Source organism: Argopecten irradians, chromosome 10 (assembly GCF_041381155.1).
Source record: "Argopecten irradians isolate NY chromosome 10, Ai_NY, whole genome shotgun sequence".
Classification (NCBI taxonomy): domain Eukaryota; kingdom Metazoa; phylum Mollusca; class Bivalvia; order Pectinida; family Pectinidae; genus Argopecten; species Argopecten irradians.
In genome coordinates, this window is record NC_091143.1 from 10947383 (window position 1) to 11091561 (window position 144179).

The window sequence follows — 144179 nt, forward strand, 5'->3', positions numbered from 1 at the left end:
GCATTATGGGTAACTAGTGATCACGTGATTGTGTGTTTACTTCCAAATATGGTGATAGTTTGCTTGCCATTTCTTCGGAGAAATTGATTTATTTGAAAATATTTAGACTCCAAACTGTTATTAATATTGCATGCATATCATTTTGACTTGCACATATGTAATATTTTACTATAAATAATGAACTGAACTGAGTTGTAAAACTGTCATTTCCACGTTTTGTAAATAAATGATATAATACGAATTGACCATTTCAATAGGTCTAACCGTCTAATCTAAGATCAGCGAAGATCGGCTACTCCCGGCTAAATCCGAGAATTCGAAATTTATATTTATATATATCATTACCTGCTTTAGGGTTCAGAACATATACATATAACACAGAGAAAGTAAGATCTTCTTCAAAAGGCCTAATTTTGTATAAATACCAGGTCAGAGAAATCACTCTATTTGGAAGTAAACACACACTCATGTGATCACTAGTTACCCATAATACAATTCCATATTTATTTCGGCCAATGGCATGAATGAGGTAAAATCACGTGACTTGTTTTACTACGTTTGACTACATAGAACGCGTGTTTTGTACCATTATTGGGAAAATCCCCCACGGATCGTGATTTCATTTCCACCATTTGAAACAGAAGGCTTAGAGTAGACGTTGATTGTGAAACATTGATAAATTGAAGATTACATGTTGTGCCATGGCAGATGTCAAAGTTCATGTATACATACTCGACAATTACTTGAAACATCATCTAATTAATTTGTGTTGAAATTATAATTGATGTTGACCAGGAAATGCACCAGGCTAAATTTGGTTGAATAATGCATGGGAGGTGAATTAATCTTAACTTTTCCACTTTGTGGAAAATCCTTCAAAACGGATTTATCTCCCTTGATTAAAATGACAACCCATGTACCTTTGCTATGATATAAAAAAAATCCTTTTTAAATATTAATCAAATATGTGTATTAATTTAATTTGAAACATGTTTGTTTTGCTGGAAATTTGCAAAAAAATAATATCAATACAAAATATTCATGATCGTTATTTGATTGTTGTTGTTTTTGTACTTGCTGTAAAATGAGAAAAACCGTGTTGTGGAGAAGAAGTTTGTTAAAATTTGAATTGTTTACAAATGGATGAGATTTGAGAATGAGCAGAAGGCAATAAGGATATATACATTTATGTCTAACAGTCACCTGAATTCCGATATGCACAGTTATAAATAATGTTTTGCTTTTAAACAAACAAATAAATATGTCTCAGCCCTGTGACTTGGCACATAGGTCAAGATCATTGATTTGAACAAACTCTGTATCCCTTCATCCCAGCATGCTATGGCCAAATAACATGTCCATGTATGAGGTTCTTGGTTATTAAGAAGATTGTAAATTGTTTACAACAGACACTGGATGATGCCAGCCAAAAGACAATTGCAATAGGTCACACAGGAGGAGATTAATTCAACACACAATCATATATACTTTATATACTTTTTCTCATAAATCATTACATATAATCCTTGTACACATCCACATCAATGGCGACGCTAACAGGAAATTAATGAATATGCAAAATGGCGTGCGAGCGTTGAAGGGTCGAGATTTTGGTGTTTTGGGGGTCCGGGGATCTCCCCCGGAAAAAAATATGATTTTGATGATGTTGCGAGCGCCGAATGCGCGAGACTTTGGTGTTCTGGGGGTCCGGGGGTCTCCCCCGCGAAAAATATTACGATTTGGAATGGCCAAGATGAGTTTTACGGTGTATTTTGAGGATTTTAATGCGTTCTTAACGTGGTAATTTTTCGAATTACATTTACCTGCATTTAGAAATTATAATTGTGAATGTCGTCATACCATTATGCAACCCTGCTCGATCTGAACATACGTCTTCACACCATCAGCACATTGTTGTTTAACTAAAAAAATAATGAATTGATTTAATTGTGTTGCTTAGACATATAAACAATTTAATATTTTAAGAAGCATTTTGAAATAGTAGAATCCCTTGATGGACATTTTTAGTTTAGTTCATGTGTATTGAATTTTTATTATTAAAGGTTTTGACATTACGTGCTTGAACTTTTAGGAAATGCGCCGCAAAGCGGCAAAATTTTCTAAAATGAAGTACGAAAAATGTGCAGGAGGACCCTTTTCTTCCTACGCCCCTGCAGTTGCACATTTAAAAAGTTTGATGAACTTGGTACCCACTACTGACTGATGTAAATCATGCCAATAAAAGATGGATCTTTTCTCTATTTCTGTATTTTTGTTTACCTTTTTCTTTCCTCTTGGAAATGTTTTATAACATGGGAAAACTAAAAATGAAGTCTATATAGCAGGAATTACAAAACACATAGCCACCTGTCAGCCATGCATGTTTTTTTTTCTGATTGGTCACCCGAGTTCGGATACAGAATGAAACAAATACATACACTGTATATAAGCACCATATATTGGCCTATCAGGCCCATGAAATCAGCCAGTGACGATATCCATTTAACCTTTTAATATATGAAGAGTATTTGATTCCATTACATATGTTTCCTTTGAAAATTGAGCAAATAATGCTCATAAATGTGTTTCCCTATTTAAACTATGATAAAGACCCTATCTCCTGGGGAAAATTCCCGAGACCCCAGGGCCATGAAATTCACAATATTGGTAGAGGGCCTTGAGACCTTTCAATCTATGGAGAAACAAAATGATACATTTTCGTACGGAACCTACCGAAGCATAATGAGTTAGGTCCTAGGTCCCAATTTACCAGGCGGGAAGCAGCCATGTAAGCACATAAGCCCGTGTTTCTTAGTATATGTGTACATACATGTACATGTATGTATTGGAAATAATATGGAAAATAAACTACATGTAAGTGGGCTATGCGGAAACTTATAACTATTTGTTTGGAAATAATATGGAAAATAAACTATGATATGATAGTATTGCTAACAATTTCAAATGGTGGAAATGAAACCACGATCCGCGGAGGATTTCCCCTATAATGGTACAAAGCACGCGTTCTTTGTAGTAAAACGTAGTAAAACAAGTCACGTGATTATACCTCATTCATGCCATTGGCCGAAATAAATATGGAATTGTATTAGTGGGTAACTAGTGATCACATGAGTGTGTGTTTACTTCCAAATAGAGTGATTTCTCTGACCTGGTATTTACACATAATTTGGCCTTATTTTCTCTGTGATATATATGTATATGTTCTGAACCCTAAAGCAGGTAATAATATATATAAATATAAATTTAGAATTCTACGAATTTAGCCGGGAGTAGCCGATCTTCGCTGATTTTAGATTAGACGGTTAGACCTATTGAATTGGTCAATTCGTATTATATCATTTATTTACAAAACGTGAAAATGGCAGTTTTACAACTCATTCAGTTCATTATTTATAGTAAAACAGTGCATATGTGCAAGTCAAAATGATATGCATGCAATATTAATAACATTTTGGAGTCTAAATATTTTCAAATAAATCAATTTCTCCGAAGAAATGGCAAGCAAACTATCACCATATTCGGAAGTAAACACAAAATCACGTGATCACTAGTTACCCATAACACAATTGTATATTCCGGCCAATGGCATGAATGAGGTATAAGCACGTGACTTTTTTTTTTACTACGTTTGACTACAAAGAACGCATGTTTTTACTACGAAAAATAGATGCAGATGTATCGCGAGTTGGGAGTTTAAAACCGCCTTCCTGGAGGATTTTTAGCCCAAAGGTTGAATCTGACCATTAAGACCGTAACAAAAATTCCTTTATATAAGTGTATCGAGGGATGTAAATATTTATGTATATATATATGGACAGGCCAAGCTAACAAGTAAAGCTGGTTTCCCAATGTGTATTGTGTACCTATACTGTGACCTTTATGGCTTTTAAATTAGGTAACTGGTATTTTTCGGGATTCACAAGAAAATACAACATAAAAAAAATCTTTTTATTTTTTATTTTTTTTTCATTCATTCTTTTAATATAGTATAGTACGGTATGTACTACATGGACTTGGTACGAATTCCAATCAACAAAACACACACACAGCTTTGAAACGAATTTTCAACCCAAGGTTATATATATTAATAATTCGTTGTACACTTCCTTAGCTCGGGCTAACAGCTACGTACACGCAGGCTACAGTTTCATGGCCGGGATGTGCAGGATCACAATTTTTTTTTATTTTGAAATCAAATAAATAAAAACTTTAATTAACAAAATCAACGTCGATCTCTGTTGTATGGCTTTTGCTGCATATACACAGTGCTCTATGAAAGAGTGGCCTTTGATTTCCACTTTCAAGACCAGATGTCGACATCTTTTAGTTTAGATGTCGACATCAATAACTGACAAGTCGGTGTCACACCCGAGCATAAACACATAAATCGCCGAGTTACCGACTGTCTACATAAATATCTTGGAATCATTATGTGGGCATGTACATGTGGTAAGTCGACATATTCTTCTGTTTATGTCGACATCTTCCGATATGATGTCGACTTAATGCCTTAACGATGTCGACATTATTAAGTCGTAAGTCGGCAAATCGATGGCAGACATATGCCACCATACACAAGCATTGACTTCAGTTTTCTATATTCAAAGATAGTGGCTATTTCATATGATTTGCGCATGTGTAACAGGAAGGCGACAAGTCGACAACTCGACAACACGACAAGTCGACAACACGACAAGGCGACAACACGACAAGTCGACAACTCGACAACACGACAAGTCGACATTTTACCGCGACAACACGAGATTCTGTACGCGCTAATTAGCGTGTTTGAAATGTCGACTTGTCGTGTTGTCGACTTGTCGTGTTGTCGTGTTGTCGACTTGTCGCGGTTCAAAAACGCGACAAGTCGACATTTTAACTGTTAAATCTCGGGTTGTCGCAGTTTGAGACCGCGACAACTCGACAAGGCGACAACACGACAAGGCGACAACACAACAACACGAGATGGCCGTAATCAGCCACCATAATAAAGCAAACAAAATTACAGCACGCTTCTTATTTTTAAAGCTTTGCGATAGATGCTCATGCAATATATACCTGTTATTCCAAACTAAAGAGCATGAGTATCGATTTTGGTGTCATTATTTTGAGAGAAGTTCAAGTTGTTTGCTCTGATGAATGGCGTTACGCTCGCAAACACTTGACGTCAGAATCAATAATCTCTACTATATCGCAAGGACATGCTAGCAAGTTTTCTGCTATTTAAAATATTCACTAATTCATCGACATTATTGTGTCGTAGTAGAGAGGAAATTGGCACGGTGTACATAAAAATTCTGTCGTTTAAATACAGACAGTAAGGATGAAGATCCACAGCCCACTATTGAGAATGTCTTGTCCCATCCAGACTACAACGGGAACTCCCAGCAAAAAGCCATCGACAGGAATAGGGTACGTAGGCTCATAGGGGGCATCTCGGGAAACATTTTTTTTAATAAATAGTCATTTAGTGGGACATCTTAGTTGACATTTATGATATATATAGGATCTTACATGAGTGTTCATTTCATATGAGATTTTATGAAACGGGTCCACGAAGTTTTATTTTTGCGAGCCTTGGCGAGCAAAAATTAAAACTTCTAGACGTCATATCATTTTTTCTGACATCACTGTTTTGTTTCTGTCTGACGTCACGATGAATTTCCAGCCAATGAAAATCGCTCCAGGTCATATTACACTAGTAACGTACGCAAAAAAAAAAAAAAAAAAAAAAAAAAATACCACACGGACGAAATTACTAGATATCTGGCGGATAATGTGATAAATAGTCATATTAAGGATAAATAATCATATAGGGGGACATACATGTATCAGGAAACATTTATTATGAACAGTCATATAGGGGGACATCTCGGGAAATGTATATTATGAATAGTCATATAGGGGAACATCTCGGGAAATGTATATTATAAATAATCATATAGGGGAACATCTTAGGACACATTTATTATAGATAGTCATATAGGAGAACATCTCGGAAAATGTTTATTATGAATAGCCATATAGGAGAACATCTCGGGAAATGTTTGTTATAAATATTCAAATAGGGGAACATCTCGGGAAATGTTTATTATAAATAGTCATATAGGAGACATCTCGGGAAATATTTATTATAAATAATCATATAGGGGAACATCTTAGGACACATTTATTATAGATAGTCATATAGGAGAACATCTCGGAAACTGTTTATTATGAATAGCCATATAGGAGAACATCTCGGGAAATGTTTGTTATAAATATTCATATAGGGGAACATCTCGGGAAATGTTTATTATAAATAGTCATATAGGGGACATCTCGGGAAATGTTTATTATAAATAATCATATAGGGGAACATCTTAGGACACATTTATTATAGATAGTCATATAGGAGAACATCTCGGAAAATGTTTATTATGAATAGCCATATAGGAGAACATCTCGGGAAATGTTTGTTATAAATATTCATATAGGGGAACATCTCGGGAAATGTTTATTATAAATAGTCATATAGGAGAACATCTCGGGAAATGTTTATTATAAATAGCCATATAGGAGAACATCTCGGGAAATGTTTGTTATAAATAGTCATATAGGGGAACATCTCGGGAAATGTTTATTATAAATAGTCATATGGGGGAACATCTCCGGAAATGTTTATTATAAATAGTCATATAGCGGGACATCTCGGGAAACATTTATTATAAATAGTCATATAAGGGAGCATCTAGGGAAATATTTATTATAAATATTCATTTTAGTTACACTGATTTCCCTCTCAAGGAGAACCAATATTCCTTCTTGAGAAGGACAACATCCGTTAAAACTGCTGACTTCTTAACCAGGCTCGGCCTTAGTGATTTTTTTAAAAATACAAAATCCCCCATAGCAAAGCACATGGAAAGTTTAGGAAAACAACTTCATATTTTTCCTTCCCTTTCGTAATGCTCATATGGAGATTTTTTGTGTTAGGCGTAAGGAATAACTTAAAGTTACGAAATACCCCAAAGTTAAAAAAATGTTCGTTACATCGGGACCAATTTATTCAATCAATTGATCTAACGATGATTCCAGCTTCCATTGGTATATTGTACCTTTCAAACGACAACAAAATCAATCTTATAAGGTCACGCGAATATTCACTTAAAATAAATTATAAACTTAGAACTATCATCCTTCATGAACGGTCATAACAATATTCCTTCTCTACATTATAATTATTCAACTAAAGCAAGTCAATCTGGCACACATTCAAGCTTGTTGTCATGATAGTAACCTCTAACCCTTGGTCTTCTTAACATTAAAAGGAATTATGACCTTGGTCTACATTCACCTGACAGTGATCGAATCCTGACCTTATATCACATTTAAATGTATGCAACGCTATCCTTGGTTATATTCCAATAAAAACAACATTTTCTATTTGTATTAAAATGAGAACAACTCGTAGCCTTGGTATTCATTGAAATGCATATGGGTCTCAGTCTTAGAAGGAGAGCAACCCCAACTGTAACCTTGGGTATCAAAATCTGAAGAATTTTTCATCATTTACATTACAGCAGTTTGCTGTTATGTATATTCGCTAGACATCTGATAAAAAGATGGAAAGAAGTATGTAAGCCTACTTATTATTAGTACAGTATATACAGTACTCATTTCTCTTAGATCACACCATAGGTTTTCTTCTAGTCTTTGTCAGACAAGATATTTTACCATTTCGTATATAAATTTGTAGTTGTAATCACAGGTTTACGACGCGCGCGCAAAAAAAAAAAAATAAAAATGTTTGTAAATTGTGCTGGAGAGGGCTCCATGTAATATTCAATGGGGTTTTCTTAATCGTCAATGATGAAATGTTGCTTTTTTTAATGTAACTTGCATTTTATTGATTTTCACCATGAAGTCAACAGTGCATGTAATACACATTTGTTTAAGAATACAGTGTATTGGTACAAACTCTCAAAGTGTAAATTTGTAAGTAAAATATTCTTAGAAGATTTAGGTTGTATTGTACATGTATGTAAAGCACAATCGTCATTCCAACAGAGTTCATTATAGTATTTTTCACTACGTTTCCTAAATAACTGGAAGAAATTTCTTTTGTACAAAAAGGAAATGTACTATTTTTCCTGTCTACATATTAATTTTGTGTTGATTCCTATCTTGATAACCAGCTAGAGTTCTCTCATTGAATGACCTATACTAGTTAAAAGGCCCATTACCTTTCCGAAAAAAAAGTAGTTTCTTAAAAACAATAATAGCATAAGCAAAGTTCATATCGATGGCCTTAGAGAAGGTTACATACCCAATTCCTGGAGATGTTAATAGTGGAGATTCCTTTCGCTATTTTGCAACGATATTCAACTAACGGGTGATAATTAGAATGACAACGGGAAATATAAGACGACCCGCGTTATAAAAATAACATTTCATTTATGTTAATTAAATTGTTCATAAGAATATGATAAGTTTAGTTTTAACGGTAAGCTAATAAATTTCGCAACTGGACAACATTTATTAACAATCTCGTTTTATATTCCCATTATAAAAACTAAAAGCCGTTTCGGAAAAGTTATGGGCCTTTAAAAAAGAAAGGAGATTTTCTACCATTTTTATTTCCATTGCTAATGTCTAAAGTCAATGTACTAGAACATATTATGCCCATGTTCCGTCCATCATTTGTCTTATGCCTAATATTCTAAACATTTCAACTGTGATATATTTTTGGTATATCTGAAATTATGCTGTAGTCTTTAATATAACTGTGCGTTATCTGTAATTTATATATGGTTTGTAGCAATATGTGCTGATTTTCAAAAAGTCATCATAAAACTGTTATCATGTGACGTTAACGTTGAGCTTTATATAATGTTAATATTTATGCTTGTGTACTTTTATACAGAATTTTTTCCATTTCGTCATGTTAATGTTTTACATGTACACTCCAAACTGTATTATACACTTGTTTAGTAAACATATTTGAACGTTTGATTGCTTCACTTATATATCTTACAACAATTAATCAAAGAAATAACATTTTGGAATTTCATGTTCGTCTTGGACATGAAGCAATCTTTACGGTACAGGCGCGTAGCGCTACCAAAGACCCCCGCACTCCCGTGCATCCACACCATTCCCCTGTTTATTCTGGTTCCATTAACTTTTTTCCACACAATGTTTGTATAAGAACTAATCTATTTACCTGTATCAAAATCGTACTATTAAGAAATCGTAGATAGTTGTACGGCGATCGCCATGGAGATTTCCGTACTGCTTGACTTCATTAATTACATTAGTTAAACATATTTTATTGCATTAATTAACAAACGGATTGGGCACAACTTATTACAACTTATATACACACCCTTTCCACAATATGGTACAAAATATATTAATATACCTCTACTTTATTTACACTATATAAAAGATACTTTGTTAAATTTACTAGCTCCCTGCTTTTTCCCAAAAACCTCTCTCAGCTGTGTGTTAGTCATCGAACTAGCACACCCCTGGAAGCTAGCACACCCTTGCACTCGGGTATTTCCGTTTAACCAATCAGATTTGAGGTGGGCGGGACTTGTTTCCGATCACGCCATCAGTTGCTAGGTGACGTAACAATTGGACGGAGCTAGTTTCGGATCACGCCATCTCCGTTGACGTACTCAGACGACGTTAGTATCGATCGGAAACTGTTACCGAACACGTCGTCATATTTATCTTGTGAGAGGCGTATGGAAAAATGTAATGGGGTCAGAGGACAATGCCTTTTACATGTACCAAGTACAGTTGTTATGTATATATTTAGGCTACCTGTAAGTGGTTAACGTCTCGGAATTTCAACAATATTTATATACAAATTTAGTATTATGCCTAGTGGTATAAATGTTGAAATATCGAGAAATCATAGCGGAATCAAATTTTAACCTGCGGTTTGAATAGAAGCAAAACAAAACGGACATAGAATCACAGTTATCATCTCAGAATAATTTGTATGTTTGAAGATAAGATTACGTAGATCGATTACAATGTAAAATTATCTCAATCTCCAATGAATAGAGAACGTTAGCGTATGAAAGAAATATATTTTTAGTCTTATAGCTTTTGTATGTATCGGTAAATTAAAACAGTTAAAGTATGGGATTGAGTGATATATCAAGTTTCCGATTTCCCTCGAACCTGCCTATTTCCCGAGGCGGATAGAAAAGTCTCGGGAAACCAGAAACTTGCTATTTTGTAGGTGTTGTAGCACTTTCGGTTCCCCCTTTTTAGTTTCGTTTTTTTACAACGTGTTTTCGTTTTTATATTCATTCCGTAATATTAACCATCTCTTAGATAGTCACCAAACGAACACTTGTACATCATGTACATGGGTTAGGCCTAGTACACGTAAGTCTTGTTTATAATATACGTATGATTAATTGCATTCTTCGTTTTTATTTTGTTTTGCTTGTGGTACAATGATTATAAAGTTTACGGAACGGAGACGACATGTACACAACTACCACAGTTGGTCATGGTGAAAAAAAAAACATCGGTCTCATTTCAACCACGAATAATTCGAAGTCTCGATGTATCGAAGTTTTTCTGACGGTCCCTTGAACTTCGATACATCGAGGTTTGACTGTATATCCTTCAACCCCATGCTTTAACTGTATACAAGTATACGCAATTTGTCCAGGGAGAGAGAAAGAGAGAGAAAGAGAGGGGAGAGGGAGGGGAGAGAGAGGGGAGAGGGAGGGGAGAGAGAGGTGGGGAGGGGGAGAGGGTTGTAACTTATGCTATTAATACTAGTATATAAGTATTACACAATTAAGTAAATTAACAATACATGACTGAGAATGAAGCTATAAAATATAAAATATAAAAGTGGCCACAAATTGGACTGTAGTCTCATTCGTGTCTCACAATATAAAATGTTCGCCTCATTCCTGATTATCCTTCTGTCTTTGTCACACCGGTCCTTCCACGTTTCCATAAACATTCCTCTTAGTACCAACCGGGCCACCTCTATATCAAAACTTAAATAACATTAACATTGGTACAGAATTACAATAATACTAGCATAAATCATTTTTATGTGATATCGAACAAAATGAAATTTAAAATGAAATTAAAGTTACGTATATTTTGCAGTAGACTTGGTTTCAAATCTATGACTGGCTTTAATGAAACTTTGCACATGTAGAAATATTTCAGAGTTTGAGTCGCTAGATAAATTTTCATTTCCAAATAAAAGCAGATCTAAGTCGCAAGCTACATCTAAATTCATGTCATTTAGGCGTTCCAAAAGTATATTTCTCATTAATTACATGCCAGTATACATCGTATACATGTACAATTCATTTCATTATATCGCGTTTCTATGACATTTTTTGTTGTCGACTTCCAACTGTATTGAAATTGTTTTTAACTTATACACATGGTCCTGTGAATGTCATCCTCGATACTGTAGGGGTCCCGATCACTTACGATCTCTACACCCCTGGACTATCTCATTGTAGAATCGGAGGCAGCTCAGCGGAAAACAGCTGAACCAGTCACAGGCCTGCAAACATTTCCTTTGAAGACTAAAGAGAGTGACGCCCAGTACAAAAGCCAACCACGGTGTATCGTAATAAAACGGCTCTTTTTATGTACACAAACGGCTTAATTACCTGTTCTGTTTTGTTTCCTCAAATTTTTACTTTGAGATAGTCCAAGGGTGCAAGATCGTAAGTGATCGGAACCCCTGGAGCGTCGAGGATGCTTGAAGGTAGATATAACAGAGACATGCTTTTCCTATTTTTAGAAACATCAAGTTAATATTACGCATCAAAATGTACTATTATGTCATAATTGCGTTGGGCTAATCAGGGTAGTGTCCTATGGCCATTGTTTTTCTTGTAAGTTACAATTGCATCCACTTTTTTCAAAAAAATTCCTAATTAAAATTTACAGACGGTTTATTCTTTGATTTAGTGTTCATTATTGGAAAATTAAATTCTACACGAATTATTGCCTTCTGAAAAGTCAAATTAAGAGAAATTAAATGTAAATTTGATGATGCGGGTCGAGTTATTTTCCCTGTCTAATCTTGAATGTTAGGTGTTGTATGTAACTTCATATTAGGCGAACAACATAATATGTTCTTATTATAAGAATAGAGTAAATAAACAATCAAGACAATGCATTATGATTTTGATAAATTTTAATTATGATATTTCCCTAGTAAATAAACAATCAAGACAATGCATTATGATTTTGATACATTTTAATTAAGATATTTCCCTTGTAAATAAACAATCAAGACAATGCATTATGATTTTGATACATTTTAATAAAGATATTTCCCTAGTAAATAAACAATCAAGACAATGTATTATGATTTTGATACATTTTAATAAAGATATTTATATTTCCTCCTGTGTTGTGCGTATTAGCTTCACACAAAAGTTAAATCACTGTATTCTCAAAGTGTTATTTTTCACAAATGCTGTGAATAAATTTACAAACATGTATTCAATATCACCCAATAACACATTTCTTTGTTGATCACAGCAATAAATGCTGATAGATTATATTTGCCCCAGAAAACTATGAAAACATTGTATAGCTAAATGCTTTTGTATCACTATTTTTGGCTACAACTTAACGAATAAATTAAAGAGATTGATTAAGCCTTTGGAAATTTGATAGTACTTCAATGCTAATCTTTCCATTTTATGTTTCAATAAGCAAGCAGGGAATGAGTAGAACAATAAAATAATCATTCAAATTATGACATGCACCTACTTAGGAGTATCTGTACTCAACAAAGAACTCCATAGTAACACCTCATCCATGGTGCAATTTCTTTCCTATTTCATCTTTGTAGTTATCATATAAATACATTCTTTGCCTGGTAAACAAGCTTAGTCATTTTGCACTAAAACACGATTCCGCTAAATTGTAATTCCTGTACTATTTCAGTATAGCAATTTGTACTAATGCTGAAATTACCACTTGTAAAATTGACTTGATATATGGCATGGATTTGGGCTGGGGAAAATTCAGAACTGTTTAGGAACAAAGGAATACTCATCAAAGCAAACGTTAGATGGCTATCACTAAATCATGGAACAAACTAAAGCATGATGATGACGCTTTTTCATATTCATTGAAGTATCACTCCCTTAAAAACATCTCCTTCACCAACTTATTCATGTACATAATAAAACAATTATCACTCTTACAAACTTTGTTCATGCACAGAATCAAGCCAAAATACAATTCTACCATTTGTTGAATATGTTATTGCAGTGTTTTCCTAAATAAACGTACAGTCAAACCTGTCTATAGAGATCACCTAATTGATTCAGAACAAATGGTCTTTAAATACAAAGCAACTTGTTTGGAAATTGAACATTTCTGGGACTCTAAGAAAGTGGCTTTAATAAGCAGGTGGGCTTCATACAGATGTGTTTGCTTATTCAGGTTTGACTGTATTTATTTTAGCAAAAGTTCTTCAACAGAGCTGCAAAACTTTACCAGAACAACCATTCATATGTTGCAAAGTGGTTATCACACACTTATAAATAAACCAGCACTTTTGAATATTTCTCCCTATACCCCCCCCTCCCCCTCCCAAAAAAATTCAATAAAAATGACAATGTAAGTTAGATACATCCTCTGTATATTCTTGTTTAAAATTTCTTGTGGACCTAGATTTCCTCAATCCTTCTATTTCTAAAAGACTATATCCATTGCCAGAGATTGCCTTTCAATGAAATGTCGTGTATGCTTGGGCCATGATACTGTAATTGGCCATTAGGTGAACTACGAATTAAACTCATTTCTGTCATAACTTATGTTAACAATCTCTGATACAAAATCAAATGCTGGTGATTTTTTTTCTCTGATCTCATTTGTGATACATCACAATTGGAGATTTTCAAAATTCCACAAAAAAAAGATTGATATCTACACATTTTGTTATTTCCAGAAAGAGTACACGGCTTACTGTTTCTTATGAAGAAATTCCATCCTTGAAACTTCTACAATCTTCTTAGAACTCTTCATATGAAGTATATTGGGTTCATGTTTTAGAAAGTGTCAGTGAATTGCAGAGCGGATTTGACATCATCCTTCAAGTCATTTGGAAAACTGCTTCTCGATGCCATTCTACATCACTGCTCCTTACTGGCAAAAAGGACCAATGAGTTTATAAAAATAAGGCTTCTTAAACTGGTTGCCAAGCAAGAAATATGAGCACATTATGGATAAGTTTATGGTGTTATATAAAGTCTTCATCATAGAGGTCGTCGTAATGTCCCGACGAGGCAGCAGCTAGATCTCCGAAATCTCCATCTCTTTCAGACTTTATCGTTACTTTGATTTTCTTCTTTTCTTTCTTTTTTAATTCCTAAATAAAAAAGAAACAGTAATCGTAAATGTCTGTGATGAAAATTATCTTATTCAACCAAATAAGTGCTCCCGTCTTGATAAAAGCCCTCCCCATTTTTGAGGCCATATTTTCACTTTCCTTGAATTAAATACAGACTGAAACTGTGAAAACTGTAGGTTTCTTTATTTGATGGCTTTTGCAAATTGACTCATAGTAATAGATAACAAACAAATAAGATCATATGTAAAATAAGGGAGGGATGCTGGATGCTTAACAGGACAAAACAGGATGGACAAAATGCAGACCTCCTGATATCTCATCTTTTCACATTACAAAGGTATCTCCCTTGAAGGAAATTATCAATATTTTGACATCGTTATCTTATGAGTGAAACCTATCTCTTAATTTTTTTTTGTCTTTTCTTTTCTATAAAACATGATGTTCTGCTTGCAAACGCACGGCGTCACAATAAATTCCTACCTGCAAAGGCAGATAACTCTTTAGTATGCAAAGACTGAATAGTCCCATTCAGCAATACTTACTCTTTGTTGCTTCTGTTTTTCTTGATAAATAGTCGTTATACAGGTCCCCACCTTCCGTACATCTTCTGTTTCAACTGGAAAAACAAAGATGCTACATCATCAATCTATTATACATTGATCACGATCACATAGATCTTTTAGGAAAAAGATAATGTGTCATTTAAGTTCAAAATATGCATTTGTTACATTATCACTAGTTTTTGGGATAACCGACATAAAAGTAAAATCTAACCCAAATATTAAATTAGTGTTATGAGAAATGTCAAATTTTTACCTATACCAGAAAAAGACAAAAAAGAAAGAAAAAAAAAACAAAAAAAATGGCCAGAAATTTGGACCAGCAAGGACTGAGAGTAAGCCAGACCGAACAAGATTTTGACAGACTTGCCCACCAGTGTATATTTTGCGCATCAATTTTTTTTGGGAAAAACGATGTCCAGGGAGCCACAAAATCGATGTATAAAAGTGGCAATTTTAATGCAAAACATTCCCATCAAATGCTTGACAACTTGCACAATCAAAAGTTGTATTAAGAAGAAATAATATACTAAAATTGCCTTGTGTTTGTTTTCTTTTATTGGCCATCTAACCTGAAACTGTCTGTGAAATGTCTTGTAGATGCCCAAAAAATCAGCGGTGCGCCGTACTCCGTGAACATGTCAGTATTTTTGGTATGCTTAAAAAATGCTTTTGGGGTTAGATATATCATTTACAGGTAATGTGATTTGATTGTCTGTAATAAAAAAAATACTTACGAGTGAGAACTATATCTGTAAATAACTTTTCTATAAAGGAAACATAATGTTTGGATTTCTGAAAAAAGAAAAAAAAAGATAGAGAATATATTATATATGTTGCAAATATGAGACTAAAAAAATTGTTGATAAAGGAAGCTAATTTTACAAATTGAAGTCTCCCACTATATGTACCAAACGCTTGTGCTTCTCTCTGCTTGTATACTATACCTCAGGTTATAAACAGAGAGCCTTGCCTTACAAGATCTTTTTTTTTTTTAAACTGAGGTCAAAGTCAAAATATAGGACACAGTGACCTGATTTTGATACAAGTCAGCAGTCTCAGCTAGATGGACCAACATACCAAAGCTCCAATGCCTTATAGTATTGGAGATAGTGTTGACAAGACTCAACAGCCAAACACCAGAAATATAATTACTAACCTGCTTTTAGTAACAATTAAATATCAGACAGTTTAATACTCACATCAAAGTATGTAATTTTATTTTTCAATGCCTCTTCAAATTCTTTGTATTCTTCTTCTGTTTCTGGGAACATGGCATCTATCCCCGTCATATCACTTGTACCTTTAAAAGGAAATTTATAGATCAGTTTTAACAAATAAAAGTGAAATTGTTTTCAGTGAAAAGTTTATATTTATTGATTAGTAAAATCTTTATTAATTACAAGTACATGAAAAGAGTAAAGTTTAACAAATGTTTTCTGTCCAAATCAATTAAATGTATCTCACCAAAACGCAAGGTGTGGTATAACCATTAAAATTAACTGAATCCGGACTTGTTCTGAATGTTCTCTCTTATTTCCAAAGAGGCTTTTTTCCACTTTATTTTTCAAAGAATTTGGTAACCAGAATAAAGGCCCTGTTAATTTTGATCAATAATTTAAAAACCTATATTTCTGTTTCTTAGATGCATACCAAATGCCTCTTTTGCCAATTTGAGGTCAGACTCTTCTTGGAGTTTTCTCTGTCGAAGCTTTTCTGATAGCTGTTCTTCTGGTGTGAGAACTCTTTTTTCTTCTTCCTGTTTGTTCAATATTACCAAATCAGTAATGTTCATTAATTCATTACATTTAGTATATATTTTAATAGGACAGACGAGTCTGACTAGATATATGGATATCAATCAAATAAATGTGAAGGACACATAAAATATTTTAATCATGATCCATAGTTATCCCCCTTAATAAATTATGATGTCATAAATCATCCTGTCAGCCATGCTACAACAAAACAATTTGAACATCAGTCATTTATTTCAATGTTCATAACAGCTTAATGCATAATGCTAGACTCTATTTAGTATGTAAGCACTAAGCAATGCCGATTTACATAATCAATTATATTTTTCAGGACTGTGTTCGACTAATATATATGAAATTTCATTATAAAATTATGATTAATTAATAGAGATTTAAATTTGTAAATGAAACCTTAAACCAGCTTATTTTCAAGATCAAAAGACTTATTCAAAACGATTTAATTTCATGATCATGAAAATAAATAACAGGCAAAACTAAGTTGATCTGCAGTATATTGCACATCCGATTCAGCTGATACAATTATAGTGCATGGTTAGTCTGGAAAAAATACATAATTAATTTTGCTTTCATTGCATGCGCTATCAGTACCAAATTCCATATATGACATAGCGCCATGGAGTTTTTTCGGAATGCAATTAATAATTTTCAATATCTTTCTTATATTTATCTTGAAGTAAAATAAGAATTCAAACTTTTCAATAAAATTTTTGTAAATGCAGAAAAATATTTATCTGTCTGCTCATGTTTTTGCTAAAGAAAAAAAAATAATACCATGGCCATTTGTCAGTGGTGTAGTATCTTTAAAATGTATGACACAAAATTTATGATAAGGTACACAAGAACTGGTCTCATTTTATTTGGAAAAGCATTATATTTACTCAGATTTACATCATGTTTACTCAGATTTACATAATCAAGTAACACTGTACAAATACTTATTAGAATATTTAGGAGATCCAGTAGACCCCTCAGAGGATGTTTTTGACTCCCCAAAAATCAGAATTGGCTCATTGGGATTGAAGCAAATGCATATATATGTCTATTTGTCTTATATTCTGACTCTTCTTATTTCGGATAAATAGTGATTTGGCTCCTGAATCTGCGTTAAGTCAAAGGTCAACTGGATGCCCTGACATTGTTTTTTTTTTTTTACCTGTGCTTTTAACTTTGCAGCTTGTTTTTCTGCAATTCTATCAGCTAGCTTCTTTTTCTTTCGTTGATAAGCTTTCTGTTCAGAGGGTTGCGTTAATGCAGATGCTGTGGAAAAGGAAATACATGTACATATTGCAATAAATTGATATCAAAATCAATGTTCCATCGATTATGTAACTTTAATTCAGTTATTTTTGGTTTGATTTTTCCAATCATACAAGAAGATACAAACTAGTGTTATATTTCATAAACATCAGTGAGTGATGACCTAAAACCATGATATTGTCACTCTCTCTATCATTGTTAACTCGACAAATTATCAAGGACGGTAGCAGAAGCTATGATAATGGTAAAAATGCTTGATATTATTGAATTTAATTACAAATTTACATGACACACGTGAAATGTAACATTTTCACTGCTGGATGTTTCGCAACACTAGCAGTGTTCCCGGTCAATTTTTTAACTTTTTGTACCCCCATAGCTTGCAAAATGGGGGTACAGTGCCATATTTAAGGGTTTAACGAATATATGTAACCGGCCTACTATAACTTTTGGCCGGGTACGAAATGGTCCCTATATGTCGTAGTGGAGCACTGCCTCTGAAAATCACTCGGGCACAGTAGTCTATACGTTTTTGTAGGTTTCCAATTATTTTAGGCACACACATGCATTTATATATATTATTTTTGTCCAAAAGAAACATAAAGACCATTCTTAATATCTACTTTACCACTCATAAGACGTCAAATTCATAATTTGTAGACTTGCCGTATAGTTTTCCTTCGAAAAGACCATCATACACACAGGGACCTGGCATGAAAATTTTTAACCAACAGTATACATATATATATTATATAGGGAGAAAAACGGACCTATTTTTAAAAAAACGTGATTATTCAAATAAATGGGCTATATACATCATTGACACATATCTTATCTTAAAGAGAAATAATTGATCTTTCCAGTGAGTGCTTGATGAAAAATATGCTAGGTAGACCTGTCTGGTCGAAATGTCGTCTCGCCTCTAATGGGTACCTCAAAAACCAAACCAAAATCACAAAATCTACCCTTGTGGCATAAACAGTATCCATAACTGTGTTCATCCATAATCTCCTTTGGAGGTGTCATGACCCGTACTTTGTAGAAACTCCATTTAAACATCGTGTGGTTCACCTACTTTAACCATCACCGCCATGTTCATTTGTTTTTCGGAACGCTTCTCGATTTTACAGACAAGTACAACACTACATAATTTGCATAATGCAGTCACGATATGTAAAATCGAGAAGCATTCCGAGAAAAAAATACTTGGCCAATTTTGTTCACCAAGCACTCACTGGAAAGATAAATTATTTCTCTTTAAGGTAAGATATGTGTCAATGATGTTTATAGCCCATTTATTAAAATAATCACGGTTTTTAAAAAATAAGTCCGTTTTTCTCGACCACCGAGTTCATACCCTTGATACTATAATATATATATGTATACTGTTGGTTAAAAATTTTCGTGCCAGGTCCCTGTGATCATACACTGTATTTATATGTGAAAAAAACATAATGTCTCGCTGTGAATTTGATATTTCATACGGTTGAGTTTTATTGCCTAGTGGGTAAGTGATATTAAACAAGTAAGATCAAATGCATACAGACGTTTTAATCATGGTTTGCATAAGCATTTCTTTGCTCCATTAGCAGTAATAGGCACCAATTGTAGCTCTAAAGACGACACCATTATCGGTCTAAAAGTCTTTTGAGCTACAATATTGCAGCTAATTTAAGGGGTACACTATATTTGCATATTTTTCCATATGTGTATTCTTTGATAGAAAATAAAGACAAAGTAACGTAGATTTCGCCAAAGAAAAAAAAAATTAAAAACAGCGTTAGATATATATCTCTTCGTTTGATTTATTTTTAACAATATTGCTGCTTCTAAAATTTGTCTGAAAGTTATGCAATCAGATAAAATATGAACAGACGACGTATGGTACATGTCTGCCGTGTTGTGTCAATTTTTTTTCATTTAAAAATCATGTTCTCAATATGCATAAAGTCCATCTTACATTGCAATTAATTCATAAATTCATTTTGAAAAGCAATTTTCAAAATATTTGTATAGATCTACAGATTTGTCTCCCTACCAGTCCGTGAATGTGCCGATCCTAAAAGGCATGACTTAGATAAAACATGTCGCTGGTTAAATGTATCGCTGTCTTATAGCCAATTTCTGTCACAAACAATTTTCTTGTTCAAAGGTCCATGTGGATTTGAAGTTCGTTTTCATACTCTATGATAATGCTGGACATACACAACTCTAGTTGTTATCGTGCTATTAAAATTTGTATCGTGAATTGGTTCCCGTAACACATGTTCTTTGAGCGATGTAACGATCAGTCCCGAGACTACCGATGGTCATGGGTATGGTCTCAGATTTTATAATAGGACAACACAGATAAGTGGTTAACACATCTGCCGCTTGGTGCGCTGCACTTAATGTTTACCGAAAGGATTACTTCCGGTATCGTAAAACACGTTTTGACACACTTACGATTTTTTCAATCAAAATCAGAGACAATAGAAACAATTATCACCAAATAATGGAAAATGTTTAAGCGTGCATGCACGTACAGGTTGTCAAATTTTCGAGTGCAATAAAACAGATTGTACATGATTCACGCGCGTTTCTGCGTGATCGGGAACACTGACTAATGACTAGACGGCAACCATCTGTCAGAAAATCTTGATTCCGTTGTTCAGAGCTACGTCATTGCCACTAACTTAACGCTGATAAAGATTCTTGAATCTTTCAAAGTATATTCATAAGACCATTCGTATATAGTAATAAGTTATGTCACAATGGCCATCTAAGCTCCAGCCACTGGTGGTCTAACTTTGGTGGTTATGTTACAGTGCAATTTTTTAATTAATGATTCCTTCCTTATTTTACCGACCGATCATTATATGTCATGTCTTCCAATTTTCGCTGAAATTTCTGTGTCGATATATAGTTATCAACTAGGCCTAACCTTTATTTTTCTCACTATATGTCTCTACTAAACCCAAGCCGATTTAGACCACCAGTGGGTGTGGCCTAATCTATTGTTCTGACCAGTGTGACATCAGCCTGAACGGCCCTATTAAATTGGTTAATGTGTGTCACTTTCATTCGCTCATGTTGTTTTTATTTTATCCAATAACCTAGATTGTAATTTTAAAACAATAAGTTTACCATCTCCATCTTTCTTTTCCTCATCCTCATCCTCCCAGCTATCCTACAAAAACAGATTACACGTTAGCTGACTTACTATATAATGTATAAAAACATATATACCTATCATATAGTTCGCTAGTCTACACAAGATGTACACATCCAGTCTTTCAATCTAGTTTGGAGGAATAAAGGTACAACACACAAAGTACGAATCGCCAACTATCGAATCTGGGTTTACGATACATATCCGATAAAGTAAAGAGCTGAAACGTACTAGTACCACAGTATTAGATCTAGTAGCAACTAAATTTGAATTCGATCCAGTTTTGAATTGGAATTAAGCGAAATGGTGAAGGGAAAATCAATCTTCTTCGACTAAAAACCAAATCTTCGTCAATGGGACAAATCTTTGAAATCAATATCGTACAAATTTGAGTTAAAAAGAGTGCCCTGGTCAGATTAAGACCATATAAAATGTATACAGTCACTAGGCCAAATTTCTGGATTACACGTCATTTTCCCGCGAGTGGCCGTCTGTCACACATACCTTCACTTCCTCTTCGTCCTCTCCTGCCCAGGCATCGCTATTTCCTGCCGTAAATCCAGCATTTACGTCAAAATCGTCTGCATCTGAAATAGAAAACAGTTCAATATTATCAAGAACACGTAAAAGTAACGATAACTGAGAAAATATGTGAATACACATGTGATTACCCCATGCGTCCGACATCTTGGTTTTGCGATGTTCACCGAAATATCGACAGGCCGAGACTCTAAGATTTTTTTCAATTACGTATCAAATATTCTTATTATGCATTTTACAGTTGCTATATTTTGATTTTACAATACTTTATTGTAAATAAATATAAAATTTCCATAGGAAAATTAAATATAAAAGAAATGGAAAAGGGAGTGCGTGATAGTTTGATAATTTAAACCGGAACCATACATTTGTATCTGTTTGTATAAGCCCCGTTAACGTTAGGCTCCAATATGCATCATCAATACATATCCATTGCTTAAGTGAAAACGAACAAAAGATTCAACATAGAGCTCTTCATGAAAAATCAGTAACCATTCAATCATGCTTTCATCAGATTTCAAAGCAGAAAGGTAATAAAATATCCGGTTTTTAGTATGCTCCTAATATGAAAATTGTAGGAGTTATTCCCCCTACATCTTTTGACCAATTTTCGTTACACTAATTATAAATCTTTTAAACGAAATTAAGGATAGAAACCTGGATATGTATCATGTTGGGATGAGGTGCTACCAAGTTTCGGTTACTAAAATGAATAACCCTGACTCTTATTCAAGGTCATAGGAGTCAAATAGGCCATGACTTCTAGGTCTAGAAACCTGATATTTGGCATGTACAGCGTGCTGGGATAAAACAATATGCTTCATTCAAAGTCAAAGGGATCTTAAAAAATATCAGAAACTAACAACTTCTTGAAAACGCGTTACGGTCTCCTTATCCAATCAATGTCTCAAGTATTAGCTGAAGAAAAGATGAGCATTTTTAGAACATTTGTTACTTCCCGTTTGTTTTCAATTTAAAGATTTTTCCATTTCTACCTAAGATTTTTCCATTCTATATTTAATTCGGTTACTGGGAAAATGACATCCTCGATACTCCAGGGGTTCGATCATCTTACGATCTCGATCTACACCCCTGGGACTATCTCATAGTAAAACTGGAGGCAACTTAGAGAACAAATCTGAATCAATCAAAGGACTGCAAGATTTTCGTTGAAGACTACAGAGAGAGTGACGCCCTACTTAAAAGTCAGCCACATTCGACCACAGTGTGCCGTTGTATGGCTCTTCTGATGTAGAACATCAAATGAACAAATCACCGTCTGGTTTAGTTCTGTTGCCTCCAGTTTTACTGAGATAGTCCATGGGTGTAGAGATCGTATGTGATCGGAACCCATGGAGTATCGAGGATGGGAAATTACATGAAAAAATGAAAAAGTTTTGTGTGCCAACGCAAAACTACTGCGTGTGAACGCTAGATTTTGCGTTCGAACGCAATATTATATCCTTAAGTAATAGACAATTTAATTGTCAATTTAGTAAACTTTCGATAATTTTATTTTTTTTCAATTACGCAATGATATATTTTTGCTTTGACGCGTTAATGATGTATTTCTAGTACAGAATAACACATTCTCTACTCTTTATCATAGTTTTTGCATGCGTTCACACGCAATACTACTGCATTCGCACACACTTAAAATTAAAAATTCATGTCCTTTCCCAGCCACTGTACTTCACACATCAACTAGCATTGGAATTATAAGTAAAACATATAAAACAGTAAGTATTTACAAAAAATGTAGTTAATTTTTGAAAGAATCAAGCTTTAAGCACAAACCACGCTTCATGTATCTGGTAAGGAATTTGGCTTTTTAAGCTGAAATAGTCTGTTGTTGTATTCTAAAATTCAGCAGGCATGTACTATAGCTCATCACAATCAGCGTGCCCCTCATCATTATGATGTGACAGATTGAATTGGACAGGCTTCAATTTTTCCTTGTATGCTTCAGTGATCACCAGAGCAAGCAATATTCCAGCCATTTAAACGAGCTAGCTACCACACGTAGACACAACATGACAATGTAAATCAGTCTCTCGTCAAGGCACGTTCGCTTTCATCACAAGAAGACATATATATCGAGCTCAGGGAAAGCTGGCTGCTATTAATATTGACATGGCTTTTAACAAAGAAAGCCAAGTCGAGATATCAGTTTTGTCTAACGAAGACACTTTTTTTTTATTTCGTGAATACTTCTAACGAAAATCTTAAATCTCTGAGCTCTGTAGAATATCAGTCTTTAGGAGTGTTTATAGCCATATATTTACATATGCCTCTATATAGCCAACGGGAGGGGAGTTGCGTTCAAATTAGCGTAAACGCAACGACGTATGAATACAAACCCAAAGTAGGATCGGACTATTTCTAGTTCACGCTTCGGTAAGATTTTGCGTCATATGATAATCTAAATAAACTATAATTACTTAATTTACATTTTACCTTTTCACAGATGACAGATTTGCTTTGAATTAATAATAAACTAAAAACGATTTCGGTCTTCTATTTGTCTCAAGACTGATCCTTAGGCGGCACAGACAATAACATGCTCGTCATTAGCCTACTCGGTTGGCCTACTGTATGAAATGTAAACAAAGTTTCATCGTTATCGGATTCAAAATAATATTAAATAGTTGTTATTAGATCCAATTAAAATGTATTTGACATCAAAACAGAATATGTGTTCAAGCATTGTAACGGTAATAAACAACAAAAAGAATCGCTGGTCGGGTCTACAACCGGGGGCTTTCCTCAGGAATGTTCAAGGAATTCCATAGTTAAGTCAGTCACACACCATGCAAACACTTGTCTATCATCCGTACAATAAAATAAAAGTCGTGACTATGAAGAATTTAGTCTATATCGCGTACGTAGACCGATACATACATTAGAAACATTCAGCAGCTCAACAGTCATACCATTTGATCAACAGACTATTTCACAGTTACTTTCCTCGGATGAAAATCAAATATGGCGGCTCGCTCCACTTCGGACCGCATCACTACCATGACAACGATACCGGTAGTCGCTCCGCCTCAGTTATCTCAATTTTGATTCAATATGGACATTATTGATACATTATCAAATTGGGAAAAAAATATACCAGGTAATTTAAAAATAATTAAAGGTGTCATTGTTATATTTCAAATCAAACTGCAGATATAACATTCAACAATCGGAACTATATCTTCGGTCATCCTGACTACCGTAGTTACCCAACTTAGCAACCATCACCGTTTTAAATTTGACGTAAAAGTAGACTTATTTATGTAAATATAAAGATTGAACAGTGTTTTGATTGCGTTAAAGGTGGTATGAACGCAATGGGATACAGACATATTCTACATGTAGCGCTAACGCGCTACATTGAATATGTCTGTATCCCATTGCGTTCATACCACCTTTAACGCAATCAAAACACTGTTCAATCTCTATATGTCTAGGATGTTGCTGCTAATAGCACAGGGACATGGCACAGATTTCTAACAAACAGTATTTATGTATTTTAGTATCATATACATAAATACCGTTGGTTAGAAATTCGTGCGAGGTCCCTGTGCCTAACAGACGATTTATATGTTTTAAACTTATCAATACCTGTTCTGTAAGAAAAAATGAACCCATAAACTAGGGTACTGTCATAAAGAGATTTGAGATGTTTTTTGTTCATATTTTCAAAGTTTCTAGGAATGCTTTTACCTAAGGCAATATATAGTTTATGAATTTACACTAGTATACACACAAACACGTTCGTATTACAGTTATTGAAACTTTCCAAAATTGAAATAAAACAAGTTTGAATTTAAAACTATTTGGACAAATGAAATAAATCACAGTTTAAAATAAAACAAAATAAAACTCTCTTTTTCACCTTTGTGACATTATACAGAACATCAAATTAACGCAACCATTTTAACGCAGCATTTTCCTCGCGAAACGCAAAGAAATAGATTAAATAAAATGTGTACATTTTCAACTTATTGCCCATTTTTTCTCAATACAACTATTACTGCGATTAACAGATGAATCGTATGTCAAATTCAAGCCTATGAAGCAGACGATATGTACATGTAAAGTCACACCTGCGACCTGACATCCTCAAACACATGCACTATATTTCTTGTAAAATTCCTACGCTTCCCCCTTTGATACGGCACATTTATGATAGGAAATTATTGAAGCAAAATGACCCGTGTCTCTATAATATTCAAAATAATAAGATAAAAAGGTGCCAGAATTCAGTTGAGCAAATGAATGGTGACCTGTCAATTATAAAATGCACGGTTAACAACGTTTCTGTGACCTTGGTAGGGCGTGCCGCTTACATCAAACATAACAATGCGTTATTTAATGGTAATGAATTCGACAGCAACAACATATGTTAATGTGTGTCCTTATAAAAAGTAAATAAATGAATATTTTACCTATCATTATCACGAAGAGAACACAATAGATGTAAACGATTTACAAATTTAGGTTCACTTTATACTTATCGTATATTTTTACTTATCATTTATATTCAAATTATTGCGTCGCTAATGAAGGCATCATTATTAAGAATATCGCAGTGACCGAGTGGTTAAGATGTCCCTACATATTATCACAAGACATATTACCACAAGCCTGGATCGTAAAGCCATGTTTTGGTCGGTGATTTTTCTCCAGGTAATCTGCTTTTCCTCCACCTTCAAACCTGACACGTCTTTATACATTATATTGGTTGTTAATATGATTAAAAACTAAACAAACAAACAAACACATATAGAATGCACAGCTAAATGTTGCGTTTTCTTGAAAACACCTTTTCAGCAATGTACAACGATGTAAAGTATATTTATCCTCGCATGCGCGCACAACATTTTAACACCAACAACGGGTTATGCAAATGTTACTTTTACACATAAAGAAAACGAGAAAGACAGTGAGAAATATATTTTTCGTGATAATTAACTTGATGCTGCAATATGTAAATGTACACGTTCAGGTCTAATTACAGATCATTTAATGTAATTTCAAATTTTTATAAATACATCAAAAGGATCGGATAAATATACAGCTACCATCAAATTTTGTCCATTAAAAAAAAGAAATATCTTTAAGCCACACATATTCAGTAAAAAATTGCATAAATACATATATATATATATACTTTTGAGAATATGATAATGTTTTACGAAATTGAACATCAATTTGATATAGTTTTGGACCCAAAAAAGGAACCATGTTGTACATCTCAGGAGAGCAGCATTAAATCATCCCTAGTAGAGGCACCTGGGCGTTTTGCATTTTTTAAAAGATATCTTCTCTGTCATAGTATTACAAAATTCACCAGGACTTTGTTAAATTCGTGGGCTAAATTCAATGGTAGCTCTAACAGATCCTTTGCAAATAATCTTTAATGTAGAACTGTACCTAAAAAGAAATCGAAAACAAGCGTTAGACCGGTAATAAACTAGTTTTTTATTTAAGTTGAGTTTGCATCACTGTGTCCAGTTCGCAAATGACTAAGTAGTGCATGCCCATTGTCATCTTTGTAATGTAGAGCTCGCTCGCCGCCATTACAAGTTGGTTATAATTATTTCTGTTTGCCGAACAGACGAAGTCGGAACACTCTTTATTGACGAACATATCTTCAAAGGATTGTGAGCCGCAAAATAACCAATATTCTGGCGGTCTGGCGGACGCTTTCATTTTAAAAAGCTATAAATATTACCTTAAAGGGACAATTCGGAAACAAACCAGTTCTAATGGAAATTAGATTAGTTGGTTTAACTGTGATATGCCAGAAAAGCCCACTGCAGTCAATTGTATGGCGAATGTTCAATCGCCATTACACATAGCCTTGTATGCCGAACCCTGACCCTTGCCTGTGTAATAAAGATTTTCTTGTCTAGAACTACTCATATCGCTCTTACAGTTGTGTTAACATTATAAGATGCATGCTCTTGTCTAAAAATAATTTCATCAACTCCTCAGTGTTTATGTATTACTTTTGTTAAACGTGCGTGACTTTGACGCGGGTAAGGGTACAGCGTACATGTTGTATCTGCTTAATCGTATTGATCAACGATTTGGAATTTCAATGATATTAATCAAAATACCTAAATATGTTGTGGAATTTATCACTATTTCTTTTCATATGTTTCATAAGGAATGTAGAACAATATATTTATGTCATATTTTGCTTCGTGGTTATGTAACGAATTAGCCTCACTGAATGTCCCTTTAACCTTTTTTAATAACCATGCAGGATCTGCGCATGCCTTGCACTTGGAAGAATGCAGACAGATAACAAAGGGTAAAAAAACACGTTTAAAGTAATTCCATTTGTAACAGAAGCAGCCTCGTAATTTTAAATAAAGTGATGCCTACTGTGTCCACTGTTGATGATAAAACATTAATGCCGCTAGGTGTCGCGCTGATGCAGCTATCACAGATAACAATTCATTTCGATATCTGTCACGTGTTTTCGGATCCAAACCTTCGATAAATATCTCCTATCTGCCACCGACCGAGACTTTAGATTTATCACAACTTAAAATGTGTATCAGTTTCTCTTTTTAAATAAGAAATAAAAAAATTCAGTTGATATTTTGCATCTGCATTGTAAAAACAGCAGGAATTTGCATGATAGGCTTTATGTAACAACGATTAAAACGATCTCAAATACTATAGTGGGTCCAATAGGTGTAATATGTAACTAATTCTCATATCTCCACTGTAAACAACGTCTTGTCGAAAAATATCTTTAAATAAATTATGTTTTTTGGGTTTTTTGCGGATAAACAAAACAAACAAGACACTATCAAGGTAGTTCTATACTTCAGGAATTCAAAACAATCTATGCAGCTTCCAGCACGCATTGCCATGCAAATTGTTCAAAGCGATCCCGAAGGAAGTGAAATAGTTTCTTGCAAGTCTGAAAGGCTTTGAAGAAGAACTTTTTCGCCACGTAGAGCACATATGATCAGAGTAGCCATTTAGGTACATGTATGGTATATTGTGCAATCAAAATGTCTTAGTTTATTATCCCATGCTTAATTACTAAACGATGTACATTTAGCTTTCAATAGACCACGTGGTAGAAAATAGCTTAAGGTCTAGACACATTTTCTTATCAAATAAATGGACATAACATCTTCGTAAGTTACTCTTATAGCATCCTTGATACTCCAGGGGTTACTTTCGCTGACGTTATATCCACCCCTTGCCTTGACTATCTTATAATAAATCTGGGATGCAGTTCAGGAGAAAATACTGACCAATCACAGATAGGCCTGCAAAGACTTCCTCATCCTCGATACTCCAGGGCTTCCGATCACTTATGATCTCTACACCCCTGGACTATCTCATAGTGAAATTGAAGGCAGCTCAGCGGAAAACATTTGACCAATCACAGGCTAGCAAAGATTTCCTTTGAAGACTACAGAGAGAGCGACGCCTAACATCTAAGCCACACAGTCAACCACAGTGTACCGTTTTACGGCTCTTTTGATGTACATCAAATGACTAAATTACCTGTTCTATTCTGTTGCCTCCAGTTTTACTATGAGATAGTCCAGGGGTGTAGAGATCGAAAGTGATCGGAACCCCTGGAGTATCGAGGATGAGACTTCCTGTGACGATTACAGATAAAAATGAGTAGAATGACTAAAGATAATGACATCGATCACTTTCATCGAGACCAACTTTACAGGAAGTCTGTAGACGTTATTAAAGGTATCTATCTATATGTTATTTTGACACAGCAAATGTGATTGTCTATAAGCACTTTTCCTCCTTAACACGACATTCGAGTCTGCCTCACATGTGTTATAGTACAGTGCGTTGGATCAGGTGGTCTTTAATAGAACCAGACGTCGGGACAGGATGAGAATCAATTAATTCTTTCTTTTGGCTAATTTGATTACGGTAATTCACTGATTCGGACTTTAGCACGTGTTACAAATTGTATTGTCACATACAACGTCCTGTTACACGCGAATCTCGCCTAACTATCGTATTATATTCTGGTGTCTGTGTGGCATTTTCTTTTGTGACCGTTTTCAAGTGTGACCTATGGCACATTGCGCGTGCGCGAGGCAAAAATAATGGCATATTTAATACATGGACTGATAATGGGAAAGCTCTATCAAACGAAACAGTTTTATATTACTACAACGTGAACATCGGAAATGTGGATATTTTAGCTAGTATTCGTAACAATACGTGGTATTTTCATAACGCAAAAACTGACTGTAGGCTACATTATAATGAGCTATAGTTATGAAGTTAGAATACATCAATTATAAATTATGTACAATTCATGTTTCAAACAACCATATAAGCATCTATACGATCCAACCTTTTATCATTATTTCGACCCGCGAAATCTTGAAAGTATCGTCCACGAGAAGTTATAAATGGGACTAATGATGACGTTTGGGCGGTGCTATTGCTTATATAGTGGTGACCGAATGACGCTGAAAGATGACATCCTTTGGGCTTTTTCAACTTATGGCAGAAAACTCTTCAAGACGATATACCCCTCGTGTTGAAGGAATTTTTTTATAAGTTATTTATTTATTATGAAATATGACTTATTTATCCCCGCACCCGCATGACACGCATTACCAACAAATATTTACATTGTCACTGTAATCCAACTAATCACGTGTTCATTATGGATTCAAAATCTGTCGAGATTTTATTATAAAGTTGTTCCTACATTTAAAAATAAGCATTGGACAACAGTTGGCAATTATGGAAAGATGAATGCCAACTATACAACAGCGAATTCAACAAGTTAGAAAATTGGCGTTGTCCAGTTTAATGCTTAGGTAAGGAAACCGTAAATGCAATTATCGGCTATTATCATTATGAGAGTGTACCAAAAACAGAACCACAAAATAAAACGTTTGTGACAAGATTCTATGCTAGAAAACAATTAATAACTACTAACTTTGAAACTAAATTAAAATGACAAACTTAAAAAAAACTTAATTAAAACGACAGATACCGGAATGTGGAAGGAAGTATTCTTTAAAAGCAATATCCGTACTTGTCATGAGCTAAATTGGAAATTGAGCACACCCAAGGTCAGATCCGTAATCAATTTTATCTTAATAGCTTTTGATTGCTACTGAAATGTCTTGATTTTCAAAACGGTAGTTGAAGGTTATGCCCATCCTGTCACTTTGATATGCCAATCCTTCAATCAGAATAGGACACTAGTGCATCAAGTTTAACGTGTCTGTTTTGTATTTTGAGCAGTTATGATCTTCAAGTGTATTGCAAATCGAGGGTTGGGTTCGGTTTTGGAGCAGTGGATGAGATAAGCAGTGAAAACGAAATGCCAAGGTCACAATGTCCCCAAAATTGTTATTTTCACACGATAAAGGCGTCACTTTTATTTCAGAATATTTCATTGTCTGATGTAGGCCATGGGCTAGGAGGGTCCCACATGCACCCCCCCCCAAACCTCCGAACCAATATTTTTCTTAACCCTTATGACCCACTGATCACAAATCAAAATGTTAACATTGCATAAGTTGGGATGAACTTCCGGTTATGACGTCATCAAGATGGCCGCCATCTCAAATTTCACTAAAAATGAAAAATAGTCATAACATTGACATTTTTCAACCGAAGTAGTCAAATGAGGTATCAAAATGACCATAATAGAACACTAAAAACATATCAGGACCAAATAACCAAATATATGTAATGATTTATACGCAGGAAGTGAAAAAATAGGATTTTAAGCTCAAAAATGGTAATTTTTTAGAAAAATTTTCATATTTTGCTTGACGCAGCAAAAACGTTTTCCAACCGCAAACTATTATTTCTAATTAGTTTTTTGTCCACTTATAAATCAGTTTAAACAAAAACAAGAAAAAAACAATGTTAACATTGAATAAGTTCCGGTTATGACGTCATCAAGATGGCCGCCATCACGAATTTCACTAAAAATGAAAAATATTCATAACATTGACATTTTTCAACTTAAATAGACAAATGAGGTATCAAAATGACCACAATAGAACAACAAGTACATATCAGGACCAAAACATCCAATATATGTAGCAATTTGTACGTAGGAAATGAAAAAATAAGATTTTAAACTCAAAAATGGTAATTTTTCAGCAAATTTTTCATATTTGTCTTCATGCAGCAAAAATGTTTCCCAACAACAAATCATTATTCGTAATCAGTTATTTGATCTCTTATAAATCAATAAATCAATGAAAACACCAACAAAAATTAAAATATATAGAAATGCAAAAGATAATTATTGTTATACCCTCATTAGGTTTACAAAACATCGCCAGGTGCGTATAATGGGCATATGCTATTTTTCGAACTCGAAACCGCTGACGCTGACCAGCGTCTCAGAAATAATTATTACAGCACAACACCTACTGATAGAGTAACAAATGTAACCTAAGCCTGTGTTTCTCTTTATATCATTTTTCAGAACGTTTGTGTCTTTGAAAATGAGAACATTCATTGTTTATTTCCTATGCATAGCATAGGAAAAATGTTAGATGGTTACTACAGTGTCACATATTTCTTTCATTGGTTCTTTATGATAACCATTATCATTGTACGTGCTTTCTCGACTCACTGCTCCATCCACTGAAGAGACTCCGCATGTCTGGTAGCTGGTAGTCCAAATTATCAGAATAATCGAGATATCAGTATCAAATTCGTCGAAAGCCATAGCGCTGTCTTCAATGTCGATGAGCTGATGTGACAGTACATTACCAGTGTTGTTCTAGCCTGTCATCTTTCATAACCCATCCTTGGCCAGAGTTCATATCAGGAACAATAGGTTCAGAGATGTGGGATCTCCCTCAGATTCTAACATATCGTATATACTGTTCCAGACTTCTTCGGCATAATGGAAACTACACCAGATCCACATTATTCGAATGGTGGAATTGGTTCTCCTTAGCACATAGCTCCATAATTTGAAGTACCATTCATTAATCTAGTGGACCCTCGTGCGCCCATAAATGGCACAGGTGATATCATCGAGGTCATTAATGAGGCCATTAATGTTAAATGTTTTTCATTGGTCTGACTTTTCCCACTCCCTTGAAGGTGCTGGTTGTGTCACATCTGGTGTATGCGTAAAGAGACCATTGAAGACTCTCCAGAAATAAAATTTTCTACAGTGCTTTTCAGACTTGGCAAATAGTGGAACTTCACTGCAGACCTCATTTATGACCTCAAAGAATCCACCTGTGCCATTTATGGTCACTGAAGGTTCACAAGAATGAGGAATTGTGCTTCATACGAAATAAGGAGAACCAGCTCAAACCTTCGCAGAATGGGGATCTGATAGTCTGGAACATCATATACGATATTTGAATCACTAGGTTGGAAACAGGAAGAGCTCCTACATCCCTGACACTGATGTTTCTTATGTTAACTCTGGCCATGGACGGTTGACAAGCTACAACCACGATGGCAACCCGGTAATGTAATGTCACATCAGCTCATCAGCTCATCGCTATCGAAGACAAAGAACTAGTGAAAAAAAATATGTGACACTGTTAAGTAACCATCTGACATTTCCTGACGTTATACACAAGAAATAATACTGGATGTGCTCATTCTAAAAGGCACAAAACGTTTCGGAAAGTGTCATGGTATTTACGGTATGACAGAATTACCTCAGTTTTAATTTGATACCATATAGCTATTAGTTGGCATTTTGCAGTTATAATTCAGTTTGAGACGCTACTAGTGTACAACATTTCGAACATGAAAGTGAATTATTTTGAAGTCCCACTTAGATATTCAGCCAACCTAAAATTCTTTGTTAAGATTTAAATTTTCAATAGCCACTATTATATTCAGGAAATTCTAAGACACCAGGAAACTGTAGTCTCGGCGGTTTGGGAAAAATACACTATCATATGACCTGTATACGCAAACGGTGATGCTTTGTAAACCAAATGATGGTATAACAATAATTCTCTTTTGCATTTCTATATATTTTGTTGTTGTTTTTACTGATTGACAAGAGATTAGATAACTGATTACGATCAATAATAATTGTTGGGAAACATTTTTGCTGCATGAAGACAAATATGAAAAATTTGCTGAAAAATTACCATTTTTGAGCTTAAAATCTTATTGTTTCATTTCCTACGTACAAATTGCGACATATATTGGATGTTTTGGTCCTGATATGTACTTTTTGTTCTATTGTGGTCATTTTGATACCTCATTTGTCTACTTCAGTTGAAAAATGTCAATGTTATGAATATTTTTCATTTTTTTTTAGTGAAATTCGTGATGGCGGCCATCTTGATGACGTCATAACCGGAACTTATATAATGTTAACATTGGTTTTTTTCTTGTTTTTGTTTAAACTGATTTATAAGTGGACAAAAATCTAATTAGAAATAATAGTTTGCGGTTGGAAAACGTTTTTGTTGCGTCAATCAAAATATGAAAAATTTACTAAAACATTACCATTTTTGAGCTTAAAATCCTATTTTTTCACTTCCTGCGTAAAAATCACTACATATATTTGGTTATTTGGTCCTGATATGTTTTAAGTGTTCTATTTTGGTCATTTTGATGCCTCATTTGTCTACTTCGGTTGAGAAATGTCAATGTTATGACTATTTTTTATTTTGTAGTGAAATTTGAGATGGCGGCCATCTTGATGACGTCATAACCGGAAGTTCATCCCAACTTATGCAATGTTAACATTTTGATTTGTGATCAGTGGGTCATAAGGGTTAAGAAAAATATTGGTTCGGAGGTTTGGGGGGGGGGTGCATGTGGGACCCTCCTAGCCCATGGCCTAATGTACTGACACACATCAAGCCTATAACAGCCATCTCTTTAAAAAACATAAATTGTACATTAGATTAGTGATTTAAAATTCGTCTCAAAAAGCGAACATCCTGATACACTGTCTGTTATTCAGGTTAAACAATTTATTAAAATAATGTCGAAAATATGTATTGAAGATACTCTACCGCTGACGAATGGTATTTTTCTTATCTTTTAAAAATAGTAGCAGATGGATTGTATTTTTCTTCAGTAACAAAAGTTACTTACTTTACACTATTACCATCATTGAAAAGTTTTAGTTTCTTATTTTATATCAATATAAGATTGTTTAAAATAATTAATTGCATTCCGAAAAAAATCCCTGACACTATGACTTATATGGAATGAGGTACTGATTGCGCAGACAACAAAAGCAAAACAGGTTGTTATATAATATTAAACATATATATTTTTGTGATTCATATACACAATTTAGCATTAATCATTGTCCAATTGATAAATATGTATTATCTATGCTATGTCGGCGGTGGAGCTTCTCTCCGTGAATATGCTATTTATGTCACGACAAAGGTGTTGCTTTTTCAAGGCAAAATTGGTATTTATTCCAAGAGAAAAATGCTTTTTATTTCAAGATCAGGGACCTTTAAGCATTTGAAACATGTCAGGCTTTGCATTGGTTGAATTGTGAAATCGCATTTGAAACTCTATTACTGCTGAAACATGTGACAATAGAAAAGTAAAAACATTTGGATAACCTTTTTTAGAATACAGGTAACCTTCACATAATATGTATAGAACAGCAAAGTCGTAATGGACGCACGCTGCAACATTTATTTAAATTGTTGCATTTACATTATTTTTCAACACCGCCAATCTCTCTTCCAACCGCGACATGAATACACTCAGAGTGCTTAAAGGAGTTAAACACGACGTCAGCGCATGCGTGTTTAGCCTAGTAATGCTTTATTCGAAAATCAGATGGATAGCCTTGTAATGTAAAACTGTCTGTCTGATTAAATCTTCTCTTGATAAAGAACATCCTATCCGTCAACTTAATTTAAGGTTTCTTTCATCAAAAACAGTTGTATGCTGGGTAGATCAGTCAATGTTCTCTCTATATCGCATGAGATCTATATTGACGGCGGAAGAAAATGTCAGTCTGTTGGAATGCACTTGCGGATTTCAGTTGACCTATGTGAGCCGTCAGCGTAGTAAAACATTTATTGTAATCGACCTCAGTATTAAATGATAAATTATAGAATATACTCAGATTTGGATATCGCCGAAAATCGAGTAAGAGGTCATTGACATTCACGCAAGTTAATTAAAAAAAACAACACCGAAATGCTATAAAAATATGATAAATGTACGTGAAATAGTATAATAGTATGTCCTCGTGGCTGGAATCTTACCTTCAACATTTTATTTTGTAAATTCATGGTATACGATGGTGACATCTTTGGTTAAATCTTAAGTGGCTGTGTGCTATCAAATACATGGCTGCACATCATTTGCGGGTTACCTTATATTATTAGATTAACCAAGTATCACTCGGTAAAGATAATCGTTTTCTGAGAGAAAGAGAAAAGCGCGTCTCCATTTATTACACTGAAAATATATTTTAATCTATCTGACATTGCACGAAAATGAAATTCATTATATGTTTTTCTGTATCAATGAAGAAAAAAACAACATGACAGCTGAAATACATGGTATTGCCTAAACTCAGCAAGCGTTGTATGTGCATGTATAGCATGGCTCCATTTACTTCAGAATTAAAGTTTATAGTACAGTGTTTAGTACATATTTAGTGATCAGCTCAGTATTTATTGCTTGTCATTAGGATATATTTCTAATTGTAATACGTTCTTAATCGTGTTCCATATATATATCACAATTAATTTACCAATTGAATCGACATCAAATATTATGAATTATCTATAGATACACGTATTTTTTTTTTTTGTATTTCATAGAAAACACAATCAAATACTGCCAACACGGATATATCCGCGACGGTTTATTTTCACGATTTTCTTATGTCAATATGTGTGTTGTTATTTTCGGGAAACGTTTTCACCATAACATACTTTCATACCGTATAACTGGTATAGTAGGGATAATATTTTTTACGATTTTGTGGGTCATTGTTATGATTCCGAAAATGTGATCCCCGAAGTATTTAGAAATGACCTAGATTGTCAGATCGCAAAAAATCAAAACCACTAAAATTCAATTTTCTAATTTTTAGTTAAAATCGCGAAAAAAATTGCAGAAATAACCGTCTGTGCGATATAGTGCATGCTGGACATTCGCGTAACTAGTGCTAACTTTCCCCTCGTGTACAATTCTGCGTTACAGTATATCGAAATTGATTCTATCGTGCGACATATCGTCATAAAGTGTAACAAGACATTTACACGAGGCGGAATTTACGCTTATTGCGCATAGGTCGCTTGATCACGAAAATGCTCCCGAGCGTAATATTTGTTTATATCTATTAACTTCGTTGTTAAAAGTCTGAAAGTGTATCTATCGCGATAATAATAACAATAAAAAAACATCCCAAAAGTTTTATACATACAAGTCGTGAAAAGAAGCACTCGCGAAAATATATAAGTTTACAATATTACGCGAAGGAGGTATTCGCGAAAAATGACACCGCGCGTGATTTTTACACATGTAAATCGCAAAACTAAACACTCACGAATACATTTACGGTTACAGCACGTATAACCATTTGTGGTTAGGGTGATTGACAGAAGTATAGACATGGCGACAATTACGTACGTATCGCACCATTACAACCCACCACTACACTTACTGGAGGAGTGGCGTCTGGTATGAACACGATTTATTTTGTCCTCAGAATGTACATAAGGTCAATTTTCTCTCATGTCTACCTGACCTTTATCCACTAATGTCCTGCCTCACCTTCCCTACAGTGTAACCTCGATGTTAATATTTCAATGTAAGTAATTAAGGTATTGATATGTTAATTAATTACTTGTCTTCTTTGTCTGGTATTTAGATAATGTGTTTAGAAAATTTGTTTACTTGAAATGTCGCTAGATATTATCTGGATACTAGATTCATAATCCAGTAGTCAGATTCAAAGAGGCTCATTTATGGTAGATTTAGAGGTGTTTTATGGACATTATGTTTGAATATGATTTTTTTCAAACTCTTATAAAACTGTTATCTAAATTCATACCAATTGAATATTAACAGAGACTCCTACATGTAGGAGAAATAAGAAAACATAATTATCAATTCTGGAGGAGCTATACCCAAGTTATGTTAAATTGTACGTTCTATGGTGGCATATTCCTGCCACCACTTATTATTTAGCGAGATACCAAAGTTCCATAAAGAACTTTACATATTTTAGTGTATTTCTGCAGTTTCTACAATGCCACACAGCAGTTTTAGACTATGAGAACGCGATAACATCTTAGACGCAATACTCTTAAATGCAAACGTTGTTATGCAAAGCTGTAAAAATACCTACTGACAGGGCTATGGATAAAGATATTTGATATCTAATGACAGCATAAGCGCAACAAACACGACTACTTATTTGGTTTTATTAGTTGAATGTCCTAACAACATTTAAGAACGTTCTAGGTTAAGATAATCGAGGAAACCCGGAGCATCCAAAGAAAAAACACCGATCCAATGGTCAGTACCTGACAACTGCCCTACTTAGGATTCGAACTCGCGAACCAGATGTGAAGAACATATGTGATATGCCGGGACATTTTTTTTCAAATAAAATATTTTAATCAATAAAAGTATGTAAATAACAATATAATTATTTTCCTTTTGCAAAACATTGGAAGAAAAATCACACGATCATTCCATGTAATACAGTAATTATACCTAATTATGACAAAATAGGTCACTCGTTCACATCATTTTGTCAGTGTTTATATTTGGACGGAGAAGAAACCACACGTAAATATGTCAGTCAGTGCGCATCTGTAAATTCAACTTTTCATTCATTGTGTATTTGAGAATAATAATTTGCATAATGAAGGAGTGCTGATTGACAGTTTAATGCTCAGGTCTTTTAAGTGAATTATATACTTGACACGTTGTAAAATAATAAGTGTCAGACAAGCGGACATCCATAGTATCCCTGTTTGGTCTCTCAGATAGGAATGCCCGCCATTTGTCAGTCGGCTTTGATATTACGCTTGATTCTGCAGCCTACAAAAGCGATCGTTCACCCAGCTATTGGGGAAGCCCGAACATAGCAAATCGACAATGGAAAGCAGAACAAAAGGTATGTTGTTATTTTAGAGGTAAGTATGCTTTACGCTTTTTGCGGTACACGTTTTACACTAAAATATGTCTTCGTTGTATTTTTGCTGTATGTCGTTACAGCAATTGCATTACAAAATGCGCGAATGTTTTCCTTCGCTAACATGTTCAAAATATGTTTTGCACTAAAATATTGGTGTACCAAAATAAGAACGTTTACAGAATATATGATTATAAGAGTGGAAAGCTAAGAATTGGTGAAAATATCAAAATAATGTTTATATCAAAAATAGAAGGGACCACTACCTTTCCGAAACGGCTTTTAATCTTTAAAATTGGAATGTAAATTAAACGAGATTGATAATTTTGTAGAGTCACAAAAGTTATTAGCTTACCGTTAATACTGTCATCACCTTCTGAATAATGAAATTTAATTAAGGAATTATTTTTATTATTTGTTGTTTATGGTGTGTAAACTGCATTTTTTTTTGTACAGATATTCTAAATGACGTGCGTTAGTGTTAAAATAAAATAAAACTCTGATATTTCAATGTGATACGATTGTTGGAACAGCTGGTCAATTGATGGAATCCCGGAACAGCTGGCTTAAATTTGGCGGGAAATGTTGTAAAATTAAGAAAGAACACAAAATATGGTTCCACGTTAACTTTGTATTTTTTCATCCCATTTATACAATATTTGTTAGATATTTTATTTGCTGGTATATTATTAAAGATTTACAAATACATTCATACAAGCAGTATATTGAAGATTTGTCAAACAGATACAATAGGCCTAATCGGATGCGGATTCACAATACTTGCGGAAGTCAGTGTTCCGGTGTTTGAAGTTTTGCGCGTCAACCACTGCGTTTACGCAAGTGTAAACGATTTCGGAGTTGGTAAGGTTATATAGCAAAGAGAAAGCGGAAATGAAAATACATGAAAATAATGCAAAAATTCATAACGCGGGTCGCATTATGCTTCCCGTCGTCGTCCTAATTACCGAGCGTTAGTTGACTATCACTGCGCCAGACGACAAAACAGCGAAATGAATATTCAGTGTTAATATAGTTTACGCAGGAAATCCTGCATTTGTTTGGTATTGTAACCTGATCTTTGGCCATCGATATATATTTCCTTATGTTATCAATGTTTTTCAGTTCTTTTTTTATGTTAACACTTGATATAGAATAAAAGCAAATGGAATATATAATATCTCAGATTTTGAAAAAAAAAACATTTGGAACACATAGATAGCTTAGATTGCTCTGTGATTTGATGGGAAAATACCAAATGTGGATGTTTTTACGACTGTCCGGCCTTAGGTAAAATAAAAAGATGAACAAAACAAATATAAACGAAATATCTTATTTGTACCGAAATTGACGAAAGCACAACACCAAACTACGTACATATGTAGAAGATATAAATCCCATTACCCCTTATCTTATAAAATGGAAAACGGAAACAGCTGAACAATTAAGACCTTGTCGAGACAGATGTATGCGGTCACTAATGTATCTGCATTGTCTAGATTCAATCAGATTGCTCAGTTAATGGTCATTATATTGTCCACTATAGGAAAATTATGGCGTCCTATGTAAATCCATGTAAGAACATTTTCTACGTCAGCCAATTATGGCGAGTAAGTAAATTCGATTTATGGTAAGACGACGGTTTTTTCACGTCAGGACATAAGTCAACGGTACATGCACAGCGCGTGTCACAATAAGCATTATAAATGGTTATTTTTGAAAATGAGAAAAAAAACCCGTGTAAATAAGGACTGACAGTTTAACACTTACATTAACTTTTATATATATATATATATAAAACAAAACAAAAAAACCCCACTTAGGTTGGTAGATTTCAAGGATGGAACTTAGTTGTCATCTGGAAAAGAACAATTACAGAGGTTGGAAATGTGATACACCATCCTGTATTTTCAGACTCTCCGCTATACAGACGGATGTTAACATAATTTAATACCAGTTTAACCTCTTATTGTTTACTTGTAAAAGCTTCATCGGAAACTGTTGTTTAGTTGCGCTAGGAGACTATTTTATGATTGTCTCCCTTTGATAATTATTTTGATAATTAATTGTTCGGGCTTTGTGCGAATTCGGAAATTCCATGAACGCGATTATTTCCAAATTTAAACATATGTTTTAAAAAGGGATTAATTTCATATGAGATTTTATGAAAAATGTCTTAGGATGCTTGTTTTTTGGGAGCCTAGACGCACGTTATAACTTTGAATCGAATTTAAAAAACATTCCGATGAATTTTAACGTCTAAATGTGTTGCTTAAATCCAGCGGAGGCCACCATTTCGGCACGAAGTCTTTAGATCATGACGTCCTGTCATTACTTACTGACGTCAAATCATGCTATTACATTTACAATGATTTTTTAGTCAATCTAACGCCCCGGGTAATGTTACACTAGTTACAGGCTGATTTTGTGATAAAACACAACGTAAACGCTAAGGTGCAACAACATTGAAATTCTTCGAAATGTGTTTGAATTTTCTTTAAACTTCTTAGACTCTTCTTCATGAAAAAATCATGAAATGAAGACTAATTTATGATTCTACATATGTATAAAGTGATACTCATTTGCCCACAGACATTTCATGTTCATTATCAATATTATAGTTACCAGTAATTACTGTACGAATCATGCTCAATGAGCATGATTCGATGCGACATGACAACCGGATATGTGAAGACGTAGTATGTCTAAATGAAGCACAAGTTATACCCTGTTAAAACGGACCAATATTCTGTTCCAACCATTCTTCATAAAACCCTTACTGACAAATACCTGTCGATAGGAAGAATTGTGTGAGAAGCACCACACGTGTTTGAGGAAATGCATCAAACGAAATGCTATATTTGTGACAACTTTCGTGTGTTTTTTTATGTGTTGATTTCCTGTTTTCGCATGTGATTCAGAACATTGACATTCTTCACTGACGTCATACAAAATATAGTAAACAGCCGTTATTCAGGCCCCTCGACGTTTCGGATATAAACTGTTAACGAATTCCCGAACACCGAATTTTGAGATACATGTATTTCATCAAGCAAATTTGCGGATAGTTTTTATTTCTTCCCAGGCACATGCTTATCGGTGCTGTGTGCGGCTATTGGCTTTTGAAATATTCAATTATACTACGTTTGGGATTCAGGCTTTTGTGAAAAAGAAATACGCGAGAATGCATGTACCAACGTGTCATATATGATGTTATGTGTTTGGTTTACATTTTCTGTTTTAATCACCATATTGTTGATATATATTTCAGCGATTTTTGGCGACCTAACTATGCGCTATAATTGAGCTAATTGTTATTTCTGTATATATCTTTTATCAGGTAGGATGCAAATTCACAATTGGTGCCAAACTTTTTTGCGTGGAAATTTCATTGCGAGGAAATAAGATAGTTCACAAGTAATGAACAAATGAAAAATAAATATCTAAGGTCATAGTGCAGTGAATGAGTTCCCGATGGTTTTATTGAGAGGGAAAAATACTATTTGGAAGTTGAACTTTTAACCCAATGATTAAAAGTGCCTACTGTGTACAAGAAAAGAGTACTGTTTCACAAGGTAATATCACTGTAAAATTATAAAGGAACATCCCGGAAAAAAAATCCACATTCATTGCTTGTGTCTTATGTTCCCGTTTTTATAATTTTTGTTTTGTTTATTTTCCAAACAATGTTTTAAGAAAGACTACATTTACCACATATACATGCACATTACTCCAATTTCCTTTCATTCTGGCATTTTCTTCTCATACACTAGAATTTACATTTTCTTTTATTATTATTTATGAAAAGGGGGTAGGGGATAAGAAAAAAAGACAGATGGGAAGAGGGGAAGGAGGTAAAGAGGGATAGAGTATGAAGAGGGATGGCGTATAAACTAATAAATAAAGAATTAACATAAGGGGAAAGAGAGAAAAAGAAAGAAAAAAAGACAAAATGGATATCAGTTCACAGATCTATACAAATGTATACATAGTGCATGAAAAAACCCCATGTATAATTAGCTATTTCATTTCAATTTTAAATGTGGACAAACTGTCAGGGGTTTGCAAGTTCAACTAGTTCTAACCATAATTTAATTTGTTTCACTCTTTTTCACGTCTATGAAGAATGTCTTTCTGATTTTTATCTATGACTTCATAAACCCGAAAGAAATTACGAATAATGCTCAATTAAAAAAAATATCATCCTGGCTGTACATGTATATATATGAAAGGAAGTCGGTTATCAACGTATGCATAAAATCGATCAGTACGCATTCATATAGCATACAAGTCATATACTTTTGTACTTTAAGCTCCGCTGAAAATAAAAATAAAAACAACCTCACAATTTGTTTGTTGCATCACAAAGCTTTTGATACGTTCAGGACAAAGATTGACATGCAATATCGGTAAGCACGATATCCTGTATTTTAAGGATATATTCATAGGGAAGAGGCAACATTTCTACATAGTATTTACATTACTGACTTGTCATTATCATGTTGTCAATGTCTACGGCTGCCGTCTGTGGCCACGCCTACCTTTCATGTCTGATGCTGTTAGAGTTTTGATTGACTGATGTGTAATCTGGAATGATATAATACACTTAGCCAAACTCTTACCTCGAATTATAACCGTCTATTTACGAGAAACCTTTAGGAAAGGCTTTGTCAATCTTCATTCAGATGTATTGTCCTTAAATGACCGGCTGGCTGCTAATAGGATGTCATTCTGATGTGCAATCCTTAAATGACCCACTGGTCGCTAATAGGACTTAATTCTGATGTATTGTCCTTAAATGACCCACTGAATGTTAATATAACGTCATTCCGATGTGCCATCCTTAAATGACCCACTAGCCGCTAATAGGACGACATTTTGGTGTATTATTCTTAAATCACTTGTAGATTTTTTCAGGTCAATTTCAGGTGAAATTGACAACAATATCAGGGAATTTCATGTGAATTTAAGGTCAATTCCAGGTCAAAATCTTATTTTCATGTAAAATTGACCTGAAAACATATTGCCTGTGAACAGATAATGTTTCTTGCATCTATTTTAGAAAGCTTTGAATAATTCTCTTTAACGAAGACTCAATGAAGTGTGACTGATAATAACGAACCAATTTTATTTTGGTTAAAGTTAAGTGAATATTTATAGTTTTGTACTTTTATTTCATTAACTCCATTTTACCATAAATGCAATGGAAAACTGAGCAACGAGTAAAATTATCTGTAATTAAATAACTTCACATTTACTTTTAATTTATTGTCAAAACCGGTCTTTGTCCGATCAACGGAGTTGAATGACATTTGTATTCGTAATATATAGTAATTAATAAATATATACGTATATGTTCATACTAAATCTGTCTTTCTGATTGGCCAATACGTTTTGCATTGTATACCACTATGGAAAAAAGCAAGAATGGCACGAAACCCCGTCGTTATCGAGATATCCCAATAGACACATTGACAATGCGTATTGATTCGAAAAAGAATCCATTGAAAAAATTACCAGAATGGTACCTTTGAACATATTTTTTGTTTTGTGAAATAGATTATAGAATTAATTATGAGCAACGACGTCACTATTTTTTCCAAATTCATCGGGTTATGAAAAAATATTGTTAACAAACCTGATTCACACAGTTTGCAAATAATGACAATGCCGACCAAACATGCTAGTCCATGTGCTATCCGGTTAAGACTGGTACACTGTACTTTTAAAGTGATGAAATATTGAATTACCAAACTAGATTAGCAATTATCAGTTACAACCTCATGTCAGATTTACAAGATTTGTTTTAGTTAAAAAATACAATGACGGCCCGAATACAAATTAAAATGGCACAGTAGGTGTTTTTTCCCTAATGGTTCGTTATTTCATTAATTATCAGATTATCAATACCAATATCTCAAGACTCTGCATTCATAGACACAACAGATAGTGTGCATATTATGATTGATATTTATTTCACGTGTTGGACATGACAAACCAATTACAGCAAATCTGGACAATAATTAAAATGAATTGCCTGAAACAGGGGGTCGTTCAAAAGCAATAGTAAATTGAATATTTGTTCTAAATCGTGTTTTTTTGTCGTCTCGGTTGGTCTTAATATGCAACCAAATATGATGTTCTCTTTTGTTTTTCTATTTGGTTTCCTTGAACTTTTCCTTTGAATTGATTGCAAGATTAGCTGATGATACTGACAGCACAGTAGTCAATATCATAAAACTTATGTCTACAGTACAAAATGAGCCCACAAAGGTCAGACCAAAAGCAAATTGTGATGTTTCATGTCATTTAACATATTAGGCCCAAAACAATGCCTGTTTAGGGTTATATTGGCTATAAAAATAGGGTCGGTAGGTCAGGAGGATTTTTTAAAGTGTCTTTAACTCTAAAATAATGGCCGGAACCGGAGTCTGGGATCCAAATCCCGACTTTTATTTTTTTTCGTAGAAAAGTGGGAAAAAATTGGGTCGAGGGTAAAAAATTAAGGTCGAGCGGGTAACCCTAAACAGACGACATAATTTTTTTTTGCCTTAGAAATTATGAAGTGGCTTCTTAGTGGTTTTCCTCTTAACATACCCATAAAGCATTGCAAAACAAGAAGTAATAAAGTATTAAACAATGCATGTTGTTTCAAGTGATTTAAAAGCATTATACATGTTTGTCCGTGCCTTAAAATGGCTTTCAAAGCTTCATTCTTCAAAACTTTTCATTTCCTATGTAACTGAAAACAATTTAACATGTGAATGTTTTCGTCCAGTTATGGCACACATAACTTAAATTGAATTGGAAAAAGGTAGGTTTCGCCAAACCAAATGAATATTTATTTTGTAAAATCCGATAAACGGAAGAAAAAGGTGAAAAAATATATTAAAATTACTTCAATTTAATTTCTTTATACGTATGAGATTTAACAAATGTGTCTTGAATACAAAATTGAAGGAAATCCTTGATTTATTACGATCGTCAGGATGACAGGATTGTATGCAATTGAAGCTGCGATGGATTGTGTTGTCGAAGTTTCGCGCATGCGCATTGTTACGCACAAAAAGTTAAAAAAAATGGCTGAACGAAAGCGTGTGAGAAAAAAACATGTATCAGAATCAGCATCAAAGAGTAGGAAATTAGAATGGAATCGGTAGCATCCTAGGATATCTCTAGGGAATGAAACTCAGAGATGGCATGCAGCAATAGAAGAAACAGAAGCCACATCTTAAGCGGAACTCGCCCGGATTATGTTGGGTCGTGTTGCACGTAGTGAGTTAAATTTCAACACATATGCCAGCGCACATACTACGGCAGACTAACTACATATATGTTTGGTATAAACAATCCATCGTACTTCGATTTGTTGTTTTTGTTTTTCAACTAAACATGCCGTGGCAAGACTGTCACTTCTATCTGACATTTTGTTGCATGCTTCCGTTTGTCGATGCGGCCTCGTTTTGGGAAAAAATACGTCATGTTCTATGTAAAGCTTGACTTAGCTCTATTTTTACAGGAGTATTTTCCTGGTCACGCTAGGCAACTGACCACCCAAATTGTTCGCTGTATGCATCGAAAATGATCTGAAGATTATATCTATGAACAGGATAAATTTCAATGTCGTAAACTTTATATTTCATTGTGCGAAACCTACCTTTAAAGCATTTATACTACAGACATCACTTCCTTGTTGCTAAAATCTTTTCCTATAATCAACTTCGTATGGCTTATCAAATCAATGGAATAAGTAACATATGTTCTTATTATGATTCATATTGTATAGTTCATGATAACAGCATACAGCTGCGTGTTTACCATATATATCCTAGTCGATGAATGAGGAAGCTGTGTATTCGATAAGGCCAGTTGAGTATTTTGGTAAATATTACATGGCGTTATCTTGACAATGCACGACATTTTGTCTCTTCCTGCTACTCGTACATAATAACAATTTTGAGAGATTCCACAATCTTGACTGAGATAAATCTAATTTGCCCTCTGGTGATTTAGTCTTGAACCCAACCCTTAAACGAATGCCATGACCGCCCTGACAAATCATTCCGCACATCTCAAAACATATATTAAATTCAATGATGTTTTCTGTTTCCGTATATGTCACATAATGTTTTTGATAAAGTTGTGATTTTACGAACCTGTACCGACTACAATGCCTAACACAATGGAAAAACTAAAACAGAACGAGTTCCTATATTCTTTATCTTATATTCTCCATAATAATAAACGTATACTGTGCCAACAAAGTTCAGTTGTCCTAGCGTTAACGGTTCTTTATTATTATTATAGAAAATGCGTCTTCATTTTTGCGTATCTATATGAATGCTAGTCCAGAATGCAATCTATCGACATGTATGCGACGCTTTGCCTAAATATATCTACAGTACGATACTTCTAGAGGACTACCTGTTGTCGAACAAAAAAGCTACCCTAAGCCTGTTTGTATCAATTTCAAAGTAGTTCAAATCCTGCGAACTGGATATCAAATTTCATAAAGGTCGTGATTTAGTGATGATGTTCAATTCTATTGTTGCATCGCTTAATATATTAGAAGGAAAATGAATCTGCGTTATTCATAATAACTGAATTCATATTTATTTAGACCTAAAGCGATAAAATGCCAAACTGTTTTCAACACATAGAAAAATGCGCTCAATTCAATTGACGCTTTTCTTATTTTTTATATACTTGATAAGCGTTTTTCTTTTAAATTTACACACAGTCATTTTCAATATTCATTACACGTACCTTCTCAAAGCTACAGTTAAAATGATTTTCAAGACAGTCATGTATTCAGCAAAAATGCCTTGGTACTTTTTTCTAAATTTAAAGGTATGATCTAAGTAATATACCTTGCAACTGCAATGTAATATTTCACGTTAAACATTTATTTCCCTTTGAAAGTGTTTCTATAGCCTCGAATACCTTTATAACTGTGTCATGAAAACATCAGGCCAGTCAGATATAAAAGAAAGTTTATTATATGCACCAAGAAATCTGTTTTGACAGATGGTTCACATATGAATAAAATCCATACGTACGCGATATAAAGTGTAATTATCTGCTAATTGACTCGTGTGGTACATCTCCCATCGCTGTATCAGATTTCATTGTTCATTGCAGGGCAGTATAATCGTACACGAACCATTCAACTGTCAATTTTAACATCAATATGATATCAATGGTAGAGGGCAGCTGCTGGTTATGTTTACATTATATGTAAAGTATACCTCCGTCAATATCAAATAGAATAGACGGTATTTATACATATCACATATCTCCATTAAAGCTATCCTAAACATTATTTTGATATTCGCAGATATCGCTTCGTCAGGATATAAAATAAGAAATGAAAAAATGATATAAAATAAAAACGCCTTTGCAATTCGAGGTGAAGTTTCAGGAAACAAATTAAACATATTAAATGAAAACTAACTTATTTTCTCAACTACTTAATTTCGCGTTTTCATACCAAACACATTGTTTATGGCGATTTCATTGCGCGGTCAATATTTCTTTACTTCTACTTTATTTGTCAACATAATATCATTGATTTCGATTGCAATATATTGTCTTATAGCTATTGATAGGACATTGCACACAGCCAAATAATAAAAAAGGAGGAAAGAAGTATAGCTTGATAATTTATGGAGGTTATTTTTCCATAACCGTCTTTAACAAAATGTCATTTTGCACATTTGTGTAGTATGAAAATCGACAAAAATGACATGGCACTTTGAAGGAAAGCTATACAGGTTTTACTTTTAAAACATAATACGCTAACACTAACATAAATATAGTTTAAATGACACAAGCTTATATTGGGATTCCTTGTCTGAATTAATCGTATACAGCATTTCTAAACACCTGACTCCCTGGTCATAGCTATAATTTGTTTACCTTTGTTAATTACAAATGTGCTACAATTGACAAGTACAATGCAGATCAACCATATGGAAGGAGCCAAAAGTTAAATGTACGAATATAAACGGATCTAAAATGTTAACGTCTTTACTAAACTTTTTTATAAAAACTTTCCTTCTGTTCATGTAATTGATTTTTTTTGTATGCCGATTCCTTCTGATAATTTAACACATACGGCGGTTTCGAGTTTAAACCGCATCGACGTTGGTAAAATACAATGTACCATCGGTAAGTCCCACCTTCGGTAATTGTGATATTATCTGACGTGATTTTGATGACGCCATAATATCAGGATAGTGCTGCTAATCGAAAGTAAATTGTAACCCACATCGCCTTGGTAGTATTTGGAATTCAATGTTACATTTTCTCCATATCCGATCTTTACATAATAAGAAAAGAGCGATGTTGTTGCCGAATTTACTTCAGTATTGGGTAATGGTAAAATAATACTTAATTTGGATTTACATTTTTAATATTCATTGACAAAACCAATAAGTAGCAATGATAGACAAATTTTGAAAATATATAGACATAATAGAAGTAGGTTATTCATTTGATATCAAATTATATTGATGCATCTTATAGCCATCCCTTCCTCCCCTTTGCAAAATGACTTCTTCTATCCCCCTCTATGAGTTTGATGATTGTTTTTGCGTAAACATATAAACATATAAACTGATGTAATTTGCTTTTGTAAATTTTCATTTCCACAAATACTGTTAACTTTTTTTTATTTCTGTCATATATCTTATTTGAATTATGACTGAGCTAAGAAAATCATGTACTTAATATCATACTTTTAGATCTTCATGTGGAATCTAAAGATAGGCGCCCACGAATATTCAAGCCATTTAAAATAATTTTACAATAATGTTTACTTATATTCAAAATAACGTTCCAGCTAGCTTGGACACAGCGGTAAAGATTTAAGAAAATCTGGAGGATTAGAGAAATGTTCATGATACAAATATAGGTTTTTCCTTAATGCAACATTATTGTAGGGGAATTTAGGGCAACGACCAATGATTGTTTTTTTATTTAAAACGAAAAAAAACCTCCTCAGACTACACAGTATGGCTTATATTAGTGTTCTTTAAGGATTTATATAACTAAATATTGCGGATTGAATATCACTACCGCGTGAATTCCGCCTACTCTACTATAATAAAACATGATATTGTCATACAGCAGCGTGATCGAAAGAGACACTGTTGGTAATTGATTGAAGTAATTCCTTACATGAGTGAAGTAATATTTTTAGGTTCACATATGTAGTATTGTGCTTGAGTGAAGTAACACGGGAAGTACCCGTATGTAAAATATGTGCTGAATAAATCTGACAGTGTTCGACGACCGTCTGCGGGTCCATAATGACAAAACCTGTAACGAACACTAGTCTGCAATTTCAGTTAGCTCCTCACACGCTTGCACAATTGTGTGTGTAAGTTACTAAGACCAATAAGACCAACATCGCTAGGTGGGTCCCATTTTGTCAAACAAACCGAAGTTAACCGACATTGTAACGTCGTTGCCGAGAACGTCATGTGACTACCGTAACTACGTAACGTCTGTCCGAACTCTTCCGAGCACGGGTCATGAACTTTCCGACTTCCATTCGGCAATAATCGTAACTTCTATGGCGACCAGTTTTAAATGAATTCATGTTTAAAAGTATCGACTTTCAACAACTGCTATACCAAAGTTATTAAGTAATCATTATAAATAGTCTTTGATATAACTTTATTTCAACTGTTGCCGAGAACGTCATGTGAGTACCGTAACTACGTAACGTCTGTCCGAACTCTTCCGAGCACGGGTCATGAACTTTCCGACTTCCATTCGGCAATAATCGTAACTTCTATGGCGACCAGTTTTAAATGAATTCATGTTTAAAAGTATCGACTTTCAACAACTGCTATACCAAAGTTATTAAGTAGTCATTATAAATAGTCTTTGATATAACTTTATTTCATCTACATCTACAAATACATGCTAACAATATCGGGGTCGAATCTAACTTGATTTTTTTTTGTTTATAGTTACGAAAGTTACGAAAGAATTGCTAAAGTTTGATATGCACTATATTGAGAAATGCTTTTAATCAATAAGTACATAATATATAAATACTACCTGCATTAGAGGGTGACAGTGCCTAGTGTCACCCTGAGGATATCACTGTCACCCGACGCGGAGCCGAAGGTGACAGTGATATTCCTCGGGGTGACACTAGTCACTGTCACCCTCTAATGCAGGTAGTATTTATTTTATTATACCAAAAGTCTAGAAACGAAACTAGTTTTCAAGTATTTGCAATCTATTGAAACATTTTAACTGATTTTAACAAAAGTCGAACAGTCACCGTCGGCAGTAGAATATCATATCAATTTCTACTCAGTAGCGCTAACTATTGCATTATTAAAAAAATACTCACAATAAGCATTTAGTGAAAATTCTTGTTGTCTTGTCTCCTGCGTCTGTTAAAATCATAATGTTTTTGTAAATCTCAATGAATTTTGGTTTCGTCCCATCGTATGTTTGGTTTCGTCCCAACATATGGCGCTTGGAAGGTAAGCGAAAAGGCGTAAACGGAAACCTCCGTCCTTTATTTGGAAAAATATATTGATAAACAAACTAATTTGGCAAAACTATTACTAAATAGCTCCAGATTAATTTTGAAGCGTAGCTTCAAAAAACAAAGATGGCGTCGAAAAAAAGAACGAGTGCGCATCATTTTGGGATATTAATATTTTGCACAGTCAAAAATACACTATCACCCGTTGCTAGGGAGTTTGCTACGAACGTGTCTATTGTTTCTTATTGTTCTAATGTTACCTGCCGTGTGATAGTGTAAAATACCAAATATCTCTCGACCAATCAGAACGCAGGATAATGTATATACCCTGAAAGCCAAATCGAAAAAAATATATAAAACAACTAAAACTTAAATTTTGAAATTCCTCATTTGTACGTTTTTGACCCGTGTGGAAAATTGGCTACATGGTAACATTAATCTTTATGTACATGTATTTAAAAGAGCGCTGAAATTATATAATTTACTTCATTAATTTAATATATAATTTGTGTTGAAACGCTTATCACCCGTAGATTAGCTGCCTTCACATATTACCATGCACCCTTTGAACACAATAACGTCTTTTTCTAATTTAGATTACGATGGAGCTTCCGCCATCAATTTTATGTAAATGTCTCCTTGACATTTGCGTGACTTGTCTTTCCGGAACACCGACTGCTTTTCGAGAGAACATTTGTCTCCTGACCCTGCTAAAGTTCCTTATATTAATGTCTATTCTCGTATATATACAATCAGGCAACACAGAAAATTCACCAACATATGGGTCACCCTTGTGTTACTAAACACCTGCTAACAGATGAAGAATGAGAAACACCAAATAGGTCCATCTCTTTCGGTATAGTTCATTACTGCAACGTTTAACGTTCCAGAATTTTACAGTCAATTATCAAATGTCAGGGACCTGGATAGCATGTCGTTAAGTTCCCGGTCTGTGCAATCAATTCACTTAAACACAACACGAACAGGAGAACCAATTTCGTTTTCCAAAATATATGGCAGTGGTTAAAATGAAAATTTATGAATATTTTTACTGTGCTTAATTATATAGTTGCACAATAATTGTTGGCTCTTTTGAAATAGCGATTTTTATGTGTACAGGGTAATCGCTATGTTATGACTTTATGCCTATATTTCAGTTCCTAATACCAGAAACCCCATGTCTAAAAATTATTGTTGTTATGTTAAACAATCATAATCTATCATCATGTTTGATTGCAATATATTTTGGGTCAAAATTTTCGCAATTTTATCTTAAAACGAGAAAATTTAATTTAAACGGTTCTATATTGAATCCATGATTTAACCATTTTTTCGCTGATTGAATGTGAGCCACCAAAGCAATGTCCAGCAGCGAAATCGCGAAAATATCATCCCCGTAAAAATAACTGGTTATACGGTATCTACAGAAATAACATTTATCGATTAGGATGATTATCAATTGTTGTATTCACCTTTAAACCCAATAGAGATATTCAAGGGGTATGTGTAAGAACTTTCTGTGTTAACACAACAAATAATGTTGCGAGAAATGGCGATCATTTCAATTCTATTTGCGGTTACATCGCAATGCAAAATAGTAACCTGAACGTTGTAGTACGACACTTAATGGTGATATCGGTTTTGAATCTTGAACTAGAGATCAATGGTTGACAGGTCTTTTCGGTCTAGGAGAGGGTGTCAGAACTTCAGCACTCGCGTAACGGTGAGTGGACGATCAAAACAGATACGAGACACAGATGTTCCATCAAAGAAATCAGCATTTGAATTGACGTCGTCATGTCTAATGAAATAATAGTTGTAGCAATTCTATTTTGGTTGTAATCATTTTCTACGATCTGAATGGTATCGCGCACATTTGTCCGACCGGTAAATAGAGATATTGTCAGCAATATAAAAATTGTTATTTTGTTGGTTATTTGATTAAGATGCAATGCATCTACAAACTACAAGACTACAAACAATGCATTGTGGTTATATCTCCAGTCTAGAACAAAACTAAAAATCGGATTTGCAATAACGAAACACATCCCAATAGAAACAAATAACAACTTCCATGGCACTTTTATGGTACAAAGCATAATACAACAACGTACTCTTTTCTTTAAAAGGAAACCTTTGATTCGACACCAAATGCGAACTTAACTAATAGCATTTGATATATCATATTCATATTCAAATTCCACGTGAGACAGCTGTCAGGAACTGACCGCTGGTCGGTGGGTTTCGTCCGGGTACTGCGGCTTTCCGCCACCAACAAAAATAGCACGTCCTTACATGCCCTGGACGTTAAAAAGAAGTTAAACTAATAAAACCCCAAAAACTGATTCTTATATGAAAGAAAAGAGATTGTCATGATGAACATGAATACGTCGATTTCGAGATAAGAAAACGACGTTAGCGTGGTTCTATTTACCGTTGATTAGTTCCATCTTCCATTAGATGTCACGTCATAATTTAACGTCATTTTTGTGACTTCAGAACCAGCGGAAGTTGAGATTGATTCAATGTTAAAAACGTACTCCGTCTACGGTTGTTTTATGTCGGGTAGGGTTTACCAATTTCTCGTGAGTTTTTGGTATTTACTTCGTACATTTATTAGTACTGGTTTTTTATTGTCACGGATTAAGAAAGGCCTTGTTCGTTTAAAATGCTTCAAAAGACATGCTTTATACATATATCGCAGCTATATCTTCCAGAATTCCGATCACCATATGCTGAAAAAAAGCGAACCTTGCATCAAATAAAGAAAAAAACTAATAAATGATTCTTTACAGAAAAAAGTCACAAATATATATCCTCACTGGGATAGAGTTAATCTGAAATCACAGGGAAGATATTCTGGAGCTTTCTGTGCTTCAACTGTATTATCACCTACCATACGTACGACAATCGACTTAAATTCTGAAGTCGTGCTATTAATGTTTCGAATTATTACCCATAAAGGAATTGCATAGAGATAAAAAGCGGTGGTATTTCGCGAAGGAACGATTGATAGACCTCGACTGTGATCTGAATTGTCGTCTGTCAGTGAATATAATGATTTAAACGTTGACATTCCCATATATTTCATCTCTTGCTCTTATCACCCCTCCTGCCACTCCCTCAAAAAAAGAAAGAGAGTGAAATACAAAAATAAATAAATAAGAAAACACTAAAGAAACTATATAACTTTATTATATTACATACCTGGAGGCTTGAATATAATTTTAATACAACTACAGTTATCAAGTTAGTGGTATATTATTTTCTGTTTGAGCATTACAAAAATCACATAGTCATTGTTAACATTTTCAGAGTTTATAATATATATAATAACAAGAATACATATTTAGTTAACCTAGTCAGATGCAGAACATCAGACAGATTATCAAAGGATGACAAAACATCGCAGTTATGGTTAAAAATGATGCAAAAGTACTTGTATGAAAGAAAATCACTGTGAATCTATTTGAACGAAATCTCATAACGATAGATAAGATGAACTTGGTCAATCGAGCTCAGCTTCAGTGTTGGTCGTATTAACTCACAATTATTGACTAAACGTCGTTGTGACTTGTACTGACATGATGCCCATCCCATATATAATGTCTACATAAGGTATATAAAGAATGTACTATTCAGTTTGACATGTCAAGGGTTTGAACTAGAATTATATAAAATGTATATGTTTTGCTAAACCAGATAATTGGAGATAGACACCGGCATTCAACAACACTATTGACAATAGCGCATTAAAAATCAATAAATGAACAACTAACTTCGTACATTTTAAAACATAATACATACATTTGTATGCTTTAATAATTATAAGTTCTCCGTAATCATACTACATCTGGCTGTCTGATTGCCCGATAAAGATATTGACGTCGGGTATTGATTTGAAAAAAAAATCTTTTAACGTATTACAAATATATTTATATATATAAATACTTAAATAAAACAGTTAGTGAGTGTGTTTAACATATTCTAGATAGCCACAGACATGCATAAACACATCCAATGACAAAGTTCTTCTAGGGAAGATTGAATCGGTCAGTCTTTTCATAAAAGCACACATATCGTTTCGTATTTATCAGCAACAATTTATTTAGACTCAATTATGTCTCGACCGGAAGAAAGAACTAATGCAATTCTCATAGGAGTCATTGCACAACCGAACGCGATGTAGGGTAGACCAGAATAGATGATAACTGTTGACACCGAACAGAGATCACAATAAAACCTGGGTTTCAGATATGCGTTTTGTTACCGTTGTAGTCCGTCTCTTTTATTGCTTTTATTTGACCTATATTTGTACGGCAGTTGTGATTGAATGACATTTGTCTTACATATATACGGTGGCAGGGAGCGGACATGATATAAATGAAACTATTGCTTGTGAACGAAATATTATTCCATTTGAACGAAATATTTTTGCATGGAAACGAAATATTATTGGGTGTGAACAAAATATTGATAATTGATCTGGACAAACGAATATTAATTAGACAAACTTAAGAAAACCTCAGTTATTTGCATCCTACTTTCTCTTTCGAGCTGTGAACTATAATCATTAATATAGAATTATCTTATTTTTTCATCTATCATTTTCCTCCGAGGTTAATTATCCTGACAAAGTGAAATTGGTCCCATTATTGCTGCAAAGTTTGCTGAATATCTTTTCATTACATGTAGACAGACTATGTAGTAAAATTTACACGAAGAAACGATCAAAATACGACTCGCAAATTCATTCAGTAATTTTACTTTGACAGGATAATTCAATTTGAAAAATAATAATGTGTTTATAGTAGAAGAAACTAAAACTACTACTTCATGCGATAGTCAGCTTTTACGGTCATGGTGAAGCATAGGGATGGTCTTTCAAACTGTAAGAATATGCCTTATCTATTGCTGCAGGCCATTCAGCAACTAAGATTCCTTCAAACAATAATTATAGGACAATGACCAGTCCACCAAGCTGGCCGGACGACGATGTGTGAAAGAATTCAGCATTCACTCCAATACACCTACAAAAGATACTGACGTGGCGTCTTCAATAACATCTTACAGATCTATCAAAATATTTGTTTATTGAATACTAGGAAAAGATAACAGATCACCAGACAAACAATGCATTGTCAGGACGAATGTGACGGTGGAAAAGTGAAAAGAAAATAAGTATTGTCTCCTCGAACTGTATTGATTAATCGTCAAAGCCATCGCGTTGGGTTCTATCTCATTAACTATCTGTGTTCTTTGTTTATTTTTGTACAAAGGATTGTTTCATTTTGATGCGGAAATACAAGGTCGAACACATTCGTTGTATACCTCGCATTGTACGACAGTCGAGTGATGCTAGAAGCTGGAATACTAAGCGCATGCCGGTCTTGTCTTGTTTATCTTAATTGTATTGCAATATTTTATTCACTTCGGTAATTAATGTCTGCATGGATAGGCGGTCGATTAAATCAATAAATACCTTCATAGTATACAATGGTCTACTGAAGCTAAGTCTAATAATCTAACTTGAATAAACATGTATATTTATTCGCCATAGTTTCATCTAAAGTAAAAGACGATGTTTGACAATAAACATATGTTATACAATATAATAATAAAAATGATTAAGTTTCATTGTTCGTAAACGACTTTTTTCAACCATGGTATGATCGTTTTATTTGCCGAGGCAGTACATCTTAACACATCCTGTTTATCTAAAACTTTAGATGAAATGTGAACAAGGGAAATAGATATATTGTCATTGCTACTTCCTTAACAACTTTATATTCACTTTGCTGAAATATGCAGGTATTTTCTCAATAATTCAGTCTTGCTTGTAACAACAATTTCTATGATTTAAACAGTTACGTCAGTTCATAAATGAAAAACTAATGTTGCCGTTTGTAACGTTGTTTCTAATAAAAAACCGACTTCCTTGTATTTTTTGAAATTTGAATATATGTAGCAGATTGAATTATAAGGATTAACGTGAATAAATTCTTCTATTAAGGAGATATAAGTGTAAAAATATGAATGTACATAGCTCTGTAACATGAAAAGACAGGATTGAAGTTAATCCTTAAGAACAAATACATATCCAAATAAAGATAGGTCAGGTGTAAAGTCGGTGTATGTGGTCTTATTTTTGACAGTTCAAAGTATCGTTCATAAGCATAATTACAAATATAATAAAATATTGAATTCAGCAAAATGAGGTTGCATGGGCAATACATTAAATATGGACTTTGAGAAAAAGTGATTTTATTTCGAAAGTTTGAGTAGTTTTTGAAGCAGTTGGTGAGGTTTTAAAATACTTTTTCTTGGTCACGTCAAAGGTGAAGTTATGACTGATAACTACTATATCACGTCGAATGCTGATATGATGTGGAAATGTATCCGAGAGAAAAAGAGAAAAAATACTATCGCACTGATTCTTTCTGCTTCCCGTTGAGACTTGCTCGTATAGTAACTAGACAATACATGCGTTTTTATGGACAGTCTTCAGCTTAAGTACCTTATTGGAATTTTATTCGAACACATCAAAAAGAAGCAAACTTATTGCGATGCCCCAATAAAAATGAAATGACCACTATACTGAGCCTCTTCACAGTGCTTGACATTCAGATCGTTTAGAGACCTTTACATGTGTATAGAGGATTAAGTGGATGAATTATCCACAAGAACACCCTCTCCTGACCGTGGAGTTCCGAAGGAGCTCTTCTAGGCGTTCTTCCACCTCTTCAACTTGACACGACCATACTTGACCAATGTTGTCAATAGGATGTACAATGTAAACAATTAAAACCAACAAACAATTCATATGTGTAAGACTGAATATGTCATTTTCTGAAAGTGTTCTTGCAAGCTTGGTTCCGTCTTTGCATATAATAGAGTTATCTGCCCTTGCAAGCAGATATTGGGAACGACGTAATGTGTTTGCGATAGTAACATCACAATAGTTTTCAAATTTCGCTTATAAAAAATGACGTCACAATCAATCATCTTCACGCAATGGAGAGAACTCGGTAATATGCAAAGGCATATGGTGTGTCACAAATGTATGTTTCTCGCAATAGTTATCTGTTGGCATATCAGTAAAAAATGAGGTATGGCAGTTTACCAGAAAGTCAATCCTCCTCCCATTGTTTTTCCTCTTGGGCCCAACACGTAACGGAATATATAGCTACACAGTCCATGAATAAGTGCCCATGACCTCATTACTTTTTGTAAAACACACTCGTTTACAAAGGCGATATCATAACATTGGAATTAGGTATGTCGGCTGGACTGAATCGTATCTGCGTCATTATCGCATTCATGCTTCAAACGATTTCGTTTAACTGGGTCTGAAAAAGTAAGGAGACATTTGCTAGATTTCACGTGGATAGATTTCGTTAGATGTCGCTTGTTCACGCTTTTTGACCTACATTTATATTCGATAGAAGTAATAAATATCTTTTTATCTAGATTATTCAACAATTATATGTTCAGTTGAATTTTCTTCACCATGGACGTCAAAGGCTGGTCCTCATATGACTTTTGACCCTATGGTCACGTTATGTTTGTGTGTTCAGAAATATACACGAATTTCAAAATGCTATTCTGATTTGGCTTTCGGACTTTCACAGTATGAATAGCGACGAAAAAGTGTTCCGTCTGTATTTGTTTTATCCTTGAGGCTAGGTATCCATTGTGACGTCATTATTTTGCGAGTGTTGTTTTCTCTGAAACGTTTGCTCTCAAATACATGACGTCAGAATCAATATCTATGATACAACACATTATGGGAAAGTAGTATTATGAACGTCAGGAATACATGAAATATAACAAAAACATATTCATTTTACAAAGTGGATACTGCCCTTTAGTTTGTAAACAAAATTTCTTTAATACTCAAATGAAAATAAAAAATAGTGACATCGATGCTTAATCAAAAATATCTGGGTATAAGAAACTCACAGAATCATGTGGCGTTTTTAATATACGTTTGACGTTTTGTTTATACTTTTATTTAACATAATATACGAAGTATACAGTCGAGAGTGCCTTCAGTGAATTGACTACTGAACTCTTATTTATATTCATTGTTAAGGTATAAAAAACTAAGTGTTAATGTAACGTGTGTTTGAACGCCAAACCAAAACACATAAAAAATAAAACAAAGATTTAGAAGAAACGTTTTTTAAATCACGGTGAGACGTGTATTATTAGTAATAGTTATCTTAAGAGTGATATTTATGTATAAATGTGGTCCAACATTTGCGTTTATGTCCTTGTTAAGAAGCACTTGAAACCACATGCTTCATATGTACATACTATGTACCGTCAATATTTCACAAGAGTAACCTGACACCATAACGTGAAGACATCGGCTACACTATTGACAATCCTTATCTGCATAAGTTGACGACTCGCTGATCAAACAAAACTTCACCGATCATTTGCCTAATAAAGACGAATCTTTCTAGGGCTAGACCATGATGTCTTCTAATTATCTTCTGAACAGAACTTGTAAGACGTATGAGTAACTATACATTCCAGACATTATGATTGAGTATACGCTGCGTTTTTCGCGAAAAATCGATATATGTCAATGAACAACGTGCTATCATAATGTCAAGTATATATTATGTTTTTCTTAACAAGTTTTAACAGCTTTCTCATTGCATTGAGCAGCAGTATCGCAACGTCTATTACTAAAACATGTTTGATCCTTTATTTGCATTGTATGGACTTTTGTTAAACGTTATATACCAATTGTCGGCTTTTCATTGGCTCTTTTTGTTACGTATTAGTTATGCCAATTGCAATGTGTAATTGCGAATGTATTGATTGATTGGGCGATTTGCACGTGGCGTTTTACTTCTAGACGTCATTGTTCACGTACAAACCGCGCGCTACCATGTTCGCTCAGTATCAGTACCAAAGAGCGAGGCATTCAGCAGCAGTACCAGCTGTTGTGGCGGGATTGTTACTGCTGGTATTCTCTCACATAGGATTCACGGTCTTACACTGGACATTACACACACCCGGTATGCTGTAGGTAAGATAGTTATTTACACTTTATTGATATACAGCTCAATATGAAGTAAGCTATCTTATAAAAGCATTTAAGTTTAATATATTTTTACATTAGTTTGAATACTTTATTTGCAAATTTAATATAGTTGTAAAATGATTATTCTTTATAAAAACAATTAAGATAAATGTACGAATGAAAGTTTCTAAAGTTTACACAAAGGTGTTTTATTAGGTCTTGATGAATTTCGAAATGGATAAGTCTACTTATGAATAATATGTATTCTCTAAAAAAAGAAAAACGAAAAGGATTGTTATTTTCAGGATAGATGAGACTCATTTGACAGGTATAATGTTTTAACACGCCAGATTATGTGTGGCGTATCATAATTATTGTTTCCATTTCAAGATTAAACAATAACCGGGCGAATAAAAGTCATTAATTGATTGATAATCAAATGGGACTACATTTTAACAAAACGCGTATTTTATTTTAAAGAATGCTTAGTTCTGATTTGCTCAACTCCATAGTCAGATTGAATCGAATCATTACGTACGAATGAAACCCATAATGTTTTTAATAATTAAATGTATTTAATGATTTAATGGTTATAACAAGTTAATGGTTTTAATGATGTTAAATAATTGTTAAAACAGTTTTGATAATTGTAGACAAAATTTATTTCTGTGATTTTACTTGGGTATATTTGTGTATCATTGACTTCGTACATACCGACAAAAGTCTGAATTTGAAAATCTGGGGAAAACTGCATTGCTGTATAAAAAAGCATTTATACATACAGTATATTGTACATTCCGAGCATCGAATAGAAACCCCAAAAATAAATCTGGGATTCCAAAAACGAAAATAATTTACAGGTTGCATAGTGAAGGTAATCCACATAACGAACAGATTTCGATTTTCGATTGTCTAGTGGTGTGGTCTACTTATCATTTACCTTTAGGTACATAATCTTGCTGAAACAGTTTGAATGTTCAAAATATAACAGTAAAACTAGATTTTGTATAGTTCTTAAAGTTATTAGCATACTGATAATACTACGCTGATCTTAACTACATGAACAATATCAAAAATATCAATTAAATGTTAATTTTCTTAACGTGGGGTGTTTTAGATTTCACGGCGTCATCTTAATTACTACGCTTGTACTTGAGTATTACTACCCCAAGTGGTTAGATATAATCGAAATATATCTTCGATGTTAAGACAGATTTACAAAGAAAATCCTGTTCTTGATGTTGTTACTAACTTCATGCATGGTGAATAGAGATACTCTGGTGTTATAATGGCTATTGGTAAACTTTTTTGTGTTGGTTGCGATGGCCTTGTAAGCTTTGTGGAATGTCTTAAATGAAGTCAGTGGGTAGTCATTGAATGTTTGAGCTTGATTATTTGATGAATTTGAAGTCAGATAGGTACGCAGAATATTGGATATAAAATAAAATATTTGATCTTGGCTTTGTATTTACAGAGAATGTGCCATTTGTCAATCGTCATCCTTGTGCATGTGTGACTCTGGAAGTATTTTTCGGTGGGCTAACACTATAAATTAGGTCTTTGGTATAGACGCATAGATAACATAAAGACCACACAATAAAGAAATAATTACCTGTCCTAAAAATACAAAATATTTGTTTAAAGCCAGGAAATCCATCACGTACCAACCCAACACAGAAAAACACATCTGCTCATTATCTTGACATTACATATAATTGGATACAATGTTGGTACCGTTAGAATATCAGAAAGAAATCAAGTGAGCTATTTTTTTTTATCAAAATTCGTGTTTTACATGTACGGCAAATTGATGAAAATTGTCTTTAATCTTGCTAGCACCGATTTTGTTTTTGTATTTACACGCCTGTGTATGTACTGTGGAAATAGACAACATGCTTTAAAACCTGTTGGACGTTTTAACCGCCATCACAGAATGACCTCTCCGAACTGAGGAGCAATAATTCCGAGACAGCTGCACTAACAAACTCAGACAGTTATCGAAGAGAAGCATTTAAAACAATCGACAATGTCAAGCTTATCTCGTTATCAGAATGCACCGCAGCTCAGTTTGATCTAGGTCCTACTGTAATACTGTGAATATGGTATGTATGTATGCATTCCCTATTCTCCTTGTTATGCTCTAGGAATATTCACATTACACCATTGAAAATTGTGTGGCTCACATGTAGATTTATCATGTGATAAAATCTTACACCCATGACTGTGTGATTTAAAATTTATCAAACTCGTTGAACAATTTGATATGCCACATGCCTAAAAGCTCGTGACATATCAAATTATTGAACTATTTTAATAAATTTCATATCACATAGCCACGTAGGTAAGATCCTTTCTATCTTCTTGGTAGAACAAGTAAAATGAATATAAAACTACGGGCAAATTTTGGTGTCTGTCCTTAATTTTTATGTTCTGTCTTTTGGAAATGTTTAATAACCAATGAGGTAGCACATAACAATGCTAGTTAACCTAGGGTAAAAACTAGGAATAGGCAGGATTGATAGATACATTAAGTAATATAGTATTTGATTGATTGATGCATTGAACGTCCTATTAACAGTGAGGGGCCAGTATTACCGTAATTAGTAAATTTAGATAATGAAGAAAAGCCTGATGACCCGGAGAAACACTAACGCCCAGCTCTCAATATCTGGCAACTGCCCCATATGTACCAGAGGGCAATGCGGTAGATTAGCTGTTGGCTGAGCATGCTCATCCTCTGTAAATAAAGTTTATTATATGAGATTCGGCAATAATCATGTGACAAGTTCTGGTTATACTGAATGTTCGAGCAAATAACAGAAATCTCGTAAATACACATTATATATACAACAATTAAATAATAATATATTTGATTTAAACAGGATGGCATTACAAGAAGATGAATTGCAATTGGGCACTAGGTTTACAACTAACATAAAACCAATGGTGAAGAAAATATTCCTTAGAATCTCAGTTTAGATGACAAAAAAATAAAATACGTATAAAATACAATAGTATTTTAGAGCAGGCGGGAAAGGGAAATTGAGAAATGACACTGTTTGATAAATGTTATAGGAGTTCAACGTTACATTTTGCTCAACTGTTGAATGCTTTTTGTAATCAAGCCCTCCAGAAAAGATGGAGTTAAAGTATCGTATTGTCTTTTGGATAGCACATATACATCTTGTAACGACAGTGTACAGTACATCTCTGGTATAACATTCATTAAGCTACGTCTTTGTTTATAACTAACCGATATAATTTTTGTCGGAACTATTAATTCTAGAAACACTAATACAAATGTAAATTGATATTTTAGTGACTTCTTAATTTCGCGATTTGAAAGCATAAACTTTCGCGGTAATGTTTTTGGGCGATAAACATACCTTCTGACAATTATATACACAATTATTACATTCACAAAATAATGTACTTGATAGCATGCGACCATCGCGTAATTTGTGGAGATTCTCCTCTCAAAAAGCAAGCTTCTGGTTGTCGAACGATTTTCATCACAACTGCATCGAGAAAATCGTGCGAAAAGTATAGCAAGAGAGATATATAATGCCATCTCTATTTGAAACGACGATTTGAAACTTTACTGACATCAAAAGACTTATATTTTATAAGATGACGTATAAGTTATAACTCTTTTTTACGCCCCTACGCTCCACTCAAACAGCGTCGACGGCCAGGGATACGCCAGAAAAGAAATCTTGTTATTCTAGAATATTTCTATCGTACACTTTAGTTGTATATATACATTACCAGTAGGATTGTGCTCACGTAATGCTTCTTTTAATGTTCAAAGTGTTTCCTAACAATTATAGTTATGCAATACACTTTGTGATATATCTGCTTTAAACAAATATTCTCTACCGTTCACTTATGAATCATTTCTTATTACAAGCACGAACCACTGCCAAACCCTCAATAAAGTGCATTTCTGATACTAGAGCAGTTGTTCCCAGAATATTGCAATAAACAAACTCATACGGATACAGAATTGTACGTATTAATGAATATCTATATATAGCTTCACATATCGAATAAACTTCAAGGATATTGTGTTTTATTCTAGGTATCACGATTTCTGGTAATAAACCAAAGACAGTTTATTTCTGTGGTAGAGTTGGTAATGTATACAGGATTGTAGAATATCATTCCTTTTTTCATTCATCCATTTTAGAAATATTTTTGTTTGAACATTGATGCAGAACACATTAAGGTATTATTTACAAAAACGCGATCGAACAATCTTTAACACATAAAAAAATGGAAAATACCGTGTTGAAAAATTGCCAATATAAATATTTTCATTTACATATTTTTGTATAATCACTTGTACCTACTTGAACAAACGGATAATATGTCTAATCTGGTTAATCTTATACGCGCCTTTTCTATTTTTACGAAAACATTTTCGCAGTATGGGATTACTGACTTCTTGCTAAAGAATACGACATTTTTTTAACTTTGATTATCATTTTTTGTTTTTGTGACTATTCTAAAATAACATGACGTGAAGGATTGATGTTGATCTTAAACGGCAGTTGTTTTGGAAAACATCAATCAACTAAAGAGATCAAAATTACACTGAGAATTATAAAAAAAATAACAGCAGCATGCAATTAATTTTTAACTCTCTCGTGGTGACGATTTGGTGTTGTATAAAACAGAAAATATAATCAGTTTCTAAATATGCTGCGAGGAGTTCTGAGATATTTAGATGAAGAAAAACATTCTTTTGTGAATTTAGAGCCAATAATTAGCATTGGAATTCTAGTTAAACGCTGGTGATAAATTTAAACCTATCCCCAACGGATATTATACAGCGTAATGGGATCAAACCATTTGAAATAGCTTGATTAGGAATTTCGTATTTTCAAAGTTTTTAGCCAATAAGAAGAAATTAAACTTGAAGTTGAATTGCCATACAATTCGTGTAACTATACACACTATACATTGAAGATATTTGAAATTTGCATCGTACTATGAAACTAACGTTTAGGTTTCAGAGGTTTCTCCTTGAAAAAGCTGGTAAAAATTTAACACAGTGTTATGAAGTTGCTTAAAGTAGAAGAAATAATATAATCATGTTACGGTAAAATGACCCTTATTTTTTTTATCTATATACATTTTGTATACGACAGCTGTTTTCAGGAATGGGAAACATCGCTTAATAAATAAAGTTATTTTTGAAAAAAAACCCATATTTTAGCACTTGGTAGGTTTTTTATAGGCACAGTGCAAGTAAGGTTTTCTTTAATGTAAATTTCAAATTATTTATGTAGTTAATGCACTGTAAAGTATAACTGATGGAAGGTGACAATCTACATATCGTACTAGTCGTCGAAACGCCACACATACAATCTTTACTATCGCATTCAGTAAGCGAGCCAATGCTACACTGTGAGGAGCAATACTATTGGTATCGCTCCTTGCACTGTCACTCGTTGCAGACTTTTCTAAATTTTGATATAGCAATACTATTGGTATCGGTCCTTGCACTGTCACTCGTTGCAGACTTTTCTAAATTTAGGGTAATATATATGATCCCTCATAGCTTATAATATTGTTTTTGAATTCTTACTTTATTGTATGCTATATCTACCTTCATTTCATATTGTGCTCCGACATAAAACTGCTATCGTTTCAAACTACATATAGTAATAGTCATTAACAATATATTCTAAAGGCTGAACAAAAAAAAGACTACTTAAAGCAAACTGAAAAAACTTAAAATAGATAAATGAATATATCACTCGAAATCCGACAATTTAAGTAATATCAGCTCTATTCAAAACAAACTTGTACCTACTTATACGTTGATTTCGGGATACCAAAACGACACGGGTAAAGTTTTCTTTATAATCAAATACAATGTTCTTCTGAATTACTGTGGTTATAACTTCATATTTTGGGTCAAATTTTGTGACGTCATAATTACTAGACGGTGGTGTTAATCGACTGTGAATCGCACTTTACACAGACACTTTACACACAACGTAACCCCGTATTGTGAAGTTACTTACTTCAGATCAAATAAACAGACATGTACTAATGCTAAAGCGCGTCGTTACCAGGAGCCAAATATGAAGAATCGCATGAAAATATGAAGAATTCACTGCTTTTAAGTACATTTGTCTAAAAAAGAATATTATCTCTAACCAGATATGTCGTTGATTGGCAGAGGACGTCATTGGAGTTGACGTCTTATTAAGATATTCTAATATAATACAGACAAAGCCTAATGTCATGGAAACCATTAGAATGGTTACAGTTGGTGGAAATGTTTGAAACAAAACGACAGAAAATCAAATCAGGAGACACTCTAGATCTCCTATCCGTGAGTTCATTTTGGTCCCTTCATTTAGAGAATGCAAGAACGATAACTCTTGTTGAAATTGTAATTTAAAGCTATTCGTTTCAAAGGCGTATTACTATTAATGAATATATATTGTCAAAAAAATCATGGGTGAAATTATTGTTATACTAAGTGGTATAAAGACGTGTTTTTTTTTTTATAAAAAAGACATCAACAACAATTAGTATTCAACACTTTACTAAAAGCAAGTAAACCTCGTTAATACCCGTTTTGACAAAAAAACTTGATATCAATTCTGGTATCTCTCACACTATGAAGTTCATGTGAGGGATCATTAATCCTAATTTCTTCAAATCGTAGCCATTTGTCTCTCAAAATTTTACGAAAAAGGATCGGTCTACCGAGAGCACAATTTGCAGATGCCTATAGGTACTACACACATCTGTTTATTTACTTTAAGACCAGTGTTATTTGTGTTCAAAACAATATTTATGTGTCTCGTTTTAGCAAGTGCAAGCCAGGTCGATATCAATGTGTTGTCTCAGATAAAACGATTCTGTCACTTCCAACCGATCCGTTTGACGTATGTCACTGTGTATGGTAAACAAACCACGCGCAATATATTTTTAACTTTCCGAAGCCTGAAATCGATGTCGACTTTCTTTATCTATCGACTATGCCTTATGGACATTATGAAGAAAACGGTCGATCGTATCTTGGGCAAATATGAATATATAACCACATGTCGACTTTGAACACTTCAATGACATCATGACAGCGAACTAACTGTTTAAATACAATTGATCAATTTTATGGCTTCGTTTCAATGGGTGGGCGAAACGTACACTGTAGTCTACAGAACATTCTGATCTATCAGTGTTACTTCCTTTAACTTTAACATATCAGAATGTCTGTACATACTCTAAACACGGAAATTTACGCGAGAGGGACATTTATGCTAATTACGCGAAGGCCGCTTGATCGCGAAAATTTCACCCACGCGTAATATTTTGTACAAGCATTATTTGTTGTTAAAAATATGGCAGTGTATCTCTCGCCAAAATAACAACACCGTGAAAGTTTTATGTATGTAAATCGTGAATTTAAGCAAAAATATCCTCATTTACTTTCTAACTTTATAATTCTGTACAAAAACAATCAGAAGAGTCCAATAACCAGTGCATTTCCAAGCCCTCAAAATGTCTATCCAAGGTTTAATATATCTTTGTGATAGCGTTATTTCAGCTTTATTTTTTTCATATATATTTTTCATATATTCATAGACCATGAAACTTTTTAACAATGCTTTAAAATTAATTTGACCAGCATTGGTATTTTATTCTGTAAATACAAACTTATTTTTCTGAGACTTAAACTGGCGCGTTCGTGCCTATTCGTGGTTTACACTCAATATCCTATATTTTACTTGTAACTGTCATTGCTTCGCGGCGAAATATTTTCGTGAATTCCGACCGACCGCCCGCGAAATAAACCCACGCTAAAATATGTTTGGTTTTAGTGACCTTATATGAAGGATATAATACTTAAAATAAAATCATGAAGCGTTTCTTCTGCTTGACTACCTTTATCATGAAAATAATATTAAAGAATATTTTGCATGTGCAAGGTGTCTGCATTCGATGATTTCTATCTTCTGATGCAATTTGCATGTACATGACATTGGATATCATTCACTAGAACTATGAGATATAAGCGTTCAATCTTGACCTTCAATGACCTTTTTTGGCGTAACAGATCATGCAGGTGTTTATTTATGAATGCATTATGCACATTAATAATAATTTATCTATTCTTTACCATTAATTATTCACTGGGCGTGTACCTTAAAGTTATTTCCTACGCCGGACACGTAAAATCCGAAAATGCATATGGAAACGTTTGTTAGGCTCATGCCTGGAATTGTGCAGCTAGTGTGAAATATCCTTTTAGTAAAATGAAATGTGTGGCATTGACGTTTCCGTGCTCTGCTAATGGTCTTCAATCAATCATTCAAATAGCAAGTTATATCAGAATAGTAACTATCAATAACGTCTACTAAACGTCACGCTACGCAATGAAAGACCAGTTTGTCAATCCACACATCCGTATTCTAATGTATTATCTTAATACAGAGGGAGAAACGAGATATTTTTATTCACATTTACTGTTAAACCTGCCTTAGTGACCATCTCTGCATAGAAATCACCTGCATCGTAATTTCGGAATCATAAGTGAAAATAATGAACAATTCCAACACCATTCAACATGTGTATAAAGGCCATCTGGCTATAAAGACAATTTTCCGCTGTGCCTTGGTGGTCTTTATAGACAGCCTGGACTGTATTTAATAGATGAAGGATAAGTCTGATTGTTGACGTCATTCAAACTGTTAGAAAAGGACAAGAGAGGACAAGACGAAGTGACGGCATTCATCATTATTTTCGAAAGCAAAAATAAATAGTGTAAATTATCTTTCTTTCGCATGCGATTCATTTTCGCGAATTTCGCGATCAAGGAATATTCGCGAAAGTGTATTTCCGCGAAATAATATCTTAGACCGTTCTTGCACAATTACATTTAAAGAAATCTGATTTCAATTTTAAATCTGCGAAACTGAAACTTCGCGAAAATGTTTAGAACCGGAAATCGCGAAATTTAGTAGCCGCGAAAGAAGGTGGTTCACAGTAAATAGACATATAGTAAATGAATGGAAAAAAAAACATATGAAATTAAAGTAACATGAATGAATAAAGAAAGAAAGAAAGACAATCTTGACAGAATCTATATGAATGATGTAACCTCTGATTTAGTCTTTCAAGCTGTGCTACCTTTCAACAATCTCTGTTGCTGATACTTGGGTGGGTATCTGCGTTCGTTATACAGCAGATTACGATGTTCATCACTTTATAACCGTTCACATAGCTTGCCATATAGTTCAGAGATATACACAAACACACTTGTATATTTATGTTTGGTCAGTTCGTGTACAGTTTAGAACAAACATACACACCTGTACGTAAATACGTAAAATTTGGCCGTGGTGCTTTGTTTATGTTCAGACCAGATACGATCTTTGGTCATTTATGTATACATTCATCGAATCAAAGATATCTAGATATTTTCCGTGTAGTGCAAGCTATGCAGCGTACGATAGCTTTTCTGAGGCGTTAAAGTACAACAACCGCACAACGGGATGCTACTCACAGAGGCGCCTCCCTATTTTGGAGCCACTCTGCTGTGAAATTGATTATGACTGATGTTTTGCACACGTTGTCCCAGCGTATATCTGAACTGTGCTACATTAATCGTATATGCAGACTTATCGGAGAAATGAATAGAAAATTGACTTGGGTATTATTGTTCACATTTTGGAGCATTTTACAAATTTGCTATATGTTTTACTCTGTATCTTTGATTTATTAATAACGACGGTTTAAATTGTACAACATCAAGCTAGTGCGAGGAATTCTCGTTGGTCTTCAGCGAAAAGTACACTACTTTTAGAAAAGCACGACCCCAAGAATTGTTTAAACAAGTTAACTTTACGATCCTTATTATATTTTAAGGTTAATATTACGGGCTTTATTGAAACGACTTTGCAATTCATGTTTTCTTTTGTGGGTACAATCAATGTCTTGTAAGTCACACAAAGGATAAAATACGTTTGATTCGCGTGTGTGGTTTTATTTAAGCACGTTAAATATATATATTATGCATCACAAGCAACTTTTGTTTCGAAAACAGATTGGAACGATTTGTAATCTATGTTCTATTGCAAAAACATTGTGTGTGGGAAAGTAACTTCATTTCATGAATCGAGTTTCATATTCCCTAAGGCTCAAATGTAGCAGTTGCTACACACAAAAGTATGTGAACTTGTACTTTAAAGAGTTAATTTAACACAAAACCTTATCACACTATTCTGGTCATCATCAATATTTCTGACATCAGATTCAATCCGAGAATGTACTTTTGAACAATCTGATATAAACTTGAAAGAAAATAATAAAAACCTCTAAATATATAATGTTTCAAGTGACTTTTTTCAAGTTCTTACCATTGTCCTTTCTTGGAAATATCAATTCAGTTTTCGTACATTGGTATTTTTTAATCCAAAGTACGATGACCGATAGCAGACTAGCTGTCAGAAAACAGACTCACTTATAACGTCTTGTATTTAACTGTATCATATTTGGGTAGAACATTATTCGAGTGATATTTTTTTCTTTTACAAAACGCTTCGAGTAATAGCATTTTATGTGCATTATACATACACAATAATTTGGTACAAAACTCTTTGAGTGATAGCATTTTATGTACATAATACAAACACTTATAATTTGGTACAAAACCCATCGAGTAATAGCATTTTATGTACATAATACATACACATATAATTTAGTACAAAACCCTACGAGTAATAACATTTCGTAACATAAACAGTGTGTGGTATTACCTACAGAAAATGCTATCCTATCACTCCGGCGTTTTGTACCTGATATATTATATAATATGAGTATACAAAAGCCGGAGGTGAAGCCATTTATGACAGTTCATTGTCCGTCTTCCAACCATGCTGTATCATCTGCTAAGCATGTTTCATGATCAGGCTCGAAAATCATGAAGATATCTTAGACTTAAATTTAGACTTAGCCAATAAGAAATTACGTTACTTTTATAACGTCATCTTTCATTGGATAAATCTAAGCTGAAAATTATTTTCTCTTTTTTGTTTGCTCTTTATTATAGACAATAAATAGTTGAGATTTCCTTTTAGGTAATAAAATGATAACACACAATAACGTCACGAAGAGTCTTTATTGCGTCATAAATATTCTTTATCAAAGATGCTCCACCGCCGACAGAGCATAAATGATATTCATTATTTGAACAATAATCGGTGTTTAATTGTGTATTTATATGTCTAATTAACAAAAAAATTTATATGAAATCATTCGTTTTGCCTTTGGTGCATGCGCAATCAGTATTTCATTCCATATATGATATAGTGCCACGGAATTTTTTCGGGATGCAATTAATTATTTTTCATATTTTTAACTTGAAGTAAAATTGAAAGCTCAAACTTTCCAATATTGGTAAAAGTGTAAAATAAGTAACTTTTGTGACTGAAGAAAAATACTAAATCGTCTTCTCCTGTTTTTGATAGTGAAACAATACCATTTGTCGGCGGTGGAGCATCTTTAAGCTGGAATGTTTGATGATTTGGACGCATGATCTCTATCAAAGACAACAAATAGTTTATAGTTATTCCTAGGTTATAAAATAATATCAAACAATGACGTTATAAATGATCTTTATTACAATGACGTCAGCAATATTCTTTATTTAGCTAGAATTTCTCAAATGTAATATTGATAAAACGTTGGTGTCTAGAGCAATTGTTACCTTTTCGAATGATATGATATCTCTTTTTAGTTAGATCGTATATGTAGTGTATGGGAAAGATGTTCCTCTACATAATACAGTTTTTATTCAAGAAGCTTGATGACGTAGTATGGCCAAAGGCTTGGTCAAGAAAATAACTATTTATCTTAAGTTACATGGGCAGGGATGGATTTGTCCATCTGTAGACGGCGTATGTCTACTCTGCTGAATCACGTGACCAGTCTTTGGTCATTTCTTTGGTGTACTGGCATTGTGCAGCAAAGACTTTTGCGCTACACTGGAGCCAAATAAATGAATGTCTGGGAAAGACTTCCGGCGAATGAACAACCTCATAATGTAAAACAACCAAGTCCCTAATCATCGCTAATTGCTAGCCATTTCAAATAAGTCGACACTTCCGATAAGTGTGATAATATTTAGCCTGTACCGGAAACTAATTAATACCGACATACAGCATGTCGAATCAATTATTGAATAATAACAACTCATACACAAAAAAATGTTATTACGAAACGGAAATTAGTATAATTTTGTGAAAATTTAAAATTGTGTAGTCTATTACTTGCTCTGTTTTGTCATAGAACAGGCATATTAAGTGTTTAACATTAAGTTTTAAACCTTCCATATTTTCCGATCTTTACGTTTATCGCCGATGCCGGTTTTGTGTTGCAATTCGGCTTTCCGGTATTAACTGAAAGTTTTCAACATTCCGTTGATCTCGTATAATATCATCCCACTGTCTGAATTGTATGATGGTGCTTTTGCATCCATATTCCCACATTATATGTTTCACGACAGTAAAAAATACATGAAATATATTTAAAAACAGTAATGGTGTTTATTTTCAGTTCGGAGTTGAAATAAGGGGAACAGTTTAATTGATAACATTTTGTCAAAGAAATGAAAAAAAAACAAAATAATGAAATAAAAATGTTCAGTTGGGATTTATCAGTATACGAGAAAATTGGGTTCAAAATAGAAAACAAACTTTCTAAAGTTTATATAGGAAAGACGTGTGGTAAGCTTACTCGGGTCATTGAATGAAAAGACACAGGCGCTTGCACCAAACTGTCTGTTTATTGAAAAGATTGGCAAAGGATTTCCGTAAAAAAAATTTGAAACACAATTCTATAAAGTATAAAATATTTTATCCCAAGTACGAATCTCATTATACACGTGCGTGTATTAACGTAATCACCTTCAGAAACTTTGATAATGATCGTTTTTATACGATATCGATTAATCCTTCCGATGTAAGATGACAAGATGACATTAGCATAATGTGTTGATCACGCACGCAATAGCAAAGTTTAATTATACTGTATGTTTGTATTTTAAATTTCATTCTAATTTCCGCATTTAGTTCATCCTTAAAGCGTAAATCCATTCCAAAGCTGTAATCAATAGAAGATGAAAGACTGACGAATCTTACAACTTTAGAAGTTTCTGCAATAACCACGAACCTTTAATTACCTGAGGTATTACAGAAGGGATAGTCAAAGTAATCCCCATATTAATCCATAATATCGAACAAAAATGCCAAGATCAATAGGCTTCATTTTTATCGAAGTATTAAGTCGCAATTGAAAAACTGCATTGTTACATTAACAGTTTAATAAGCCTCTGTCTATGAAGAAAAATAAAGAGTATACAAAAAACGTATTCATTGCATCACCTAATACTTTCATTACGAGTTAGATAAATATATTTTATTGAAAGAACAGTGCCCGGTTTTTCAAAGCATGGTTAGCTTAATCACATGATTAGTGAAATTATCATTCCTCATTTACTGCAAAATTTGTAATCATATCTTCACTACACTTGCCAAGTAACTAAAGAATATAAATTTCAAAAAAAAAAAGTTCCTAAGATTCTTGTAAAATTATTTTGTAACATTTGTATAACTAGAAATCATTTTATCTTGATTTGGAAATTGTCGTTCAACTGTGATTAGCCTAAATTTAATCACATATTCAATTTTAATGTGTACACATCTTTTGTTAAAAATACAGGAATACATGCTCTCAGTTAAACTCGAAGGTCATGCAGTGGATTTTAAGGGTTTTCATGATTTTGTATATTATGAGGTAATATTACATTTTCATCATAACTATTTAGAGCTAGTGTTGGAGAACTGGTTTTCCAGTTGTCATTAAAATGTGGGCTAGTGTGGTTGTGCTTGTTCTGTATCTGTAGCAGTATGGTTCAGGGAGATAACACTATACAACAGCAGGAGGTCTACTCCAGTCTTATGAAACGCACGTACCGAACACCGCATACACATGATGCCGTCCTAAAAAAACATTAGGTAGCTGTTAATAGGACGTTACTGGAACCGACTTACTAACCAAGAGTCCACAATTTCCTAGTACACCGTCTCAGAGCTACATGCTTATCCTTAATATCATGAAAGCAGGCGATCAGATAGACTTGGAGCGAAGATCAAATCAGACCCCAAATACTCGATCGGGCCAGTGCCCTAAATAGCTTGGTTGGGGTCCTGAGCTATGTTTTTGTATAGCTGCTGAGAATAGTATTAATTAGCTTTCAATTTCGGTGCGCGTGTCTACATGAAATGAACATATTCACGTACGTACTTGCTAGATAAACTTACTTCCGCGTGTAATACGTTTGTATTATTCTCATGTCATGTTATGGACCATCATTGTGATTTACGTTTAGAGTAGACTTACTGGTTTTGTACGCTTGGGTCATAGAATGTATTTTGTCATTCTTTTCAAGACAATGTATTACTTTACATATAGTCGGATTGTTCAGACGCGCCGACGACTTCAGCGTCTTGTCTATAATGAGGCATTCGGGTTAAAATTGTTATGCAAGCAGTTTGTATGGAATTCATATAAATAAGAGATTACCTGAAAGGGGAGTGATATAGCTATATGTTATAAAGGCCATTGCTTCGCGTGGACATCCCGGTGGTTAAAATGTCTAGATATATACATATGTATGAATTGACAATTGAATTGCTGAAAAAAATATTTTTGGAAAGTTTGATTTCATTTAGAGACGCATTTTGATTCGTCAATATTTTATAATAAGATTCTCAGAAATGTGCGAAGTTGAAATCGATTCTAAAACACACAACAATTTATACTTCCATCCATACTCGATATTCAAGGAGTTACTCTCACTGCTATCATATCCACTCCTGGTCTGCGTTATAGCCAAACTGAAGGCTTTGTGTGCTACAACAGATTCGACAGATAGCTCAGTCCTTTGATATCCATCCAAAGAATCGAATAACAATTCACTCCGGTTGACTTTATTTCTGTGAAGTAGGGCGTCGCCATACAGCATACTCTATTCTTAGAGTTCGCGTTAGTTTGAATCCAGATTTATAATAACACCAGGTAGTAATATAGAAATAAAACAATTGTAAATATACAATAAGTTTAATGAATTGTTAAATATTACACCTTTAAAAAACTTGTTAGTTAGCTTAACAACATATTGGATTTTATTGTAAAGATATAGTGTCTGTTCGATTGCAGATTAGCTTACCACAGAATGTCCGTAAATCCCCCCTGGCATGATATATACTACGAGCGGAATTTCGCGGTAATTTACTCTGTAAATCAAACAAGTCTTCATGTTTATATGTCAAGGTATGTAGGTCTGACGTCAGGCAGCTTATTTGAAAGAAAATCAGTTTCTTGAAAAAATAATTAATGATGGTTTAAGTTTGTTGAACTGTTTTCAACCCGAACTGAAGATCGCGCCTGATGACTGTGAATTGAATCTATCAAGATTTAATGTTTTCATAGAATCTCTGTACGTGGATAACGCTGGCAGCGTAAATACACCTTTCACTGTGATGAGTTCTGAATATCTCGGCGATTTACGAGGAACCGATTAATGGACATATCCCTAAACAGTTTATCTTTACGTATAAATGAGTTTATATTTGACGTCAGTCTATTTACTTGTTCACATGGCACTGTGTAAATTACGCCTGGTCCAGGAGTGTAATTGAAATGTTTTATAGTTTGTATTATAGCACGAGAACTTACATACAGAACGCCTATAAACAAATAGCCCATTTTATATATATATGTATATTTATTTGTCTTACATTTCAGATGGACCAAGCTTTCCAGTATGGATACCGCAACAGCTCCAAGTTCTACCGATGGAAAATTTAATTGCTCTTTTGATATGGTGAACGGTGAAATACTTTCAAGTTTTAACTCTACATTGGACGGTTACGGTGTGGACTGTAACATTACCATGGAAACCGACTCGAATATTTCTGTTGCTGGAATGCCGCCACCTAATCATGTTCATGCGACGTCACTGGAGGCTGTGGTTGGACTCTCACTACTATTTTTCATCATAGAAACGTTCGGCATTGTTGGGAATAGCCTTGTTGTCATCGTTGTGCTTTTAGACCGGAAGATGCGACATTCTGTGACAAATATATTTATAATGAATTTGGCAGTTTCTGATTGGATGATATTGGTGTTCGGGATACCGGAAATCGTTCAAGTGATGCTAAACCGCGGCTGGGTACTGGGTCCCGTCCTTTGCAAGTTTAATCGTTTTATTCTAGTAGTTTCACTGTACGCCTCAATCCTGTCTTTGGTGTCAGTCTGCATAGAAAGGTGAGTTGGACCAAGTTCTATTGTTCTTATCTATCATAAAGAAATCCTCCTTAACTAATGGAGGGATTTCAATGAAACCTGGTAGCAATATCCCTTACACAGTATAGATGTATAGTAATCGATATCTGAAAATATACCTCCACCACCTGTTTCATGCCTCGTTATCGCAAAGGGGGTGGATAATTGTGGAGTATATATTGGCTTCATGCACGACAGCTCTACTTTTCTTTACAACTAGTTGTGATTTTTTTTCTGTTATGTTAAATGGTTACGTTATTTCCAAATCCCTTACTACGCTATCCTCATCCTCAATACTCAATGAGTTAAAGACCTGAAGGCTCTGTGTGAAATAATGGATAAGCAGTAAGTGAGGTCATTTGAAATTCAACAAAAATATTGAATAACGGCACAGTCTATTACTTTGAAGTTGGGTATCGCTCTATGTAACTTACACATGTAAGTCTCTGAAGATGGTCTGTGGTTGGTTAGTTTTTTCACTTAAACTGCATTCAATCTCGCTATTTCGCGACGTTAACATGACGACGGTGATAGTAACCCCTAGAGTATAACCCCTAGAGTATCGAGGATATATTAAAGGGGCGGTCAAGAATGGCATTTCATTGTTATTATTTGTGTATGATTTTCGTGAACCTCGTTCATTATTACCTCTGTATTACCTCAGAATGAAATAATGTTACATTGTTAGCCTCTAGATAACGTAGCAAATGAGACTATTTTCAGACTCGACATTTGATGGACAAAAACTGCCCGGGGTGGCATAAGAGTGGAAATAGTGAGCTTATTCAATCTGATAGCCATGACAATAACCTCTCAGTCAAAGTTTGGAAATAATGAGTCTTAAAACCCGGAAGTGTTTCCGGCTATAACAATAGTTCCATTCAGCATTGAACATTGTGCTGGTATTTGTGAACATAGACAGCGATGTATTTCCGCAGCCAAAACCAATACAAAAGTGATTATAGAAAAAATAAAAAAAATCTATATTAGGGATAAGTTAGTACATGTATGTTAAATGACAGAAGTTCGAAATGGCGATACCATTGCCAATGTAGAAAGGATACAATAGTGATATTTAGAATGTAATTACAAAAAAGGGAATTAATGCTAACAGCTATAATTAGAGATCAGCAAAAAATATAAATAACAACAACATACAACAACACGTGCAAAACCAAACAAAAAAGAGATAAAAAACACAAAAAATAATAATTCCCCCTCCCTTGAAAAAAAAATTAAATAAGATACAACCTCACATTTAAAAACATACAAAAATATTTCACTGTGTACACAAAAACAAAATTGTCGTTGCAAGGTCGCAATCATTTACAATATCCCCTGAGCCCGACTGTGTCTCTAATGGCCACGGCCGTATCTAGGCAGACAAATTGGTGTTTAGTTCGCTCACATGATACAGTTTTATATAGTAACAGAATAACAAGATCACCCTCCACCAACAACTTGGTGATTTACCAACCTTAGATAAAGTGAGGTCACTACGTGGAAATCGCACAGAAATGACGCACTAATAACATTGAATGACGTCTGTCATTGGGAGGAGCAATCAACATTGTCTGTATCAATTTTGGCGAAGGTCAGCTTAATTATAGGTGACATGTTTTAAAAACAATAATCTGAAATATATTTCAATGCTAGCAATATGTTAACAATGACATATGTATTGGCATTATCAGAAATGAAAAAAAAAAAAAAAAAACCGAAATGGCTTGACGACACATAATCCGCCTGATATCAAGTGATTTCGCCCGTGTAATGTTTTTCATAGGCCACTATAGTTACGTGACCTGGAGTGATTTTCATAGGATGAAAATTCATTGTGACGGTATGACAGAAACAATTAAATGACGTCAGGATAAATGACTTGACGTCAGGATTCTGAGGAGGGCGGAACAAAATGTCTGCCTTCGCTGGATTTTCGTAATACAAAGAGAGATACATTTTCGCAATAAAAAGTATCTTAAACTTGTGTTCATTTCATATGAGATTTTATGAAAATCGTCTCGAAATTTAAATTTTTGCTTGACAAGACTCACGAAAATAAAATCTTATGAAAAAAACCACTCATTCAGATCCTATATATATTTTAATTGAATGCGCAAAGTCAATTATACTTAAATCATGCGACCCTATATATTTTTTTCATTGATTAACAAGTAACATGCTTCTTCAATTGGTGTCTCATGTGACATGTAGTATGTTTAATACACTCGAATACACAACGGCAATGAAACTGAGTATACAGTGAGTACCTTTTTGGTAACATTGGTAAAAATGACGGCGATATTACTAAAACGCATAGTAATTAATTGAACCAATCGTCTGTTTGATGTCTCGTTGTGGCAATATCCTCACTCTTTTGTCGACTCTAGCTATAAATATGTAACAAGTATCACTCACTTCTATTTACCTATTAATTTTTTTTCCAAATATTCCATATGACCAATGTTACCGCCGTGATGACTACTACTATTGTTTTAAATCATGTCACCAATCGTGGGCGGAGTTTATTGATAAATGAACGTTGCCTTCAAAAACAAATTTGATGAGTGCCTAGAAATTTAAGGAGCCGTCGGGGAGTAATTTAGCGTTGATTCACACTGGATCGTATTATTGCGGATGCAGAGCGTTTTCCAATCGCCTTTCCTAATCGTCGACCAACATTCTTATTGGTGAATTTTCACACCAGTAGCTTCATATCATTGTCTCGTGCTAATGATACGCCAAATTATCGAAGTCTCTCATTACCAAACGAAACTCACCTACCGGTGGACACTTCCGCTGGCTGGTCACATCTCGCCTCTTTTTATTGCAATTGTCGTGAAATGTGGATACTCGATTCATTTACTCCGATGTCAAGCGACGCACCCTAAATCACAGTTTGTATAAACTTCCAGCTGTGATCGAACGTCTTCTCTTTCATTAAGAGCAAGATAGCCCAACCTTCAAGGCCTTACTCTTATATTTGTTTGTATAAAGTTTAACAAGGTAGTTGAAAATCTTCTGCCGAATTCTCAAGCGAATTCAACAACATATAAAGAGTTTATGTGATATGTGAAGAGTGTAACGTACTGTATTGGAAAGATCGTCGGCGACCAGGTTGCTCAATTTGTAGAATACCAAGTTAATCTTCGAAAGCTTCGAACTCTGGTCTAGCCGTGAATTTTCTAATCTGCCTTTTAAATATCCAACTTCAGTTCTAATTAACCTTTAAAGTACAAAGTTAATTAATAATATAATATATTTTATTTTAAATAATTCTATCTAATTTTCACTTTGTCGTTATATTAACTCAACCTACTTTACTCGCAGACACGAAATTATTTTTAATAAAAATATAATAATAATTCCCGGCGACCTCACCATAAACACACAAGATAAATCTAGTCAGCGTCTTATAGCAGGTCTGGTGTTGACAGTGAAATCATTATTGAACATCATACGTATGATGTCAAATCACATGATCTAGTGATCCGATCATGGAAGTTCCGTTATCATAATAGTTCTTTTGTGTTTGGATCCACATGGTGGAAGAAATTCGAAAGAGAAGCATCGGCTTCTGACGCTGGGAAAAGTTCACATGTCGAGGTCAAGCGGAATTGATGCAGCTGTGATGTGATTTATCATTTTTTTTAGTTCAAATGCTATAAGGTTTATTTATTTCTAAAGTGACAATTCAAAATCGTTTATACTAAAATGTACATATAGACGAGATTTCTAGGGATAATTGGAAAAGACAGATAAGATATAAAAAATGTTTTTTTCCAATTATACCAGTACGAGACAGAATGAAGCCTGAGTGGTGAACAATATCTAAAACATAAAACATTAGTTTGTACCGTATGGTTATAGAGTATTGATGCTCAAAAAACATAAAGAATGACTGCCATAATTACCGTTGTGACATCATCAATGTACCACAATGCGAATAAAATCAAAATAAGATCATAATTCATTAATTTGGATAAATGTACATTTCATTTATATATAGTGATTTTAATTTCATATTTGATACTGAATACGAACAGGTGCGTTAAGAACAGTAAGTTGTCTTAGTAAGGTTATTGTTTGGTACTTTTAGTCAAGTGGGGTAATTTCAGTGACGGACGGCCGTATCCGGTACCAGTAAGTTAAGGTTGATAAACGCCCCGAAAGATATTTAATATAATGGGCTTTAACACTTTTCTTAAATTACTTATAGAAATCACCTATGCAATAACAGCACAGACTGAGGCATTCGCTTCACCATGTCTGTGGCTTCTATTAAGAAATCATGTCACACCTACGAATCGATTTGTACGCAGGTACCTCAGGCGCTCCGTCATAACGCGATTTGTCTCAAGTAGAAATTAAAAATAAATTCGGTTAAACTCATCTTTATTTGTCGTCGGGATTTCCAATAGAAGTAAAATAATGTATAATGCAATTGTCTGACGTACAAATTACGCCCTGGATCACCGGATAATAATGACCCCGGAACTAGGTACCCCCTGAAGCGAGAGTGAGAAAATCAGGATTTGAATAGAGCTAAGATCGTCGCTATTATCTGCATTTTGAAATGTTTTTGGATAATGTCATTTGGTACACGCGATACCGAATATATCAGCCAAACAATGATATAGAAATGGTTTTCAAGACATGTCGCAAAATAACTTGCCAGATGTAAACGTGCCATCACACCAAGGGAGGTACCGATATAAATCGCCTGTCGTTAGAACAGATGCCGGAAAAGAACTTTCCATGGCTCATACATACATATTTTAATACAACATTACTCTATTATAATATATAAGGGTAGATTAACAAGAAAAATGCTTCTTAGCCCCATTTATATATGTTATGGGAGCAATGCAAAATCACGGTGGTGTACGGCTCAAAGCTGATATCAACCGAGATGTACGGTTTATAGTGACCTCAATATCGGTAATTATTATAAAGATAATAAATGAGATGTAAAATTGTATTAATAATGTTTGTCTGATAAATATACATATTTTTTCAGTTCGATGACATATAACGTCAAAATATAACGTAAAACTCGCAAAATCCAATGTTTCTATCAAAATCGTACTTTATTTATTCAATTAAAAAATCATTAGCATATATTTGTCCCGAATTTATGTATCAAAATAATCTAATTTTTAAATTAAAACCTCCAAGACGAATGTCGACATTGACACTGATACCGCTATGTATTTGCGTTATCGTCATATTTACAATTATTGGCGAAACATTTGAATTTGCGTTGTCGGTTTCTCGCGAAATTGAGTGCTAATTTCTATCTTGCGAAATTGAGTGGTTTAAAGTATAGTTATTGGATGGCAAATCTGTGTGATTAATGTAGTCATTTCTACGTAAATTAACCCGCAAAATGGAGGAAAAAATAGTCCATTAAATTAAAGAGGTGAAAAAACTGAGACTTTTCCTTCCTAATTGCGTGCAACAATTAACAGGTCTTTGAACATATAGCACAGTCTTGGCACCGATTTGTTCGCAAAGGTATAAAAAATCAACACATACAGTGTTAATGTTGTCGTTTTCTTGCATGTCGCTTACAAAGGTGATATATATCGGTAATAACTTAACACTTGTGTCAACACGATTCAGTTTCGCGATATTTCACACCTACCAGTAGCCTCATCATTACTTCATTACACCTACCGCCAAAGGAGCATCTTGTTTTGGATGTTTGAAGGTGAAAATCCTCGCGAAATGGAATTCAGGTCACGTTTTATGTGACAATGATAGATTTTTAAATTACCTTTGACGAATGAAACATATGTAATTGAAATAGTTTTACCACATATTGGATTCACGGCAAGTATTATGTTTGGGGGAAAATAATGTCTAGTTGAAAAGTAAAACTAAATTTTGGAGAAGGGTATGTAAAATGATGCATTGTATGTGATATGTTACATAGACTTTATAAAATATACGATCTTAAATGTCTGAGAATATTCAAACAAATAACACGGCGATGGAGTATATTGTTCCGATATTGGTTAATTCTAAATATTTAAGCTATGATATCTATAAACCTAATATTTCAACAATGTCATTTTGTTTTGCTATAGAACAGATGACATACTGAACTTAGTTTCATAGAAAATATGTAAGTAGACCTTTAAGCTAATATATACAGTAAAGGAACATACGTAATCTTCACTCTTTTCATTATAAAGTTCATTTACTTATAAACGATTAGTAGGTCTAATTATTATTAGAATTAATTTCATGCAACATTCAATAAAATGTAAAACACAATTTTCTAATAAAAGCCTTTTTCAACATCCATTTCTTTTAGTTAAATTAGATCTTATGCTTGCATGTGTATTATAAATACATGTGTTACAATATACCATCTTCCTCAGGTTAACACAAATGATTTGTTATCTAAATAGGCAATAATTTTTCACATGATATTCAAAATCACAGGAAATTCACATGGTAAAAAAATCACAGGAAATTAACGCCAATTTCATGTGAAATTCACTCTTTTTTTGGTCCTAGTTCACTTGAAATTCACGTTAATTTTTTATGTGAAAGTTATGCAATTACTTCGAAAAAATAAAGCCATATCGACTAAATGATAAAAGGAATGTGGGCAATACATGAGAGAGAAATCAACATAAAAAAATACAATAAAGATAGTGACTTTTCCTCCTTTGCTGTACTTTTTTACTCGATTATTTTGATTTATTGCCTTGAAAGTGTATACTTACGAGTCTGTCCAATTAACCGTCCTAGCATATTATGATCATCTGAGATTAACCCCGATGAAAAAATAAACAGAGTGAAAATCCTCGCCATAGCAAGCTCTACAGCCCTTCGCCTAAGTTAATCCATGATTTATGACCATACAATAATATGATAATTACAAAATGTATATCTATTATATACTTTATCTGTGATCTTGAGGGAAAAATTTGTGATGTTCGATAACTGAAAGGTTTAACCTGTAATCTGGTATGACTACCAGGAGCCTCGATGTCATGTGCTGTAAATTACCGTAAATATGACATTAATGTCATCAAGCCATATCCTAATGATAAAGGTTGTGATTTATTGGTATCCAGTGTAACGTCGTATTCACTGCTTTAACGCATCATAACAAGTCTTACCAGTGCTAAGAGATATACCCAACAATAAAGACCAGTGATATAGATTCAGAAGTGCATGAGTACCTATAGTTTATGGTTAACAATGAGTAAAGCGTTGTCTAGCACATCTTTAAAAACCCCAACAAATTTGTGCCGTAGATCGAAATTTCACTCGTAAAGTGGGTATCTCCACAACATCCATTAATTATATATTAATATGTATAACAGGTCGTCTGTCAAATTGCTTCTTTTGTTTACATTATACAGTAAACCAGCGATTTTTTTGCGGTGGCTTAATGTCGCTTTTTGTTCCTAACGATTTCTAAATGATGACGTAATTTCGCGTTTTTGTACCTAACGACTTTTAACTGTGACGTAATTTCGCATTTAGTGAACCTTACGACTTTTTCACGGTTACTTAATTTCGCGTTTTTTGTACCTAACGACTATTTTGCTATGGCGTAATTTCGAGTAATTGTGCTTTTTGCGATTTTCGCGGTTACCTAAAGTTGCGTTTTTTCACTACTAATTAATGTTCCGATTTAAACTTATTTGGTTCCATTGTGTGTATGTCTGAAACATTTTTAGGCCGGTCGATTTTCCCGATCCCTAATCACCTGTAAAACGCATGCATTTACAGCAGTATCTTATCATGTAAATTTGAATAATATTCTAAAGCACACAGATGTTTGTTATAACTAATGTACTCAAACGTACCTGTACTAACAGACCCTCATTCAACTGGTTCTAAACAACATGTACATTGAATTCACCAAAACCTCGTTTTCTTATGCATAGCCTGACATAATTAATTAATCCAGACATAACTTTATACTTTATAATCTTATAAGCAATTCAAAGCTTTGCTCTCTATAGACTAGTGCTTGATATAAAATTACTCAAATGCTCGTATGATGCATATAGAAATTACTCGAGAAAATCGCTTTCAATTATAACAAACACATGCACGATTTGCTCTCTAAAATAGCATTTTGTATTTTGGAGTATTTTTGGAGTGTTGTGCAATCAAATCCATCCGGACGCCTAATTCCCTTGAATATACATATAAAAAATACTATGCTCTCTGAAAAAGTGCGATTAACCTGTTCCATAATCAAGTTTTTTTTAAGCGTTTTGCTCTCTAAAATAGCCGTACGACTTTCGAAAGGGCACATTGATTTGTTGATGTTTTTGAATAATTGATCACAGTCATTGACACGTTTAGAATGCACGCCGTATTTGCCAACCAGATAATATCAGTCAGTCGGTATCAGTCTATCTGTATCAGACAGGTGTTTGATTAATTAGCCATACAGATAAGTGGGGTCTTTCAAGTGGTCAATTAGACTTCCGTAAACAGGGACATCAAAGTATACAAACAACCTTTCACAGATTCTGACGGGTATTTAAGGGCAAGGTGTGAAAGGAAAAAAACCAGTGCTGATGCATAATTTATAAAATTATCGCAAAACACAATTAAAATGTTTCTTATATTCTCAATTCCTGTAAACAGTTGATAAAGTAGTTCAGGATGTTTAAAAGATGTTTTTCACTTGCATGTATTTATTCCACTTTTATTGCCATTAGAACTTGGTTGAAAACTTTAATGCATGTACTACAGTACAGCTAACACGTATAAATAAAGAATGATACTCCCTGAGTCTAGCTGTCGGAATAGTACATGTATAAAGCATTATTCTGTAGGTAATACACATATAAAAATACATCAACCCGTCCTCCGCCTTGGTTGGTTAATTATACTAACATCCTATCAACAGTCAGACTTATTTAATTAATGAGTGTCTCCTGTGTAGGCAAAGGGCTGCACGCATGTACTAAGACGTTGTTTCTAAAGCTAGACGGCACACCCAATGCTTACATATTATATTCTCAATGTAATCATTTTTTCCTGCCTTCTCTAAGCGGTTCGTCATCAACGATATTCCAAGAAATCAAACCCTCTTAGGCCACAATACAGCTAAAAAGTAAACATATTAAAACTCGATGCAAATCTAAGATAGTTAAAGAAAGCATACTAAAAGTTAAGGAATTGTATTTTTGTTTATGATTGCTCGAGATCATTATGCTATATGAACTACGATTAAGATGAATTACGTTACTTTCTGAAGTTTTGAATCAAAGGACCTGCATCGCTCATTTAAAAAAAGCACGGGTTTGACGTTTTGGATTGCAATACACATTGGATAAACATCTCGATTTGCATGGAAACGATACCTGGCTATAGTATTGTATAAGGAACAACCTAAATAATTTTACACAGACCACAGTGTTAAAGTTTGTCAAACTTTGTAATGTATAATTAAAACAAAGGAATATTAGTTAGCTATTGTGTTATATAATAAAAGTATAGGTTCTCATATAACACTAGATGGGAAAAAAAGGCTGGGTCCTTCAGCTCAAACTCCAACCAGGGTAGCACATTTTGCACTTAAAATCCTAAAATTATAATGTTTTCATCTATTCATTCTCAAAATTGATATTTTAAACCTAAATCTCAATCTGAATTTCCAAATTCATATCGTGGTTATCTAGGAATAATTACCAGTTAGAAAATAATTTTATTTTGAATATCATTATTAGCCAGCAAATCAGCGGTCGAGTTAAAATTTTATTCTGGAATCAATCTTGTATGCACAGAGGCCATTTCGAAGGCCTTTTTTAATTTCGTTGGTTGTTCCCTAAAATTTCCTTAGTTTCGCGTATACAATAATTCGCGTTTTCTTTATTTTCGCAACTACATGCTCTCTTGAGAAACTCGCGAAATATCGCGAAAACGACATTGTTTACAGTATATATCTATTGCGGACATGCCCACAATAAAGACCATACTCACAGCTTATAGGGTGTCTGTATAGACAAATTAGACATATACATGTATGAACATCACCAGTCTGCCGCTGCTGTAGGTAAAGATCTAGAATTACACATTAAAACGTATTGATTATTGCCATTGACAGTCTATCAAATGTCAGGATAATTAAAGAGGGCACTGAAAAATGAATTTCCAATGAACATACCCATATCTCAATGCACGGAATAGATTAGTCCTCCGTCCGGATAACTCAATGTTCACAATGATATCGCGCCTCACGCTATTGAGCTCTTATTGGATTATCTGCGGAACATGGGTTGAGTGTAACTGATTTCAAACGTCTTCGATTTATTTCCATCATGTAATCAATTTTCTATTCATCCAACCGACCTTTACTCTATTTTACAAACACGATAGCCTATAATGTGGAATATTAAGGAATATTCCATGCTATGCTTCTCGGTAGCCACCATCGAAAAGGGATTCTAGGAGAAGAGATTATACTGTTTATGTTTCATTCGGTTGAAGAAACCGGACGAGCAAGAGAAACTGACAGATTTTTCATACATAGAATATATTTCGCGGATCTTCAGTGTATCAAACACCCAAAACGATAGAAACAGGATTATAACTAACTACGACGTACTTGTTGTTTGTCGCAGTTCGGGATGGAATTTTCAGTATTTGTCTCCCTGTTTTCTGTTATTGGCAAGCGTTCCGTGTCCTTGAATCAGAAAACTGTCTTATTTGAATTTTTAGACATGATATCTCAACAAAAATGAAGAGTTAATGGATTAAGGCGATTTCTAAACTCGTGGTTTGAAACGATAAGAATGAATTAGACTCATATCTAGACAGATTATGTTCGATTGAGTTACAACATAATCAAAGCGTTGCTGTCAACATGAACAATCGAAGATTTTCTTTCAAAAGGGAACATGGAATATTTGTCTTTTCTCTCTCTCATGATATGTATTAGTCTATATTTGGTTTAATACCGCATGTAACGAACAATTCGACAATAAATGAAGATGTTAATTAATTGCTCGGCTGTATGTTTTATATTAATCATCATTAAATTAAAAAAAATGACACCAAGTGTAGCATACTATGATTTGAACGTATGATATATAATAATGTACAAAAATGTATATTGTACCACCAAAATATATAGATATGCTATCTCCTGACTTACTGCTAAACTAAGCACACATATCAATTTGATATCAAAATAAAATGTGCCCTTTAATGCGTTTTGTGGTGCAGAATAGCAATCAGATAATCAGGAACACGGCGAACTTTCTGTACCGGTGTTGTCGGTATGGCATCAATAGACTAATTTAAATTGGTAACCCTCTTGTTTCTCTGTCGGATCGCGTTAATAAGACCTTAATAAGAGGTTTATCTTTCTTAGGGGTCGTCGCCGTCATTATAGATTTCACGTTCATGCGACACCAGCCTGATCTCCACAACAAGTACAGTGATCAGTGATATAGTAACAGTTTAGACCTTAGGGTGACACAGTTTCACCACATCTCGGGCAATTATTTTCAGACTTATAAATAAAGATAATGCACCTTTAATGAGGCTTGATACATGATGTAAAACATTTGCGAGGGACATTTGTACTCCAACATAAACTCTATGAGAACTGAAAGCTATTTCTTTGTTCATAAACTAGTCTTTTTCTGGCTTCAATGCTTATACCATTTACACGTTTCCATGCTATATATATAGTTTTCTTTACATAGCTAATTTAACTTGATTGCGTAATTAGGAAAAAAAAATGAAAAGTAAGATGGTTTACAGTATCATGAAATATTTACCATCTTGTTCCAATGTAGCTATATCTCGCGACTTATCTGTAATTAAGATAATTTATTAATATAATTTATATATCGTCATATAAGGAGGTAAGTCAGATCGCTGTATCAATTATCCTAGCCATGCTTCGTGTGTCACTAGATAGGAAAACGAATATCGATCCCTACCGACAAGAGTCCATGAGTGTTAAATTTACAAAAGTACATAAATGTAGCAAATGCAACATAAACTATCAGATAGCAACAAACATCCGAACTATGCCAATTCATTTAATTCACATTTGATAAAGACTACTGTCTTTATGTTAAAAAAGCACAATGTATTTAATTTTGTCTGATACGATATGTGCTAATAAAAAGTTATAAAAACTGATATTTAGGCTGATATTCTCTTACACTGGCCTACACTGAAAGAAGTGTGTTAAAATTGTACCTACATGTACTGCCTTCTTTTCCATGACCACGACCGACGACTTAATAATCTTGGATCTTTTTTTCCTCTTTTTTTCCTGAGTTTTTCTCTTCATACCTTCTGCTTTGACACCGCCTAAATTCTAACCATCAGTTGAGCACTCTCTGGTCGAGTATATAAAAGTCGTAATTTCTTTTTCTGATTGAGGCTAAGCATTTAGGTAGTGGGACGACTGATTAGTCCGTTGCCAATACAATGTGACCAGATGGGTTGTGCTGTTCTGTGTCTTTGACAGCCTGCTTCATTGAGATAACACTATAAAAATGTCAAGAGTTCCACTTACCGCAGCCTCCCAAAACAAACCGACAGTCAAACACATCGCATTCATGGAATACACATGTAGCATTCACGATTTTTACAAAACAGTGTTTTAACCTTACACGAGTAAGACATTTGATATTTTAGTCAACAATATTTTTAATGGATTTGGATTCGTTGACTTCTTGTCCTGTCAGGTAGGTGCAGCAAAATGTATTTGATTCCACTAACTCAGAACGAATTTGAATCCACTGACTCATATGCCTTTCTCAACATAAACTGAAAAATATCAGCACGTTCTAAAAGTTCACAATGCCATCATCAGTATGATTGTTTTAGACGGGAACAATAAGTTGATCAGAATAGGAATGTAAACACATTGCTAAAGAGAAAAGCATCAATTACAGAAAAAATGTGTTTGAAACTGATATATGATCCTAATGCCTACATAACTTTGAAAGAAAGTGATAGATTAGCTCATGAAGTAAATCTACAAGCCAAATATTCAGCTGTTCTTAATATCCGCTGGCCAGATTCCTCTGGCACGACCACTAGACCAAAGAGCCTCTTGTTATATGATATTATGCCCTTATTTGTTAGAATGTCTGCAACTAGTGTCAAAACCAGAGGAAACTAGCATTAATAACCTTCAATATACCACCAAATAACAAGTCGTCCAATTTAATCATAGGTACAGATATCGTGTAATCAGTATATTCTCTCATACCTTGGGAATCCCAAACAATAAACTCATGTCATCTAAGGCTTCCAACATAGCTTCTGATGCCTCGTGAACGGAACTGCTTTGAACGATTCTCATAATTTGTTCTCATAATTAAAGTTTAATTTTACTATATAGAACAACGGGATTTGTGTTAAAAATGTATTACATTCCTGTTCTGGATGGAGAATTTACTTGCAGGCATAGTTTTTTGTGAAATTATTTCAAAACGGCGGAATGATAAAAGTGCAGATTTTAAAATAAATCCGTTGAGAAAAAAGATACTCTTTCGCATGGTGATAAGAAAGATATGGATATTCTTTTTTCGGGATTACAAAATGTTGTAAAACACAGGGCAAACCTTGGGCTTTAGAACATGCATCATCCACGACAATTGCACGAGACAAAGGGTTTACGTTAAATGTCTAATCCAATAAAACTCGTATTAAATGCATTGTCCGAAATGGTAATCTTTTATCTCCTAACTATCCATGTTTCCCAATAGAAAAATCATATAATAAATTCCATAACAGTTGGTGATCGTTTATTTGTGTACACCTTAGAGCGTAAACACCAATATCGGCGCTCGTTGGTCAACTCCAACCTCTCTTGACGCCAATGGCTTTCAACTTCGGACTTTTCGTGGCGCATTTTCTATCACCGTATTCGACCCAATAAGAGCCATGGGCTTTAAAAATTGAAACAAATGAGAAGTTGTTAATAAGGCGAAATTATTGCAAATCTATACAGTTAGATTTGTTCTTTATTTATGCTTGAGCAATTGAAATCGGGGCCTAAGAATGTATAAAAACATGGGCGCTTATTCGGTCGAATAAGGTAAATCACATTCACAACAAGTACACGTAGTTTATTATTTAAAGTACAAACATCTCTATTAAAATACCATATGACAGAGCATTCGTTCGATATATAGTTTGTAATTTATGTGAATACAGATGAAAAACAACTAATCATCACGTTTTAAAATAATTTTAAATCTATGGAATAAATATGTTCGTTTCCCAAAGAGTGAAAATTGACTTATACAAGTTTGATAAACATCATACACAACCGTCACCTGTTGGGAAATCTTAATTTCCCCCCAAAAATGATATTTACATGCAATATGCGAATCGGTTCATGAAACACACGGTCGTTATTGCATAGATAAAACTTGATTGTTCACATGCGTATTTCCGTTTGAAACTTCATAGGAAATTCAGAATCAAGTTATTTTATGTATTTTTTTAATTTTTTTTTCTGAATTGATATTTTTGAGTCGTTACTTATAGACCGTAAAGCTGCCGAAAATGTTTTTCAGAAATCCAAAGGCTATTGGAAATCATGTCTTCCTTGTGTTCTCTGATAATTTGTGATTTTGGTCTGTCCGTAACCAAAGTATGTCAGGTCGTACGAGCATGTATCCTATGGTGTATATTGCACAGTGTCATCCATGCCGTTGAGCAGACGACTGTATTAAATTTACCATGTGCTATCATAGAGCATTGAACCAAGGTGTGGACATATCTAACACATGCGAGATAAAACACAACAGCGAAATTCAATTTCACAATTAAAGTCGTCTGTATGTTACATATGTCTGGATCATGGTTTAACGAGCATCTATATCAGTATAGGTTTATCATGAAAACTGGACTTATTACAGTCATGTATCAGATTGACACGAAATATTGTATAGCAGATGTCATGGTTATAGGCATCCCCAACTCATTTCTGTATAGGATGCTTTCTATACTGGAATCTGGTAAACATATCTTGCATATGTAGAAACTAATAAATAATGTTAACCGATTACTTTTGAATACACTAGCGCAATGACCATTAGTGGTTCATATATTAACAACATACTTAGTAATGAATTCATTCCGTCTTAATTTAGCACAACAATGCCTGCTCGGAGAGCGCTAAAACAAAATTACCACCACATTAAAATCACCGCTGAAATGTGTACATTTACAGTATGCATTACACAAGTTTGTACATCCTAAATCATGTTTTCCTGTTGGAATTCAATACTGTAAATCAACTTTTTTCGCGTGGGATTTATTTTCACATATCTCACAGGTGATCAAAATTTAAAAAAAATGCCGCGAAAAGAAATTCAACTCCAAGTGTAATACAGCGTCTTAATTATAATTCGTTAAACCTGTTCGCCGTTTAGATGACGTTGGGTATGGAACGCTAAGATAAGTCATCACGAAAATAATTTAGTTTACAGTAAGTGTGTACCTTCCCCCTAATGTTTGTAACCTAATTTCCGTCTTTTAACCCAAGTAGAAGAAACAAAGTAGTTATTGATTGAAATCATCAAATGAAACGTTCAATGCTACACGATATGCCAAACCATTTCTGCGAAATCTCTCTGTTAACAACAAGCATACAATGCATGCAATACAATCCTATGATAACGTTTTCCAATTGGTGAACGTACTCTTGGATGACAGACACCATTATTTTTAATTTCATTTACCAATCCACCTACAGACAATTTGTTTCAATCTATAGATATACCCCAAGGGTCTTATAATCTCCGTATTAAGAGTTCAGCATAACCCGATTATACTGTATAGCGCGGGCAATGAAAAACCTTAAGGTAGAAAACATTGAATTTCTTTGATACACTAAAATACAATATACGGAACAGTACTATTCAGACTATAAATTAATAAACAGTGTGAACATTTAAATAAATACGGTTACACAGTAATGGTATTATATCAGAGAAGATTACATCAGCATACGATAAAATAATAAAATGGTATATGGTAAAGAATATTTTTGCCTGCCACACATTTATATGCAAAATGACAAAACTAGAAACTTTGAACTGAAAAAAAACACTCCGCCGTAGACAGTACACCAGAAGAAAACTACTGTTGGAAAAAAATTCAGAAACGTTTATCCAGAAAGTAAAGGATAGATGCACAGAATATATCCTTCTACACTCGATAAGGTCCTAATTGACCTTATCGTAGTTTCTTATCTCATATCTCAGTCACGTGACAAATATGTTTGTCCAGTCTCTGAACCTTATATTGACAGAAGTATTGCCGGTCCAACTCATGAATATAGCGTGACATTTATGAAGCACAAAAGAAGCCTCTATGAAATACCAATACCGTCATGGTTTACAATGGCTTGATTAGAATGATACCTAGACTTATATACGTCATAAGTGGCAATGACCGCATGACTGGAATACAAATCGAGAGTTAAAAGAAACGCGTGGTTGTGTCAAAGACACAGTGTAGAGTTGAGATTCCGGATACGAAAACATTTCTACAGTTTATGACCAGAGGGAAGGACTCATTAAGTTCATGAACGGGTTAGAGGATTATAGATTCGAAGCATTGTCAATACAAAACAAGTTTATTCCTTTGTGGTTTTTTGACATAAGTATCCGTAATGCCAAGGTCGATCAGATGTTCTTTTGCAATGATTTATTTTAAAACAAATCGTCTTAGAGGTTGAATTTTAATGAAATCGTTAACACGAAGTGTCATTGTTTAAACGAAACATAAATGTACTTTTGTTCAATATTTTACTGACATATGACTCAGTCATTCTAAATTAATTTCACGAGGGATACATTTCAACCCCGCCGTCAGTATAGAGTTTGTCTGCCAGAAAAAAGAGAAATGGGCATTTGATATTATTGATAGCGACTTGCGCATCCCACTGTTGTTGAACACTAAAGACCAATTTCTGAAATAAATTTGTTTGTAATTGATAAAATCTTTGACTGTCCAGTACACGACATTGCCAGCTCTGACTAGTCTAACTATATTATGCCATTTCCAGTTTCTAACCACATACCGCAGAGCTAGTCATTTTCGCAGATAAAGAAATTCGCGATTTTAAACTTAATGGTGACAATTAATTTAGGGAATAAAACTTTGGCGGTCATACATCCAGGCTATTTATAATTCATTCATCAACCATTATTGCATGACCCAATTCTTTGCGAATGTAATAGTATTCCGCGAAACCTAGAAAAGATAAACTTCTATATAACTATACTTGCATCATCATAGTGTTTGACTGCCAGTGTAATCAAATTCAATATACTGTATAACATGGAATAATCATGGGGACTTTCTTTCGTGGGTTGGAGCTTTCAACTGATTTTGTGGTATGAAATATTCGTAGTTCCCGATAGAACAATGGTAACAATATTATGTATAATATGCTTCGTTGTTTGTATGTTCATTGTTCCATAGCAACCGCGGAAATTTTGACACAACGAGCATTTCATATAATACATTAATGCATCAGATAGTAAGCCTTATATCCGGTGATTTCACCCATATGATATTTTTTGCTTATGTCACTCGTCTCGAAATTTTAAATTTTTCTCAGAATCGTTTAATAGCATTTCATTTATTATTCTATATGTATCAAAGCCTTCGGATATACAATGTACATTATTAGTATTCTCGGTATTAATCAAGTGTATGTTTTATGTTGTAGGTTTGTTGCCATTGTCCATCCCATCAAGGCACAGATCTTATGTAATAGACGTAAGAATGCCATAGCTGTCCTCCTAGTGTGGATCATCTCGCTAGTCTGTGGGTTACCAACTGCCATGTACAACCAGGTTATACCACCGGGCTACTGCCAGATAGTCTTCCCGAATCACATCCGAGATATACAGATTTTCAAGTTCACGGAATTTGCTCTGTTTTATTTCGTTCCTGTTTGCATACAAACAACTCTATACGCAGTCATCGGTAAAAGTCTATACGCCAGTACAGATGAGTTAAGTACCAAGTTCCACATGAGGAAGGAAAATAACTGTAAAACAGACCGCGCTGCAGAAACGATAAAGGCGCGTAAGGGTGTGGTAAAGATGCTGGTCGCCAGTGTGATGGTGTACATTGTGTGTTATGCTGCTCCTCAGGTGCTCACGTTTTATAACACGTTTGCTGACCGGCCCTTTCACATGACCTGGTCTTTTGCAGTTTTTACTACAGTTGTGGCGAATATTAACTCGGCAGCCAATCCGGTGCTATACAGCATATTTAGTCAAAATTTTCGACGGAACTTCAAAAAATGTTTATTTTGTTTATGCTTACGCAACCAACGTAAGGAATATATCAGAGCAAGATTTGACTCATTTGAATCGCGTGGATTATCGAGAAAGGTCAGCACCACCACTAAAACAACAATTTCAAGGCTATGATGTGTTCGACGACGGCCATGTTTGATTAGATAAATTTGTATTTCAATTGCTTTCACGTCATTGTTGTAAAGTCACACAAAACTATGATGCATGTTCTGTGTTCCTGAACTTCTTTTGCATTCCATGAATCTTGCTTCTGCGACGCGTCGTCATGGTGACCATTAAATTGGTCATTTATCATAATATAAAAAATATCGCTCGATCATTATACTTTCTGAGTTTCTGCAACCCGGGTGTTGAGATAAGCCAATGCTTTGTAAATTATATGTATATATACATATAAATAATACCTCGACATTGTTATATCTATCAATAAAACAAAACAATGAAAAATAATTCAGTTTTACACCGATACGACTTCATATCAGCGCATATCCTGTTGTAATATCTAGAAATGTATGTGTAAATGTTTTGTGAAGAATTAAAGAGAAAGCACGAATGTTCTTAAGATTTTTCATATATTTATCTATATTCTATCATACAGTGCAGTTTTTATTACAGTATCATATTTTACGGCATTTCCATCTTCAAGAAAGAGAATTATATTTACCAAATGTATTTTTGTATTTCTTTAATGTCTCCATTAATCCTGATCCATAGACTGACTAAGTAATTATTATAAAAAGGAAATAAATATGAATCATAACTACTTACATAATGTATATATAACCTCAATTATAACCTGGATTATGAGGTACATGTTTTATTTCAAATCTGGAAAAATGAAAAAATATGAAAATGTAATAAATTTTATACGTTTTCATTCTAAATCCAACTTTCTGATTGGCAGAGACTTTTTCTTCATACTACTATAATTATTTTGTATTTGTTTTCATAATAAATCAAACTCTCTGATTGGCGGATTCTTTTTCTTCATATACTATGAAGAAAAAAAGCATAATGGCGCAAAAATCCGGATTCACACAGTTTGCAAACAAATTTTCTTTCATACTTCTATGAAGTTAAAAAATAGTAACATCAATGCTAAATGAAATAAGTTTTTTGCAAACTTTTGTTAGAATCCGCTACGCCCAAAAAATTCTTTCATACCTCGTTGAAGATAAAGTAAAAGTGGCATCAACACCTACATGAATCATAACCACGTAAATGTTGCGTAATATAGATATCGTCACTGATTTGGGTTTTGAAGTACATGTATTTTATGTCTCATCATTATGTAGGTTCAACTTATTTCAAATCTGGCATAATTGGCATATTTCATGCGTTTCAATGATAATGTTTTCTTTTTCTTTTTTTAATATTTACGTCTTGCAAGTAAGACATATCGTAGTTATAATTATCTATCAATGGATTGCTAGTATATAAGTTGTAATCATGAACTCGATAATACATACTACTACAGTTTACAGTATTAAAATCGCTACGGAACGGATATGCGAGATAGGGAACACAGACATCTATACCATCGACAGATGTAACAGCTGCATTACAAAAGGGGAAAAAAAACTTTCACATGTGGTATGTACAGTATAAAAGTTCTTTAATTTCTATATGATGAAGGCACATCGTTCGAAAGACAAATTATATTGTATTTGATATATCTAATATATTGGGGGGAAACTCTGATAAAAAAGGTAAAATTGTCAACATGTTTGCTTGGTGGCAATAGTCGTATCAAAATTCCTTATACAGAAAATATGATGATATCAACACTTGAAAATTTTAGTTAATATTAATTGAACAACAAAGATGTAACCTCAACATAGTTTACTTAAAAATAGTTTGACAAGAAAATATTTTAGAAATGAGTTCCCTTCGGCGCTAGCAAAGGCAAAGGATGAATTTTTCTATCTATCTTATATGTATTAATACATAGTGATATATCATTTGACCGTGTTTGCATTAAGTTTGTATTTGTTGCAACCACACCCATAGTCTACTCGCTTAGCCCATGCCTTGTCACTATGACTATGTGTGTCTTGACAAGTGGCAGGTGCCTTTTAAATAACAATGGTTTTGTTTATACCGTTGAAATTAATACTTTGATCCATTCGTAGTCTGCTGCCCTTCTTATGGCTTCGTTAAAATACAATGTCTTAATCTTTAAACGACTTCAGTTTGACATAATCTGCATGTCTATATCGATACGGGGTCTGTGATGATAGACATTGTATCACCAATCAATATTTTCTTCACGCGATTTTGCACATTAAGAAGGATATGGCCAACAAGGCAAAAGGTGATGCTTAGAGATGGAATTCAAAATGATGTGTAATTTTAACCTAGTGGAATTGATGACAATGACAGCGGAAAGTTCAATAACCCGAACATTGAGACTGCATTGCTACACTAGCGTCAGGTTATCATAATGAGAATATCAAAGAACGACCATTACGTTACGACTGACAGAGTATGGTTCCATCATTATGTTTACCGCAGTGGACAAAACATTTCCGTCTGTTTTATCTAGCCCTAGGCCATATTGTTCGTTCTAGTTTCTATGGTATGTACTATCTCTTGAAAAGAGTATTGCATATTTTACCGACGTTCATTGATTGCAGACATCAAATAGAATATTCAATGATTTTATCTTAATTTGGAGTTGTGTTGCATATGTGATTGAACAAAGAACCAGCCAGAGTCATGTAAGGACGTTTTAGATATTGAACTTAAGTAACTGCGATTAAACTTTATTTAATTCATGTTAAAGACTTTAATGCACGAACGAACTAGATGATATTCTGTATTTGTTTATTACACAGTTATCTGTCCATGCCAAAATGTATTAGTTGTGACGTCATCAGTTTACGAGCGTAACGCCATATACAGTGTCGTGCCAAAAGCCTTTTTATGACGCGTCGTCGGTAATTATTTCCTAGCGATTCAAAAATTGGTTCTAGAATCGGAGCTCTTTTGTGTTGTGCAAGATGAAATGCGGAGGTTATCTCCAATATCTGGCAAATTCGCGTGGGCTTTTTCTTTTAGTTCTGTAGCAGATATCAACAATAATGATGGACGGTTCACCGGGAATTGACATTGGCTGAAAAGGAACAAGTGGTACGATTGAAAGAAGGCGGTAGGAAAATTGTAGATATTGCCAAAATTGTAGAATTTCTCATTGTACCATCAGTAAGTTTTTAAAGAATTTTTAAAGAAAGAGAAAGTGTTGAAAATAAGCAGCGAAGCGGGCGGCCCAGATTCACAAGTGAACAGGAGGAACCACAACTTTTTTCGAAAAGTAAAACATGATCGTCGGCTAACATTGACGAATTGATCTACACAATTCAATTCTTTTACTCGTGTTTAAGTTTCAAAACGTACTGTACAGAGAAAAGGATTTGAGTCTCTTATTCGTAAAATAATGACGTCACAATTGATACCTATCCCCAAGAGAGGTAACTCTATCATATGCAAAGACAGAATAGTTTACTCGTGATTTTTTCCTACTATCAAACAGAGCATTTAATGCGTCTTAAAAGTAATATAAAATGTTGTAATGGTCAAAGGCGATCGTACAAATCACCAGACATTGTATACCAACAGCAAGGATGATATATGGAATATCAAATTATAAGTAACCATGGTAACGGTCGAAGGAGATGATAATAGTCTCGGGATTTCCGTAGGCGTAACATAAGGTCAAAATGAAAATATAAGCTTCATGCTGTTTAACTGATGAAATGAGATTAGTATATACAATGTAACTACATATACACTGGACTACGAAATAGCTTATTTTTGTAACAAATTGACAGATTCGTCCTTCTAACTATACGAAAAGTTTCCTTTAGCCATTTACCTCCATTTTGTTAAGCTTACGACAGAAAATTTGATTTATATATTAGTCATTTCATATTCATTAGCTTTCCAATAAAAATTATTGCTTTAATAACACTGTCCTATATATGGTTATTTGTTTTTGTATTATTCCATGCACTCAGTTTCCCCCGTTTGCTTAAGCGTTAACTATCTTTTCATGGAATTAAGGTTCTGTATAGATGCCAGAATCTTCAAAATGCGCATTATTTAATAATTGTTTGTGAATGTTTGGCATCTAAATTAACCATATATGCCATAAAAGATGCCTATTTCTTTCATGTGTATATTGATACATATAAATAACTCATATCAGAGTTATTGCATTAATGTGATGAGGTCTGACCAAGAAATTCGTTTCTTTGCCGATGATTCCCAATGGGAATAATTCACGTACCACGTGGTACCCAAAAACCTCTGTGTGGGACAAATGTTTCTTTTGGTGATGGAATGACGTCGAAAGATGATATCCCGCGCTAACTTCATTTCAGCGGGAAGATTACAAAGAGTTACGTTCCATCATCACTGGAGATACAATAGTCCCGCACACACGTTATCGGGTATCAAGTGGTACGCGAATTATTCCCATAGGTAAAATGATCAGTTTGAGTTTCCATATCAACATTAGAAACGTCATAATATTTATTCACTCAAGTTTATATCAATACCTATTTTTGAATGGATGCGTTTCATATTTATCTGTCGTTGTTTGCCCTTACCGGAAGGTATTGATATTTTTATATTTCAGAGTTATCTGTTCTTGTGGGTAAGTACTGAATTTTTAATCCTAGTTTTGATGGCGTATGTTATCCTCACAACGTAATGACGTCACAATCGATACCTACCCGCACTATGGAAAAATCTGTAATGAAATGATTAACATTGTGTTAATAGACATATTTGATATACAAAAACAAGCTTAAATGAGAGTCAGGTATAAAAGCTGACAACGTTTATGTTAGACAAATGTAGCATGTATTCAGATTATACAAAAATCTTGAAATAACTTTTATTTTTTTCAAAATTGATATGCCAGCATGTTTTGCACGTTTCCGTTGTCTTAAGTAATTTGACTTTTAATCTAAAATCATACATCATCATGGTATCAGCATTGTCTAAATTTCGAGTTGCTTAGAGGTTTTGAAAGGCCCCTGATGATGCTAATACAAAGGGCAAAAACTCTTTGTAACATATCCAATATTTAAGGAAAAAAATGATTCTTGATTAAATGTAGAAAATGTTTCGTTTGCATTTTAATCAGTCAGAGAAAGCATCGTGCATGTCAAAATTCAAGAACTATTTTCATAGTTAAAACACAATTCTTCCGAATGTATGTATCAACTAAACATGAGGTAGTTTACCATTATGCTGATTTAGTTTATGTTAAGTCTAAACAATACACACATTTCCAATAGAACATGTTGCTATCGACAAAGCCATTTCATCCGAATATCTCTTACTCGATGATTGTATCAAGAGAGGCATCACATTTGTTTTGCAATGAAATGGATGAAAAAGGCAATTTAAAATGAAATCATTTTTTTTTGTGTAGGCTTAACATTGGACAACTTATTTATTGATATAAAAAAAACTGAAAGAAAATTGTGTCATGACATGTTTTCTTGCAATTATCGGTGGATAGCAGTCGAAAGACTAAGTTATTTGTATTTGTTTTTGTTTTTTTGAGGCATATTATTAATATCAAACAATCACAACTAAAAATGTAATGACATAAAAAAATACAGCTAGAAAAAATTGCCTCGGCATTGAAAATAATTAATTCCATGGCAAAAAATTCCATGGCACTATGTCCTGTATGGAATGCAGTACTGATTTCGCATACACCGAAAGCAAAATCAATTATTTTATATTATTTTTTGAGTTAATTAGACATATATATATATACACACGACTAAACACCAGTTATTGTTCAAATGATGGGTACCATTTATGCTCTGTCGGCGGTGGAGCATCATTAAACTTTACAAGCTGTTTTAGAAACAAAGATTTCATTTAATCAACTGACACCTTACCGTTAAAAAGCCTTGCCACTGGGAATTCTTGAGTGGAACAAATTCTGTAGTCCTCTGCATTTGGCACCTTCTCTTGAACGTGGATGAAAATTGCAAATAGATATTCAAAAGCAACAAAACTTCAAGTTTTGTAAAAGTTGAAATAAAAAAGAATCTCAGACTATTCAATGGTGGTAATGGTGTAAAGTAAGTAACTTTTGTAACTGAAGAAAAATACTAAATCGTCTTGTCCTGTTTTTGACAGAGAAAAATCATCATTTGTCAGCGGTCGAGCATCTTTCCCCTGCGAGATGGTATTCATGACATCAAGAATATTCATATAATGATTCATGATCTTTCAAGAATATTAGCAGATAGTGGTTCATGAAAAAAAGTTCATGAATATTCATCAAATGACTCTCAGGAACTATTCTTGAAATTTTATGAATCCATGAAACATTCATGATCGTTCATGATCAATGTGTCAAGAGTCAGCCATGAAGTTTAATGCATGACAAATATTCATTAAAATTCTTCAAAATGAATGAAACTGTTTCATTAATTTTTAAGAATTTTAATGAATATCAGTTATGCATAAAACTTCATGAATGATTCTTTACATGCTATTTCATTCATTTTGATGAATTTAAATTAATATCCACTGAAGTCACATGACTTGTCATATGACCACTTGAGTCACGTGACTTCTATATCTATATCCCGCCAAAAACAATCACAGCCACAATCCAAAATGGCTGCTGTATTGGTAGTTTTGGCACATTAATGAACGGATTATCCCATTCCTGGACTTTTTAAGCACGGACTTTCAGTAAGTTTTGATTTATCTGCAGTTATTTTCAACATGAAATTGGTGCAAACTGATATTGCTATAGTGATTATGCATAGATATTGGTTTGTGAAATGTTATTGATTTAAATTGTCCATATAAATTATCATGCTGTACAATTATAGGTTTATTTTGGAAAAATACTAATCAACTTGGAATGTTTACACTGTAATGAAATTGATGGCTGAGTATCACTGAAAACAGATTTTGTTAGCACTTATCTGTGGCAGTATGAAAATATAATGAACACAGTAAACTGTTGGTGATCTTCTGATGTTATATAGTAATATATTGGTTATACTTACTGTCACAAGAATTTTTCCATCGAATATTGAATTGATTCCAATAGAATTGTCATTCGTTTGATAGGAAATTTCAATTCTGGACCCCAAGTAGAATAAAGGAAATTCTGATGACGTTGACTCCAAATTGCATTCTTAAAAGTTCATGAAACGACTCAATTTCATGAATATTCATGACTTGTTCCAGTTCATGAATATTCATTAATTGTTTGTGTAAATTGTAGTTCATGAATAACCAATGAATTATCACGGATAAATATTCATGATCATTCATGATGGTTTTACGTCCATGCATATTTTTTAAATATTCATGATCTTTTTATGAATTTTCATGAATTGGTTGTTCATGAATGTTCATGATTTAATCAATATAATAGATTCATGAACGTTCATGAATTCATGAATGAAAAGATTCATGAATGTTCATGAAATATTTTTTCCTAAATCATTCATGAAGTTTTAAGTTCATGAATTGCATGAAAATATTCATGAATAATTAAAGAATATTCATTAATAGAATGAACAATTCATGAATGTTCATTAATTATTCATGAATATTCATGAATTATTCATCAACGTCTCGCAGGGCTTAATTGTAAAAAATAAAATTGTTAACTTGCCATAAATACTACACTTATCGTTGTATACTTAACAATTTTAACCGATAAATGTTGATTTCTACAACGCGGTTCTTCTTTTTTTCTTTTTCTTTTGCGTCCTAAATACCGTGCAGTAGTTGACCGTCATTACGCCACAGGAAAATAAACCCTTCCCTGTTTTCATAGATTTATACAGGGAACCTTGCATTTGTTTTGGGTTTTATTAACTTTATCCTAGTACAATTGTACATTGATTGTTATCAATTAAATTTTATCATTTGGTTTGGAAACAAAGTAGGCCTTTAAAAAGAGATAACTAATAATACGTGTATGTCTGACAGAAAAGAGGCATTCTCGATAGTCCAGGGGTTCCGATCACTTACAATATCTACACCTCTGGATAATATTTTAAAAAAGTGCAAGCAACAGAACAGAAAAGGTTATTTAGTCCTTTGATGTGCACCAAAAGAACCAATAAAGTTGGACGTCTCTCTCTCTATGCTGTTTTTATATATAGTTTTAATATCAGATAGCCAAGAGGTGTACAGATCGTAATTGATCGGAACCCCTGGAGTATCGAGGATGGAACAGAGGATACTTAAGCGATCACTGTTTTAATTGAATTTTTAGATTTATTCAATCAGATATTTCTGTCAAAAGAGCGGGACTGAAATGTTCACTTCAACGATCTCGTGTCCTTTTTGAGCAGAACAATGTCAGAATCCGTTTTTATTGTGAATGTAAAGACAAATTGAACTTGACAACACCTCCACTGAAAGCATTATAATTTTAAATATTTGATTGTTGTCGTAATAACAGATTTGCAACACGTACGAATTAGCATGCATTTCAGTTCATCCTTCCTGTCTGACATTTTTGAACCATTAACAAAGCTGGTTATTAACTGCCGTGTGAATGTCACATGCTTCTCGTTTAGTTCGACAGGAAAGATTTGTTACAGAATAAGCGGCTCGGTAAGAAGGCTTTCGACACTCTGTGATTGGTCCCAATCCTACTATTACGATGTCTCAGCGTAGAGGTTGTGCCGTAAATTGGAGACCACTTTGTTTCACCAGAGATTCCCAAAGGGACCTTTAGAAACACTAGCTTGTCAATAAAACATTTCTTTATTACAAATGGATTTAGATATGGAATATCACTCGTATCTTGATATCAGATAACTTGTAATGGAGCTTTTTTTTGCCAAATTTAACCCTTTATTGGAAAAGATCTGGTATTAAACTTTTGTTAATATCTTGCATATCAGTAGGGAAAGGGTTGTTCTTTCTAAATCTGGCAAAAAAAATTGGGGGTCCGTGTGCTTACTTTTTTGCCCCATTTGAATATTTGTTATTTTTCAGTATTTTAGAGTAAAAATAAAAGTTCTCAAATTACCGTTAAATGTAAAAATAAAGTGACAAAAGCGTATCATTTCAGATATTAGTGCGCAGTGATGATTTAAGTAAAATAATTTCGGTAAAAAATGGAAAAACTGTGGCTCTAACAAAAGCGAAAAAAAGACACAATTTCAAAAAGGCCGCCAAATGGGCCATTTCTTAAAATCCCAATATAAAAAAATCTACTAAAAATAGAAATGTAATTTTTTGACAAAATTTGCAACTGGCAGCTTGCTACAGATGTTGGTAAATTGTATTTGAAAACTTCATAACTCCATTGATCTTTGTCGAAACGGGACTGAAACCTCAGAAGAATACATCCTTAAGCGAAGCAGTTTAAGGAATCTCTGGATCCATTGGCTTCTCTGTATCATAGCATTCTTACCCAAGAAAGAAAAATTGACTGAGGTAGTTTGGTGTAATTGTATATATTTATCACATAATCGTTCTGTTATCCACTGATTTCGCCCATGTGATATTATTGCATGTGTCATCAGTGTAAAATGACCTGGGACGATTTTCATTGGCTGGAAATTTATCATGTCCGCATGATGGAAATGATAAAATGACACCAGGAAAAATGACGTCACGTCAGGATTTCTTGGCCAGCGGGACAAAATGACGGCCTCCGCTGGATTTTTGCAATACAATTTTGGCGTGAGATTCTTCGAAATGTAGGTATTAATGTGATAACATGTATCTTAAATCCGTCTGCAGTTCATGTCAAATTTAAAAAAATAAGGCTGGCAAAAATAAAACCTTTGAGACTTGAACTTGACTGTTGTACATATTATCATATGAAATGAACACCAACTATACGAAATATACAGACAAAACTATCTTAATGATCATCTCTGTATAAAGACCGCCTGCTTAATAAGACTGCTTAGTAATCCTAATTTTAAATTTCAACACAATTTGACCTTTCTATAAATACCTTTTCGCTATAAAGACCATTTTTTGTTCGTTTGGGATCATTATAAATATAATTGACTGCATTTAAGACTCAAAACTTATGCTTTATACGTGCATAACATTGTAACTGTTAATTTAACATTGTAACTGTTAATTTGCAACGAAAATTAAATGATTAACCAAAGGCTGAGCCTTTGATTATACTTCGCTAGGTGTCCACTCGAGTGAGACATATGAAATAGCTTTAAACTTATAACATATTTTGATATGAGCACACTTATTCAATGGTAAACAGTAAATCGTGCATGAGAATGACATTTTAGCAAAATTGTATTCTATAACATAACTTCGCAAACGATGCTATTTTAAGGTATCATATGGTACTACGACTTTGCCTCAACTTTACATATTGCAAAGGACACAAAATGTCTGTCAAACTGAATGCTAATATCGTGCTAACTAAATTATTTTTGGGCGAATCCTGCAGTTAAAAAATCTCCGGAGTGCCATTGTAACATTGCTTATCAGATGGTGGCGAAACTACGTCATATACATGGCTGCCGTTGCAATTTAAATGGCGGAAAATTGTTCGCATTATGGTAGAAGTAGAAAAAGGTATATAGTGTCGCCAATAACGACAATTTCAGTAACACATTGACTACACCGTACCCCCATGTAACTGTAGCTAGCGTTGTTTGTGTTATAAATCTCTCCGTTTTTTTTCAAACACTCTAATACAATTTCAAAACAATGTCTGTTGTCGTTAACACAATCCCAGTGGTTTTGTAAACAATCCAAATTTAAACATATTTCCGATGTCGCATGTTAAATGTTTTGTTATCTTTATGTTGCATATTGTAAATAATCACGGTTTAATTTAGAATTATGCATATAATCCTTAATTATTGTTCAAATGATGAGTATCGCTTCTGCTCTGTCGGCGGTGGAACATCATTAACAGTACGTATGCTGTTTTTTCCCCATAATGTTAACATACTTGGTGTAGTTGTTTAGCTATCTAAGGTATACACATCTCTTCCATCGCCATGAATATATTACACACAGGAGTCCAGTTTTAAAATCACACAGTGCTTATATATATATTAAGGTTTCGTGTTTGTCTGTACATAAAGTATTATGTTGTATTATCTTGTCAAGCCTGTGAGGAAATGTAAACAGAAAACGGTATTTATTCATTACATCCAATCAAATCAAACATTACATGGCGCCTCCAACCGGAAATTGATGTCGACAATAACTTACGTCATTTCCGTTTGCACTAAGTAGTTTTCTACGTGTGTGAGAGTTGGCAGCTCTTACTTCACTTTACAAAATCCAGAATACAGAATGCTATTTAGTATATTTTCGTGTGAATGTAAATATTTGTAAGCGAATCTGATCGGAAATGAGATTCATTGATTGCTTGGTCAGACATATGTCTGTTAATATTGACTTCGCCACGGAACAATGAAGGCAACCATTATGTAAGATATCATCATAGTGATGCTTTTGCTTGAAAATAAATACCTTATGTTAAATAACTGCTGCTGACGTAAACAATTCGCCAAGTTAACATAAGTATTGCTAAAGTCAATTAAAATCACACATAGAAATGGAAATTTTTTTATATTCGTACGGTTCATCTAATACGTTTTGTGTTCATTTTGAATTTCATACATCCTCTACATTATAGGGGCCTATATAACTTAAATATGGCAAAGCATAACTGATACAAACTGACCAATAACATGCCTGTTAAGACTTTTTTCAAGATTACACAGATACCGCCGCCCAAATTCAAAGCCGCATAGTCAACCACCGTGTACCATTATTTGATTCTTTTTTATGAACATCAAAGGACCAAGCTATACACTACCTACACCAGTGAATTCAATACCCGTCACAATATACGTATACTACACTGACTCTGTTCACATTGTCGGTAAACCTTCCGTCGGTATCCGGAAATGTGCCTATGAAAAAAGGAAATCATTTTAAATATCTTGTCATAGGCGTTATTTTTGTTGTCGATCTCTAAGATATATTCTCTGATGAGGTCTAAAACTTGATCAAAGGACTTTTGTGATTTTTAAAAAAAAGTTTGTCTTTATGTGTAGCAAGGTGAGATATATATTTCTTTCATGACTACACATGTACATGTAATACTGGCTGGTCCGGGTGTATTGCATGGCTACCCATTTAATAAAGGCTCGTGACGTCACGGCGTCAACAAAATCTCTATTTCCTCGGTAAAATTTTAACATCTTTATAACAAAAATGACTGGTTTTACTATAAAAGATGCAAAGAACGGAATTTGTGTTGAAATTATCACGTTATTTTTCTTGTATGGAAAATTGACTTCCATCGTGGATATCTTTGAATTTATTTCAAAATGGCGGGATATTAAAGTTGTAAAATTGCAACAAAACGTCGAGGAATGAAAGAAAAACACTCTTTCATAAGTGGAAATGAAGGATAGGGATATTCTACCCTCGGGATCACAAAATGTTACAAAACCCTTGGCAAGCCTCGGGTCTTACTTCATTGTGTGATCATCGGGTAGAATATCCCTATCCTTCTTATCCACTTATGAAAGAGTCTTATATAATATTGTTTGTATTGATTTTATAACCATGAAATTAAAAAAATAACAATTTGGTGGGCACTTTTTATGATTGCTTCTATGTACATTTCAAGATTTTTTTTTCAATTCAAAATTGTTTAACGCTAAAATTTTCTCTTAAGAATCCGCACCTTTGAGGTCTCATTGACGTCTCACTGTGACATCAAAGAAGTTTTGAAATTTTCACATAAAATTGATCAATATCTGTTTTCCATTTGCAAATTTTGTAACATAAATGAGCTTTTACTGTATTTAGAATTTTAAGATAGAGATTTTGAGGAATGACTTAATTGGCGACCATTTTATGTCCCCAATTCACGATAAACCTGACTTGTTTTTACGGCAAATTCGTGTACGAATAACAAAGTCAAGATATTTCGCCTTGCTGATTTCACAAATGCATTCAGATGGCTAAATATCTAGAAAAGTTATAATGTAAATACGATAATGTCTGCTAGGATTTGAGAACGAATAAATCTCCAGAAATTCCTATATATATATAATTGTATATTGATATAACAATGGAAGATTGAAAACAGCAGGCCAGACTAGTCGATAAAGATAACAGCCCGGGGTGTGTAGTAATTTTATAGAATATCTCCGCCTTGTCAATAATTGTGTGTGTCACACACACAATCCCTGGTGCAATTGTAAAAAGCTTGATACTTTGTAGGAACACTAGTAATTCAAACTATTTGTTTTATCTCATTTTTCTAGACATTAATTAAATGTGACGGTATGCAATGTGTCTTATTCTGACTTTAACATTGGCTTTACAGATTAAAAAAAAAATAAATAAATAAATAAATATATTTTCTAGGTAAACAACTCAAAGCTTGTATTGAAGCCAAATCTTTATATATACTCTTATTGTAAAATCAGCAAATACATTCGTAATAATTAATTATCGATAAGAAAATAAATGTATCTGTACAAAAATATTGCTAATGGACATGCATTTCTATTTATTCCGATTACTGTAGACAGTTAATGGTTTGGTATAAGTTTGTTATGATATCTATTTTTGTATGCAGAAAGTACTCCTATCAGATTATTAATTTATGCTTAATAGTTTTCTATAAAACATGATAGAAATCTTTACAATTACGAAAGAGAAAGGTAGTATAGTCTTAACTGTTGGTAAGATGAAGTTGATATCCCTCATACTCATTCAGTGACAAGTTTAATGCCCACTGTGAACCACGGGTTCCATGACCGCTATTTGATAGTGTATCATTCCACCATAAAACCTCGGCGACAGTGACGGCGATTTAGATCCCCCATACGACCATTCTCAAAGCGGAGGTAGACAGAGCAGACGAGTTATTACGACATTAACTACAGAACGACAGCTGACTGGAGAAGGCCAGCTTATACATTAGGCACATTTCAATTTTTATGGAGCTTCCAATAGCAATCTGAATCCAGATATCATAAAATGGTATTACCTCACTAATACAAATGTATATCTTCGATGCTCCGACATTTTACTGGAGGGCGACGTTTTTATGATTGTGTACCATAACTGTAATGCCTAAGGGCAGATTCTGATATCTACTCTTTGGTAATTGGCATTTGAAATTGAGGAATGTTGCACAGTTGATCAATTGTGCTATTTGACTACTGCTGTGATGTATGTTCTGTTTGGTGGATCAAGCAAGACAAATAGTTTTACAACAGCATTCCAGCTTTTGCTCTCTCCAGTAACATGAATCATAAGTCTTTCGTTGATATGATCAAAATGTGATATCAGCGTTCTGACTTCAAAGCATTGCAACATGCAAGTCCGTTATAGAAAATGAAGTACATGTATACTATTTACCTTCACCTGTAACGTATACATGTTCATAATGTTTAATAAACATTTACTGCAAGGACAGATAACTCTATACGATGCAAATACTGAATTACGTATTACATGACGCAGGCATGGAATATATTCATTTCAACCATTAAAAACAACTCTTCCTTTTTGGAATATCACACTGAACTTGAAACGAAGAAAATAAATGTTCAAAAGCTGCATTTGTGGTAAAATATTCAAATTGTAGAAAAAAGTGACTCTAAGTTCATATTATTACATTTGTTTTTTTCCACCATACTCAGATGTCATTATAAGGGCGAAGCCCTTCGTGCCCGCAGCACTTTTAAGGTAACAGATACACGAAAATATAACAAAAACACATTCTTCAAAATCCAATCCTACACACTGACAGCTTCAGTTTGCGGCCGCCATTTTTTCATACATATTGGGTGGTTGTGCGTTGCTCCCGTACTGCTCTCCCCAGTAAATATTATTATAACTAATGCAAATGCATAACAAGGATAATTAAACATTTTTCATTATTTTTTTAAATATTAATAATAACACTTTGAAAATTAAAAGCCATAGAATGCAGTCAAAATATCCACCAAGGCGAAGATGAGCACAAGGAATCATGACGTCACATAACGTCAACAAATGGCGCGAAATCATAGGATTCGCATACGCGGCACTCTGGGGACAGGGCTTGAATGGACACAGAGAAATCCGAATCTTTGAGTTCATTTCTTTTAGTTTATGCTAGACAATTATTACATCATATACTTCTATAGTTTAAAGTGTGTCCTTTTATTTCTAAATTATGTCTTCTACATGAAATAGAAAATAAAATAAACAAGTAGAGGTTCGCTCTTCCTATGTCGTGCATGATTCATATTAAAACATCTGGCTGCGCCCTTTAAGGCCTTGCCTTCAGTCATATTACCATTAAATACGTGTATTCGAATTACTTCACAGTAAAAATGTAAGGCCGATAGTGTTGGCATTACTTCGCGACCTAGGATATACTTATGTTCTGCTTTGAGATAAGGTTCCCCTCTGTGCTCTTTAAAAATACATGAAGGATAATTACGAACACTTCTCTCAAAAATAAATCACTTTGTTTTTCACATATACTTTGTGTTATAGATCGATATCTTCAACACATGACTGAGAAAGTTCTTTTAGAGGTCACTCTAAAAGTTCAACGTCGAGATGAGATTTGCTTTAAACTAGATCAAAGAACACCTTTAAAAAGAACAATACTGGTAATAATATAAAATCTTATTTTTAATTTAGTTCCCATTGTCCTCTTTCAAGTTTTTCTCAGATTTCGTTAAGTGGTGATGCCACTCTGCATATTTAAAGTAAGATTCTTCTCGCTACCACTAAACGCGTTTTCTCCTTGGCGTAAATATGCGTACATTGATCTTTATATTTGGACTTTTACAGTGATGGGGTTGTCTCATCGGCGCATATTTACATACATAACTCTATGTTATCTTGACTAAATAGACACCTTTCAAATTATTTCATATACACCTTTTCGGGGTTGGCTCTGTCAATATGCACTGCTCTCTAAAACATAATTTTCCTTGCGAAATATAGTCATATGTTAAGCGTCATAACATTGTATGAAGGCAATTTTTGATTACAATTAATACAAATTAAAAGTAGCATTGTTAGTAAAATGGAATGACAAATATTAAGTTTGTACATGTCTGCGATCTACTACATTGGATAAATCGGAACAATATGTATATCCCATAAAAAGTTTAATTTACATATGCATTTTTCCATTACAAGTTTTGCTGAACAATATGTGATACAACTGTATGTGAAAATATGTGATAATATGTGATAAACAGTACTATAGAGATAATGATGATGATGACGACGATAATGATGGTGGTGATGGTGGCGACGACGATGATGATGATTAATCGACGATGATGATGGTGGTGATGATGATGTTTGTACAATTGTCTGGTTTTTCGAGTGTTTGCTATAGCTGTAGTGTATGTGAACAATTCTTAACGCCATCATTTACAATTTATTTTTTCTAAAATCTTTCTTTTAGATTCATTAAACGTTATGTAAAGCGTAAGGGTAGATTTGCTGCAAATAATTTGAAACTCTAACAGACATGTCAGTTTCAACGATGCAAATACACTTTTACATTAAAATGAAAATAAGAAAAACGGCGTGGTTTGATTTTTTAAGAGGCACATTCATGTTTAAACATTTTTTGCAGCACGTGACAATTGTCATGTCATTTATTTGCAACATTCCACGCGCTGGTTCAATGGTACTTAAAGTACAATAATCAGCGGCAGCTCTATGACGTATTCGCGTGGTGAAGTTTAAGATCATGTGATGAACACTGCACGTGCTAGATTCACGCGAGTACGTAATAATCTGTGGTGTCGGTTTTTAACAGAAGCGGATGTTATCCGCTGGGTTGTCTGTCACTTTCCAAAACTATACAAAATTTGTACCGATGTTCTGCACTTTTTCATAGCATGTTGTTATCTTGCCCTCGAGCCATGGACATAATTTTACAAATATTCCCTAAATTTAAGCGATTCAGTTCAAATTTTAGTATTAGAGAACCACTTAAGCTAAGAGCATGGGTCCCTGTTTGTTGCAAACGCCCATTTAAAAATAATTTAATATTTTTCTGTAATAGTCAGTGTGGACAAACGCAAAAGTTATATATATTATTAATGCTTGTTTCCGTTCTAGAAATGTATCACCCAACCGGTAACAGATGGTAATTTCTGCAAAAAGATCAGGAGCAGGCGAATTAGTCCTTTACTTCAGTTACAATAGCTACTTACTTTATACCATTACATTGAACTTGATGTAGCTTGAAGCTTGAGCTCCTAATTTCACTTTAAGGTAAAAATATTGAAAATAATTTTGCGTTCCGTGGCACTATGCCTTATATGGAATGCGGTACTGGTTGTGCATGAACCAAAAACAAAATTAAGTATTTTATATGTATTTTTCAGTTAATTAGACACATATATACACCGTAAGACGATTGAACATAAATCTTTGTTTATGGTCCGTCGGCTGTGAAGCATCTTTAACTTGTGGGTCGTTAGGTGGTTGATTGACTATATTTACGTCATAACAACAGATAATAGTTAATTAATCAGCTCAATTGTCTCAATCAAATGATGGGTATCGTTTATGTTCTGTCGGCGTTAAAACGTCTCTAAGCGAAAGGAATTATTTCAATAGTTCTGATTCCGTGAAAAGAAAAGAAACATTGAAAATATTGTGAATATCGCTTTACAGCATACATATTGTGTGCATTATAATATCTTCTATAAATCTTTATCTAAACATCCCATTGTCCATTGTTCTCGGTAAGTTTCGTTTTACCAAAAACAGCTCAAATTTACAGAATAGATAGATAAATAAACAGCAAAAACATTAAAACAAAAAGACAACATAGTATTAAAACACAACGTAAAAAACCTTATCACAGATTATTGCATATCATGTTCCAGTGAATGGGGAATGCAATGGTACATGTCTATCTGTAGGTTAATATGTCCCTGACTTTCCCTTCCTTTGTCTGATAGCTCCTGTTTTTGGTTCGACATAATAAATACTTGCTCCAATGCCATACCGTGAGCACGAGCGTCCAGCTTCCTGCCTCGTGTAATCAATCAGTACCGACGTCCGGTCTCCTGCTTCTATAATGACCACTTTCGACACATGGACATATTATCGGTGGTAGGTCAAGAATTAATGACACAATAATGTCAAGTTTCGTTCTCATATACGCAATATTGTGTCACGTTTTGAACGGAATGTCAATAATGTTCTCAGAGGCATCCTACCTCTAATTGGTGTGAACACCGATGGGATATCCTCCCCCGCCTAAATATGGACATAGTCGTCACTGATTTTCTGACAAAACTGACGAAGTTTAATTAAAGAGGACCCAATGTCGGGTTGGCGATGTCGGATTCCTGTCCTTATAGAATAGGTCGATCGTCAGCAAGACACCAGATGAATGGACCTTACGACAGTGATCTGAGTAATCAGCTAGTGAGACTCACGGATAGCAAATTTGAAATCGAGTATCATCTTTATAGATTTATAGCTGTATACAGTTGTAGGACGTAATTGGGTTTTACTATGTAACTTTTGTATATCCATTTCCCTATGTAATACCATGTATCTAGGGACACCAATCTATGTCATCAATAGGGTGTATTTTTGATAGTCGGCCATTTTGTACCGCCTTCCTTGTAAGTGAACCATATAAATTATAAGGACGAGTTCAGGGATTTTTTATGCATATACGAGCATTTATAAAATATTTTAATGTAAGAAAATTACAAACGGTGAGACTCAAACAAGACATTTCTATAACTATCGGTGTAACAATCCAGAATAAAACACATACTGAATCTGTGTATCATATTATTTTATTCACACACTGTCAGAGTTGTTAATTTACCCGACGTATAATCTCGAGCCATCACAAGAAAGTGTCGGAACAACGAAACTGCGAGTCATATAGTATCAAGAGGTATTAAAAAACATTGCTTGATTTCGCAAATTTTGTTAGATTTATTATCATTAGATGCACAGACAGCAAAGAATTTCAATTTTGGATTTATGGTCACAGCTTTAATGAATATATACATATGGCGGCACGGTCTGTCAATAGACCATAATGGCACGCCATCAAACAAATTAAATCCAAATTGCGACTCAAATTAATTGATAGATTCTGGGAAACAGTAATCCGCCAATTAAGATGGCCGCCGGTCCATCAATAGACCATAATGGCAAGTCATCAATCAAATAAATTGATTGATTCTGGGAAACCATCCTCAATCAATTAAACGATAAATTCAATCAATCAATCAATCAGATGTCAATAATGAATAGTGATACTGGGAAACAGATATCAACTGATTCACGTCAATATAAACAGCATATATAATCAATATAAATCATTAATATGTACCGCGAAATCTGCCAAAGGAACGTGCACCAAAGGTAGCATGTTCACGGCCAAACGAAAACCAAATAAGATGGTGACACATTTCACGGTACAATGCTGTGACCAAAAATGCCTTCATTATTAATAGCATAGCTGACTTAATTTTTTGGAAAGAATGTATTACTTGCCGTTTGGAAGCTTTCTAATGCGACTTGCAAGGTGTTGAGGAAAAATATCATTCCTCAAAGGAGAGAGGGGAACTAGCGTTTGGAAACATTTTTTTTTTGTTGTGTGTTGGTATTAGTATGTAACTCTTGTAAGTACTTGATTTTCACCTACCACATTCCATATTAGCTTCGGTAGTCATATTAGATAGGGATGCAGTTGTGGTTGCACCAATCCTGAAGGAATGTGCTTTGCAGTACCTACTGTTATAATCTCAAGAGTGAATGCTTTTGTAAGGACAATAAAAATTGATATATTGTCTCTACCACCAAAATGACATAGTAATGGACCCTGAACCCTAAGTCGAACTGCCGTATATCTGCGAAGATTATCGACTGGACAATAAATGGTATCGTAACTTGGTAGCTCGATGATAGTACCTTTTCTATATTGATCAGTTTTTGAAGATAGGTGTATTGTAGCAGCATTTTCTTGAAGTGACATTTCTAAAAATGTGATAATCCTGAAAGACATGTGTTTACTATTGACTGTGATTTCACCTACCGGAAAATAAAAAGCTAATGGATATACCGAGAGCTACAAATACTCGAAAGTACCTTAATGTTGCTAGCCAAAAGGTCTGCTGTTATAGGTAATCTGGTGTCACCACCTTCATCACTATCTCTCCTAAATCCCTCCAACATTTTCTTAACAATAAATTGTGGAGTAAGATCATCATGACCACCTAGCTTGCAATTAAAAACTCAAACCAATCAAAGTTTGAATTGTAGAGTGCGAGTAGCCTTTAGCAGACATATTAATGTGTCTTTGGTGTTTTGTTATTCAGTATAGTAAACTATAATTATAAGCTAATATTGTCGACATAAAAAATAAATAAATAAAACAGTCTTTACCTAAACTCATAAGACCAAACTATCCAATTACTTCAACAGGCACTGCAAACTAATTCACAATTCCCTGGATTACCTATATACATACCTAAATCCACATTAATTTTATGTGCCAAGAACTCTCTGCAAAGTAACAGGACCCATTAAAATCTTACAAACAAATAACAACCACATCCTAATTTCCTCAGATATTCTTACTTTATAAAAAAGGTTTTTGTATGCCGGCCATTGCATCAAACACACGCCGTGTAAAGGCCCTAGCTATTGGTATAGCATTTGCACAAAAAGACATAATCTCAGCCAGAGACTGTAATTCCTTTAGTTTTACTTTCCAACACTTTCACGATTTCTGACCTGAGGGATATCACTTTCTCCTAAGGTACCCTGATTACCATTTTAATAGTGTCAATTTCAAGACCCAAAAACACCAAAACTGTAGTTGGACCTTCTGATTTATCCTCAGCTATGGGTATGCACATTTCATTGCACGTTTCTCGAAAGAAGAAATGAGCCTAGCACATGCATCACATTGTTCTTTTCCAGCAAATATAAAATCGTCCAAATACTGATCTAGACTTTGCTCAATGCACTTCTCCTTACCTACCCATTCAATAAATGTTGAAAACTTTTTAAAATAGACTACATGATGATGAAATTCAGCAACTCGAGGGTAAACACTTATCAAAAAGGTACATGTCTTGAAATTTAAATCCTAGTAATGGAAAATCCGCCGAATGGGGTGGGAGGAGACGGAATGCAGATTTAATATCCATTTCCCCCCAACAATGTCCTGTTTCACAACTCTGCTATCATTTAAACACTTTATCAAATGACAAGTATTTAAAGGGCCACTACCTTTCCGAAACGGCTTTTATTTTTTAAAATAGGAATGTAAAACGAGATCAATAATTTTGTAGAGTCGCAGAAGTTATTAACTATACGTTTACTAGCACACTTATCATTAATTCAGAACTGTTTAATAAGAATAAATAAAATGTTAATTTTCATAACGTGGGTCGTTTTATGTTTCCCGCCGTCGTCCTAAATGCCGCGCGGTAGTTGACTATCACTGCGCCAGACGGCAGAACAGCGAAATGAATCTCCACTGTTATTGTATATTAGACAGGAAATCTTGCATATGTTTGGTGTTGTAACCTCATCTTAAGACATTGATATATATTTTCTTTTGTTATTAACGTTTTTAAGGAAAGGTAGTGGGCCTTTAACAGCAACTGTATCAGGATCAATATTACTATTTATACTTTTACATGAAGGCCATGAAAGGTGAGTAATTAACCTCCATTTTGCATCTTTTTGGGAACTTAACCTATCGTGGACCCTACATCCACTGTGCCATTGATTTTTCTTCAAAAGGAGCCTACTTCTCTACCTAATTCTACTTCCTGCAATATTTTCTGATATGTCTGTGTTGGATATATGGAGGCCGATTTAAATTCTGGATTCTCGGGATGCTTGAGCTTAGATATTGAATTCTAAAACCATTTTTAAAACCCACCAAGAAGCTATGTCCCTACTGCTACCTGTGGGTACTTAGCTACTGGTTATTGGTGTCTTTCCTAATGTCCACACCTGTTTGTGATTATTGCTTGTTTCCCACCTGTCTTTGCTGTTTTGTATTGTTTTTCGGAAAGAGTATGGGTTGTCTGTATTCATTTTAACTCAGTTCATACTAGCATGCCCCTCACTACACGTAATACATTTGTGAGAGTAGCTACAGTGTGGGCGTGGACAATTCCCTTTATAACTGTAGTCGAAACATTTTAGGGTGTTAGAATTTTGATTTTGTGACTGAGGTAGGGGGATCCGCTGTGGCTGCATATATAACAGGTATAATTCATTATCAATTATGCCCCATGCCCCTTGGGGATTGAGAGCTTTTCTTAACCTGTATTGCTCATCATAGTTGATCCAGTCCATGCCACCACATCTCTGAGCCCCCAGGCGAACAACCTGTATGTATTTTAACAACCCATGCAACTGTTCTGGGTGCACTGCTGTATAAATGCTGATATATATAATGAATGCATCTGTCCATTTACTGATGTCAGAAATCTTACGATATTGATTTTTTGGTTTGATAAGAAGCTCCCCATCAACTAGAGATAGTATATACTATGAGCCTGATGGGACTCTCCTATTGAGTTAGACAACAATTGTGAAAGTTCAACATACTCTCCATTTGTAACTTATGCTTCACTGAAACAGATACATGCGAGCCTAACATATCATCCACACTTGCAATAGCGGTTGGCATTACACCAAAGGACGTAACCGGGTCTTGTAATACAGGAGGTGGTGCTACTACCGGTAGCTCAGGTGGCATAGAATGGTCAGTTCCACTCCCAGTTGCAAGAGGGTCTTGAAATTTTCCCATGACTAGGCCCAACTGTCGACGCCACCGACTCAACTTCTGCAGGAACTGTTGCTGCTCCTGTCCTCTTCCGTCTCTTCGCTCTATACATGATTGCTATAGGGGTCTCGCTACGGATGCATTCATGCATGAATAAAAAAAACAAAATGTGCGATTAGAACACCTTTACAATATTTTAATAATTATAACAAATAATGTATATGGTATACCATTACTAAACTACTGCTTTGTTTATAATTGTGAAATCAACAACATCTCCCATTTAAAAAAAAATACAAGTACTGTTCAATTAAACCATAACAGTTCTGTGCATGTACAGAAACGGTTCACATTGGGACGCCGACTTGACCGAAATATATAGGTCATGGCCGCTAGGTAAACTCGACCCAACAGGGAATCTCGCCCCGAATAGGTAAAGTGAATCGTTACGGTCGCAATCGTCTCCAAGGAAGTGTTTAATGGTTACAATTAATTATTTAATATTTAAATGATCGATCACATTTATGCTAGCCTACATTTACAAATGTATGTGCGATCTCGGCAACAAAGTTAAACTCGGCCCAAGGACATTCACGATTGTCAAAATTATTCCGAGTCGCATATCATAGGAAATATCCTATAGTGAAACAGATTCAAAAAAATGAAATATACAAGTTATTAATTTCGATGCATTCCTTATGTATTACAAAAAGTATGACTTTACTTTTAATACTTTGCCAAACTATCGACCACGCCGGCGCCATGCCGGATTATGAAGTCAATGATAGGGAAATATATCCATTCCCATCTAACAGAATATGTTTGAGAAATCAATTCAAAATCAGATTAAAAGCATACATTAGATATCAAACAAAAGAAATGCATCGAAATTTTTGAAGAAATTGAGTGTTCAATCCAATTATTTTTTCACATAAACTTAGCCTCTATCAAAGCTGTCGTTGTACCAAGTTGTCTTCATTTTAAAAGGGGGAATAACTCGTCAGCAATTCTGGCATAACATTTTTAGGTATCACGTTACCAAATCAACAGGGCCCTCCGATAACCGCACTTTATGGTTATTGCCATAAGTGTTATTATGTTAATCGTGTAACTAATAACTATGGTACATGTAGGTGAAGTTAGGAACGTGCCGTGCCGGAATACATGCACATATGGAGAACATTAAAATATGCCCTACTGTCTTCATCCCGATTCATATCTAGAGCCTCAAGGGGAGGTTCTTTTCCAACAGAGAATATATTTCATGCAAATAAGCTTTAACATAGAGTACATTGATTACGTCACAACATTCCGACACGTGTCCAGCGAAATATATTGTGACTTAGAGCGTGTGCGAGTGATCAATCTCAACAATATGTATGCGGGAACGAAAATTGGTTCACTGGCTATTGATACGGGTGTATAGTGTAAGCAATCACACAAAAATTAAAATATGCAAGGCATTTGTTGAAACGGCTAACGGTTGAAAATTAAAGTACTATTTATAGAAATCGTTGATATGGTAATGCTCGGAAAATTGCTTCTGATTTGTCCCAACAAATTGATGTATAGGGGTATAAAACTAAAAAAAATAACAGATAATAAAGAAGGACACTCAGGGACTACCTCAATGTCAGTACATTTGTAACAAGAATCTGCTCACATTATTGATATACAAAATGTAATAACCAATTATTTGTATTATATATTTTTTCTTTGTTTTCAAACTAAATCTGGCTTTCTGATTTGCCGATTAATTGTTTTCATACCATTATGGAAAAAAGGGTTCGAGAATGGCGCGGAAACCTGACGTTTTCATCATAATCCTTTTATTTTATCGCGTAGTCTGGAAAATAAATTATAATCATTGTCACTATTTTTTAATTTCATCATCATCAGCTGTCCCTTACACTAATGTCAAATCGTTATTTCTAAGTTATATAATTCTTTATTACTCCTTTATGCCTACAATATTATAAGGTCTTATATAATAAGTATGACGTTTTGACCACATATCTTCGTCTAACTGTCAGAATATATCGTCAAAGAAACTACAGAAACCACTATTTAGTAAACGATGCGACCTGTCTCCGTACTGAAGATGACAACGGATGGACTATTTATGAATCAACACGATCTCTTACATAAGTGGAACAGGAAACGACGAGAACACGTGACGCTGACTCCTTCCGATAAAACGGAACGCCAGGAGATTATTGATTTTTGGCTGAAGATACCGAGACGGCTAGCGTCATTATCTTCGTCACAAAAGAATTACGACCTGTGAAAATGCGCGGTTAAATGCTTTACAACACTGTAGGAATAGGATACCGTAGACCTATCGGACCGGATGTTAGTCTAATCTCGGAAGACAGTAATCAGGTACGAGCATGGATCAACACACATTTACCTCACAACGTGGCGTTTTTATCGCGACAACCTTTCGCGGGAGTAGTCAGATGGGCAAATCGGTTAAATGTGCCAAAAATGATACGAGCTTTATGACGCCGAATAAGTGACATACCTTGACACAAAATGCGGCCAATGGATATAGCTCAAGAAAATTAAATTGCGACTAATTTCATACGAATACATTTTATAAAAATGTATGAGTCCGTCATAACAAGCCAATACAGTTGTTTTGTATTTGAAATTATTCTTGCATATATTTTGGAAACAACAAACTTGATATTGGTATCATATTAAATGGAGTTTATATGATTAAGAATAGAGGAAAAGATATGAGGGAGAGTTTGGTAGACATAAATCATACATATGTAAAGCATAATTTAGTTGTAAGTGAACATTTTAATTTCCCGTTTCAATCATTTTTACCTGAACAGCCATGGTCAATGTGATAAAATAGTCCTAGAAAATATTTGAAAAGACAACAAAAGCCCATTGTTTTTCAATAACTTTTCAGTTACCCAATAATAATCCAGAAGTTTTAAAGACTTTTTACGATTTCATAACTAAACTGGTTCATTCAACCACAGTGTTCACTTGGTGTCAGTAAACTATCTTGGTGTCAGTATACAAAACACCATCCATGAATATAGGAGTTACTACACAAAGTCTAGGTTGCTTTTATACGGTCATGTAATGGGAGTCACTGTGGCAAAACATTACTTTATACATTGAATCATACATTTGTCTAGATTTGTAAACTGATATTATGCTATCTATATAGATATCCTGATTTGATAACAGATATTTATTAACTTTTAATTAGTTTTTTTGTTGTTGCGGAAACATAGCGAAGAATAACTTTATGTCTTATCGATTTAACAAAACCAGTATATACATTTTCTCCCTTTGGAACTTACATACTGTCATTACTGCGTGTTCGTTGTTTCTCCTTCCGGTATTTCTCACCGGTAGTACTGTTTGGTCAGAGGGAAATAGCATTAATGATAGAAAACAATGGCAGAAGGAAATAGAGAGGAGTGGAAGAAAGAGAAGTAGATTGGGGGGGGGGGGTGAATGCGAGGTAACGGTATTTTATGCTATGCATAATAATGAGAGCCCTGATGTATCTTTTTATTTATTTTTTGTTGTTGTAAGAGCGAACATTTTTCGATGCGGGAATGTCCCATTTACAGTCAAGGTCATTTAAGGATCTGCTTTGGTGAAAAGTCCAAAGTTTCTGATGTCTTCTTTATTAACTTCTGTTTTTATATAGATTTTTGAAAAATAAAAATTCAAACCAAAGTTGATAATGTAATGAAAATAATATGGTGGTGTGCTTGATTTTGAGCTATTATGATTCACTTATTGAGCATACATACGGCAAACTAAAGAAGTATTTTGCCAATTAGTGTGAAAATTCGCAAATTCGCAATATGTTTCCCGTCGTCGTACTAATTACCGTACGTTAGTTGGCCATCACAGCGCCAGACGGCAAAACAAGCGATATTAGTCTGTGCTGTTTACATAGCTTACGCAAGAAATCTTGCATTTGTTTGGTGTCGTCACCTCATCTTAGTCCATCCATAAATATTTTCTTATGTTATTATTGTTTTTTAAGAAACTTCATTGTTTTTGTGTCTGACAGGTTGTGGGCCTTTAAACCTGCGCCACTTCATGCGGAGATTTTGCATTGGAAAAAAAATTAATTATTTCACAATTCTGTTTGGCAATCTCCCAAACTGATTGATGATATTAACAGGTAATTGATTAATCAAATTTTAGACGCAAATAAGACAAATCATTTAAAGATTAATCCAGGGATCGGTTTGAAGTCCATTTTTATCTCGTACCTCTGTTTCATACACAGACCGATCTATATAACGAGACAAGCGTTTTAGTAACCCCCAGATTCTGGAGCATTTTGTTGTCAAGTGTCCTGTACAAAGACTGACTAGAACCATGACTGACGTTTACTAACCCCTGGATTTCTAGTACAGATCCATCCTAGGGGCACCCATTGTCCTCACGTTTACTTAGGATTTGGTCCTGTCAAGTGATCGTTTATTCTGGTGAGTTCAACTAATCCGACGTCTGGCGCCCATAAGCTCGCGAATTAAGGCCTTCGTTGACACGTATCTTATTCAAATTGACGCTTAACGTTTTCGTTGTGTATTGATAAAGAAGAACTTTTAGAAGCCTACTTTCAGTTTATTCAGAAAATACTTAAGTACATTGTACAGATGTTAACAGCGCATTTTTATGTTTTGTGCGAATGAATTTTATGACATCACTATTCGGAGTTCTTCAGATTGGCTCTTGGATGCCTCATATGTGTACGCCTGGAGCAATCTTTTCGTCATCATCAGGATCAAATTGGTACACAAGACATAACATGGAAACACGTTCGTAATATCTGGAAAAATTTGGATAGTCACTGGTATAAATTGCAAAAGGTTTTTGGAAATTTCCCTAAAATGTTACGTTTATATCAAAAGCGAATCACTTGTTTCATTTTTAACTTGCAACATGTCGAGATACTAAAACGACAAAACCCTTCTGTTGATTATGACGTCATAATTTGACGTAATTTTTGAGACATCATAATCACAAAACGTTGCTCGCACGGTTTTGGTATCGTAAAACAGACGTATTTTACATTTGAACTTAAAATGGCATTCTGGGTAAACCAAGATTTGTCGATCAGGTACATGTATGCTTACTTCTTTCCTTACACAATATGTCCAATTTGACCATAACATCTGCTCATATAACATACATGATATATAGAAGTTTGTATCTGCTTATGACTCTTATTACTCGCCAGTGTGATAAATAATATATCTTTATAATTTGAGTTTCTATTCCTAATTCCTTATTAATTATCGCTTGCTAATGGATCTAACAAGCCATGAGATAATGATGTGTCCCATCACTGACCAACATTCCCTATAAGCAATCTCACTGATGTATACATATGGTATTATGGTAATAACGTAGACTCAGGCAACTGTTTTGGTTTTGTTTGCCGGCACGTCTATTCTATAGCGACCACGACCACCTACGAATATTAAACTTTTGTGAATCCGCGAGTGGTTTCTCACAAAAAATCTCCCAAAGAAGTTTTTCCATGACCCGATCAAATTTAAAAAAGTGGCAAAAATGCTTTTAATTTTTTTTTTAGACTTTATGATGAAATCAAGTTGTAATATTTGATTTTTGATATTTTCAAGGGATTATTTTCCCAAATCAATACTCAACGGCAATGTAAATTGTATGTAACGTCAAGATAACGCGCGCGCGTCCCGTCTGCTTTTCAATATCTTTATTTTATTCTTCATTTAAAGATTGATGTCACTATTTTCAATTTCATCGGATTATCAAAACAATGTTTGCAAACCGTGTAGTGCAGTGGGTTCTAACAAAAGTTTGTAAATAAAATTTATTTCATAACCCGATGAAGTTAAAAAACAGTGACATCCATGCTTATAATTGATTTTTCAGACTACTTAATCAAATGAAATAAGTTTAAACGAACGATTTCATTGATTTCCCAATGTTTTTTATTAATCAATACGCAACGTCGACTTTTGTATGGTGACGTCACGATAGCGTCGGGTTTTCACGTGATTCTCGGATTTTTTCTTCATATACATGTAGTAGTATGAAGGAAAAGAATATACCGGTCAACGGATTTAGTATGAAACCAAATAAGAATTAATCATAAAAGTATTAAAAGTTTCGGTCAATCATGAAGTCAGATTGAGTGAGAAAGAAAATTAGTAATGCAAAACATCTATAGCATAAAAGAAATTTTGATGATTACTTTTAGAAAAGATGTGGACCATTACTTTCCTGATGCGTACTTTTGTTATTTTTTGTTTTGTTTTTGTTATCATTTATTTGTTTGTTGGTTTCTTTTGTTTTATTTTTTGTTTAATTTAGCCAAGTTCCTGAAATGATAAAAGTCAGTTTGTGTAGTCTTACAACCAAAACCTACCAAATCGCGGACATAACACAGAAAAACCACACCTATGGACTTATCACTTCTTGTTGGCTTAACGGTGTAAGCGTAACTAATGATATTTACACTTCTGATTAGATAAGAGCTATATAGGTCATTACTCTATCTCCAAATAGCCTGTGACGTTTGTGCGGTACTACAATGGTGATGGAACGTAACCATTTGTAATCTTGTCTTTGAAATGACGTTATCGCGGATACCATTTTATGATATCATTCCATCATCATTAGAAACAATAGTTCCGCACAAATATTATCAAGTATACACACACACATTTATATATATTTATATATATATCACGCGGTATGTGAATTAGTCAATTCTCTCACAAATCATCGGAGATCTTAATATCACTTATGTCACTACAACAATGCGATTTAACAGAGCATGGTTAACCATAAGATTACAGTAAATCTTTTGTCAATAATACTCGATAAGAGAAACACATTCACTGGGAGCAGTACAATGGTGGATAATCAAATCAAATCGTCGCTTGTTTTTTTATTGCAGGGGAAATTATAAAAACAAAACATTATTTCAAGAATATAACTTATAGATATTATCTATACTTTCCCCCTTAGGTATTAGAAATATGTTTAACTTTAAATGTACTTCATGCGTAGATGTATTGTATCTGAAATTTCTGGAATGTCAAGCATCCACTCATTTTTCCCCTTATTTATCATTCGGTATACATGTATGCATTTTTAAAATGTGCATTGGCAAGTTAAGCAACTAAACTTACCACACTATAATTGACATCAAGAAAACTACTGTGAATGCCTTTTAGGAATATAGGCCAAAAACAAAAACTATCGATTATGTCAAATATCGGCTGTCTGATTCACGTTTGGTAATGGTAGTGTACGGTTTTGAAGAAATGGGTAAGAAAATCACACGCGGAAATGCATTACCATATGGAAGATTTTCTAAAATTACATACAATTTAGCTACATTTCTAATTTTTTGTTCAAAGAATCATTCCATTCCACATTGTTGCTCTACTCGATAAAAGTTCTATCTCTACTGTCATTTACCTGCCAGAGCGTAGACTAGAAATGAACGCCTTACAGATAGGGTAATGCAAGGGTGCGAGAGACAGCAGAAAGAAAAAAAAAGAATTTCCAGAGGTAAAAATATCGATCACAACGTTATGTGTTTACCGTAATTTCCATACTTACGAATCAAGGAGAACCTATTATTCGCAACCAACAGTTGCTAACATTTTGGGAAATACCATACTGATGAATGCTTAAGTTTTAATTTCATAAGAGCTAAAATGTTTTTGGCAGTACATAACATCTACAGTGCTGCGCTATGAGTACATATTGTCAGACCATGAAGCTAAGTTGTGCTCTACAAATTCATTTAACATTTTCACCATGTTATTAGTAACTGTAAAGTGATTTCTGTATGCATTTCCATCCTAACATATATAAGGCATAAAAACGAGAATTTTACAGTACATAAATTCGGAATTTTAACTATCGCTAATAAGCAATCAGACATGTCTGTCTGTCAATTGATTTTTTTTCGGCTAAACTCATAAAACCTTATGATATTCAAAAGATTTCTGAAGACATTATTGAATACAAGAAAATTTTCGCTCAGTTAAATAACATTTAGATTAAATGAAAAAATGGTAATAATTAATTAGTGGATATAATTACTTTGTATGATAACCCATCATATACAAAGATGCATGTACAGCTGATCCATAATAACAGTCAGCATACGGAGCTTTTAATCCTAGAAAAAGTTACAGTAAACATATAGGGTTGTAAATCCATCAGAGACAAAGATACAGTCAACATGGAGTGATGTAAATCCCTCATACAAAGTTATAGCAAACATTGAGATCTGTGAATCCATCAGAGACAAAGTTACAATTAACATACAGTGCTGTAAATACCCCACACAAAGTTACAGCTAACATTGAGATCTGTAAACCCGCCAGAGACAAAGTGACAGAAAACAAATAGGGCTGTAATTCCGTCAGAGACAAAGTTACAGACAACATATAGGGCTGTAAATTCGTCAAAGACAAAGCTCCAGTTAACATATAGGGCTGTAAATCCGTTAGAGACAAAGTAATAGTCAACATTTAGGGCTGTCAATTCGTTAGAAACAAAGCTACAGTCAACATATAAGGCTGTAAATCCGTCAGACAAAGATACATTCAACATATAGGGCTGTAAATCCGTCAAACAAAGCTACAGTCAACACATACATATGTATGGCTGTAAATTCGTTAGAAACAACGCTACAGTCAACATACATGTATAGGACGGTAATTCCGTCAGAGACAAAGTACAAGTCAACAAAAAGACCAAATAACCCACCAGATACAAAGTTAAATGTATAGTCTTTATATTACGCTGTTAATCTTCAGCTACAAAGATACAGCAAACTAATAAGCTGCCAAATTACCGTCTACAAAGTTATGGTAAAAAATAGATCATCAGATACAAAGTTAAATCAACCAACCGTGCTGATAATTCACCACATCCAAAGTTATAATCGACATATCGTGCTGATAATTCACTTGGTACAAATTTACAATTAACCAATCGTGCTGATAATTCACCAGGTACAAACTTACTACAACAAATCGTACTGATTATGCACCAGATACAAAGTTATAATCAACAAATCGTTCTGATAATTCACCAAATACAAAGTTGTAGTCAACAAATCGTGCTGATAACTCACCAGGTACAAACTTATAATCAACAAATTGTGCAGATAATTCACCAGGTACAAACTTACTATCAACAAATCGTGCTAATAACTCACCATATACAAACTTAAAATAAAAGAAATCGTGCTGATAATTCGCTAAATACAAAGTTATAATCAACATATCGTGCTGATAATTCATCGGATACAAAATTACAACCAACATACACATTCGCAGGGACTGATAATACACGGATTGCAACGTTGCAGTCAACATATAATACTAATATTCTACCAGTAACAAAAACACAGCTAACTTATATGACTGTATTATTAAAAACCACCAGAGACAAAATTCAAGTCAGCAGGCCCGATAGAATAAACTATGCTTAAATAAATACGTTAACACTAAATAAATAAATCCTCCCGCTTAGCAGAGAACTTATTGTCAATTAGCGTTTCAGCAATTTCATTTTGATCATATAGCAATCATGTAGGGCCAACAAGATTCTAAAATTCTCGCAAAGTAGTGTACGGGAGACTACTCGGAAAACATACACCGATAACGGTAGTACATGAATATTTTTACAATGACTTGGTTTTAAAAATTGTTGGCTAAATATATCTTTATACCTACTAAGATTCTTCTATTTTGTTTTGAAATATCTCAAATGTCACTATAAAATATGCAGTACAAATACTGGATTATAATTGGAAACTTGTACAGAATAGAGGAATATTCCGTTATAGATGATAATCCAGTCATTCTAAAAGCAGATTAGCAGTGTGCTGTCAGAATTAATTCCCATCGCTTGTAATCGAAGATACAATGTTATGTTACTGAAGTAGTCATTGTATTGCCAAATATGCAACCATTTCCACTCATTCGTCATTTATTTATTCATTCTTTCTTTCATTCATACATTATTTCATTCAATTCCTGCACCCATTCACTACCGACACACTATCCACTCTCTCGTCTTCTTTTTTTCTTTCTTTCCTTCACTCGTTACTTTGATCACTAATTTATTCATTCATTAATCCATTCATTCATTGAACTTTCTATTCATTCACTCATCCATCCATTCATTAATCCAACCTTTTGGTTATTGCACAATCGGTAGAGTTAACATGACTAAAAGTTATATATTGATGTTCTGCGCAACAGTATCCAATTCTGATGATGTATACACATGTTTAGTGTAGCAATCGATTATTGAATTAAGTGTGATTGATGTGTAAACGGTACCTGGTTCCATCTATTATCCTTGCATAATATTGCTTGCAGTAAAATTATTGAATGACGACTCTTGATATATAATCAAATGGCTACTTTTGATATAAATGACATTTCAACAACTTCTGTGATTGATAAGCAACCACTTTACATGCAAATTAAACAAAGCAGAACAAACATATCTCCCACATATAGATTTACGTGTTGGAAAACATGATGAAAACGATTGGATTCGTGTTACCTGATTGATACATAAAGCACACAGAGGAATCGACTTAAACGATACAACGCAATTATTAAAGACAAAGAAAGGCACATGTTAATTGAGCTTATCTAATTATAGTACCGTAATTATTATCACGCTTCACGGCTACTGCTCTGTGTTTCATGCATGTCCAATATATCTATATTGTTTTGATTGATTATGCATAGTGTAAACGTTCTTATTTTAGTGCAGTCAAATAGAGCAAATATGTAAAAAGGGACATTTATTATCGGGTATGTAAGTTAGGATAATTCAGTGATAGGCTATAATATACATATATCGATACGGTAATTTATCAACTCGATGTAGTGATATTACCCGAGGCCGAAGACCGAGGGTTATATCACTTTCGAGGGTTGATAAATCACCGTATCCACCTGAAAACAGGTTGATATCTGTTTTATTATATGGCATTTACATGGTGTAAATCATTTGACTACATGTATATGTACATGTATTTCCTCTTCATATATTGAGTAGCCCCTCTCCCCCGTATCAAATAGTCTTGTTGAATATAATTATAAAGAGAAAAATGAAGGCTGATAATATCAATAAAATAGAGAAAATACCACATAATACATGCTACTTAATATTTGAAAAATCTGACAAAAATGTACACACACATATCGCCAGGGTCACATTGATTCCAGTAAACCTGCGACTCCCCGACACATCTCGCTGATGACACAATAGATATTTGACGTCACGGAAATTCCCTTAACGCTATATTTGGGTACGACCTGGACCAATTGGAATCTTATATCAACATACGAAGTGATTGTGACGTCATTTTACATAACGTCACAATACAAGATTTCTATATTTGTTTACGACCTGGGAGTTCTGGAATCTGGGGATGACGTCACAATGCATAGTTCGGAATTTATCTTGTGGATATCGTGTTGTATCGTGGCGGGAAAGTGTGGTTTCAGCCAATAAATGAGCAAGCAAAACACACAGCCATATAATAATACCAGATATACATTTTTTATATAAAATTTAGCGTTATACATTATGAATTAGCGCTTAAAAATCAACGCGAAAAGTGCTAAAATAAAATCACCGCTAAAATAAGTACCTTTAGGGTATGTTGTGTTTACGTCATGTGAACAGCAATAGCCATTCAAAACAATGTCGAATTGGAGAGATGTTGAAAAAAACCCACTATTTTGTTTTTGTTTTGAAAATTATTTCTCATTAATCAAATAGCCGTATTGTATATGATTGCTATTTGGAGAAAAGGTAATTGTATATGCTACAATAAATCTGTTATGATTAGTTCTGCATCAATTACTGTTCTTATGCAGATTTGAAAAAAAAACCGTTGTCCCATAAGACTGCCGAAATACTTCTTCAAAAGAATGCTGTTAGTGAAACCGGTGATACTATTTGCTTCCTTTAAAGTTATATGTGCCATAACTGAGCCAAAGTTTTGACATGTATATTTTCTTCATTGATATATTGAACACCACAAGGTTTGATAAATTACGCCGTGAAAACCCTTCAAAATGGATTTAGATGCCCTATAAACGTTAGTTACAACACATAAAATATGTTCTATAAAATTGTTGTTTATTATGCCTAGAATGATTAGATGCAAACTTTCATGCAGAAATCACTTTACAATAACTAATAACACGTTTAATATGTGAAATGAAATTGTAGACAACAATTTGGCTTCATGGTCTTGCCGTTGATACTCATTTCACTACACTATAGATGTGCATCTAATGAATTTCGACAGTAATGATAACAATCATGTTCTGCTCTTATTTGTACTTGTAAAATCAACACCAATGAATTGAAAGTGGTGTAATGCAGAAAATAATACTAAATATAACAGCATCTCAAAAGCTTATATTGGTCCGTAGGAACATTCTGATGAAAATACTTCTTTGATCTATCCGTTATTTGGGCTAGAATTGGGCTAATCTTAACATATTTATGTTTTTATTTTTATTTTTTTTTATCAATCTATTGAAAGGTTTCATGAATTAAGCTGTGAAAATCATTCAAATTGACAGGAGAAATACATGATGCGTTATAAACATTAGTTATATCACAGAATTTATGCATTAGTACTGGTTAATATGCCTTATGCATGTTAAGATGGAAACATACCTGCAGAAATAACTTTACAATTACTGATAGCACTGTAGAATGTGAGAGGAAATAATCTTTTTGTACCTGTCGTAAAACTACTCATAAATTTAGTTTGTAATGCAGAGAATATATACATAATTTACATAAATAGTGATTGAAATGTCATTGTAGAAAATATAGTGAAAGTATCACTTACACTTAATAGAAACCATATTATCTGCCTGTTTCGCAGATCAACGATTCGCTGCCCTTATTTTCATCATTGACGTAAAGTTACATGTTTCAGATCTTCAATAATTGTCCCACCTTTAGAGTACAGAATTCGTTGCAGATCGTGCTATATGATGAATAAGAACCATGAGCAATATGGTTGTTCTTCTGATGTAATGACATAATCAATCATTATATAACCGTACTGTTATCATACAATGTTAAAACGTTAAATGTTAAAGAGCTTTGGAATATCTAAACTATAATTTAATTACGAAAACATATGCACTAAGTCTAGTACAATATCGATAAAAAATGTACGAATGTACAAATATGTCTTGATGTTTCTCTGTCCCCAGTTTTTTGTTCTAATTTGAGATGTATTTCATTTTTGGTTTCTTTTTCAAAAAGGTAGACACACTTTACTATTTTGATAATAAAATCCTTTTTCCCGACCAAGGAATATTTTACCTACAAAGCAAAGTTAGGAAAGTTGCTTATCATTGGATTATTATCAGGTATACAGCTGAGAATTGTTGCATGAAAAAGTACTGATTCATGTGCCTAAAATGTATGTAGTAGTTTATTTTTAGTTTAACGTCCTTATAACAGCCAGGGTGATGTAAGGACGGGCAAGGTTTGTAAGTGGAAGGAATTCGGAGTACATTGAGAAAAACCACCAACCAGCGGTGAGTACATGTGGGAACATCTTTAAAACTACTCGGCCACCGCGGTCCCATGTGCAGTAGGCTCCCCTTCTTATGCCCAATTCAAGAATAAGATACTGACAATACTGTAAACAGGAAGAGACTTCGAGATTAGAAAAAAAAAAATTACCCTCGGTAGCAGGGAAACGTAAGGAAATATGTGCACTCCTTATCATTGTATTGTAATATGTTTTTCATTTTTTTATATAAGTATCAAATCACACACTGTTGTGCCCTTAGCCGGCACACAGATAACGAAGATGAGAATGAGTTACAAAGATGCTTTATTGTCCCACCCATCAACACGTAAAAGACTACAACAGAACAAACAAAAAATATCTTACCACAATGTACATATTAAAGTTTCATATGACTAGAGAATTTTTAGTATTCTGGTTGTTATTTGCACCTCAAAAATATTCTGAAAGATAATCTCATACATAAACATCTGCATACATTTACACTAGATTTTATGTACTACTGCAGTAACTCAATTAGCTACACCAAGTGTAACTTCATATAAAGTTATAAACACAGCATTATATGATAAGGTTTGTAAGATTAATTAAATTTAAATTCTCAAACTGACATAGCTCAGAACTAAATAAAAACACAGCTATGTATTTAACCAGTTCACTATCAATATTAATACATGGCGCAATCAACAAGGTATTGCTATATAGTATAGATTATACTATATATTACAAACAAAACATGTGATAAACTTACGTCATAGTACCCTGGGGCTTAGAACCCTAGCTAATGAGTAGTTTTGTAGTGACATCCAGTCTGTTGTGGTAATACTGCGAATAACACAATCCTAATTAAACTCACTCTATAATTACATGATGTAAATGTAAACTTGAAACCTAATACAAATTATCTGATACTTGACATAAAACCTTTTAATAAGGGGGTATTTCTAAATTCATATAACTAAAGGCTGGTATTATAAAACATTTAACAATACAACGTGTATACTGGTTGGAGTTGTCTCCCTTTATACGTCACAGACGAAGCGTGCCCCATGGGCCTTTGCAAAATTACAAATGACAGTCTCTATCTATGTATGTAACATATACTACATAACTATACCTTAAACATACAGGCATCATATTATATCCCCCTTTTATACGAGGAATGTGAATAGAACTAACAAATTAATAGACAAAATATAAATTCAGCTGCAGGGCTGCGACCAAGAAGATGCGGAGAAATGGTGAAAATAGGCCACTGCCGATAATGGATTATAACATATATAATACTGTAACAATATTCAAATAAGACGATATTCCAAACATTATCAACTGATATTTCATTGTTTTGACATTATTAAAAGGAATATACACTCTTGAAACTTATGTTATTGGAACAATTGCTTACGTTATTTTCTTCTTGAAATAATAGCGGCTACCTTTGAGCAGCATGCTTTTTCCAAAAGAAAGGGAGATAACTTAAAAAATAGAAACCTCCAAATCTTAAGGTTGAATAACACCAAATAAAATTCAAACTAATAACAGTTTCGGTACACACACAACACAGGCGTAATTTTTAATTGTGTATCAGGAACATTCACTTTGATTTAAAACCAACATGTCGCACAATGAAAAATTAACAAAAAGTAGTGTATGCATTTATTTCGTATTTACTGGTGTTAAAATTAACCAATGTATCATGTGTTTATCTATTATGTATGCTGACATTTAATAAACTATAGTAGTAACTGAAAGTCGGCTGTTATCATTAACGTTTATGACAAGTTGACATTTTCACCTTTTTCAATGGTTTACCTACAGAACTGATAGGAACTTGTGGAAAATATAAGATAAGACAACTAGTAGGCAGATGTGTTAACAACATTATACCAGAATGTTTTATTCCTTATTGTTAGTGGTTAATTTTGCAGCTATATCCTGTATCAATGGGTCTGGTGAGAAGAGAATCCTTCTCAGTGACCCACAATACATACAACAGGAACTCAACAGATTCCAATCAGAACTACTCAGAACTCCAAACTTGCTGAACTTCAAGTCAAGTACGACAGCAAGATTGCAAATCTGTACAATCTTCAGTTAAAATACGACGCCCAAGAAGCCACCCTTACTGAATTGCAGACCAAGTACGACGCCCAGAGTAAGACAGTGGCCGACTTTCAAATAAAAATTCAGAGTAAGTGACGGATGGTATTTACTCATTTTTACTCGTCGTTGATGACGTCATACCATTATCCGAAGACAACTGTTGACTACTATTTGTACATCCTCAGGTTCTAAAGGAGCTGTCATTAAACGATGGGGTAGAAGTGATTGCCCGGCCAATATAACTACTAAAGTCTACTCAGGTAATATTGATATTTTTCGCAGGGAAATATGTTTTATGATATATATATATATGTTGTTTTTCACCCGACACCAATAAGAACACAACATTTAAAGTGAAAATATCATTTTGACGAGGAAATATTTTTTAAATGTCAAACCATCAATGTAATATTACGTGCATCCGTGCACGTTTTCATGTGCATTTGATTTTTTACGTTCATTTACTATGAAATTTTGCACCCCATGTGTGGAACTTACATCACATGTAGTTAATGTAAAATAATCTAAGAGGAGTAAATGAGTATCGTTGCAGATTAAAATATATGTACTAGTGTCAGTAGCCCTAATCTAGACCTAGGATATAGGCGTAAAAAGTAATACATAAAACATTCATTGGTTCTTGAAGGAAGCATCGGTGAAAAATATAAAAAGTTCCTCATGAAATATCCTTTAGATCAGCTGTGTCATCCTTTATGTCTTCATCTGAAATTACTACCTTACAAATTTTATTTCATAAATATTGCGCATATTAATCATTCTATGTCGATTTGAGTAATTGACAAATTGTTTCCATGTTTATGTAAACTATCATAAGGGCCAAATTGATATAATCATTTAATGCAGCCGAATTGTTTTGTGGTTTATTAATGTGTAACCCTGGTCAATACTAGCCGCAATATATCGCTCGGCTAGAGAACACTTCTCTTTGGCTCGATCGGTTGAGCATCAGACTAGTAATCCAGATGTCCCGAGTTCGATCCCTGGCAGAGGCAGGTATTAAATTTATTGTAAATCCTGCACCCTGTTACATTGGCGCCCATGTATGGACTCGGGAATGATACTTCACGATACCTGCGAAGGAATCGTTGTGACCCCTAGAAACTCGAGGACGAGTTGATTCCTGGAGGGGGAGTATGTAACCCTGGTCAATACTAGCCGCAATATATCGCTCGGCTAGAGAGTAGTTCTTTTTAGCTTGATCAGTTGAGCGTCAGACAGGGGTCCTGAGTTCGATCTCTGGCAGAGGTAGGTATTGAATTTATTGTAAATCCTGCACCCTGTTACATTAATATTGTGTATCTTTGAAAAAGTGGGAACGTTTACCCATTTCTTACTGATATCTCACTGAAGCATACCACCATAGATACAGCCATACCCATACCACTTACATTCTTAACTCAATTGGCCTGTGCGAAGTTTCAAATGAAATTATAAATTTTATGATACGCTGATACGAGCTCTAGATATTGATATCCATTTGAAAATCAATTATGAAAGGTTACTTGTTGTTTGTAGTATTTAAAGAATGCATTATCGGTAAAACTCTGCTCTCATATTTGAAGAAAAACTGTTTTCATTCATTTTTTAAATAATCTACACATCACAGCATGCACAGAAAATACATGAGAGACGAATACCTTCAAAGCGGTAATTAATTTTGACCTATAAGTCCAGCCAACTGCCATACTGTTACCCACCATCTATCTCGCGAAACGTCATCGAATGACGTACGTAACGCCGATTTCGACTTCTCTATCTTACTGTCTGGTACATTACTTTTTTAATGATACAGCTTCCTGACTTGGGCAACCAGCAACATTTTCCTTCTGCAATCATAAAACCAAATCTTATCAAATCGCCCTGTACCGACCCACTCAGGTCGCTAGCCTGAGCTGCCGTACTAGTAGCTTTACCCCCAATGCTACCTCTGCGAAATATTGATGAATAATTCATGAATATTCATGAATAATTACTTACTTATTCATTATTCACGGATAAAATTCATGAATATTTTTCAATTATTCATGAATATTTTCATGCAATTCATGAACTTAAAACTTCATGAATATTTTAGGAAAAAATATTTCATGAACATCCATGAATCCTTTTATTCATGAATTCATGAACGTACATGGAACTCTTTTATTCATGAAATCATGAATATTCATGAACAACCAATTCATGAAAATTTGCTTCGAGGTTATGTAAAAGAATAATCCTCACTGGATTTTCCCTTTAATTTTATGCATGGTGTACTATTTATGAACTCTATCCTTTCTTATTTGCATACAAAATGTGTATTCTTTCAAATTATTTTTAATATTAGTAATACCTGTATACGGGTATTCTTTTCTATTAATCTTAAAATACTCGCCGAATTAGCAATGAGTTCTCTACCTTGTATTGTTATGTAGAGACTAAATCCCTGTCTTGCAACAGTGATACATTGGATATATGATTTGACTATTCTTTACTTACTAAATAATGCAAACGCTACATTACATAGATACATGTATCCTTTCCTTTTCATTTATAATATTTAGGTACTACTGGCGGTTCTGACTATACCCACACTGGGGCGGCAGCAGAGTATGTGTGCATGCCTGACGTTCCTATCTGGGGACCACACAAGGATTTGGTGTACGGTACAGGTGTTGGTTACATCTGCGGAGCTGAGTACGAGGGACCAATCGCTCTATTTGGTATGCCTAATTCTGCTGAGGATGTACCATGTGCAGTCTGTCTCGGTACACAATACACTGCCTCTCTGATGATCCCAGGTAACTAACTCTAATATATCAGAATGTGACTCCGGTCGTGTCGTCCAACTCTCACCTAAACTTGTTTACAATCTATATCTATCTAATCTAACTCTAATATATCAGAATGTGACTCCGGTGGTGTCGCCCAACTCTCACCTAGACTTGTTTACAATCTATATCTATCTAATCTAACTCTAATATATCAGAATGTGACTCCGGTCGTGTCGTCCAACTTTTGTAATTGAAGCATTTGATACGTTCTTTTTGTGTTGCGTTGTATAAGCTAGGAGGACTGGATCGAATAATATCGTTGTAGTATTTTGAGGAATACGTGTTTTGATTTTTTGTGACTTTCTCAAAGTATTCGCCCTCAAAGACTTACTACACCATATGTCATCACAAAGCTGACAATTCAAGTAACAAAAACATTCAACTGAGATTAAAAAAAGATATCAATACTCGCTTATAAACATTTTCCTGTTGTTGACCGCCATGTTGCGTCTCTCTGTGTTTCCTCAAACGCGCCCACCGACCCACATATAACATGAATCGGCAAATGTGCACCCAGTCTAAAGATTCCCGTGCTTTATATGGGATCAGTCACAGCATTGCAATTGGTAACTTATGTCTTAGATACGACGCATACTTGAGCCAGGGGTGTAATAGAAATGACTAGTGCAACATGCTACTTCATTTCTTTTACATCTCAGATGCATTCTTTCCAACTTGCATTGTCAGCTAAGGATCGGTTTCAGTGTTTTTTACGCAATCTTAATCAATCCAGGGTTACCAACCCCGTTTTCACATTATCTGACGGAAGTTGGTAACTCTAATATATCAGAATGTGACTCCGGTGGTGTCATCCAACTCTCACCTAAACTTGTTTACAATCTATATCTATCTAATCTATATAAAATGACCGATATTTTCACAGATAGTATTGTGGACTGGTTAGGGAAAGGGCACACGTGTGGAACATGTGGAACAGGGCACACGTGTGGAACATGTGGAACAGGGCACACGTGTGGAACATGTGGAACGGTTGGTTCTATTCACATTGTACTTGTCACTCGTTCTGGTGTTATTGAATTTAAATTTGCATTGCTATATACTGTAACGGCAGCAGTTAGTTGAAGTTTAAAGATTCCGAAACAAAAATTACAGTTCCCTTAAACACAATAAAGACTTGACCTTGCATAATGTATGTTTATAACAGTGAAGATTAACTTCGCTGTTTTGCTGTCTAGCGCAGCAATAGTCAACTAACGCGCGGTAGCAATACATAACAACTCACGTTATGAAAATTAATATCTGATTTGAGTTAATTTAATTGTTCAGAAGGTAATGATATGTGTAGTATCAAAGTAAACAATATAAATGTTTCGGCTCTTTAACATTATAAATCCTATTTCACTTTCCCAGTTTAAAATTAAAAGACGATTCAGAAACGCAGATGGCGCTTTTTTTCGGAAGGTCAAAAGAATGCACTAAGGCTACAAATACCGTATAGTAAGTACAGCAAATGATATTATGTTATATTATCTACAAAACCCTAATTTCCATGGCTCATTTTGATGGCTCGTTATACTGCTATTCGACTATTGAACCATAGAAAAATAAAATGGCCCCTAGATATAACCAATAATTGACGCTACGTCAGTGTTTGTAATTCTTGAGGATAAAACCATAAAATCCACCAATACCTAGGCCATGTGTTCAGAATTTGAAATTATCTCGCTAATGGACATCGACGCACATCACCATTTCTGAATCCTTCCGTTAATACACCTGACATACGTGGCTCCCAAGGGGTTACATTACGGATACAATTAAATTGTCTTTAAGTTAATTTGTTAGGCGATGTAACGAACAGTTGGTGAAAAATTATTTATACTATGTGCACGGGGATTTTGTAATTTGCCAATCACTAAGCCTACGGTATATATGGCATGGAAATATTGTATATTGTCAATCACTAAGCCTACGGTATATATGGCATGGAAATATTGTATATTGTCAATCACTAAGCCTACGGTATATATGGCATGGACATATTGTATATTGTAAAATCAAGTGGAAAGATGTAGAATGCTGATATACAATAACATTAATTATTGTAAATTTCTTTTCCAAACTGATTTTGGTAAAGGATGTGTTTTAGAATAATCATATCGGCATTCAATGACGTAGTTAAAAATGCTCCATCGCTGACAAATAGTAATTTTTTTCTATCAAAAACATGGGCAGAAGATTTAGTATTTTTCTTCTGATGCAAAAGTTACTTACTTTACACCATTACCACCACTGAAAAGTTTGAGCTTCTAATTTTACTTCAAGATAAAAATATCAAAAATAATTTATTGCATCCCGAAAAAATTCCGTGGCACTATGTCCTATATGGAATGAAGTACTGATTGCGCATTCGTCAAAAGCAAAATAAATTATTTTATATTATTGTTTGTGCTAATTAGACATATATATACAAAATTAAACACCAATTATTGTTCAAATAATAATAATGAGTATCGTGTATTCTCTGTCGGCGGGGGAGTATCTTTAAGCGTTTGCTGATTTTGAACTCTAATAATGGTATAATCATATAATGATATAGTTAATAATCTGGAATTATCAATTTTCAAACTTAACAGAAATTGTCTTAATAATCATACATTAACACTAAACATCAACACTAAAATGACGGAAATTTAATTTTGAAACCTCACATTTCGTGTTAGTTTCAGGGGATGCACAGTACGCTGTTTATTTATAGCCTATTTATAGGTTTGGTTTTGATTGATCTATATGTAACGTCCTCTTCACAGCCATGGTAATTTAAAACTGACATTGCAAGTTAAAAAAGTATTTATTTGATATTTTGAAAATATAAAGTACCATTCAAACATCGTTTATGAGACATTCCCTTTTGAGGACAGCCATTTTTGTTTTCTCTCCACCAGTACTTCGACGCGCTCACTGACCCTTATATAATCGATACACATGACACCTGCTTTACACAAAAAGCTGCAATTCTTCAAAATTGGGTCACACCAATCGACGAAAATTAGTAAAAGAGATCAAATGGAATCGGATTAAGGTTTAAGACCCTGTTAAGGTTAAAAAGGTTAAATGTATGCCTTTGTAAATTCGATAGTCGTCCATACCAGCGCTCCTACTATCTGCTATAAACACTAGTAAACATAATGGTATGGTTATTTGGTGACAGAAATGTGTACGGAACTCCGTTGACTCGCAAATCTGAAATGTACAATTCTTGGCATATTTTGTCAAAATTTACAAACTACACAACAATCTACGAGTCACCAGTAATATATAAGGTTAGGACCGGTGCATAGACACTTTTTAGTAACTAAATTATGTTCGAGTACACATAAGACGTGATATTTAGACATACAAAAATATCACTATTTTAAACAGTGTTTTAAACCTTGACGATTGTGTGAAGATAATTTAACAACATAAATGACAACAACAACAAAAATGTTATAGCAAAAGCAATGCAAACAATGATCTATATAAATAGCATAGTGAAAACATGACCATTTTCAAGAAAGAAAAACAATAATCGAAGCAACATCGCCACTATAATGAAAATGGAATAACCCGAAGGTTCTTGATCGTGCTGAACTTCAGACCAAAATGTCATATTAAGTCTCTAATTGCCCAAGTGCACCTGTTGCCTCCTTTCACCATATTGACAAGACAAGGACAAAAGAAACGCCCATAGCGGGAAATAGCTTCTCGAGTATGTAAATATGGACAGCCTAATAAGTAGAAGTATATGTTTTATACCAAAAGCATGCTTATCAAGTTATATTATACAAGAATGATATATATTTTACCGTTGTTGGATAAAATCTTGGCTACCGTCAATTCTACTTAATACTGATGTGTTTTCCTTCTTTCAGCCTCTGGCTTTCAGCCTCGTTTTCCGCTCTGCTATGGACAAAAAATGAGAGCGCGTGCTCCTGGTCCATTTTTATTCAATAAATACTCATATACTGAAATGGGGATAAATTATAAAAATGGAAATATATATAATTTGCTTGCTTATTTAGCAGATATATTTTAGTCATATTTTTCTTAAATACGTCAACAATGCTAGTTAACACCTGAATCATAATCGGAGTCATATTTCATACCTTTATATTGTAGGACTGGTCACAATCACATCGTACTACAGAACTACGTTCAACGACGGTGTTTTGGGATCGTTTCCGAGTCGAGGTCAGAGCCTTCCGTTTGCGACCAGTACAATCATTCCCAATGTATATTTGTCATATTTCAACCATCGGGATCATTGATAACTTATTAGCGTTTGCGGATCTCCATTCCGGATAGTCACCAAGGTTGGACACACATGTATAGTCATATTTCAACCATCACAATCACATGTATAGTCATATTTCAACCATCACAATTTTCAACCATCACAATCACATGTATAGTCATATTTCAACCATCACACATCACATTTATAGTCATATATTCATATTTCAAACCATCACAATCACATAGTCATATTTCAACCATCACAATCACATTTTAGTCATATTTCAACCATCACCAATCACATGTATAGTCATATTTCAACCATCACAATCACATGTATAGTCATATTTCAACCATCACAATCACATGTATAGTCATATTTCAACCATCACAATCACATGTATAGTCATATTTCAACCATCACAATCACATGTATAGTCATATTTCAACCATCACAATCACATGTATAGTCATATTTCAACCATCACAATCACATTTATAGTCATATTTCAACCATCACAATCACATTTATAGTCATATTTCAACCATCACAATCACATGTATAGTCATATTTCAACCATCACAATCACATGTATAGTCATATTTCAACCATCACAATCACATGTATAGTCATATTTCAACCATCACAATCACATGTATAGTCATATTTCAACCATCACAATCACATTTATAGTCATATTTCAAATATCACAATTACATGTATAGTCATATTTCAACCATCACAATCACATGTATAGTCATATTTCAACCATCACAATTACATGTATAGTCATATTTCAACCATCACAATCATTTCCTTTCATATCATTTGCCTATTAAAGACTGCTAATTCTGACACAAGAAAAAAATTTGATCATCTAATATTAAACGAAACAATTATGATTATTCTGCGGATATGCTAGATTTTCTTGTACATATATGTAAGTAAATAGTCACGATTTGCATACGACTTCCACCGTTTCAAAAACAAACACTGTGATGTATAAAGACAATCGGAACTCCTCTGGTGTAACTGTGGTAACTTGACCTCAGATATGACCCAAGGAATCCGTTTTGAAACTATGGGACTACTTTCATAACAATTGGTTGCCACCGAGGACACAACCTCTCGAAAAGTGTCAGTTCTTCGATGCTGTGTGTTATCCGCCTCGAAGGAGAAGGAAATGTTTCATTCAATTTCTTGAAATACGACTATAGAACTTCAACTTTTCAAAAACTATTAGTTAGGGCATAATTAGGTTTTCCAGCGACGAAAATGTTTGCTTTTCTTACGCCTATCACATCTGAGGTAATGTTATACATGTATATCCGACGAGTTCCGATTGGTATAAAGTGGGGAACAGTGTATTAAACAATGGTCATGACGTTATATTTTGTAACCCCAGGTGAACAAAATATATGTCTGTGAGCCGTTGATAGAGGTGAGTGTGGAGACCGCAATGAACCCTGGGCTATATCGCACTTTAACAACTATTGTCATGAAGTATTCATGTGAAGGTTTAAGATCGTACACTGTCGGGATATATGGAGGTTCAGTGATGTTTGTAACCATTTAATTATGTTTGAAATTATCACATTGTAATTGAATCAATTGGCTTTTATCTATAAATGGATATACTAATTGTTTTCGCATATCTCTATGTCTTCTTTGACAGAATGGCAGTTATCCTCTTTGATACGTTTTATATTCTAACGTGTCGAATGGAATCAATATTAACTGTACATTGTATGCGTACTTTTTGTAGAGAAATATGGATTATATTCAGTTTGCTAATGCTAACTTCCTTTTGGGCTACTACATGTTGTGATTTCCATTTCAAAATAAGTTTTCGAAGATTAACATGCGTGGATTTAAAAATCTAATGGGAATGCCCATTAATACAAGTGATGTATGTCGATATCAATTCGCGGAGATGTATTTTCGGGATTTTATTAGGATCGCAAATTTTGCGAAAATAAATCGGACATAAAAATGTCGATCTGCAGTATATATATAAATATATTATCATAAAATGTTTGAACCTGATATCGACTGGTGTGAAAAGGCCAAGGCTGTTTCCTCGCTAACTGCAAAAACATAGGGGCATATATCTTTATCTTTAATTAATAATTTTCAACATTATATTGTTAGGAATATATTGAAGGAATCATTTTCCCAAAACCACCAATGTTACCTATATGATATTGATTGAAATACAGGTGAATCACAGGTGACTTGACAGGTGAAAAAAAAGACCGCTCATAAATATGAAAGAGTACATAATTGCCTACCTATTGTTGATAAATATGTTGGCGTTCAGAGATCACCCCTTTTGCATACGATTACACAATATTTTTTAACCCTTGCCATCGTTAAATTATATTTGAGAACCGCGATCACAAAAGAAGAGTCTGTCAAATGAAATATTACGATCCTGATTTCCATACTACAAATAACATTTTCACTTTTTCTTGTTAATATTGTCAGTATTTTAAACAGTTAAAACTGAAATGTAAATACGAAATTGTTAAAGGGTATTTTTTCCCTATTCATGATTTAAGAAACAGTTCTGCCTTGAAAATGAGAAAAAAAGGGAAACAAATTTAAAATTGGACAATCACACCACGAAGAATGGTTCGTATTTTATCATTATCTTAAATTTAATTATGGTTCAGCTTAAATTGAAACAATCGTTCTGTTATAGGATGTAATTATTCACAATTACACAGGTGTTCTGATATCATGTATTGTATTTGTATCAACATTTTGATTTTTTTTCCTGAGGATTTTGAAACAAAATATATGGCCAGTGCTTCATCCATACATTGCTTCGGTAGATCAAATGAATTCGCTGAAATGCTTTAATCATCCATACATCTATGCGATTCCCATGTGTGACAAGAAACGAAGGCATTATTTCTCATTTGCATATCTAGGTAAAAATGAATATTTAAACCGGAAGCACGAGACCGGAAGAACACTCTTCATTAGACACTTTGAGTATTTGACCAATCATGGTGACCGTCATATTTCGCTGAAAGTGCGTATTGAGTTATTCCAGTCTATATCATTCAATGTGTTGCTAAAACCCTTATTCATTTCCTCCTCAGTGTAAGTATTGCTGTCGGTTTGCTGATACATCAATAACATGTCTGGCAGTAGGAGGGGATGGCCGTGTGGGTGGGTAGTTCATATAACATATAACATAGATGATGTATATCAACGATCCCTCCACCTTGGGATCGTAAGTTCGAATCCCATGTAGGAGAGTTGTGTCATGTACTGACTACTATTATTAGAATTGCCACGTGGGGCAGTTGCCAGGTACTAACCGCTGTTCGGCGGTTTTTCTCCTGGTACTCCGGGTTTTCTCCATCAACAAACCTGGCATGTCCTTACATGAAACTGGCTGTCAATGGGACATTAATATTAGACCAATCAAACAATTATTTATAGCATATACCTCAATGTAGGCCTGTGCTCTCGGGTTCAATCGATACAACTGTAGCAGGTTATATATATATAATGGTAATTCCCTGTCAGATAAGAAAGT

General features: G+C 34.1%; 3 protein-coding genes and 1 pseudogene across 3 annotated transcripts; 2 read left to right on the plus strand and 2 right to left on the minus strand.

Annotated features, from left to right (window-relative positions):
* Positions 1 to 12256: 12256 nt before the first annotated feature.
* Positions 12257 to 21912, minus strand: LOC138333105 (eukaryotic translation initiation factor 3 subunit J-like). The gene is made up of 9 exons (XM_069281240.1): positions 21804 to 21912; positions 21637 to 21719; positions 21108 to 21150; positions 17878 to 17981; positions 16600 to 16705; positions 16149 to 16249; positions 15684 to 15741; positions 14929 to 15002; positions 12257 to 14404 (listed from the first exon to the last, which is right to left on the minus strand). The coding sequence occupies exons 1-9, from the start codon at positions 21817 to 21819 to the stop codon at positions 14276 to 14278; spliced, it is 714 nt and encodes a 237-aa protein (XP_069137341.1). The 5' UTR covers positions 21820 to 21912; the 3' UTR covers positions 12257 to 14275.
* Positions 21913 to 60228: 38316 nt separating this feature from the next.
* Positions 60229 to 95587, plus strand: LOC138332724 (neuropeptide receptor 15-like). The gene is made up of 3 exons (XM_069280711.1): positions 60229 to 60348; positions 76177 to 76698; positions 94433 to 95587. The coding sequence occupies exons 2-3, from the start codon at positions 76196 to 76198 to the stop codon at positions 95142 to 95144; spliced, it is 1215 nt and encodes a 404-aa protein (XP_069136812.1). The 5' UTR covers positions 60229 to 60348; positions 76177 to 76195; the 3' UTR covers positions 95145 to 95587.
* A 21437-nt stretch (positions 95588 to 117024) lies between these two features.
* On the minus strand, positions 117025 to 118140 carry LOC138332530 (uncharacterized; annotated as a pseudogene).
* Positions 118141 to 133064: 14924 nt separating this feature from the next.
* Positions 133065 to 140694, plus strand: LOC138332531 (uncharacterized). Its single transcript, XM_069280535.1, has 6 exons — positions 133065 to 133092; positions 133446 to 133640; positions 133738 to 133812; positions 136117 to 136353; positions 137270 to 137376; positions 140509 to 140694. Exons 1-6 carry the CDS (start codon positions 133065 to 133067, stop codon positions 140692 to 140694), a joined length of 828 nt encoding a protein of 275 aa, XP_069136636.1.
* Positions 140695 to 144179: the final 3485 nt, after the last annotated feature.

What these genes read in the sequence shown, in the direction of transcription:
- LOC138333105 (XM_069281240.1), bottom strand. An exon ending in CTGCAAAGTTAAAAGCACAG is followed by an intron (nt 16,706 to 17,877) that starts GTAAAAAAAAAA and finishes TTGAACAAACAG; the next exon opens with GAAGAAGAAAAAAGAGTTCT. An exon ending in ATAAAATTACATACTTTGAT is followed by an intron (nt 15,742 to 16,148) that starts GTGAGTATTAAA and finishes TTCTTTTTTCAG; the next exon opens with AAATCCAAACATTATGTTTC.
- LOC138332724 (XM_069280711.1), top strand. Translation starts at nt 76,196, where the DNA reads ATGGATACCGCAACAGCTCCAAGTTCTACCGATGGAAAATTTAATTGC. An exon ending in GTGTCAGTCTGCATAGAAAG is followed by an intron (nt 76,699 to 94,432) that starts GTGAGTTGGACC and finishes TTTATGTTGTAG; the next exon opens with GTTTGTTGCCATTGTCCATC.
- LOC138332531 (XM_069280535.1), top strand. Translation starts at nt 133,065, where the DNA reads ATGTCGCACAATGAAAAATTAACAAAAA. An exon ending in AACTACTAAAGTCTACTCAG is followed by an intron (nt 133,813 to 136,116) that starts GTAATATTGATA and finishes TATAATATTTAG; the next exon opens with GTACTACTGGCGGTTCTGAC. An exon ending in CGTGTGGAACATGTGGAACG is followed by an intron (nt 137,377 to 140,508) that starts GTTGGTTCTATT and finishes TTTATATTGTAG; the next exon opens with GACTGGTCACAATCACATCG.